Consider the following 136,177-nt stretch of genomic DNA (forward strand, 5'->3'; position numbering starts at 1 on the left):
ACCACATGGTCTTCAATGAGTGACGACTCAAGTGGACAAGAACAAGGTCTCAATGTTCCCCCCAACTTCACACAGTACACTCTTCAAGATCGGAAGATTGTTCTTCCACAGCCCATGCGACAAAAGCCAAGCGTGCCAGGGGTTTCATATGATGGTCCAGAAGATGCCAAAAAGATTGATATCGCTAAGCCAGGAGAAGAGCCTCACTATGTGTGGATTGCCACAGACTTGTCCTTAGATGAGGAGAAGTTATTAATTCAAACAATAAAGGAGTATCGCGATGTTTTCGCTTGGAGTTATAAAGACCTCAAAGGAGTTGATCCAAGCATATGTCAGCATATAAGTCCATTGCGAGAGGATGCAAAGCCTTCCAAGCAACGTCCTTATACCTACAATGAGAATTTTGCACGAAAGATAAAGGAAGAAATAGACAAGCTCTTAGAGGCAGAATTTATCTATGAGATTTAACACACTGAATGGGTCTCCCCTATTGTAGTGGTGCCCAAGAAAAATGGAAAACTTCGAGTATGTGTAAACCTCAAGAAGGTAAATGCAGCTACTGTGCGTGATCATTATCCACTTCCAATCACGGATCATGTTCTGGAACGAGTTGCAGGGAAAAGGGCATATAGTTTCTTGGATGGATTCTCCGGTTACAATCAAGTGTCAATTGATCCAAAGGATCAACACAAGACAGCCTTTGCTACTGAAGATGGCATCTTTGCCTATCGTGTTATGCCATTTGGTCTAACAAATGCACCAGCAACCTTTCAGCGGTTAATGAGTCATGTATTCAAGGAGTACCTTAGGCAATTTCTTGAGATCTTCACATGTGGATGATTTATGTGTTCACTCACAAGAGCGTGATGATCATATAGAACACCTCAAACTTGTGTTTCAAAAGTGTCAACTTTATCGTATATGCTTGAATCCTGACAAGTGCAAATTCATGGTAAGACAAGGAAAAATTTTGGGCCATATTGTTTCTCGCAATGGGATTTCAATAGATATGGATAAAATTGATGTCATTGTCTCATTGCCTCGGCCTATCAACCCTAAGGGAGTACAAACATTCATGGGACATTGTGGCTATTATCGTCGATTCATCTACATGTACGCTGTCCTAGCCAGACCATTATATGCTCTTCTTGTAAAGTTTAATTGGACTGATGAGTGTGAGGAATCCTTTGAAAAGTTGAAGCAAGCATTAGTGACTGCACCCATCTTACGGGCACCAGATTAGAACCAAATCTTTCATGTCCATATTGATGCTTCAAACTTTGCGATTGGATGTATTTTGGCTCAATCGGGAGAACATAATAAGGATTTCCCAATCTCATATGCTAGTCGACAGTTGAACAATGCTGAGAAGAATTATACCACAACAGAAAGAGAAGGTTTGTCCATGATATATGCAGTGAAAAAGTTTCGCCATTACCTTTTGGCAAACAAATTCATATTTTTTGTGGACCATCAAGCATTGCTATATTTGGTGAATAAGCCTTGTGCAACTGGAAGGATTGTGAGGTGGTTTATCATCCTTCTTGAGTTTGATTTTGAAGTGGCAATCCGAAAAGGAACAACTCATCTTAGGGCAGATCATTTGTCTCGAATCACCTCTGCCGAAGCTCCTGTGGGTGTGGATGATGATATGTTAGATTCAACACTTTTCCTTGTAGAGACAGCTCCTAGATGGTCTGAATCCATCTTAGAAATTTTGACAAGTGGGCAGATACAACTAGCGGGTCCTAATGTGGACCTATGGCGACCATTCAAGTTAATCTCAGGGAGATTATATCGTCAGGGTAATGATGGAGTGTTGCGACTTATACCTAACCCTGACCAATATGAGGAGATCTTGGAACGGGCACATGCGGGTATCGGTGGAATCCATGCATCAGCTACTACTTGTGTGCGACGTATATCTCAGGATGGGCAATGGTGGCCTACCATGCATGCGGATGCTGAAAAATTTGTTCGTAACTGTGCTTCATGTCAAATTCAACAGCCAATTCATAATGTCACATTATTCCAAATTTCAACTACACCAAGTTGGAGTAAGTATATTGTGGAATATCTTTAGCATGGTCATACTGATCAAAAAATTCCTAGATATCGAAAGCATGCTATTGAAGTTGAAGCAGCCAACTATCTGCTGATAGAGAACCAACTCTACAGGAGGGGCAAGGATGGCAACTTACGCATGTGTGTATGTGAAGCTGACTACTTGAAAATCTTGACTCATGCACATGCAAGTGTTGGGGGTGGACACTTTTCGGGCAATACCACAGCTAAGTTGATTAGGTGGTCTGGGCTTTGGTGGCCAACCTTACAAATGGATGCCGAAGAATATGTAAAACGTTGTGACGATTGTCAAAGGACCAAACCTCCCATCACAAAGGACAATATGCCATTGCGACCTATGTTAAGCACACGTGCTTTTGCAAAATGGGGTATTGATTTTGTCGGTCCCATTAAACCTCCAGCTCGTCACACGCATGCCGAATATATTATAGTCGCAACTGACTATTTGACCAAATGGGTAGAGGCAAAGGCTACAGTTAAAAATGATGCCAGAACCACAGCCAAGTTCTTGTATGAGTACGTGTTTACACACTATGGCTTACCTATTGAAATCGTTAGTGATCAAGGTGTGCACTTTGTGAATGAGGTCATAAAGTTTTTGCTTCAAGAATTTATGGTAATTCACAAGCGTTCTGCACCCTATCATCCCCAGACCAATGGACAAGCTGAGAGTACTAACAAGATTCTTTGCACAGCACTCACAAAGATTGTTGAAGGACATAGGACTGATTGGGAGCAAAAGTTGCACTCAGTTCTTTGGGCATATAGGACAGCCTATAAAACATCTGTAGGCACAACCCCATTTGAGCTTGCTTTTGGGCTAGATGCAATTCTTCCCATTGAATTTCTTGTACCTACTCTACGAGTAGCTAAACAATTGGACTAGACTGGTCATGAGCTTTCACAACGCGTTGATGAATTGGAAAAGCTTGATGAGACCCGCTTATTGGCGGTAATGGGGATGTATGCTGAGAAGAGGAGACAAAAGCAATGGTATGATAGAAATGTAACAACTGGCCGATTCAAAAAAGGGGACCTTGTGCTCTTGTACACACTTAAGAAGCATAAGCGAAAGCTCGAGAAACGTGGCCTAGGACCGTTTGTGATTAATAAGCTTACTCCAAGTGGTGCAGTGCGTTTAGAGACACTAGAAGGTGAGCAAATGCCTAACTTCATTAATGGAAGTCGTCTCAAGAAATATAATGAACCATTAACTGAAGACATGCTTCAACAAATGCATGGTGCACAAACACGGAAAGAAGCACTTGACCTACTTAAACGTCATGCTCAAGAAGAGGCTAAAGCTAGAGTTGCAAAAGCCAAGGAGCGTCGCAAAGCTTCTATGTTGGCCTTACAGTTGGCTACTGATGAACCATACGTCGATCCTTTCAATATTCAAGTGTGTCTTCATCTTCATGAGACTACCTACTTTGTCTCTGCCTTAATTGACTCTGGTGTGCAGATTATAATGTTCTCTCGTTTGACACATGGATAGCCTTGGGACAACCAACACTTGTGTACATTCCTATTGACTTACGAAGCTTCTCAGGTGAAGATAACCCTATAGAGGGAAAATGTGTCATTATGATGTCCATTCAGGATCACCAGATGTCAGTGCCCTTTTATGTGACAAGTAAGTCCAAGGCAGTGGTAGAGGCTGTTCTCGGTCGATCATAGTTAAGTGCTACCAATTGCTCATTAGATTGGAAGAATAGACAATACAAGTTGCAAATTGATTCTGATTGCATCTTGGGATCTGCTACTCCACGAGCTTTATCATGTCAAAAGGGTGGTGTTTCTACCTTACACAACCCTCTTTCAAAATCTGCTCTTGAAGCTCTTTAAGACAAGTCCAACTTCACATGAGTCTCCTTTGAGCATAGATTCTAGCACTTCAATGCCTAAATCCTCTTATCTTGCTCAAATTCCTAGACAATTGCTAAAATTCCCACCTCTTAAGAAGGACATACCTAAAACCAAAGATAAGGCATTAACACTACAATTGAAGCTCTTTGGTAGATCAATGTTTGAATAGTGTGGTTCCTTATGCCTTTAGAGGATTGTGTTCGTTTTGAGATGATCTTGTCTACAATGTTTTTGGTTGGGATTGTAATGATGGATATGAGTGTTTCTAAATTTCATTGTTCTACGCCCAGATACCTACTGATGGTGGATACTTGGCGCGATACATGTCCACCATGCATTGACCCTGATAGTACTCGACCTGATCATCGCGGGGGTTATAGTGCTCCTCCTTTTCAAGCTCATTCTAGGTACTTCTATGCTCCCTTAGGTGAAAATTACTGTGGGCATCACTTTGTCACGTTATTCTATCAACAGCATCACCCATTTCCACATTGTCAAGAGTGTGCACGACTCGTATTAGGAGAAGCTTCACACATTTGTTGGATATGCCGCTCTTACTTTAGACGATATGGCACGGGCTTAATGAAACAAATTGTGGGAATTACACCCCAACGCCATAATCTTCTTAATGTGAGAATACCAGAGAGAGGACCAAATCAACGTAGATTACCTGAGGAGGTTCAAGCACAACAATGGAGGGATACATGCTTAAATGACTTGCAACCACCTATCTTGCAAGTCCTCCTTCCCCAAGCCTCATCATGTCAATTTTGGATCAATATGAGTACCTATATTGCGCAGTTCCAAAATCAAAATTGTCTGAATAACCTTCCCATAGAACCAATGCCATATTTTAGCGAGGAAGCACTCCTTCCTCTACCACCTTCTCCAGAGGCCGGTTTTTGTGAAGGGTTGTCCCTACATCTTGAAGAAATTGATACCATCTTTCCAGCAAACGTGGACACGGATCCACCACCAGTGCAAGGGTAAGCTCAGCGACTCCACAATAAGATCGACAAGACAGGGCACTTTTCTCCCACTGGGTTTTTTCCCTCGGCTATATTCGGTGATTGGCACCAATAACAAATTTTATTCCTTTCTTTTCTTTTCTTGTTTGTTAATAAACATTTTGCAGAGATCTCAGCTAAACAAGAGCATCAACCACGCCCCAATAGTCCACCTACCGTGCACACAAATTAGGAAGGGGGGAGACATGCAACGCCTACAAAGAGCAAAGAGAAGCAATCTGCACAACATCAACGGGCACTACAACAGGTGTATTCAAATCATAATCTTTTGTTCTTTATGTGCTTTTATCTTTTGGATACATTGTTTGCATGTTCACACACAGTTGGCTAGTTTAAGTTTTAGATTAGTTGTTAAAATGTGGTGAGTGATTTCTAGAACTTAGAGGACTTAGTAGAAGGTATTTTTATTTGAAGACAGTGTAGGATATATACCAACGGAGTATGCCAAGTTCTTATGCTCTCAAGGTATATTAGTTATCCCCAGTGGTAGCTACCTCTTAGGTATGAGCTAGGTGCTAGGATTAATAAAAAATTTACGAAAATATACCCTAAAAAAATATATACAAGTGAATCGAGACATGACGTGTCTACAGCTATGTGGAATGCTTGGTAGGACCTGGGGTTGTCTTAGCGCCTTGGGGCCGATGCCTTGGTTTCCATGGGGTGAACATTGACGTCTAAAAGCTTCAGAAAAAGACCTTCAAGGACTCTATCACCTTGATAGATGTTGGTAGGACTCTGGGGTACATTAGGGGCCCTCAAGACCGATGCCCTCATCTTCATGGGATACTCCTTATGACAAAAAGAAAGAAAAGGGTCTGTCACCTTTGAGATACTTAGCGGCCTTTAGATTCTCTTGGCGGAGGTCTCTTGGCCATTGCTTGGGTCTCATTGGGATGGAACCTTAATCTTTATCATCCTCTACACACACATCAAAAAGTAATTTTTTTTAAATAAAAAAAACAAAACAAAACAAAAAGAGGTCCAATCACCATTGCTCATATTTAGGAGTAGGTTTGCCACTTAGAAATAACATAAATACTTGTAGGACATTGAGACTGCGGTCATAACCTGTGGTGTGCAAGCACACTTGCCTTTGCATAGCACTATCTACCACTTAGTCTCACTTTGACTAGTCTTTACTTACCTATTTTAGTACTCTTTAAAACTCTAATCAGCCTTTCACTTGTATGCTCACGTGTGAAATTATCATTGCTGGTTTTTTTCTTTCCTTTTCTTTTCTTTTTTTCAATAAAAGGCTTTACTTGTATCCATTGTTTTTTGCAGCTCTTGCTTCTACCGCGCTCGAGGACGTGCGCAAAATAGGAAGGGGAGAGTGTTGCGTGACGAGTGAAGATCAATGCAAGGATGCAACAAAAAGATACTTAGGGCTCTTGTAAAGAGTTCCAAGTTGTAGATGAGTGTGGGAGTGGGTTTGACAATAATCCCACATGGGAACTTTTGGGAGTTTTAGAGTTTTTGTATAAAAAGTGGCTCATTTGAGAGCTTATGCACACATTGGGCATGTTTGAGCTCTCTTGAGACTAGCTCTCCCTCTTTTCCCATAGAGGTGCAAGCTCTTCTCTCTCCCCATCTACATTGTTGTAAGTTCTATTTTTGTTAATTCAATGCAATGAGTTGATATTTGTCTCTCTTCTCATGTCAATCCTCTAGTGTGCATGTTTCTTATTGATAGCTTCAAGGTTTGTGTGCATGCTAGGGAAATGAGTATTTGAGAATGAAGAATGCTTTGATCTTGTATATGCAATAGCTAAGCTTTCTTCTTGTTTGGATGCATGGATGAGTGGGATGATGAGTGAGTGAATATGGCAAGATTGAGCTTGTGTGTGTGTTAAGTCTATGTCAATAGTAGTAGTATTCTTAGCATTCTCTCCACCAATTGGATAAGCTTTTGTGCACCGGTACGGGTTGAATCCCTAGCTCCGAAAGGGATGCAAATCCCATTGGATTGAGCTACATGTGGATCATACTACTCTTGCTACAAGTGAGAGAGTTTTCCATCTCTCCAGTATATCTTAAATCAGTATCACTTCCTGACCGTAATACTAAATTTCAAAATAGAATTCCTCGAATTCTGTAACCTTGATTCTGAGATCAATTCGAAGGGTCTCAACTTAGTTTCAGATTTGGCGAGAGATTTGAGTGTATTTTTCTAAACTAGTCACATCTTCTTTCCTCGAAACTGACGAAGGAGTTTGGTCTTGGTCATAGTTTGATTCAGGGTTCAAGTTTGATAAGATTTTTTCTGTTTTACTGAATTTCATTCATTGAATATTCACTTAACTGATTTATAAATTAATCACGAATTTTGATGAGAAATAAATTAATCATTTATCTCAATATTTCGACTTCGATAGATTTTCTAAATTTTCTCTTCACAATCCGAGTGAATATAAAACGATAGAAATTTCTCTCTCAGAGTATTTACTTATTCATTTATCAAATACAGAAATTAAACATAGAATTAAAGAGAATTCAAATTTTGATATAAAAATTCTTTATGCATAAAAAACAACCTCAATGGGAATAACACTTTTATATAAAAGAAAATCTTTTTATGCATAAAATCAAATTTAATAAGAATAACACTTTTAAAATAAAAGAATTTCTTTATGCATCTATTTATGCATAAAAACCAATTTTTATAGGAATAACACTTTTATAATAAAAAAATTCCATTATGCATCTTTTCATGCATAGAAATTAAATTCAATGAAAATAACACTTTTATAATAATAATAAAAATTCCATTATGCATCTTTCTATGCATAGAAATTAAATTCAATGAAAATAACACTTTTATAATTAAAAAAAATTCCATTATGCATCTTTCTATGCATAGAAATTAAATTCAATGAAAATAACTTTTTTATAATAATAAAAATTTCCATTATGCATCTTTCTATGTATGGAAATTAAATTCAATGAAAATAACACTTTTATAATTAAAAATTTCCATTATGCATCTTTCTATGCATAGAAATTAAATTCAATAAAAAAAACTTTTATAGAAAGAAAATTTTCATTATGCATCTTTCTATGCATGGAAATTAAATTCAATGAAAATAACACTTTTATAATAAAATAATTTCCATTATGCATCTTTCTATGCATAGAAATTAAATTCAATGAAAATAACACTTTTATAATAATAAAAATTTTCCATTATGCATCTTTCTATGCATAGAAATTAAATTCAATGAAAATAACACTTTTATAATAAAAAAATTCCATTATGCATCTTTCTATGCATAGAAATTAAACTCAATGAAAATAACACTTTTATAATTAAAAAAATTCCATTATACACCTTTCTATGCATAGAAATTAAATTCATTAATTAATATCAGTGATATCCATGCATATTCAGAGATGAATATGTACATGGAGTAAATCAAAATATTTCTTTTAGAATGCACAAACGGTGGGAAGTACTCTTTTGGAGTAAAATAAAAATAAACTTTCTTTTCCACACAAAATTCCAGAAAATTTTGCCATAACCTCCTTTGTATGGCTGACTATTTCTCAATTTTAGCATTCTATTTTCAACTTAATTTAACCCCAATTAGATGTCTAGGACTCTAATCTACACAATTTTCAATTTCCAAGAGAGTAAACAATAAGAAAAGATTAATTAATCTTTTTGTTAAACATTCTAGGATAAAGAAAGACTGAATTGTAAAGAAGAGAAGGGGATGGCCTTTTTATCAAGACATAGCATCATAATTTACTTTAATCAACTATAAAAAATAAGAAAATCAAGAAAACCATAGATTTAAAATTAAAAAGTAAGAAGAATTTAGCTTACATGCAGTTTGTAAGCTTTTCTTTGGCTTGAGGGATTGAGGGTTCTACTCTTGTTTGGATCAAGAGTGGCCACCAATTACTTTGGAGAGGATTAGTAAAAAACAATTGAATTATCAAGAAAATTTGGCTCTGGGTAGGAGTAGATTAATAGTGCATAAACACTATTAAGCTTTTACAAAGGGGAAGGCTTCTATTTATAGGAAAAAGTGAGCCTCAAACCAAGCAAACTGATTCTAGAATTTTCCAGATCAGTTTGGTTAATTTTGGACCATTTTTGGGTCAGTTCACCTTACTTTTTGGAACTAGACTTGAAATAGGAGAGAGGAGAGATGAAATATCTCACTTAGTTGATTTAAAATTGAGGGGGAATCCCCACTCTGAGGTGTCAAAAATCAATTTTTTAACTATTTTCTTTGGTCCTTAGTCCACTCTTCATCTTATGTGAGCATTTACTCATTTTTGGGGGATTTTTCTTTATTTCTTCAATTTATCTCCCCCCTACATTTGGATTAATCTTATTGGTCCCTCAAAACCTTAATCCAAAATTTTTAAAAAAATTGGACCCTTAGGCTTAGGTCTTTTAAGCAAATTATGATTTATTTTTAATGCACCTTAGAAATTTCTTATCAAACTTCTGTTTCGGGGGAATTTATTTTAATAAGAAAGGATATTTCGGGGGACTTTCTGACATATCGGGCATTGACGTACATGGTTAAGTACATCCTTTTTTAGTCCAGGCCAAAAGAAGCTTTTCTTTACAGACATGTAGGTCTTGATGAAACCTAGATGTCCTACTATAAGGCTATCATGGGCTTCATTCAGAATTTGACCCTAGTTCCCTCATCATTGGGAATGCATAGCCGGGTATTGTAATACATAATTCCATCTTCTAGGCTGTACCCTTGAACTCGGTTCAACTCCTGAGGAGTTTTGCTTTCCTGCATAAGTAGGGTAGCAATAGGGCCAAAGAATCTATCCTGCATGATCTTCTCTCTTGCTTCATTAATCAATGGATTTGACACCACTGTGATTGTAAGCAAGGAGGATTTTCTGCTCTGCTGAGGTATTTGCTACCACATTTTCTTTGCCTGGGTGGTACTTGATTTCAAAATCAAATTCTTGCAGGGTCTGCATCCACCTTCTTTGGCGCATGTTGAGATCCTTCTGAGTGAAGATCCACTTTAAGCTCTGATGATCTGTCATCAAGGTGAATCTTTGACCCAGTAGGTAATGCCTCCAAAACATCAGGGCATAGACTACTGAAAGTAGCTCCAGGTTGTGAACAGCATAATTTCTCTCATGCATTCTAAGTTTTCGGGATTCATAGGCCACTGCATGACCTTTCTACAGTTGGAGTGCACCTCCCAAGGCAAAACCACTGGCATCAATTACTACCTCAAAGAGTAGAGAGAAATCTAACAACTTCAGAATGGGATTGGTTACCAAGGCGATCTTCAGCTTATCAAAAGCGCTCTGACACCTGGTAGATCAATGATACGGGATATTCTTCTTGAGAAGATTAGTCACGGGGGAAGCTATGAGAGCATACTTAGGTATAAAAATTTTATACCAACCAGTTAATCCCAAGAATCCTCTGACTTCTTTCACTGTCTTGGTTCAGGCCAGTCTATGACTGCTTGGACTTTTGCGGAATCTGGAGAAATTTCATCTTTGGATACTAGAAAGCCCAAGTATTCAACATGGTTGACAGAGAAAGTGCATTTGCTCTCTTTTGCAAAGAGTTGGTGCTTCCTTAGAATCTCAAGAACCTTAGGGATGTGAGCTTCATGGTCAACTGCATTCTTTGAGTAAATCAGAATATCATCAAAGAAAAGAATTTTTTTATTATAAAAGTGTTACTTTCACCAATATTGTTTTTTATGCATAAAATGATGCATAAAAGAATTTTTTTAATTATAAAAGTGTTACTTTCATCAAAATTGATTTTTTTACATAAATAGATACATAAAAGGATTTTCTTTTATATAAAAGTGTTATTTCCATAGAAGTTGGATTTTATGCATATATAGATGCATACAGAATTTTTATATCAAAATAAGAGTTCTCTTTAATCATATGTTTAAATCCCATGAATATTGGTAAATGAATAAGTAAATACTCTGTGAGAGAAAATTCTACCGTTTCATATTCTCTAGGATGGTAATAATGAGAAAATTCAAAAAAACTATCAAAGTCAAAATTTTAGATAAATGATTAATTTATTCCTCATAGGAATTCATGATTAGTTTTAAATTCAGTTAAGCAAAATACTTCAATGATTGAAATTCAGTAAAGTAGTAATTGAAATATTACCCTTCGAGAAAGTTAGTTCAGGGAGAACCTTTCAAGACTCAAACCCTGAATCAGACTATGACCAAGACTTAATCTCCTTTGTCAGTTTCAAGAAAAGACGATATGAGGATCAAGGTTACAGAATTTAGGAAATTTTGTTGGAAATTTAGACCTGTGATCTAGAAGTATTGGGATACGGATTTAAGATATACCCATTGTATTCAAAAGAAAATCAAAACTGAAAACTTGCATAGAAACCCTGACTAAAAGCTTACCTCAGAAAGAGGTTTTGTGCTCCGGGCTTCCTTGAAACTAAAATGAATGAGTTCGTGGAACTAAAGTAGGATAGCCGGACAATTGAAGAGTACCATCAAGCTTTTGCCCTTCTCCTCAAATATTCCCCGCAATTGGATGAAGAGTAGCTGATGGCCAGATTTATTCGAGGAATAAACGAGCCATTGGACACCTTAGTGAAGAATGCCAAACCTGTCTCAATGGCCGAAGCTGTAAGAATGGCAAAGGACTTTGCCAAAGCCTTTGTTGTTAAGGTCCCGCCAAAGCCTACACCCTCTAACTTTAGACTACAACAGCCAAAGCAGTCACAATAGCAGAAGTAGTGGAAGAGGAAAGAGGACAGAGGACAGATTTATACAGCAATTGAAAACCAAGGACCAAATTGCCAATTCTCCGTCATCCATACTCCAGCTGAGTATTAGGGTAAGCCTTTTAAGCTTTTGATTAATTCAGGCAGTACTCATTCTTCCATTTCCCCAGGATGCTTGCGTAAGCTAGTCTTAGAACAGAAATCAGGGTAACCTATGCAAGGTTGAATTGGCCAGTGGGAAGATTCTTTTCACTCACCTTGAGACAGATTGTATTCAGTTCAATCTAGATGGGAATTTAATTGACTGTCAGTTCAGAGTTATACATTTGGGAGTTTTCGATGGGATCCTTGGAATGGATTGGCTCCACAAAAATCAAGCTGACATTCACTATCATAATGGAACCATTTCCTTCCGTGACCTTCACGAAAATAAAGTTCAAGGAACCGGAATTCAGGATCCCCAAGTTTGCAGTTAGTAAAGGCTTCTAAGTTACTAAAAGGACTTAGAAAGAAGCAGCTCATTTATGTTGTCAAAATAAATCCAGTAGACACAAAGTTAAAAGTTAAAGACCTGAATGGTTAAGTGATTATGATGATTTATTCCTAGCAGAATTAACAGAGATGCCTCCAATTCGGGAAGTAGATCATGTGATAGAATTGACCCCCGGAGCTCAACCAATAGCCCTGCGCACATACAAAATGCCAGTTCCTGAAGCCATCAAACTCAAGGAACAGCTATTAGAACAAGGCTTTGTAAGACCCAGTGTTTCACCTTGGGGTGCGCCAGTTCTCTTTCAAAAAAAGAAAGATGGAACGCTAAGACTTTGTGTGGATTACAGAGGTCTCAATCAGCTCTAACAGTTAAGAATAAGTATCCTATCCCCATAATTGATGAGCTTCTGGTTGGACAGGCTAACTGGAGCCCAGACCTTCACAAAAATAGATCTCAAATCAGGGTATTATCAAATCAGGATTAATGAGCAAGATATCCCGAAGACAGCCATCAATACTTGATATGGGCACTATGAATTTACTCTCATGCCATTTGGATTGACAAATGCCCCAGCTACATTTAATCACCTAATGCAGGACATTCTCAGAGAATACTTGGATGATTTTGTTCTTGTTTTCTTTGATGATATTCTGATTTACTCAAAGAATGTAGCTGACCATGAAGCTCATGTCAGAAAAGTTCTTGAGATTCTAAGGAAGCACCAACTCTTTGCAAAAAAGAGCAAATGCCCTTTGTCTGCCGACCATGTTGAATCCATTCATTCTCATTCACATCTATCCACATCCATCCATTAATTCACATGCACATCTATCCATTCATTCACATGCACTTCTATCCACATCCATCCATTCATTGACATTCACATCTATCCACGCCCATCCATTCATTCACATTCACATCTATCCACATACATCCATTCATTCACATGCACATCTATCACTTCACATCTCATTCTCATCCATTTACATCACATCACACCATTCGCATAATGTCACATCTCATTCACACCTCGTCACCTTCACATCCACATCCATTTACATCGCATCACATCTCATCACATCCATTTACATCCACAACCACATCCACATCTACATCCATTTACATTACATCACATCTCATCACATCCACTCACATCTTATCACATCGCATTCACATCACATTCACATTGCCTTCACATTGCATTTACATCTTATCACATCGCATTCACATTGATCTTAAGTTCTTCTTCATTTTGGCAGGTGGCTCCTTTGTACTTTCATAATGGAGGGAAAGGCTATCAAATCTGCTTAAGATAGACAAAAGCAGTATGCCAATCTGAAGTAAACTACCTGAGAATTTGATGAAGGTGATATGGTCTTTCTTCATGTATGACCAAATAGAAGTTCACTTGTTATGTGCACTTTATATGTGCATATACTAGGAGGCTAACCCTCCCTAGGCATGTGAGCATGGGAGCATGATCTAGTGGGGCAAGGGTTAAGTCTAACCTTGGGTTGAGGTTAGGGTTAGCCAACCAAGGGTCACACATGGAAATGGAGAGTCAAGAGTCACTTGAGGGCCCTCCTATATAATAGGGACATGGGGCACTCTCAAGGGATATTCTCTTGTGTAGAGCATTATATCTACTCTCTTGTTATTGCATGGGGATTTACTTCATCTATCGTAACATAACAGAATTGAGTCTCATTTTAGGAATCCATCCGTCTAGCCTAACCCCATCCAATCCTGTGGGTTAGCCAACTGCCCAACCACTGTAGTGATAGGATCCATTTAGGAATTTGATTATGTTTTGCCCTGGGTACTAGGGAAAAGAGTTCCCAGGCTCCCTAGCCGGTGCTTGAAGCAAACTTCAAGATAGTCACACCACTTACACACCCAATATGAAATTGCCTATTTCACAAATTCAACTGTCTTTAAAACAATCTTTTAATGAAACCATAGTATCACTGATCATAATCCTCCAAAATATCTAGCTTGAATTCTAATTTCCAATCATTCCTTCATCGGTGTACCTATGGCATCATTGGCAACCAGAACGCTCACCACTTGTTTACTCAGGGGCCTTTTCAATAGTTTCTAGCTCATAGTATGAGGCAATATAATCAAGTATTACATTCATTTCTTCCCCAGCGTACCTATGGCATCATTGGCAAAACCAGAATGCTCACCACTTGCTCACTCAGGGGCCTTTTCGATAGTTCCTAGCTTATAGTACTTGGAAATATAATCATATAAGAAAGATCCAGATGGACGCTCCGTTGAAGATCAGCAAGATCAAACAACAGATCCATATAAAAGAGCCATGGAGTCATCCGTTGAGGACCAGCAAGGACAATCAACCAGATCCATGCCCGAGTTAAGAAAACAACTCAAACACCTTGTTCCATTTTCTTCCTCGATGCACACGTGGGTATCTTTGGCGACCCCCCATGGCGACCCCCCAGTGCCCTAGCACCATATGGTCAACACCCTCAAGGCTCCTTCGCAGGTCACCTAGCGCTTCACTCATAGGCCGCTTCCTTGGTCCCTCATCCACCGTACCGGAAGCTCACCATTTAAATCGAAATCGAGGTTGGTCAAAACCTCCGCCGTCCTTGCTACTACGCGAGACATCCTCCATTGACTCTCCGTCAGTTATTGCAACTTTATCACTTAGGTCTCCACGATCTCATTCACAAGATGGTCAAAATGCTTCCCTAGCATTCTTGACATAAAACAGTCATTTAAAAACAGGTCATAAATACAATTTCTAACAGACTCTCATCTTTCCACATTGTTCCACATCATTTCTCGTTATTCCACATTCTTCCAAATCAATTCACTTTGCTTACATCACATCCATCCTCATCACAACTCATCCATTCACATCTACCCATATCCACATCACATCCATTCACATCTACCCCGATCCACATCACATCACATCACATCCATTCACATCTACCCCGATCCACATCACATCACATCTCATCCATTCACATCAACCCCGGTTCACATCACATCACATCACATCCATTCACATCTACCCCGATCCACATCACATCACATCTCATCCATTCACATCAACCCCGGTTCACATCACATCCATTCACATCACATCTCATCCATTCACATCTCATCACATTATATTCACATCCATTTACCTCTCATCATATCATATTCACATCACATCACATCCATTCAGATATCATCATATCACATTCACATCCATTCACATCTCATCGCATCCATTCAGATATCATCATTCCATTCAGATATCATCGCATCACATTCATATCCATTATCATCTCATCGTATCCATTCACATCTTATCACATCCACTCACATCTCATCACATGCATTCATATCTCATCACACCCATTGACATCTCATCACATCCACTCACATATCGTCACATTCATTCCATCCACATCTATCCTTATCACATCACATTCATTCCATCCATATCACGTCACATTCATTCCATCCACATTACATCACGTCCACATCTATCCACATCACATCTCATTCATTACATCACGTCCACATCTATCCACATCACATCTCATTCATTCCATCCACATGACATCACATCCACATCACATCCATATCTCATCACATCCATTCACATCTCATCTCATTCATCCACATCTATCCATTCATTCACATTCACATCTATCCACATCCATCCATTCATTCTCATTCACATCTATCCACATCCATCCATTCATTCACATGTACATCTATCCACATCCATCCATTCATTCACATTCACATTTATCCACATACATCCGTTCATTCACATGCACATCTATCACTTCACATCTAATTCTCATCCATTTACATCACATCACACCATTCACTTATCATCACATCACATTCACATCCACATCCATTTACATCTCATCACATCCACTCACATCTCATCACATCCACTCACATTCACATCCACATCCATTTACATCTCATTCACATCCATTTACATCACATCTCATCACATCCACTCACATCTCCTCACATCACATTCACATCTTATCACATCACATACATCCACATCCATTTACATTACATCACATCTCATCACATCATATTCACATCGTATTCACATCGCAATCACATTGCATTCACATCTTATAACATTGCATTCACATTGATCTTAAGTTCTTCTTCATTTTGGCAGGTGGCTCCTTTGTTCTTTCATAATGGAGGGAAAGGCTATCAAATCTGCTTAAGATAGACAAAAGCACTATGCCAATCTAAAGTAAACTACCAGAGAATTTAATGAAGGTGATATGGTCTTTCTTCGTGTATGACCAAATAGAAGTTCACTTGTTATGTGCATATACTAGGAGGCTAACCCTCCCTAGGCATGTGAGCATGGGAGCATGATCTAGTGGGCCAAGGGTTAAGTCTAACCTTGGGTTGAGGTCAGGGTCAGGCAACCAAGGGTCACACATGGAAATGGAGAGTCAAGAGTCACTTGAGGGCCCTCCTATATATAATAGGGACATGGGGCACTCTCAAGGGATGTTCTCTTGTGTAGAGCATTGTATCTACTCTCTTGTTATTTCATGCTAGAACTATGTGCTGCTGGAATGAAGTCATATCTCTTGGTGGTACAGGACACCAAGGTAAGGTATGTGGTACTTCTTTGTATTTATGTGTGCACCCTTGGGCTCGGGGCTAGTTGGGTGGATGAGTATATGCCTCGTTTATGCATGTTTATGAATAGTGATTAGCTAGAGAGATCTTTAGGGTTTTAACAGTGGTCTCTAGTTTATTTTTGATGTTTTTTCTCCTCTTAATTTTCTCTCATTATTTCAAAATTTTAGCATTTTAAAGTAAATTTTAACATTTACTAAGCAAAAAAATGATATTTTTTGGTTTATTTTGGTGGCCTATGCATTGGAAACATTAATATGGTAGTTGGAATGCGGTGCTTCTTGACTTGGATGGACATATTGATGTTGCGGGGAAATTCCGTGAGTGGAAATGCTATTTTTCTCTATTCTTAAGGTTAAAATAAGCATTTTACGGATTTTTTTACCAAAATACTGCACATGCTATTGCGGGTGTTTTTTGGTAAAAAGGATTCCCTAAATTTCTACAATTTTAAGGAATTTTTCCTAATTATCTATGAATTTTTAAGAACATTTTTATGGTAAAAAGGCATTTTTAATGCGTTTTAGTGGGTTTCCTGCTGGTATGCTATCAAATTTCAATTGATTTTTTGCTAAAAATCAGTAGGGGCAAAATGTTGATTTATCAGGTTCTCTCTCATGTGTGTGACATAATTTCTATCTCTCATCGAAATTTTCCTTCAAAAGATCTGTTCCGCGAGAGAACACCTCTTATTTGGGTGGATGAATTAAAATTTAATGACTAATTAATTCATATGATTAGTGGTTAAACTTGATTATTACATAATCACGTTTAATGCATAATCTCTCTATTTAACAAAGAAGAGAGGAAGGAGATGGTGGAGGAGGGTGTGGAGTTGGAGAAGGGAAAGAGGAAGGAAAGCTCATGCTCCCTCCCTCTCCTTCATGAAATCGTGCATAGCGCCCCGAAAGGGGGGGGGTCCCGCGCACAATGCTCCCCCCCACGATTCTTCAAAAAAAAGCTTTCATAAAGCTTTTTGAAAAAAGAGAAAAAAATCTTTGCTGTTCGCATTCTGGGGTGACCATTCGGGTTCCGAGATTTTTTGATTGTTCGTATTCTAATGTGGTCGGAGTACAATAAAAAGTTTAAAATTTTATAAACATTCATGAAAAATTATACAAAGGTTATTTCCAATTTTTGGAATATCTGAGTTTATCGATTTACATGTGGCGTGTTCATTCGAGCGCCTTTGACTATTGGAATTCCTTTAAAAAACTATTTTTTGCCCAAAAAATTAATAATTCCATTGAAACTGGAGATTTTGATTGGATTTGAGAATTGTTGGGTGGAATTAAAAATTTCGTGATCGATGGGATTTTCATAGTAATTTTTTTAATAAATACCAAACTTAGGAAAATTTAGTAATTATTTTAAAAATCTTAGAAATTGGTATTTTTAAAATATCAAATGCATTTTGGCAAATTTTATTGCTAATTATTTTAAAAAAAAATTAGATTCAGAGTGCCATCAGATAGAATTTGGTGGATTTCAAAATTATTAAATTTTGAGGCCCTAGAAAAATAGAAACAATTAGAGAAAAATCATGATACTTTACTTTTCTCGAGAATTTATTATTTTCGAGGGTTATTTAGTGTTGAAGTACGTTTTTACATGCTGACATTAGAAAGATGTGGGTTATTTACAAATAATTAATTGCGAGTTTGTAGTTATTTCCATTTGGATTAATTCTAGACAGTGTTTTCATGATTTTTTACCGTTGTTTAGCCACTAAATGCTAATTAAAGCATTTTTTCTTATGTGCAATCAGTTCTAGCAAATTGATTTACTAAATCATTTTGGTCAAGGGTGGTTAAGTGAAGTTGATTTGGGTGAATTATGATTTTTGATGAAGAACCTTATTACCATGGCTCGTATTGAATTCCCAATCAATGATAACGTCGATGAGATAAGTGATCATCCCAACTCAGGGAGGGAAGATCTTAAATTCCAAGTTGAAGAAGAGGAGGCAGTTGGAAAGAGTGAATTTTTTGAAGTGATAGACCGTCTAGAGGAAACTATTGCCAAATGCCATGCGAGATGGAGTCACTGAAGATGTAGATCTTGACTTTGCAAAAAGCTCTTTTGGCGGCGCCTCCTACTCCTACCAAAGCAGTTACTCCGTCGTTTGCACCAAAGATGTACGGCAGTGAGAAAAAGGAGAAGACTCAAGAATGGGTAGATGCTTGGCTCAATAGGTGGTTTACACACTTTGCCTTTCATCCATTCACTAATGCGCAAAAGCTGCAGATGGCACAGGGGTTATTGAAAGGGATCAAGGCATTAACTTAGTGGAAGGATCTCAAAGAAGATTCCATTCCTACCACTTGGCAAAGTTTCGAGGAAGCTTTCAAAAAAGAGTTTGTCCAACTAGAGGATGTATTCGAATAATTGCCAAGCTTGTTAAAAATAGCATGGAAAATCAGCCTTTTGACAATTATGTGCAAAAGTTTAGACAATTGGTTGCCAAAGCCAAGTCTGATGATCATACCTTGTGTGGGATTTTCATCAATGGTCTAGCTCGTGACTATCAGTATGAGGTTTAAAAAATGCAAGTTCAAAACAGTTGAGGATATTATTCAGGCAGCTCAGGTTTTTCATAAGAATATGGTCGGCGCCAATATTACAAAGCCATTGTCTAATGAAAAGAAATCCACGTTCACTTAATAGTACACAAAAAAGAAAGGTAAGTTTCCACACCAAAATCAAAAAATTCTAACAACGCCAACAAGAAGTAAAAATTTGTGAGCAAGGATAATATCACATGTTTTAAATGCAAGGAAAATGGACACACGAAGAAATTCTATCCTTTGAATGGAGCTACAGCACCTTCAGCGCGTGTACAAAAGGCAGCATCGAAGAAGTTTATACCAAAGAAATTTGTGCACATTACATAACCTCAAGGTAAATTTTTTGAAGTCAATATTACGCATCTCTTGAAGGAAGCCAATGTTCATATTGTACTTTCAGTAAAGACATTTTTGGTCCAAATGAATTATTTAGTGTTTATGAATCAATAAATGGATATCAGGTTCATATTTTGTTTGATCCTAGTAGTAGTCACAATTTTATTGACAACATTATGGTACAGAGGATGAAGCTGAAAACCACACAGATGGGATCACATGTACAAGGTCAGGATGGCTGGAGGATAAGTCTGATTCTAGGACAAGAAGGTGTCAAAACTATCGTTAGAAATCCAGTTGTACATAGTTAGACTTGATTTTCATGTCATGAGCTTGGGTTATGTAGACATCATTTTAGGGATGGAATGGTTTCATTGAAAAAATAAGGATTTTTCTGTTGATTGGGTCAAACATTTGATGTCTTTCCATCACAATGGAAACCTTGATACTCTTAAGGGAAACTTTGTTGTACCCTAGGAAACTTTTATTAATGAGCTTGAGTTAATGGAAAATATTTTTAACTATGAACTTTTCCAATTGGTTATGGATCCAGTGTCTTCATATGTTCATTTTGATGTAAACACTATTTCTTTGGATGTTTGGGAAAGTAAAGTGTTAAATTCTATTAAGAGCGATTTCAGGATGTATTTCCACATGAGTTACCTCACGGATTACCTCCTAAATGAGAGGTGGACCATAAAATTGAGCTAGTGTTGGGTGCAAAACCTATTAGTATTCTTCCATATCGGCTTAGCCAGACTAAGGAAGACGAGGTAGCCAAGCAACTAGCTGAATACTTGAGGATGGGTCAGATTAGACCAAGTAAGTCTCCTTGGGGTGCACCAGTTCTCTTGGTTAAGAGAAAAGATCAAGGTACCTGGCAGATGTGTATTGATTACAAACGTCTTAACGAGGTTACAATTAGGAACAAATACCCATTGCCTAGATCAACCGATCTTATTGATAGGTTGCAAGGAGCTAAGTATTTCACAAAGCTTAATTTACGAACTATTTATCATCAGATCCGTATTACAGAGGAAGATGTTCCTAAAATTGCTCTTAGGATACATTATGGCCATTATGAATTTTTAGTGTTACCCTTTGGTCTCACTAATGCACTAGCAACTTTCCAACAGATGATGAATGATATATTTTGGGATCTCTTAGAAAAATGTGTGGTAGTTTTTGTAGATGATATTTTGAAAACTTTGGTTAAACATGGAATCATCTTAAAGAGGTTCTAGGAAGGCTCAGGAAGGAGAAACTGTATTGTAAATTATCTAAGTGCGATTTCTTCAAGAAGGAATTGTTATAGTTGGGTCATAAGACCTCTAGAGAGATGGCTTAAGTATAGATTTGGATCGAATCCAAAAGGTTTTGGAATGGCCAATTTTGCGTACGGTCAAGTAGTTAAGATCTTTCTTAGGTTTCGTGGTATTTTCTCAAAAATCTTTCAAGGATTATTCGAAGTAGACAGTGCCTTCTTTTACCAACCTTCTTAAGGGTAAAAATAAGAAGTCTAACTCTCCGATTGAGTGGAATAAGAAGCTACATAAAACTTTCGCTACTTTGAAATATAAAGTTCGAGATGCTCTTGTGTTAGCCTTGCCAGATCTTAGCAGGCCTTACATTGTTGAGATTGATGCTAGTGATTTTGTGGTAGGTGCAGCTTTGTTCCAGGAGGATGGGAAGCTTGTGGCACGAGAGTAAGAAACTCAATGATTCATTCACATTCATATCTATTCACATCCATCCATTCATTCTCATTCACATCTAGACACATCCATCCATTCATTCACATGCACATCTATCCACATCCATCCATTCATTCACATTCACATCTATCCACATCCATCCATTAATTCACATTCACAACTATCCACATCCATCCATTCATTCACATTCACATCTATCCACATACATCCATTCATTCACATGCACACCTTCACTTCACATCTCATTCTCATCCATTTACATCACATCACACCATTCACATATCATCACATCTCATTCACATATCATCACATCTCATTCACGTCTCATCACATTCACATCCACATCCATTTACATCGCATTACATCCACATCCACATCCATTTACATCGCATTACATCTCATCCACATCTCATCACATCCATTCCCATCTCCTCACATCACATTCACATCTTATCACATCACATTCACATCCACATCCACATTACATCACATCTTATCACATCCACTCACATTTTATCACATCTCATCACATCCACTCACATTTTATCACATCGCATTCACATCTTATCATTCACATTGCATTCACATCTTATCACATCGCATTCACATTGATCTTAAGTTCTTCTTCATTTTGGCAAGTGGTTCCTTTGTACTTTCACAATGGAGGGAAAGGCTATCAAATCTGCTTAAGATAGACAAAAGCAGTATGCAAATCTGAAGTAAACTACCTGAGTGTTATGCGCACTTCATATGTGCATATACTAGGAGGCTAACCCTCCCTAGGCATGTGAGCATGGAAGCATGATCTAGTGGGGCAAGGATTAAGTCTAACTTGGGTAGAGGTTAGGGTTCTCAATTTGTCATCTCTTAATTAGATCCAATGGGTCAAAGTGAAATTCTCACGGAGGAATGTTCAGATGAAATTTTCGGTATGATGGACCATTATTGTGTTAAGGATATGAATGATATGTTCTGAATGAATTATTCTCTGATAATGAGTTATGTGTGTTCTTCTTGTAGAAGGGATCTTTATCCCAAGATTTTGCATGGGTTGACCAGACTATAAGGAACCCCAGAATTAGCTGGATCTTATGGTGAAAGAGTTTATCCTCCAACTGCGAGATGAGGACATCTCGTGTTTTTTAAGTGGGGTAGGATGTAAGATTCCTCCCTCCAGCTTTTGAGGTGTAAAGGTGTAAGAACCTCCCTTTCTGTTCTTGAAATTATTCCCCTTTCTGAAATAGAAGAAAGATCTTGTTTTACCCTGTTTTGGCCTAGAGAGAGATAATGTCTAGAGAGAAATAATCCAAAATTGAGATATCTTTGGATATAAAAATCCTCCTAGTGTCTAAAATGGATTCCCCTAAAACAAAAGTTCAAACTGAACTTTCCAAGGTGCATTAGGAATTAATTGAAAATGTGTATAAGGGACCTTAGCCTAAGGGTCTACATTTTCAGAAATTTTTGGATTATGGTCCATTTAAGGTTCCAATAGGCCAATTAGATTAATCCAAGTGTTGGGATGAGATAAATCCAAAAGAATAAAAGAAAATACCCAAAAAAAAGAGTAAATGCTCACATAAGATGAAGACTTGACAGAGTACAAGGTTTATTAGTTAAAACTTATGAGATATTACTAAAAAAAAATGAGATATTTTGGAATATTGATGCATTTTTGACACCTTTGGGTAAGGAAAGGGGGACTCTTGAGGTAGGTGCCTATTTCACGTGTGGAAGGGTTTTTAATTCAAAAACATTGTGATATTTTTATCTCTCCTCTCTCCTGGATCAAACCAAATCAAAAAGGGAGCCAAACTGGTCCAAATCTTGTCCAAATTGAGTCAAACGAAACCTGGAAAATTCTAGAACCCAGTTGGACTTGATTAGTGGCCTCCCTCACCTATAAATAGACCTTCAGTCATTTGTAATAAAATATGGGAGCTGTAATTAGATGTGATGAGATGTAATGATGATGAATGTGATGTGACGTGGATAGATGTGATGAGATGTAATATGATATGATTGGATGAGAATGGATGAAGGATGATGGGAATAGATATGACTGGATGTGGAATAAGCAAAGTGAATTGATTTGGAAGAATGTGGAATAAGGAGAAATGATGTGGAACAATGTGGAAAGAAAAGAGTTCGTTAGAAATGTGGAACAATGTGGAAAGATGAGAGTTCGTTAGAAATGTGGAACAATGTGGAAAGATGAGAGTTCGTTAGAAACTGTATTTATGACCTGTTTTTTAAATGACTATTTTATGTCAAGAATGCTGGGGAAGCATTTTGAACATCTTGTGAATGAGATCGTGGAGACCTAAGTGATAAAGGTGCAACAGCTACGGAGAATCAATGGAGAATGTCTCGCGTAGCAAGGTCGGTCGTCGAGATCTTGACCAGCCTCGGTTTCGATTTAAATGAAGGATGTCTCCCGTAGTAGCAAGGTCGGCCGAGGTCTTGACCAGCCTCGGTACAGTAGATGAAGGACCAAGGAAGCGGCCTATGAGTGAAGCACTAGGTGACCTGCCAAGAAGCCTAGAGGGTGCTGACCATATGGTGCTCGGGCTCTGGGTCACCAAAGATACTCGCGCGTGCGTCAAGAGAGAAAATGGAACAAAGTGTTAGAGTTGTTTTCTGAACTCGGGCATGGATCTGGTTGATTGTCCTTGCTGGTCCTCAACGGATGAGTCCATGGCTCTTTTATATGGATCTGTTGGTTGATCTTACTGACCTTTAATGGAGCGTCCATCTGGATCTTTCTTATGTGATTATATTTCCAGGTACTATGAAATAGGAACTATCAAAAAGGCCCCTAAGTGAGCAGGTGGTGAGCGTTCTGGTTGCCAATGATGACATAGGTACGCCGGGAAGAAATGAATGTAATACTTGATTATATTTTTGGGTACTATGAGCTAGGAACTATTGAAAAGGCCCCTGAGTGAACAGGTGGTGAGCATTCTGGTTGCAAATGATGCCATAGGTACACCGATGAAGGAATGATTGGAAATTAGAATTCAAGCTAGATATTTTGGAGGATTATGATCAATAATACTACGGTTTTATTAAAATATTGTTTTAAAGACAGGTGAATCTGTGAAACAGGCAATTTCATATTGGGTGTGTAAGTGGTGTGACTATCTTGAAGTTTGCTTGAAGCATCGGCTAGGGGGCTTGGGAACACTTTTCCCTGGTACCCGGAGCAAAACATAATCAAATTCCTAAATGGATCCTATTAATACAGTAGTTGGGCTATTAGCTAACCCACGGGATTGGATGGGGTTAGGCTGGACTGATGGATCCCTAAAATGAGACTCAATTCTGTTATGTTAAGATAGATGAAGTAAATCCCGGATAGTCCTTGTTCTATGGAAAAGAATCAATGGCTGTGCCTCTTGAGACGAGGAAAAAGTGTTGGTCTCTATGATCCAAGTGCAAGTCTCTTCCTTGATCTGACCATGAGGCTTACGAGTTCGATTGGATCAGTTTGTGGTTAGTGAAGACCTTGACTACGCTAGAATAAAATATCCTTGAGGAATCGCCTATGTCTGCTGGGTGAGGGAAGTTTTTCCGGGTTCGATTTTGGAAGAACCGAGGGATTAGTCTCTTGTCTGGATATCCGTGGGGGCGAGGCCTCGAGTGGGATCTTTCAACTAGTAAGAGCGAATTGGCTAAAGTGGATCAATCGAGAAGCAAGAAATGTCAAAAATTTATGAATTACAAGTAAAAGATTGTAATTATGTGATGAAATTCATACAAATTGATATTCAGAATGAAGATTCACAAATTGGAAATTGGGTCTTCGGATGGAAGTACCGCAATTTTATGGAATCCCTTACTTGCTTGAGGCCTAGATATGATGGTATTTACCTTATAGCTCCAACGACCGTGAGACGACCCGTATATACCGTGGGTATATCTGCACCTCTTTACTGACAATATATATGAGTAAATCTAAGACCTTGAAATTATAAGTAAAAATGTAATCCAAATGATGAATTCGAATGCTGGTTGATATGATTTTAGAATTATGGTTGAGAATTGATGAGTTCATTTGGATTCTGATTGAAAGATGATGATTCCTAAATTCTGGTTGAAAGAAGATAAGTTTAACAAAGCCACAATGAGGATGAATGGGACGAATCCTAGTGATGATGTTAGTAACTGGAATGACGATTATGACTTCAGCAAATCACTATGAGATTATTGGATTGTACTGACAAATTGCTGATGTTAACGTTTGACCCAATGGAACTAATTAAGGGATGACAAATTGAGAACCTGCATAACTGAAATTCTCGTGGAGGAATGTTCAGATGAAATTTTTGGTATGATGGACCATTATTGTGTTAAGGATATGAATGATATGTTCTGAATGAATTGTTCTCTGATAATGAGTTCTGTCTGTTCTTCTTGTAGAAGGGATCTTTATCCCATGATTCTGTGTGGGTTGACCATACTATAAGGAACTCCAGAATCAGTTGAAACTTAAGGTGAAAGAGTTTATCCTCCAGCTGGAGATGAGGACATCTCGCGTTTGTTAAGTATGGTAGGATGTAAGATTCCTCCCTCTAACTTTTGAGGTGTAAAGGTGTAAGAACCTCCCCTTCTGTTCTTAAAATTATTCCCCTCTCTAAAATAGAAGAAAGATCTTGTTTTACCCTGTTTTGGCCTAGAGAGAGAACATATCTAGAGAGAGATAATCCAAAATTGAGATATCTTTGGATATAAAAATCCTCCTAATGTCTAAAATGGATTCCCCTAAAATAGAAGTTCAAAATGAACTTTCCAAGGTGCATTAGGAATTAATTGAAAATGTTTATAAGAGACCTTAGCCTAAGGGTCTACATTTTCAGAAATTTTTGGATTATGGTCCAATTAAGGTTCCAATGGGCCAATTGGATTAATCCAAGTGTTGGGATGAGATAAATCCAAAAGAATAAAAGAAAATACCCAAAAAATGCGTATATGCTCACATAAGATGAAAAGTAGGTGCCTATTTCACATGTGTGGAAAGGTTTTAATTCAAAAACATTATGATATTTTTATCTCTCCTCTCTCTCCTAGATCAAACCAAATAAAAAAGGGAGCCAAACTGGTCCAAATCTTGTCAACAACAACTCTTGGAGTTGCTTTTCTCCTCTTGGTGAACCAATTGATTGGTCGGGGGCTTCATTGCAATTAGAGAATCAAGCCAAACTTGGAGGTAAAATCAAATTTTATGGTTTTTTCCAATTTATCTCAATGACTTTCTTTTTCTCAACCCCTCTCAAGCTTGACCCCAAAGATATTGTCTCCATGCCTTTAAAGCATAAATTATCATATACAACTCTTTCTCCTGAACTGGGTACCTAGTTTGTGCATTGTTGAGTTTCTTACTCTCGTGCCACAAGCTTTCCATCTTGGAACAAAGCTGCGCCTACCGCAAAATCACTAGCATCAATCTCAACAATGTAAGGCCTACTAGGATCTGGTAAGGCTAACACAAGAGCATCTCCAACTTTATATTTCAAAGTATCGAAAGTTTATGTAGCTTCTCATTCCACTCAATCGTAGAATTAGACTTCTTATTTTTACCCTTAAGAAGGTTGGTAAAAGACATTGTCAACTTCATCGTATGTACCACAATGTTGTCATAAAATTGTGAGTACTACCACAATCAAACAAAATATGAACCTGATGTCCATTTATTGATCCATATAAACACAAAATAATTCGTTTGGACCAAAATTGTCTTTACTAAAAGTACAATATGAACATTGGCTTCCTTCAAGAGATACGTAATATTGACTTCAAAAAATTTACCTTGAAGTTATGTAATGTGCACAGATTTCTTTGGTATAAACTTCTTCGGTGTTGTCTTTTGTACTGGCGCTGAAGGTGCTGTAGCTCCATTCAAAGGATTGAATTTCTTCGTGTGTCCCTTTTCCTTGCATATAAAACATGTGATATTATCCTTGCCAACAAATTTCAGCTTCTTGCTAGCGTTGTCAGAATTTTTTGATTTTGGTGTGGAAACTAACTTTCTTTTTTGTGCACTATTTGAAAAAGTGAACGTGGATTTCTTTTCATTAGACAATGGTTTTGAAGTGTTGGCGCCAACCATAGCCTTATGAAAAACCTGAGCTGCCTGAATAACATTCTCAACCGTTTTGACCTTGCATTTTTTAAACCTCGTGTACTGATAGTCACACGAGCTAGACCATTGATGAAAATCCCACACAAGGTATGATCATCAGACTTGGCTTTGGCACCCAATTGTCTAAACTTTTGCACATGATTGTCAAAAGGCTGATTTTCCATGCTATTTTTAACAAGCTTGGCAATTATTTCGAATACATCCTCTAGTTGGACAAACTCTTTTTTGAAAGTTTCCTCGAAACTTTGCCAAGTGGTAGGAATGGAATCTTCTTTGAGATCCTTCCACCAAGTTAATGCCTTCCCTTTCAATAACCCCTGCGCCATCTGTAGCTTTTGTGCATTAGTGAAAGAATAGATGAAAGGCAAAGTGTGTAGTCCACCTATTGAGCCAAGCATCTACACATTCTTGAGTCTTCTCCTTTTTCTCACCGCCGTACATATTTGGTGCAAACGACGGAGAAACTGCTTTGGTGGGAGCAGGAGGTGCCGCCAAAAGAGCTTTTTGCAAAGTCAAGATCTACATCTTCAGTGACTCCATCTCGCATGGCATTTGGAAATAGTTGCCTCTAAACGCTCTGTCACTTCAAAAAATTTACTCTTTCCAACTACCTCCTCTTCTTCAACTTGGAATTTAAGATCTTCCCTGCCTAAGTTAGGATGATCACTTATCTTACTGACGTTAATATTGATTGGGAAGTCAATACGAGCCATGGTAATAAGGTTCTTCAAAAATCAGAATTCACTCAAATCAACTTCACTTAACCACCCTTGATCAAAATGATCTAGCAAATCAATTTGCTAGAATTAATTGCAGAAAAGAAAAAATGCTTTATTTAGCATTTGGTGGCTAAACAACGGTAAAAAAATCATGAAAACACTGTTTAGAATTAATCCAAATGGAAATAACTACAAACTCGCAATTATCCCAAATGGAAATAACTACAAACTCGCAATTAATTATATGTGAATAACCCGCATCTTTCTAATGTTAGCATGTAAAAACGTACTTCAACACTAAATAACCCCCAAAAATAATAAATTCTTGAGAAAAATAAATTATCATGATTTTTCTCTAATTATTTCTATTTTTCTAGGGCCTCAAAATTTAATAATTTTGAAATCCACCAAATTCTATCTGATATGGCACTCCAAATCTAAATTTTTTAAAAAACAATTAGCAATAAAATTGGCCAAAATATAATTGATATTTCAAAAATACCAATTTCTAAAATTTTAAATTAATTATTAGAATTTTTCTAAATTTGGTATTTATTAAAAACATTACTCTAAAAATCCCATCGATCATGAAATTTTTAATTCCACCAAACAATTCTCAAATCCAAACAAAATCTCCAATTTCGATGGAATTATTAAATTTTTGGGCAAAAAAATAGTTTTTTAAAGGAATTCCAATAGTCATGGGCGCTCGAACGAACACGCCATATGTCGATCGACAAACCCGGATATTCCAAAAATTGAAAATAACCTTTGTATAAATTTTCATAAATTTTTGTAAAATTTTTATTGCACTCCGACCGCATTAGAATACGAACAGTCAAAAATCTCGGAATCCGAATGGTCACCCCGGAATGCGGACAGCAAAGATTTTTTTCTCTCTTTTTTTAAAAAGCTTTATGAAAACTTTTTAAAATATTTTTTTTAAGAATCGTGGGGGGGGAGGGGGCATTGTGCGCCAGTCACCACAACCCACCCCACCCCCTCCTTTCGGGGCACTATGCACGATTTCATGAAGGAGAGGAAGGGAGCATGAGCTTTCCTTCCTCTTTCCCTTCTCCAACTCCACACCCTCCTCCACCATCTCCTTCCTCTCTTCTTTGTTAAATAGAGAGATTATGCATTAAACATGATTATGCAATAACCAAGTTTAACCACTAATCATATGAATTAATTAGTCATTAAATTTTAATTCATCCACCCGAGTAAGAGGTGTTTCCACGCGGAACAAATCTTTTGAAGGAAAATTTCGATGACAGAGATAGAAATTATGTCACACACATGAGAGAGAACCCGATACATCAACATGCTGTCCCTACTAATTTTCACTAAAATATCAATTGAAATTTGATAGCATACCAGCAGGAAACCCACAAAAATGCATTAAAAATGCTTTTTTACCATAAAAATGTTCTTAAAAATTCATAGATAATTAGGAAAAATTCCTTAAAATTGTAGAAACTTAGGGAATCCTTTCTACCAGAAAATACATGCAATAACATGTGCGGTATTTTGGTTTAAAAAAATCCATAAAATGTTTATTTTAACCTTAAAAATAGAGAAAAATAGCATTTCCACTCACGAAATTTCCCCGCAACATCGATATGTCCATCCAAGTTGAGAAGCACCGCATTCCGACTACCATATCAATGTCTCCAATGCATAGGCCAATCAACAGAAAGATTCTTATTTTTCCAATGAAACCATTCCATCCCTAAGCTCATGACATGAAAATCAAGTCTAACTATGTATAACTGGATTTCTAACAATAGTTTTGGCACCTTCTTATCCCAGAATTAGACTTATCCTCCAGCCATCCTGACCTTGTACATGTGATCATTCTGTGTGGTTTCCAGCTTCATCCTCGGTACCATAATGTTGTCAATAAAAGTGTGAGTACTACCAGGATCAAACAAAATATGAACCTGATGTCCATTTATTGATCCATAAAATCAAAATAATTCGTTTGGACCAAAAACATCTTTACTGAAAGTACAATATGAACATTGGCTTCCTTTAAGAGATGCGTAATATTGACTTCAAAAAATTTACCTTGAAGTTATATAGTGTGCACAGATTTCTTTGGTATAAACTTCTTTTGTGCCACTTTTTGTACAGGTGCTGAAGGTGCTGTAGCTCTATTCAAAGGATAGAATTTCTTCATATGTCCCTTTTCCTTGCATTTAAAACATGTGATATTATCCTTGCTCACAAATTTCTGCTTCTTGCTGGCGTTGTCAGAATTTTTTGATTTTGCTATGGAAACTTTCTTTCTTTTTTGTGCACTATTTAAAAACGTGAATGTGGATTCCTTTTCATTAGACAATGGTTTGGAAGTGTTGGCGTCGACCATAGTCTTATGAAAAACCAAAGCTCCCTGAATAACATCCTCAACCATTTTAACCTTGCATTTTTTAAACCTCGTACTGATTGTCACGAGCTAGACCATTAATGAAAAACCCACACAAGGTATGATCATCAGACTTGGCTTTGGCACCCAATTGTCTAAACTTTTGCACATAATTATCAAAAGGCTGATTTTCCATTCGATTTTTTACAAGCTTGGTAATTATTTCGAATACATCCTCTAGTTGGACAAACTCTTTTTTGAAAGCTTCCTCAAAACTTTGCCAAGTGGTAGGAATGGAATCTTCTTTGAGATCCTTCCACCAAGTTAATGCCTTCCCTTTCAATAACCCCTGCGCCATCTGTAGCTTTTGTGCATCAGTGAAATAATGGATGAAAGGCAAAGTGTGTAGTCCACCTATTGAGCCCAGCATCTACACATTCTTGAGTCTTCTCCTTTTTCTCACCGCCGTACATCTTTGGTGCAAACGACGGAGAAACTGCTTTGGTAGGAGCAGGAGGTGCCGCCAAAAGAGCTTTTTGCAAAGTCAAGATCTACATCTTTAGTGACTTCATCTCGCATGGCATTTGGAAATAGTTGCCTCTAGACGCTCTGTCACTTCAAAAAATTTACTCTTTCCAACTGCCTCCTCTTCTTCAACTTGGAATTTAAGATCTTCCCTACCTGATTTGGGATGATCACTTATCTCATCGACGTTATCATTGACTGGGAGGTCAATACGAGCCATGGTAATAAGGTTCTTCAAAAATCACAATTCACTCAAATCAACTTCACTTAACCACCCTTGACCAAAATGATCTAGCAAATCAATTCGCTAGAACACATTGCACATAAGAAAAAAAACTTTAATTAGCATTTGGTGGCTAAACAACGGTAAAAAATCATGAAAACACTGTCTAGAATTAATTCAAATGGAAATAACTACAAACTCGTAATTAATTATATGTGAATAACTCGCATCTTTCTAATGTCAGCATGTAAAAACATACTTCAACACTAAATAACCCCCGAAAATAATAAATTCTCGAGAAAAATAAATTATCATGATTTTTCTCTAATTTTTTCTATTTTTTTAGGTCTTCAAAATTTAATAATTTTGAAATCCACCAAATTCTATCTGATGGCACTCCAAATCTAAATTTTTCCAAAAACAATTAGCAATTAAATTGGCCAAAATACAATTGATATTTCAAAAATACCAATTTTTAAGATTTTTTAAATAATTATTAGAATTTTTCTAAGTTTGGTATTTATTAAAAAAATTACTCTGAAATTTTTAATTCCACCCAACAATTCTCAAATCCAATCAAAATCTCCAATTTCAATGGAATTATTAAATTTTTGGATTAAAAATAGGTTTTTTAAAGGAATTTCAATAGTCATGGGTGCTCGAACAAACACGCCACATGTCGATCGACAAACCCGAATATTCCAAAATTGGAAATAACCTTTGTATAATTTTTTGTGAATTTTTATAAATTTTTGAAATTTTTATTCTACTCTGACCGCATTAGAATACGAAAAGTCAAAAAATCTCGGAACCCCAATGGTCACCCCGGAATGCGGGGACAGCAAAGATTTTTTCTCTCTTTTTTTAAAAAGCTTTATGAAAGCTTTATAAAATATTTTTATTGAAGAATCGTGGGGGGAGGGCATTGTGCGCCAGTCGCCACCAGACCCCCGCCCCCCCCCCTTTTCGAAGCGCTATGCACGATTTCATGAAGGAGAGGGAGGGAGCATGAGCTTCCCTTCCTCTTTCCCTTCTCCAACTCCACACACTCCTCCACCATCTCCTTCCTCTCTTCTTTGTTAAATTGTGAGATTATGCATTAAACATGATTATGCAATAATCAAGTTTAACCACTAATATGAATTAATTAGTCATTAAATTTTAATTCATCCACCCAAATAAGAGGTGTTCCCACGCGGAAGAGATCTTTTGAAGGAAAATTTCGATGAGAGAGATAGAAATTATGTCGCACACATGAGAGAGAACCTGATACATCAACATGTTGCCCCTACTGATTTTCAACAAAATATCAGTTGAAATTTGATAGCATACCAGCAAGAAACCCACAAAAATACATAAAAATGCCTTTTTACTCTTTTTGAAGAATCGTGGGGGGGGAGCGTTGTGCGCCGGTCACCATCCCCCCCCCCCTTTCTTTTCGGGGCATTATGCACGATTTCATGAAGAAGAGGGAGGGAGCATGAGCTTCCCTTCCTCTTTCCCTTCTCCAACTCCACACCCTCCTCCACCATCTTCTTCCTCTCTTCTTTGTTAAATATAGAGATTATGCATTAAACATGATTATGTAGTAATCAAGTTTAACCACTAATCATATGAACTAAGTAGTCATTAAATTTTAATTAATCCACCCAAATAAGAGGTGTTTCCACGCGAAAGAGATCTTTTGAAGGAAAATTCGGATGAGAGAGATAGGAATTATGTCGCACACATGAGAGAGAACCCGATACCTTAACATGCTGTCCCTACTGATTTTTAGCAAAAAATCAGTTGAAATTTGATAGCATACTAGCAGGAAACCCACAAAAATGCATTAAAAATGCCTTTTTATCATAAAAATGTTCTTAAAAATTCATAGATAATTAGGAAAAATTCCTTAAATTGTAAAAATTCAAGGAATCCTTTCTACCAAAAAAATCCATAATAGCATGTGCGGTATTTTGGTTAAAAAATCCGTAAAATGCTTATTTTAACCTTAAAAATAGAGAAAAATAGCATTTCCACTCATGAAATTTCCCCGCAACATCTATATGTCCATCCAAGTCGAGAAGCACCACATTTCGACTACCATATTAATGTTTGCAATGCATAGGCCACCAAAATAAACCAAAAATTAACATTTTTTGCTTAGTAAATGTTAAAATTTACTTTAAAATGCTAAAATTTTGGAATAATGAGAGAAAATTAAGAGGGAAAAAAACATCAAAAATAAACTAGAGACCACTTTGATACCACTGTTAAAACCCTAAAGATCTCTCTAGCTAATCACTATTCATAAACATGCATAAATCAGGCATATACTCATCCACCCAACCACCCCCGAGCCCAAGGGTGCACACATAAATACAAAGAAGTACCACATACCTTACCTTGTGTCCCGTACCACCAAGAGATATGACTTCATTCCAGTAGCACATAGCTCTAGCATGAAATATCAAGAGAGTAGATACAATGCTCTACATAAGAGAACATCCCTTGAAAGTGCCCCATGTCCCTATTATATAGGAGGGCCCTCAAGTGACTCTTGACTCTTCATTTCCATGTGTGACCCTTGGTTGCCTGACCCTAACCTCAACCTAAGGTTAGACTTAACCCTTGCCCCACTAGATCATGCTCCCATGCTCACATGCCTACGGAGGGTTAGCCTCCTAGTATATGCACATAAAATGTGCACATAACAAGTGAACTTCTATTTGGTCATACATGAAGAAAGACCATATCACCTTCATCAAATTCTCAGGTAGTTTACTTCAGATTGGCATATTGTTTTTGTCTATCTTAAGCAGATTTGATAGCCTTTTCCCTCCATTGTGAAAGTATAAAGGAGCCACTTGTGCCAAAATGAAGAAGAACTTAAGATCAATGTCCATGATTGTATTAAATGATTACCAACAAAAACCTAGTAGTGCTCATTCGTAACCTTGCAGTAACAATGGGTCGCTCAACTACATCCCATAGAGGATGGTTATCAGTCGCCCTAATATGAGTGGCACGCTTCTCTTTTAGATGGGGTATCTCATTTAAAAGGTTAGTGAATTGTGTAAACCTAGCTGATGCATCATTGCCATTCATTCTCATATATGTTAAAGGTCAGACGCTTATTGGTGGGTGTCGAACAAACACCCCAATAACGAATTTTAAGAAAACTTGAGCTAAAGAAGCTATGTTTTTAACACAAATATTAGAGACATGCACAAATATTACCTAAAAAACAAAGTGCAACAACACTGCCATTGGGACACTGAACCAACTTGGTTTACCAACTTTTTTATTATTGCGGGCAACTATTGTGGCTGCCCACTTGTGTTCCTCCGCTGTTAGTTTCTCTAGAAGAGTATTTGGATTTTCAAGATTGAAATGTTGAATAAGAAAAATATCATGTCCTAGTGTGTGTAGTATATGCACACAAGTCACCCTGAAAAAAATAATTAACCCATTCACCACCGAATACTTACATGCAAGACATTTGAACCTTTTGTTAAACTTGCGAAATGTTTGTATACCTATTGAGGTTTGTAAGGTTCATTAATAACTCTGCCTCTTCTTCTTTTGTGAAGGAAATGATGCGACATTGAACTTGAGAATACGTATCCCTTAAATGTAACCATTCTATGTATCCAAGAAAGTAAATAAAATTATATTTGAACTCTCAAGTGAATTAGAAAACATTTCAAACAAAGAAGTGTAGATTTAACTTACTTTTTTACATGCACTATAGCCATGGCACAAGTCTGTGGTTTTCGACCCAAACAACTAAAATCTTCCTTGCAAGGTGGGCCCACTTCTATTTGTTGCCACCACCAAAACCCATTTTTCTATTGTGGGTCTTTAGGGTTATAATATGGGGGGCTGCCCCGAGAAAACTTTATGAAACAATGTATTCTCCCATTGATGGCACATAACCATGCCTATTGAAGCTCTCCAAGTTCCAAAAGATGGTTGTTTATAGTTCGAATGGTTGGATTCACACAAAGCCTATTCAATGGTATAGGTGGAAGTCTCTCATTATCCACAAAGTGTGAAGACAACTAGTCCTACAACATCTTAGTTTGCATCAGCCTCCCAAAATTTTCATGTAGCGAGGGCAAGTTCTCATCCTCATCTTTCACCGATTGGCTGATAACCCTTTTTTGAGAGCTCTTTTGGTTGATAATCCTTTTTTTTTGAGAGGTCTATGTGGGGTAGAGAAGCCTGCTACAAAAGCTTTTTGGACCACATTTGACATAATCTCACTTGCCCTACATTTTCAATGCTCTTGAACATTGTCCGCAGTTGAGAAATGTTAATGTGCTTTGGTTGTTGAGACAAGCCTTTTGAGATCGGGTTAATGAAGCCATCTCCTCCCTGGATCAAGTGAAACTGAAATGAAAATCAAATAGCTATGTAGCATGCTATAAGTGTACATCATGAGAAGCATGTCATGCCATATAGGTACTCATGAGAGTTGGTGGGCCCCCTCGTCAGGTGCACCATAATAGTAGAAGAAGTCGTGCCCCTCCACCGCTCCTCCCTAGATCAAGTGGATAATCTGGTCCCTCGAGAGCCCGCGATCCATAGGCGACAATGGAGGGTCCCCCCGAGGTGTCTCTTTTTGAATGCCCGTAATGTCCTCTGGCATCGTGTGAGAGAGAGAGAGAGAGAGAGAGAGAGAGAGAGAGAGAGAGAGAGAGAGAGAGAGAGAGAGAGAGAGAGAGAGAGAGAGAGAGAGAGAGAGAGAGAGAGAGAGAGAGAGAGAGAGAGAGAGAGAGAGAGAGAGAGAGAGTGTATTTGTGGGAAGAAATGTGCAAGACTTTGTATTAAAAAATGAAAATGAGAGAGAGAGAGAGAGAGAGAGAGAGAGAGAGATAGTCACCTCCTTGCTCCTGATGACCTATACAAAAAAGGCATCAAGATGGCCTTTTATATACACACACACACAAACTAACCATGGTTAAATCTAGCCCAACCCAAACCTTAACCTAACCATGCACTTGTTTTCTCTATCTTTTGAAATAGGTTTGAGCCTCCCCTTGACATAAAAGTAAGATCCTATGGGTAGCTAGTGGTTGTGTTTTGGGATCTTTATCTACCCAAATAAAGAAAACAGAAGAAGGTTAGAAGCTGAAAGCTACAAAAGCTACCATAAGAAGTTAATTTACTAAAATTTAAAGCATAAGAAACATCCAAAACAAAGATAATGCACGAGAATCTAAAGTTAATTGAGAATATTGTTTAAAGATTCAGCCTTTGGTGCAACAAATGCAACTATGGAAGAATCTACCAACACAACTATGGAAGAAGGAGCCAATGTGGCCACTCAAAGATCAAGGAAGTAGCTAGCATGAGTAAATGGGGTTCAAAAGTTAGTCATACATAAATAACCGACCATACTTGAGAAGCTTGTTCCCTCCTCACAACAATGAGAAGGTATATTCTGAGACACAAACAAAGACAAAAAAGAGATACATTGAGGGTTAAAGATGAGCAACCCTCCTCATAATGGGAAGGTATATTCACTTGATTAAGGTACCTTAATACTAAGCTCTAAGACTGTTGAGCTTGGTTAGAATCAGACTACGAGAATGAGATGCCAACCCTAAAGTCTCACACATCCTTGAAGCTTAATCTATACAAGCAAGAATGCATAATCTAGATCATAACATATGCAACACATTTTATACAAATAACAAATTTTTAATTCATACAATTGAGATCCTATAGAAATCCCTTCAATTTAGTTATGAGAGAACCATCCTAACAACAACAACTTGAGGGCATAAAAAACGTTTATTGTGTATCCACAAGTCAAAATTCAATCGATGTAGAGAGAACAAGAATATTTATAGCCATAAAAAGCCATATATATTAATCTAGATATGCACAAAGAGAATATAAATAGAAAAAAGTCCAATCAGCAATCTTTTGAGAGTAAACATATTATTCATATGATGCCCATTTATGTACCAATCAATGTTATGGGTTTAGGAGAGTAAGCAAGCAAGTGTGTGTGTGTGTGTGTGTGTGTGTGTGTGTGTGTGTGTTTTAAGAGAAATGAAATGAAATGAAATTTTATTATTGTCTTGGAAGGACCATAACGGGTCCATGAGACACATGTCGAACATACATGAATACATAAGTCGATGCGCTCAGGAGCCTCATCAGAAAGCATAATGAAATTGAAATGTGTGAAACTAGAACTGAAACTGAAATGAAAATCAAAAAGCTATGCAGCATGCTATAAGTGTACATCATGAGAAGCATGTCATGCCATATAGGTACTCTCATGAGGGTTGGGCCCCCTCGTCAGGTGCACCATAATAGTAGAAGAAGTCGTGCCCCTCCACCTCTCCTCCCTGGATTAAGTGGATAATCTGGTCCTCGAGAGCCCGCGGTCCGTAGGCGACAATGGAGGGTCCCCCCCGAGGTGTCTCTGTCTGAATGCCCGTAATGTCCTTTGGCGTCGAGAGAGAGAGAGAGAGAGAGAGAGAGAGAGAGAGAGAGAGAGAGAGAGAGAGAGAGAGAGAGAGAGAGAGAGAGAGAGAGAGAGAGAGAGAGAGAGAGAGAGAGAGAGAGAGAGAGAGAGAGAGAGAGAGAGAGAGAGAGAGAGAGAGAGAGAGAGAGAGTCACCTCCTTGCTCCTGATGATGACCTATATAAAAAAGCATCAAGATGGCCTTCTATATACACACACACACACAAACTAACCATGGTTAAATCTAGCCCATCCCAAACCTTGACCTAACCATGCACTTGTTTTCTCTATCTTTTGAAATAGGTTTGAGCCTCCCCTTGACATAAAAATAAGATCCCATGGGTAGCTAGTGGTTGTGTTTTGGGATCTTTATCCACCCAAATAAAGAAAACAGAAGAAGGTCAGAAACTGAAAGCTGCAAAAGCTACCATAAGAAGTTAATTTACTAAGATTTAAAGCATAAGAAACATCCAAAACAAAGATAATGCACGAGAATCTAAAGTTAATTGAGAATATTGTTTAAAGATTCAGCCTTTGGTGCAACAAATGCAACTATGGAAGAATCTACCAACACAACTATGGAAGAATCTACCAACATAACTATGGAAGAAGGAGCCAATGTGGCCACTCAAAGATCAAGGAAGTAGCTAGCATGAGTAAATGGGGTTCAAAAGTTAGTCATATATAAATAACCGATCATACCTGAGAAGCTTGTTGAGAGATCAATCGTATATAAAGTTAGTCATATATAAATAACCGATCATACCTGAGAAGCTTGTTGAGAGATCAATCGTATATAATTGAAACATTCAATAACTCAAATTCAAGCCGTGCATGAATATTATGAGATTTTAAATAGCCAGAATCAAGTTCAATTGAAACATTTGATAACCCAAATTCAAGCCATGCATAAATATTATAGGATTTTAAATAGCCATAATGAAGTTCAAAAGACATATAGAGTGTAGGGTTGAGAGACAGAGAAAGACAAAAAAGAGATACATTGAGGGTTAAAGACGAGCAAGACAAAAAAGAGATACATTGAGGGTTAAAGACGAGCAACCCTCCTCACAACAATGAGAAGGTATATTCTGAGAGACAAACAAAGACAAAAAAGAGATACATTGAGGGTTAAAGACGAGCAACCCTCCTCATAATGGGAAGGTATATTCACTTGATTAAGGTACCTTAATACTACTAAGCTCTAAGACTGTTAAGCTTGGTTAGAATCAGACTACGAGAATGAGATGCCAACCCTAAAGTCTCACACATCCTTGAAGCTTAATCTATACGAGCAAGAATGCATAATCTAGATCACAACATATGCAACACATTTTATACAAATAACAAATTTTAAATTCATACAATTGAGATCCTATAGAAATCCCTTCAATTTAGTTATGAGAGAACCATGCTAACAACAACAACTTGAGGGCATAAAAAACGTTTATTGTGTATCCACAAGTCAAAATTCAATCGATGTAGAGAGAACAAGAATATTTATAGCCATAAAAAGCTGTATATAATCTACATATGTACAAAGAGAATATAAATAGAAAAAATGTCCAATCAGCAATCTTTTGAGAGTAATCATATTATTCATATGATGCCCATTTATGTACCAATCAATGTGCCTAATATAGAAGAGGAAGATAAGTTGTTTCATCAAATGTATTTGATCAACTTGCGAGAGTGAAACAAGCTTCAAGTGCATAAATAACCGACCATAGAAAGAGTCACCTACACGGGCATCAACTGAAACTCGTTGTTAGCAATCCCACAAGCCCGAGAAGCTTGGGAGTAGTTTTTCAAGGAATGTAATGATTAACCTTCCGAGTCAAAGGGTGGATCAAAGTCTGAGATTGCTCAAGTTTTTCATGATGGGGAAAAGGATCGAAAAACCTTCAAATCAAGAAACCAAGAAGTCAAAACATAGTGTCGCTCAACTGAGCCAAAAATGTCATTTTCAGCAACTCCAATAAAGTGTCATAGTCAACTAGTTGACAATTAACAGCCACATCATATTGTCGATGCTTGATAATATGAGGTGGTACTTATGTGCCACGTCACCTAGCATGCCACCTCTGCAACAAACACACACACACACACCCACCCACCTTAACTCTCTCTCTCTCTCTCTCTCTCACACACACACACACACACACACACACCCCTTAATGATGTGACAATATTTATATGCCACGTGTACAACCACATCATATTGTTGAGCTTCAACAATATATTAACATAACATACAAATATGGACACGCCATCAAGGTGTGTGTGTCTGTGTGAGAGAGAGAGAGAGAGAGAGAGAGAGAGAGAGAGAGAGAGAGAGAGAGAGAGAGAGAGAAGTGAGGTGTGTGTGTGTGTGTTAGAGAGAGAGAGAGAGAGAGAGAGAGAGAGAGAGAGAGAGAGAGAGAGAGAGAAGCGAGGTGTGTGTCTTTACCAAAATAGCAAGGGCACTAGTGAATATGTATAAACACCTCTCGCTAGTAAACAAAGCACTGTTACCAATTGAGTCAACACTTGTTGGAAGGACTCATATTTTAAAGGTGTAGGTGATAGAATCATAGAACAAGGAAAGAGAATGTGGTTATTGAATATGGGTCCCAAATTCTTTTTTGTATTAATTAATTAGTGAGAGGGGACTTGAACCTTAGTATAGGTGTAAGCTGAAAACCTTAGAAAGTATTTTTTTTGGTTTTGACGTGTGGCAGTGGGAGGTTGGTGGGATCTTACGGGAGTTTTCCAGAGAGTTCGTTTCGCCGCCTCTCTCTCGCTTATGATGCAAAGACCATGCTATCCTCTCTCTCTCTCTCTCTCTCTCGCGACGTATCGTCCACAAAGTAGGCTCTTCTCTCTCTTGTCGTATTTGCTTAGCCTGTCTCTTAGCTCCCATCGTATTTGCTCAGGCTCTCTTGTGCCACGGCGTATTTGCTCAACTCCTGACGTATGTGCTAAGGTTCAAACCTTTGGTTTCAACCTTAGTACATATATTAAATTAGTACCCGCTTCTGGGCACTAATTAATATGTATATGCTATACACATAAATTATAAGTTATTGATACAATTCAATTAAATTATAAGTTGGCCGGGACTTGGGGTCTTCAAGCTATGGACCTCCATAAAATTCACGTATTTAATGTAAATGATTATTGGTGTAATTGGTTTTTTTAGCTAATATAAAAAAACTCACGTATTTATGATGCTCGTGATGGCTCTGGGTGTAGGCATAAAAAGCCACCTAGGGTAGGAGACATGTGAGAAGAAGCACATGATGTGACCGATGAGAGAAATGCGTGCGGATGTGAGTGTTGAGGTTACAAAACTTGCTTTGGAAGGCTAAGTCATCATTTAGATATTTGAAAGCTGGACCCCATAAAGGATGTGGCATATCGACCGTTTAGTTTGGTAGTTCAAAGGCGCGCTAACATTTTCTGTTAGCGCGGAAAGCTGCAAATGTTTTCTGTGTGTTGTTCCATTTGGGTCCCAAAGTTCCACTCTACCCTCCTGGCGGCGACATCATACGCCCAAAAAACGTCACTCAGCTTCGCCCTCCCGCCAAAGAAAGAAAGAGAGTACGCACCATACGAGTACTCTCTTCTTTTCTTGGACTGATCCGTGCCTGAGAGGCCCTTGTTTCCATTCTGCGAGGTCTTCTCTGAACCTTGTCTCTGTGCATCGAGCTTTCTGGCGTAGGATTCAAGCACAGTCATCGCCATCCAGGTCTGCAGCGCTTTGCCCTTTCTGCTCTTTGCAGTTTCGATATTTGCTCTTGGTAGCTTGTGGAAGACTGTTGCACTGTGGCATCAGTTGAGCAAGCCATGTTATGTTGTCTGACATTTCGCCAGGCGATTTCCATGGCCCTTGCAGTGATTTGATGCACGATCCGTATGCCTTTTCCAGTCCCCGGTGCGTTTATCCCGCATGCGCAGTTTTTTTTTCTTTTGAGGAAACGGAAAGCGAGCAGAAGGGGCAGTCTCAGGTTGGAGTGCGAGCCAGAAACCAAGTTTTAGCAGGCATTTGAACGAACTTCCATTTTGAAATCTTTGACAAGCATAGAACTGGACGAGAGAGTTGAGGTTTTTCATTTTTGAATAGATGCCGAGAGAGTCTAGGGTTTTCATTCTGATGCTGAGGCAAAGTGTTCTGGCTGCATCAGCAGTTGAACCGTAGGGTTTCCAGTTGAGCTTTTGGGAATGGCTACCACGGAAAGGCCATCAATTCCGCAGCAAAGGCGCATTTCACGCTCCCTCACCACCACTGGACAGTTCTCCTCGGACTTTAGAGACAGCGAAGTTGTCCCGTCATCCTTGTCACAGATTGCAAACATCTTACGAGCTGCCAAAGAGATCGAAGGACGGAATCCTCGGGTTGCCTACTTGTGTATGGCCGTCTTGCACCTGAACTGGTTTTCAATAAATTTTTGGTTTTCAAGATCTTGTGTGTTTGAGAATGTGATATACTGCATGAATGGCCTTACAGGTCGCTTCCATGCGTTTGAGAAAGCACACCGATTGGATCCCCATTCAAGAGGCAGAGGAGTTCGCCAGTTCAAGACAGCATTGATCCAGAGACTGGAAAAAGTACGTGGGTGGATCCCTCAAGACCCTTTGCATGGTCTGAAAGGATTGTTTTAGAGTTCACTAATTGTTTTAATGCATGTTGTCTCTTTATCCTTCTTCATAAGGGCAGAAAACACAGAAAGATAAGTAGGCTTCCTCAATTGGAGGTTAGCCTCACCCTTGCTGCTTAGTGCAAGCTTTGCATTCCAGGAGCAAATCACACTCCAGGAATTGCACTCAGAAGCTTTGTAATTACATCTTTCTGAAGAATGTACTGTGTAACCAGTTGAGAAAAGATGGCTGTTGGTCTTCTTAAAACATAGGTTTGGCTTTGTTGTGTCAGGATGATGAAGAGACGGCCTCGCAGAGATCTGAATCAAGTGATGCAAAGGAAATGCGCAAATTTTATCGATCATATTATGAAGACTATGTGAAGGCCCTGAGTGGAGCTGAGCAGAAGGATAGGTAATCTTGAGAATAGCAGAAAGATTGGTTATTCATAAGTGCCACATGTAGGATGTTATACTTTTGTTCTTTAGCACACAGGTTGAGGTTTTGTCAGTCAGGCAATTCCTCTCTGATGCTATAGAGGAACTTCTGATTCATTTGACCATGTAATACCAACATCTTCTTCCACTGTGCACAATTCTTAAGGTTCTCACTAATAGATGATATCGTACTACAAAGGGCCTTAGCTTTCCACAAGCTGTGTCTTAATAAGGAGGTTACTCTACTAAAATGATTAGGTCAAGTCCAACATTGAAGCATGTATTGTGAAATCCCTCACATTACTTCAATTTTTACCACAAATGAGGTATAGGTTTCCTTGAAGTATTGCCCTGTTTGGTGGTTGTGCTGATAAGATTTGATGTATTTGTCCGTCTGTGGTCTGCTTGCAGTCCCTACATAGAGTGTTTTTTTGGGTTTGGTTTTCTTCTTTTCATTAGCCATCTTATTTTATTTTGTATTAAATCAATTCTAGATGCCTGGCTACCACTGGGTCAGTTCAGGATTACATACATTTGGGGATGCAAAGATGCGCACTTGATTTGGTGCTCAGTGGTCCGTTTCATTAGCAGCTTCAGGAGAGCCAGGGTTAATATCACTTGGGGCTCTACAGCTTGGTTAACCTGGTCTGGTCCAGAGGTTTTATGAGGCAAGGGATTGTGACCTTGCCTTTATGGCTTGTAGAGGGGTGGTTCACATATGCACTTTGGAGCAGGTTCCTTACTCATAGTCTCTACCGCCTAGAGGTTAGTGAACTCTTGCTTGGAGATTTTTGCTAGTATTACAGCTTGGCAGATTTGGAGAGCTAGATGCTGGAGGCTATGAATGGCACTTTGTCCGTTTACACTTAGTCGATATTATCGAGTCTGTCATGGCCACCTGGGATTGTATCCAGGGAGCCTCAAGATCTGCACAAGCAAAGCATAATGCGCTCTTTTTTTTCATCCTCAGGGCCACCTTGGAATCATCAGCTCCTGAATTGCTTTTGCACATGCCTCCCATTTTCGGATGAGTCTTTCTGCCGGCCTATGGTCGTGGATTTGTATTGATGTGTTCATACTTAATAGACGTCATTTTATGCAAATTTTTTTTCAAGGTTTTAGTAGTCTGTATTTTCTACTCTCTCTTGCTGTTGTGTTCATCATCTTAGTCATCCTGCATTGCCTAGAAAATTGTAGCTTTCTGAAAAATCTCACGGGTGTTCCTACATTTGTTGCAGAGCAGAGTTGGCAAAAGCATATTTAATAGCAGGAGTGCTCTTTGAGGTTCTATGTGCAGTGAATAATGATGAAGTTGTTGGGCCAGAGGTAGGAGTGGTTGGCAGTTATGGAGCTTGAGTTTTTTTTGAAAAGATCGGTAATATTTAATATTGGATTATTGTGCCAAGAAACGTGAGGATTTTGGGATGGTTTTCCTATAAGATAAGGCTTCTTAACTCATTACTTAATTGCAGATCATTGCAGCTAGCAAGGATGTTGAGGAAAAGAAGGAGATTTATGCTGCTTACAACATTCTTCCTTTGGATGAAGATGGGGCATCCCTGGCAATAATGAATCGAGAAGAGGTGTGTGCCGAATCATTGATGTGCCAGGATTTGTATTTCTGTTATCTGGAATAAGTCAGCCACAATGATAACAAAGAGGTCGTGGTAAAGACAATGCAATATTTCTTGCTAATTTTTTTTCATATTATTTTGGGAGCAAGGACTGTATTTAGCTTTGTCTTTTGGTAGGTCACTTTTCTTTGAACTGATCTTAAAAATGCACAAACATGTTTTAGATACGATGTTCGTTGAGATTACTATCATTGTGTTTCGTATTGTGGCATACGCCAAGCTAGGACTCTATGAAACAATGAGGCCTTCTTTATAATTGAGTTTAGCGAGTTTTTATTAGCAATCCTTTAAACAACATACATGAACTGAAAAGAGTAGTCAAGATGACACTAGATGGGGTCCCAATTACCCACTGAAGGGCCCTCCCCTTTGCAAGCAGGAGTGTGTGCTTTATTTCTTCCAGAGAACTGAATACAAGCTGAACTGTGTCCACAAGATTGAGGGGACAAACTGACTGGTTGACTGCCAAACACAAGGACAAAGTGACCAAACGTTGGGCAGAATTGTGCATAAGCAAAAGACGGTAAAGGCGTTTGAGTGCGCGAAGCTCTGAATCCTACCCCGTCTTGCTCAAACCTGTGCCCCCCTCCCCTCTCTCTCTCTCGCGCGTTTCTGTGCCCGCTTCCCCTCCGTTTCCTTTGATCTGCGCCTGTGCCGCCCTCATCTCCTCCACTCCCCCTTCTTCGCGTTGTTTTGTCCCCCCTTTTTTGCCTCTATTCTGTTCCGCCCCTTGCACCCTCCTCCCTAGCCCGCATTCTTCCTCTTCCCTTCGCTGTTGAGCCCCCCTTCTGCGCCGCCTTGCACCCCCTTCCCTTGCACCTTTCCCGCTCCCCCTCCCTTCCCCCCTTTTGTTGCCCCGCATCCCCTTTCTCCTTCTTTTCTCCCTTCCCTTCTCTTTCCCGCCTTCACTCCCCTTCCCCCCTTTTCCCCAACTTCCCTCTGTCGTGTTTGCTTTTGTTTTTTAGGTTCTTTGGGGCGTTTCTTATCTCGGCAAGTTTCGGTTTTTTCTTGTCTTCACCATAAGGAGGACTCCATGGCATCTGCTCTGTCATCCTCGATCGAGGCCGCCGTTGCTTGCTTATCCTTTTTCGAAGCGGACCTTCAGATCCTCGCCACGATAGTTGCAGCATTAGAGGCATCCACCTTGGTTTGCAAAATTATTGGTAGTCGCTCGGCGCACGGACAACTCAGAGATCTCTTATAGGCAAGCCTCATTGGTGAGTTTGCAAAGATCACAGACATTCATCCTCTGGGGCGAGGCTACTACCAGGTGGAGTTCGACTTGTTAGCGGCGTCAAACCGAGTCTTGCAACTGAGCCTCCTTGCATTGCGTATGGCGCAAGCCTTCTTTGCATGGTGGCAACACGGTTTCGACCCTGCATTTGGCCCTCTGGTTGGTGTATCTGGCTTCCCAGTGATAGTTTGCTTTCCAGGCCTTAGAAAGGAATACCTTCTTCCTTCCCAGTGATAGTTTGCTTTCCAGGCCTTAGAAAGGAATACCTTCTTCCTCCCAGTGATTGGTGATGTCATCGGGAGAGTGATGGAATCCCCTCCCCTAGTTGCCTCGGCCCTCAATGGGCAATCGGGTTTCCATCCCTCTGCATCTGTGTTGCCTCGTCAGATTCAGTGCCTCACGTTATATCTATTCCTCGATCCCATCATGCAGTGGGTGGAGTATTCGGGCCTTCCAAGTCAATGCTTCATTTTTTGTATGGAGGCGTTTGTATTTTTGTCAGTGAGCAGCTTTTACTGATAGTCGACAGGCTCAGGAGTTATAGTTCCTGGGAGAGCACATTGGGTTACCATTTTGAGTGGAGAGGATAGCGTTGGCTTCCTCAATGTTTATGTCCCGAATGTTGCTGCAGGTAGAGCCCTCTTTTGGAGCACAGTCCGGCAGGTCCTTCCCCAGGCCGACTTTTGGTGCATGGGTGGTGACTTCAACATGAGAGGCACAGAGTACAAGCTTGGAGGAGGCATGGCCGCAGTTTCAGTAGAGTACTTTGCCTGGGAGGAGATGATAATGGTACTTAGGGGACAAGACCCTTGGCATCTTCTTGAGTTTGGGCGTAGCCCTTGGAGCCTTAGCTTCTGTCGATCGGATAGGAGGAGCATTGGCCCCAACCTCTCTAGACTTGACAGATTTTACGTTGATGAGTGGGCTTGCAGCCGTGGGGACATGATTGGTATCTTGGCAGGCACTAGTTTTTCGGATCACGCCCCGGTTATTCTGTTCCTAGAGGACCCGTGGAGGCATGACAAGCATGCGAGCTCTAGGATTCCGGATATACTTATTCAAGACCTTGAGATCTGTAGTAGGATAGAGCAGATATGGGCGGGACTGGACTTTACCTTAGGCTCTGCTGTGTGCACATTGGATGTTTGCCTAGGGGAGATCAACAGTTTCTTGCAGGAGGCAACCCAAAGTAGATTGGAGGGATTTTGGGAGTAGGAGAGGAGTATGAGGAGGGGTCTGGCCTCTCTACAACGGGTATAGAAGAGTTCCCGAGATAGCCCATGGATCGAGAGTCAGCTTGTTGCCGCACGCACAGAGATTAGATCCATTGAGGAGAGGAGGGTGGAGTACAGGTACCATGCCAGAGCTTCATTTTGGACTCGGGCCGTTGTGACAGTCTCACAGGGGATTTCTTTGAGATAGCCGATCCCCACAGGAGGAGAGATGGTATTCGCAGGTTGTGTGGCCAGGATGGAGCTATTGTTTTAGATCCCCCCAATGTGAGCCATCGTCACTGATTTCTTCCAGTCTCTTCTCACAGGTGCCCCATTGTCTCCACAGGTGATGGACACACGCGAGGGGGTCTTGCAGCACATGAGAGAGGTGGTTCCCCCCTCTCTTCAGTCCTTCTTATTAACTGCATTCATGATTGAGGAGCTGGCGGAGGCGGTGACGGCACTATCAGGGGAAAATGCTTGGGGGTGGACGGGCGTCCAGTCTCTTTCTTTCTTCATCATTGAGACCTCATGGAAGGTGGCCTTCAAGCTGCCTTCAATGAGATTATGCTCATAGGGACCATGCCCGAGAGGCTCTCAGAGGGTTTGATACACTTGATTTCTAAGGAGGGTGGTGACAGATTGGAGATCTGGCAGTGGAGACCCATCACTCTTCTAGGGACTGCCTATAAGATCTTGGCCAAGGCCATCGACATGAGACTTCAGCCCTTTCTCTTGGACTTGATTCATGACACTCAGATCGGCTTTGTTCAGGATCAGAGCATTCTAGACAACATATTCACCTTCTGGGAGGCGACAGCTTCAGCCAGGATGCGGCAGCAGGATCTCATAGTGCTACTCCTAGACTTTGAGAAAGCTTATGATAGGATGGATTGGAGCTTTTTGGAGGGCACGGCTAGTCGGATGGGATTCCCCGTGGAGTGGATTCGTGGGGTCTCAGGACTTTACTCAGCCTCGCACAACCAGGTTCTCATTTAGGGAGTCCGTGGCGACAGACTCACTCTTTCCCACTCGGTTTGGCAGGGCTGTCCTTTGGCACCTTACCTCTTCCTATTCGTCGTCAAGGCCATGAGTAGTTTTATCTCAGCCTAGGAGACCAGGTGAAACCGATCCCGCCAAGTGGGAAAGACTCCGTTGGACACCCACACGCTTAATAGCACAACTTTAAAACCACAAATATGAAATGGACAACTTAAAACAACTTGAAATTTAAATGAAATGAAATGGAAAGATGGACACCAGCACTGGGGCCGGAACGGGCCGACCCCCCCTCAATATATGACATATTTATTGGGAGTATTTAATGAATACAATGCTCCATGGGTTCCAAGAACCAGATAATGTCCATGTACATATGAAAACAGTACCAAACAAGTAGGCTCGAATTTTCGATGTAGAAGCTTGAAGCAGAACGACCACTAGTGTGGTCTAATCGCTACGGTCCTGTGCTTTCACTGGACTCCGCGGAGAGCACCTCACTGGTGTTCCGAGACCACGCACAAACAGGCGCTCTCGTACTAACGCCTGGCTCTCCCGATCTCAGCACCTTTGGACCGAGGTTCGCCAATATAGCTTGGACAACCCGGCACCGAACGGGTGTTGGCCGAGCGGGATGAATCCTTTATCAGATTTAAACATAAAATACTTTTTCAAATCTGAAAAATCACTTACTTGTAGATGGCTGATAGAAAACCAATACTTGTGGTGTTTGTGTAGAAGATGAAGCCACCCTTGTTGAAGTAACAGTTGCCTCGTGTAGAACCATCAAGTCAAACACCACCACAAAGGGTACAGCCGCCTGCTGTGAGAGAAGAAGTATCCACTTGCAAAGGAGGATAGAGACCTGGCTGCTGTGTGGAGGAGCAACCTGTTATGAAGAGAGTATTCACCCACTATTGTTTGCAAGAGGAAAGGGTTCTGCTGGCTGGAAACAGGCACACAGCCACCACAATTGACAGTTTTGTGTAGCCGGTTGATGGATGGTAGGCGCCTAACTGCAGCCTGCGCAGCCTGTGATATTGCAGCCGCCTAGAAAAGTGTAAGCGCAGCAGTACAGTGAGATGATGGCAGCCGCTTGTATGGGAAGGCTCACAGCCGCCAGCAAGGTTGCCAGGCGAAGAGGAGGCAGCCTGCTGAAGATTCAACGCAGCCTGCTGGAGTTATGGCAGGTGCCACCAATAGAGAAACAAATGAAGTCGCCTCAAGGAGAAGGAACTTGTGCAGCCTGTATAACTGAGAGCGCCACCGTCAGCTTGAGGGAGAGAAGTTGGCGCAACCAGTAAGAAGCGAAAAGATGAACGCAGCCACGATGGGAGCGCATACCTCTTCCCTCAAAGGGTGGTCGTGGAGTTTATTTTATTAAGGTAGGAGGAGGAGTAAAACTAAAGATTTCCACGCATGCATGTGGGGGAACTAGTGGGGGTAGGTGACCATGCCCACCCCCACACACTTAAAAGTGGGGCTCCCCACCTTGGCCCCTAAGTGGGTGCCCAAAGGGGGTGCCCACATTTAAGTGAATGTAAACACCTAACCTTATAAAACAAAGGGGTTAGAATAAAATATTAAAAACAACATGTGCGACATACTTACCACCTGTTCACATGCACTAAAGCTCGTCAGAATACAGAGCAGACTTCACGACTCACTGGCAGGCGTCCCCGCTCAGTAAGTAACACGTCAAGCAGGCAAACACACAAATACATGTCATGCGAAAACAGTTTCAAGCATGCAAATCATGTGTGCATGTGCAAATAGTAACATGGACATATCTTCCGTTCATGGAACAAGTACAAAATATCTGTCGGCACAAAACTGGCACGACATAAAAACATAAAAACCTGGTCTTCCTATGGAGTGACAGTCCCATAGGTAAGACACAATTCCAGGCACGAGTCTCCCTATGGTGTGACAGTCCCATAGGCAAAACACGGCACAAATACTGGCTCTTCCATGGCGTGACAATCCCATGGGTCGAACACAGTCCAGGTCATACACGGGTGGCACTGGTCTGGCTCCCGTCCATACGACACCATCTTGCTAACACACGGGTGGCACCAGTCTGGCTCCCGTCCATGTCAGCAAAATACTGGCCTCTTCACACGAGACACCGGCCTGGCCTCAAGTGAACGAGACGCAAAAACTGGAGATGGACCAAATGGTCGGCCAATTGGTGACACCAGGCTTCAGGGTGCGTCTCCCCTCCGCATGCAGGAGGAGCTACTTGACTCTAGAGTTTGCAGATGACACATCATTGTCATCTCAAAAGATGTGGGGAAAATCTCCAGAGATTTGTGGAGGCGATCGAGGTTTTCTGTCGCGCATCAGGAGCAGAGGTCAACTGGCACAAGTCGTGTGGTTTTTGGGTAGGCTCAGCACCCGCCCTGACTTGGCGCCCAGTTGAGGCTTTCCAGTGGATCTCGAGGGGCGGGCATTGATATTTGTCCCGAGCAGCATCTCGCCGCTCTTCTTTTCTGTATTCGGAAGAAGCATTTATACTGGAGTTTTGCGAAGCTCTCTCTAGCAGACAAAGTGGTGGTGGTGAACCAGGTACTTCTTGCCACCATGTGGTACATCACTTCTTGTCGGGCCTTCTCTCAAGCATGTATTAGCCAGGTACAACGATTGATCCAGAACTTCTTATGGGTCGGCTATGATGACGGGAGGCTAGCCAGGGCCAAGGTGGCATGGAGAGTGATCATTCAGCCATGTCGTAGAGGGGGGCTAGGCCTCATTGACCCTGCTATTCAAAGCCGTGCCTTGCTAGGCAAGGTGATTGTTAGAGAACTCCTTCCCGACGGTGAGTCTTGGAAGGACTTCATCTTGGCTCGGATTTCAGTCCGCACCTCGAGTCTTGGGGGCTTTTGGCCAGAGAGTACTAGATGGATTTTCATAGAGATGCGGGCCCGCGGTTTTAGTCCAGCTCTTGCGGACAACTTTGGAGCTAGCTTACTTCGAGCTTTGGATCATCTCAGGCTGATCCTTAGACAGATTGCTTTGGCAGTCTTAGAGGAGCAGCTTCAGCAGCCTTTGGTCTGGAACCCCTTGATCCGTTTACCCAGTGGGCACATGTTGGGGCCCCGATCGCATGTATCATGGGGTGCCTTGAGCATAGGACCAGCCAGGTCCCTTGAAGATTAGATCGCGCACATGCATTTACCCCCGGAGGTGCATGACAGGGGTCCGGGGTAGAGACATGCTCATCATTCACATCGACTCAACTATCCTCCTCAGGAGTGGTTGACTTCTATCCGAGACCCGACACCCCCCAATGTGGCTAGGTGTGTTTACTAGACATGATATTCTCGTGGTGGTCCACGGAGCAGATGAGGGCAATGGTCTGCTCACTTTTTATATTGAATCCCATGGCAGATTAGAGAGATCCGAGTTCCCCTTGGAGGATTTCAAGGCCAACACCTTGCAGAGGGTGAGGGTGATTGGTTTTTAGGCATGGGAGGGGCACGTAGACATAAACGTAGACGAATCATGGTAATCTGTTGCAACCCGAAGCATAAGCAGAGGCAAGGATAGTAAAAATACTCGCGGGATGGAGACAAATATAAATTAACCATAGCCTGTCCGTTATTAACAATCAATCAACTATGTCAAAAACTTTGAGAAAGGTTCGTTTCCGTAAAGGGAAGCGTGGAGTACAAAAAGGGGTTATTCACATTCAAGCAAGTTTTAATAATACCGTTATTACTGTTATGGATGCTCGAGGATAAGTTGTTCTTCGGTGTTCTGCCGGTGCTTGCAGATTCAAGGGTACGCATAAAAGTACACCATTTGCTGCCCAAGCAATAGCAGAAAATGCTATCCGCGATCGGTGGATCGGGGTATGAAACAGGCAGAAGTTATGATGAGCGGACCCGGTCCAGGGAGAGAGAGAGGGGGATGCCTAAGGCAGGGCTAGTGTCTGGAGTGAAGTCGTAACAAGGTAGCCGTACCGGAAGGTGCGGTTGGATCACCACCTTTTCAGGGAGAGTTAATGCTTCTTTGGCACTCAGGTCTTATACTCACCGTTCCAAACCTCGAAACGAGAAAATCCACACATCTAACAGATGGGATTCTATTTGTGCGGTGAAGCAAGACCAAGTCCATGAGCTTATTCTCTCATGTCAGAACAAGTTGGGAGTAATCCCCATACTTCCTCAGGAAAGTACGAGGGATGGATATGGGATGGGGGTTCCCCCGCATTCAGTGTTGCGGGCCTCCCTCCCTATCCTATTAGGTTAGGAGGCCCGCATGACGGGCTATTAGCTTAGCGGTAGAGCGCGCCCTTGATAATCGCGTCGTTGTGCCTGGGCTGTGAAGGCTTTTATACACACGGGTAGTCTAATGTGCCCATCGGTGCCTGACCCGAAGATGCGTATCATCCAAGGAACGTTAGCATGGCGTACTCTTTCCATTCTTGACTAGACTGGGTCTCAGGACCAAACTACTCTTCAGGAATAGATAGATGAGGCGATTTAGGTGAGATCTCATGGGGATTCAACCTCCCATTCACTCGGGGGATTCGGGCGATCCGGGGAGGACCGATTACCGCTAACAGATCCCCCCTTCTCAAGAATCTATACATTTCTTATCAGTGTATAGATGGCTATCTCTTGAGCACAAGCTGATAAACTTCACGAGTTAATATTCCTGTTCTATCCCTTGTTGGTCCCGAGGGACGGAGGAGGCTAGGTTAGCCGAAAGATGGTTATCGGTTTAAGGACGCGAAGTTAATGGACCCATTAAGGGTAATAAGGGGTAGAGAAAATGCCTCGAGCCAACATCCGAGCACTAGGCGCTACGGCGCCGAAGTAACCCACACCACACTCCCAAGAAAAGCTCGAACGACCTTTGACAAGTGGGTACCTGTACCCGAAACCGACACGGGTGGGTAGGTAGAGAATACCTTGTGAAAGGATTTTTGGAATTCTAGAGAGCCCAAAATAGTACAAGTACTGAGAACGGGGGATTTCCATTACAGATGCATTAGAGGATTTTTGCTAGAGAATGACATGTTTTTGTGTCCGGCCTGCCTGGATGTGTGAAGGGATAGGTAGTGCCGAGGATGCCTGGCCGTGCATACTGCTTACCCAAGTGGAATGCCCCCTGTCTGCTAATAAATCTATCGCATTTTATAGGGTTTTAAACATGTGAAAAGAGGCCCAAAAATGGGACATTTTTATAATGACCCATTTATAAGCTTTTGAGTTTACACATTTAAATGTGGATGGGCACTATTAATAATATTGGGCACTATCATTAAGGTTGGGCATCACATGTACTCTATTTGGCAAGAAGACTCGTGGAGAAGAGGAATAAAATAGTAGATGTGAGATGTCCCCCCAAGGGAAAGAATTCCATTTATACGTGGCTTTATAAAAATTTAACAAATTTGCATTCTTAAAGGTTGGTCGACCAGGTCCACTTTCGGTATGAAAAACACACGCAGGTTGGTGCGAAGGTTCTCCAGGCGGCTGCTGCTGCTGGGTGATGCGCTTTACTCAAGTTCCCATTCGCCAGGCGACGACTGTAGTGTTTGCTGCACCTGCTCGTGTTGTACTTGTTGCACCTGCCTGTATCGTACATGTTACATTTGCCCGTACTACACTTGCTGAATCTGCTCTAGCTGATGTACTGTACCTGTTGTACGAGATATACCTGCTGACTGTACGGAAGCCAACCGATGCTGTGTTGCATCGGGCTGACTGTATGGAAGCCCTACTACTGCTGTGCTGCATCTCTCCGACTGTACGAAAGTCCTACTGATGCTGTGCTGGACCAGGTTTACTGTACATAAGCTCTGCTGTTGCTGTGCTGCATCTGTCCGACTGTACGGAAGCCCTATTGATGCTGTGTTGCACTTGGCTGACTGTACAGAATCCTACTGATGCTGTGCTATGCCTAGCGGACTGTACGAAATCCCTACTAGTGCTGTGCTGCACTTGGCTGACTGTACGGAAGCCGTATTCCCTATTGATGCTGTGCTGATTCTGATATGCTGTACAGAAGCCCTACTGAAGCTGTGTTGATTCCGATACACTGTGCGGGAACCCTAAAACCACGACAGACTGCTGTGTGGAGTTATCTCTGCTGTACAAAGACTTCCCCATCATATGAGTTGTTGTACCAGGGATTATAGAGGAAAGTTTCTTTTTGCTACAATTCACACTTGCGGGGCTTTTGTGAGGCAGGGCCTAGACCTTGTGAGCTCCATCAAGGGGGGAAGCTCCCCTTGCCTTGGGCTTGGGCGGAGGTTTATCTTTTTGGTTTCATTTGTTTTTTTTTTAATGCACATGTTAGAAATTTGGTGCAAAGCATCCTCATACTTGTACTAAAAAAATACTCCTTGGAATGAAGTTGTTCCTAAGGGGGGGGTGGCCCGTTCTGGCCCCAGTGATATCTTGAGAGAGGTTAGCTTTCATTTAGTGTTTCTACTTGGGTTCCCGCGCCGTTACATTGACCTCTGGCCAACTCACATTAGGTCCTGTCGACTGCTGCCCAGGCTCCATAAAAGGCTATCGACTGTTGCCCAGGCCGCACATAAGGCTATCGATTGGGTCTTACTAGTGGGGCTGAGCGTGATTATCACCCATTGCAAGGCTTTCCCTCCATGGGTTGGTCTTGGGGCTGAACTTAAAGCTGGCCCCTACCATATGGATGCACCCTAACATGCTTCTAATGCATTCTACTCCTAAGGCTGACATCTACATGAGGATTACTTGCTGAATTCTCCAAAGTGGGTTAAGAGGACTGACTTGACAGACCTCTATGGCTGGGAGACTATGTAGCTCGTGCTTGACATGTCCCGGACTGGGGCTCACAATGGGGTCATGGCATACGACAAAATATCATAAGAAGGTACACGTTTCTTGCATTGTTGATGAGCCAGTGTGTTACCATGTACCATAGTGCATGGGTGCACGTGACACACATACATTGCACATCACATTGTAAACTTTCACACATCACATTCTAAGCTTTGCTTTGTGGCATTTCAAAAGTAGCGTATATATTTGCTTGGTTTCAATCACATTTATGGTAAAGCATGTATGATTTGCCAAAGGTTTGGGAGAAATTCCCTAAGCAAGCAAGCATCACTTGTGTATAAAGAAGAGTAACTCAAATGTCATTCCATTATACATATAGGGAGAAATTTCCTAAGCAAGCAAGCATCGCTTGTGTATAAAGAAGAATAACTCAAATCTCATACCATTATACATATAGCAATAACGTAGGAAAGGAAGCCTGGAATACCAAATTGGGAGACAACATGCTATATTATTTTTGTAAGGATCATGTTACAAAATGTTGTCACAAATCTTTAATCTCACGGACACGCAGGGCATGTTAATCTTGACTAATAATCATCATGTGGGGCATGTTAATTCTAGTTATTTTTGAAACATGTGTTTGTTTTGGGTGAGGCTCATGAAGGAGTAGATCTGTGGTAGGGCCCATAGAGATCTTGGGTGGTGCCCATGTTGATATCTGAGATTTTAGGTGGATCTCGTAGAGATACTTGCATCCAACGGGCGGGGCTCGTGGGATTTGTATTATTTGTGGAATACAAGAGATCATACGGGTGACCATCTAAGTTTTCATATGTATATGCATAAAAGATACATAGAGCTGGGGATGCCTGAGGAGCCTATGGACGCATGTGTGCACACTTACTTATATGGGACTAAAGCGGTGATTTTATGGGTTTTGTAGATGTTAAGTACTCTCGAAACTTACTTTATACCTTATTGTCTATTTGCACTAATGTTTGTGGGTGTAGGTTCACATTTTCATAAAAAAGAGACGAGACATCTTATAAGTTGGGCTCGTGAATGAAGGCTTTCACATGTATTCAATGTTATGGATGCTTGGGAGTTATGAACAACACACTTTTAATATGGTTTGGGCCTTAGATCATAAGTTTGGGCACAAGATATGGGAAAAGTGGGGCATGTATATGAAAACCTCTTCACTAGCTCCTTCTAAATCATCATTGCTAGGTAGTGTCCTATAGACTGAACATCACCATTCTAGTGTACCCTTTTTTGGATTGTATGACATGCTATTTCTGTTCACTTGGACTGTTGTTCTGTGCGCGCATTTATCTTTACATACTATGTTGTACGCCTGTAACTGCTGTTGGAGGCTACAGTTCTTTGCGCCTATCTTTTGGGGTTGGAGATCGCCGCACACTACTCGCTTGTTGAACATTGCTATACAATATTTGATCTAATCATGAGCACTTGTGCAGCTTTGTCATACCACCGTAGAGGATAGTACGAACAACCACCATCATCTCTACTCTGCTCTGCAATCCACTTTGCTGTTGGTTGTACTTCTACATCACGTTGAGGCTATACATCTATTGTACTTTTCTTGTGGCCTCAAAGGTACTTTGTTGGCAAGTAGTTTTGGGTGAGGTTTTTGTAGTAGTCAAGAGCATAGTTGCAAGCATTCATTGCATTCGAGTTTGCCAAGTTTGCTAAAGAATGATTCAAACCTTGGCGTAAATGCATTCGTGACATTTACTAGATGACCAATTTCCAAAAACCATCTCAGTAGACTAACATGCCAAATTTGGGGCTTTTTTAGGGGAGTTTCAAATTTTAAAAAATATCAATAGACACTACGTGAAGGTTGTAGGCTTTGGGCTATAGTGGGCTACGCTTGTGGGGTACATCACACACCTTCAAGCTTCTTAACAATGTTGAAAGGTGAATGGCGATTGTACTCCCTGCATTGTAGTTTACTTATTCCAACATTCAGCAACGTTTTAATTCGGTATGCTTTGATGAGCCATGCCACCCAATATTTAGTATTTATACATTACCCAAGAAAAACCTAAAACATGGCTGACCGCCCAAATTTTTAAGTTGCAAAAAAAGTCAAGTTTGCAAGGTGTTGCAAACGTGAAAATGTAGCAAACGTTTGCAAATGAGAATGTTTGCTACTATGGTCAAGAGTATAGAGAGCGTTCGGATGTTCTCGTGGCCTTAGAGGTACTTTGTTGGTGAGAAGAACACTCAAAGGCTCTCTATACTCTTAACTATTGCATAAAAGCCAACTTGTTGTAAATCTCTGTTTGACCATCGATCTAAGGATGGAATGCACTGGACAATTGCAATTTGCTACCAAAGTTGTCGAACAGAGCTCGCTAGAAGTTGGATGTAAACTTTGGATCCTGATCTGAAGTAATGGTCCGTGGCAAACCACATACTGGATACCAATGTCGGAGAAAGAGTTGGGCTATATCTTCTGCCATGGCCGTCTGTTTGCATGGTATAAGCATACAAAATTTACTGAATCTATCAACTATCGTTATCCACTAAGTATTCTGAGATCTAGTAGATGCGGGAAGTGGTCCAATGAAATCCATCGAAATGTCGTCAAAAGGGTCCTCATCAGGGACGGGCAATGGTTGAAGCATCCTTGCCTGTTTGGTGTGAGATACTTTCACTTTCTGACATATGGGCATTGGGACATGCGGAAACATAGTTGTATACATCCTTGCGCATCTTTAGCCAATAAAATGATCTTTCTAACTTCTCCAAAGTATTGTTGATCTCGCGGATGACCACCAACAAGTGATTTATTGAGATCATGGAGGAGTGTTGGTCTCTCTCCCTGAGAACACATAGTCGACTCTTGTAAAAGAGCCAACTGTCGCGGTTTTGAATAAAGGGCCATACTCTAAGGAGTTTCGAATTCTAGGCAATCTGCATATTGTGTCTTCATACTATTTAAGTCCTTTCCTTGTATCTCCAACAGTCTTCGGAATGTCCCAATCGAGAATTGCCTTTATCTTCTCAGGGTAAGGGCGAATTTCGTCTTCTTGAACTCCAAATCTACTCTTCTTTACATTGATGTAGAGTATCTCGCAAAATCTGCAAGACCTTGTGCACATCCTTCTCGTGCTGTTCTACAGTGGCAAAAAAAAATAAGAATGTCATAAAAAAAATGAATAGATATCTACCGACAAGTATGGCGAAGACTCGAGACATCTTGTCGAAGGTAGTTGGTGCATTGGTTAAGCCAAAAGGCATGACCACGAACTCGTAATGACCTCGTTCTGTTCGGAAAACCGTCTTCGGGATATCGGCTTCAAAGATTCTGACTTGATGATAGCCACTTTTGAGGTTGATCTTTGTGAAGTACTTAGCACCGTTGAGTCTTTTGAGGATGTACTCTATCCTTGGCATGGGAAACTTGTTCTTGATTGTCAACTTGTTCAATGCTCGGTAATCCACACAGAGACGTGTGGTTTTATCTTTCTTTTGCAAAAAAAAAGAAGTGCAACAAATGGAGAGAATGAAGGCTTGATGAAAATAGACCTAAGCAATTGGGTGAGTTGTCTCTAACTCAGCTTCCAACGCCTTGGAAAGATGATACAGAAACTTACTGGTGGCTCAAGCCTCAGTTTAAGTACCAAATTGATACGATGGTCTTTAGGATGAGAGGGTGGGAGATCATCCCGCAACATGATGTCTTGAAACTGTTGGAGGACTCAGGAGTCATGTCTTGTGTGACTCTAATGGAATAGCGGTGGATGTCGATTCTGTTGTGGGCGGACATAGATCATCGCACACTCTGCTCCCTTTCTGATAGCTCTACTAGCCTGGAGGTGGGAAATGAGCGGAATATCTTGAATGCTTTGATCCTCATGGATAATAGTAGGCTCAGACAAATCTTCGATGATCGTGAAGGTGTCTTGCCTCCAATCAGGAATGGGATATTGGCGGAACCATTGAATCCTTGGGATCATGTCGCACTCGAGGAGGGGCGAGACAATGAAATGCCTCTGAAACTGGGTCTTCTGGACTGTGAAGGTGAATTGTTGAGCTTTCTAGGAGATATGGGTACACAAGCCGGTAGTGAACCCGGCCACATCCAAATGATAAGGCATCAGGGCACATCTCATCTTGGTCGCCAACTGCAGAGAGATGGCATCTTTGAAACTGCCCATGTCGAAAAGAACAACAAATTGTTGCTTGTTCATTGTGCCATAAGCTTTGATAAGACCTTTCTGAAGCTTCTCAATTCCACCCTCGTGTATATCATGGAATACCACTGTAGGTACTGCATTCAAAGCGGGCAAGAGCTGAACAACATTGGTGGTTGAGGGTAGGGGTGGAGGGGTTGGTACAATTGTGGTGGTAGCCACTGTAGAGGTTTGTTGCTTGCCTTTTTCCGTTTGCCATTTGGAACAATCATTCTTTGCATGCCACCGTGAGGTGGTAGAAAAACAACGGTTCTCTTTGAAGTGCCGCTCCTTCTCATCTGGCTGTAGGAATCTTCCGGTAAGGCCCTTCTTGATCTTTTCTTTAGGTGTCTTCTTGGGTCCTCCTTGTCGCTCCTTCCCAGTAGAAGAGCTATTCTTGCCCTTCTTCTTGTGGTCTTTGTTGTTGGATGCCCCCTTACTTGACTGTTGGTTGTCGGCTAGCATTCAATATTTTTATAAGCATTTTATGTCCAAACAGGACCTGGCCGACAACATGCTCTGGCCTACCAACATCAGGTGTGCATACATAAGCAGTCTCCAGATATTCAGTAGAAATCGTTCATCATCAGCAAAGTTATCAAGCCTCTTGCAGTCAATTAATTCAGCAATTCAGTTTCCTACCTCTTCAGGCAAAATCCTTGAAGTTCCTTGAGCATTCAGCCAGCATATGTGCAGTCCTACGGCTATCTTGGACTTGCATAAGTGGCCCCGAAGAGTCTTCTGCAGTGCCCCGAAGTGAAGATGTGCCACAAATGGATACAAGAGCGGTGCACGTACCGGCATTGAAGGTCCTGCATTGACACTCGAACAGGCATCTTCCAGAGATGGGAGATTCTACGAGAGGCTGTCACTTGGAGGGTATCTTCCAAAGATGGGAGATGCCACCGACTCCATCACATCTTGCAGGAATGCTTATATGGTCTCTCGACACATCCTTCGGAACATCCTGCTCTTTCATGCTACATCCTTGATACTACATTGTACCGTGAGCCTTGCGCTTTAGTCACTTGTCATCACCTTGAGCTGTGTTTTGTCCTCTGCATTGTGACGTGCACGGTACAATGAAGGACATGTAACAATGTTTTGGAGTAGTGCAAGTGTCTTCCAGCATCTTGTTCCTCTTGCAATCTTGTTCTCTTGCAATCTTGTCATTTGTGTTGTGTTATGCTCCATACTGTCTACTGGTACGTGTGCTGTGTATCGCGCTGTGAGCATTGAGAACTCCGGACATACTGTCCAGAAAAGAACCATCACTTAGTGTGCCAGGCAACCAACCCCGGTACAAGCATCACCCTCTGCCATTTTGAGATGACTGCCTCGAAGATAGGGGCTGGAGCACTCAGCACTCTTAGTGGAGCACAGAAAAGAAGGCTTTGCATAGAGCATCCAAGCAGCACCAAGTTGAAAATTCATGTGCATGTAGAGGGATGGAAGCTGAAAGCACAGTTCTCAGGAGCACTCAGCACTCTTAGTGGAGCACAGAAGAGAGACCCTTTGCACAGATTAGCCAAGTAGCACCAAGTTGGGAAACAAGAGGGGTTGTCAAAAATGCATGCGCATGGGAGAGGACGGGACAGAGGGATGGAAGCTGAATACTTAGTTCTCAGGCAGGGAAGACCTGGGCATGGAGGGTGGCCAGGTTGGGAAAAAGGGGTTGATGTATCATAAAGATCAAGGTAAGAAAATATCAAAATCGTAGCTAAGGAGAGGGTAGGTGTTGTATAAAGGTGTCAAGTGCATCCTGCACTTAGATGCCGTGGACCTGACTGTACAGGAAAAGTGCAAGCCTTGTGGCTAGGCACCTGGGCTCTTGTGAGCCCTTGTCCACGGACGTGTCAGCTATTGTGCCACCACAGGAAGGTCAAGCTCAGTTGTCCATGTCCTGCACTTGCTGTTGTGCTTGTCCCTGCACACTGATATACTGATGTATTCATGTTCTGGGCACTCACTTATTAGGCTAGTTGCAGGGTGAACGGGCATCTTTCAGACAGGTCTAGGTAGAGGAGCTCATTTGTGTGTGAACCTATCCGTAGCATGAAAACCAGCAATATACAAGCGGGTTTATGGTGGCGATTTTGGGGTGTGGGCTGTCCTGGACTGTGGACAGCCCATTGGCCAGGCCAGAGGGTGGGCAGAATGTAAGCATAGACACCCAATTCTAGGAGGCACACGTGTGAAATCATAAACATGATATTGTGTCTTTTTGCAAGTTGGCCATAACAGAGCCTGAGTCGGCCAGCACTCCCAGCCCCGTATCCCCTATGTAAGGGTGCTCCAAGCCTTGTGTTCAGCATGTGACAACGTTGGAAGACTCCCTCGCATTGTGAGCAAGCCATGGGCAGCTCAAAGCAAGAAACGCAAGATAGCCAGGTCTGAAGAAGGTGACCAGCAGCATTTTGCTGAAATGCAGCACGCAGAGGTCTCCAGGAAGGAACACGCAAGATCCGGTGCTGTGTGGCAGTACAGCAGATAGGCGGCCAGGACAACCCCTCTTTCAGGTGCTGTACACGTGTCCACGGTCTGTTTTGGTGCTGATTTGTAGCCCACCCACAGTCAGTCCCATACACATTCAGCAATACAAGAATATACACCTTCTCGGTGGAGACTCTTCAGAGGGTTATTTGGGATGCGGTATACTCCCTACTGTTTTTCTTTTTCATTTGTTCATGTGTAAATCATTAAGTTTATGAATGCTGAATTATGCTTTAATCAAAAGTTAGCAATTCTACTCCAAGATTCTGTATGCAACAAAAGGTGGCCTGCATAGGGAGAACAGTTCATAGGAGGCGGAGCAGTCAGCACTTTTAGTGGCAGTAAAAGGGTGCACAGAAGAGAGGTTTTGCAGAGAGCAGCCTAGGGACACAAAAATTGGGAAACAAAAGGGGTGGTTATGAATGCTGAATTATGCTTTAATCAAAAGTTCGCGATTCTACTCCAAGCTTCTGTATGCAACAAAAGGTGGCCTGCATAGGGAGAACAGTTCATAGGGGGCGGAGCAGTCAGCACTTTTAGTGGCAGTAAAAGGGTGCAAAGAAGAGAGGTTTTGCAGAGAGCAGCCTAGGGACACAAAAATTGGGAAACAAGAGGGGTGGTCAGAATACATGCACATTGAGGGAGGGAAGCTGGTTGCACAGTTTTGAGTAAGGACAGACCTGGGCATGGCATGTTTCCAGGTTGGGAAAAGGGCGTTAGAGGTACTGAAACAGAAGCTCCAATATGTACTTCTTTCTAGGTATGGCCTATAGTAGCAGCTTTTAACCTACTTTCAATGACATAGTAAAGTCTTAAGAATCATCAAAGTTAGAAATTGTGATATTCAAGTCTGACATGCATTGTCCCTGTTTTATTTGGTGGTGTGCCAGATATGTGCTGCCGTAGCTGCTTTGAGAAACATTGATTTATTAAAGAGGCCTTCCACCACCAAGCCGATAATGTCAGACCTTTTGGACTGGCTGCAGGTCATGTTTGGATTCCAGGTCTTCTCTGTTCCTGACCTTTCCTTTTGTTCATGAACATGCTTTTTTGTTTGATATTCTCTTTGTAACCTTTCAATGTGTTATTTTCCAGATGTGTTCTGGAAAATAACTTTTTGGCATTTTTTGAGAGCAATTTGATATGCTGACATGCAGAAAGATAATGTTGCCAATCAAAGGGAGCACCTTATTTTACTGCTTGCTAACATGCATGTGCGGCTGGATCCAAAACCTACTCTGAAGCTTAAGGTACCTCTGCAAACCTGTGCCTTTTCCCAATTGATTGGTTGCCTTGCTTGTCTTTATACATATTCTGATCCAGTCTTTAAATGTTTCAGCTGGATGACCGTGCTGTTGACAAACTTATGGACTCATTATTCAAAAACTACAAAAAGTGGTGCAAATTTCTGGATCGCAGGAGCACTATATGGTATTTCAAGGCCTGGAGTCCCATTATCAGGCAGTAGAACAGTGACTGCATGCTTTTTTTGACTTTGAGCTTGGTCAACCGTCAGATAAAGTGCGATGCCCCTTTCTGACATCACATGCTTGTGGCCAAATTTGCGGAAATTGCAGGCTTTCAACCAGTCAAAATGCTACCCAAGAAGATGTTCAACTGCGCAAGTTACTTTACATGGGACTCTACCTTTTAATTTGGGGGGAAGCTGCCAATCTTCGGTTCATGCCTGAGTGTCTTTGTTACATTTTCCATAACGTGAGTCAATAAAATGGCTCTTTCTTGTTGGTTGAATAAGGGATTAACCATGTCCTTTTCTAAGCTTCATCTGTTTGTTATTTTTGTATTTGAGGTCATTGCCTGCATAGCAAGTGAGTGCAGTTCAAGCTAATCTCAGTCTTGACCTTCTTTCTGCTTTGGAACACCGAGAATAAATTCAATTTTAAAAGCATTTGACTTTGTGAAGTCATCAACACTTATATATACAATTGGAAGGCTATTGGCTTGGGGTGTTTTAACAGAGGACTAGTGACAGCGAAAGACTGGAAACACACAAACACAGACATCCAAATAATCTTTGACTAATCTCTATATTAATCTGTAAACAATTGCTCTGAAGTACAAAAGAATGTTTTATAGCCAGCTGTAATAAGCCAAAGCGATCAATTGCTGTTGAGATTTAAATGCTAAGCTAACCTACTAGTGTCTAGATTAGCCTACTGAGCACTAAAGGTGGACAACTCATAGAGTTTGCTACACCTCGTTCCTTTTCCAATGACATTGTCATTGGCAGCCAAGATGCTTGCACCAGCTTGCTCATATGGATGGGTTCAAATCTGTATGTAGCCTTTTCATGCATAAATAATGGGATTTAGGTGAGACGACGAGAGGTTCACGCCTCATGCATGCTGCAGCTCACCCCTACGTTAGGTTAGGTTCTTTTTAATCCTCTTCCCGTGCTTTATTTTTATCACATTCGGGTGGAGACGTTGAAAGTTCTATAGAAGTACATATTTCTGATTTTCAATCTTAAACACACATAATCTTTGGTTTTTTTAGTGAGACTTCAAGTAGGACAAAAAAGTCATTTTTCATATTCAAATGATTAGTTAATTTTTAATATTTGCATTTTAATTAATAATGTGGCTTATTTAAGGTTTCTCTTGAAAGTAGTCATCTAAATGAAATATTTTCATCTCATAATCAATTGGAAGTCTTTCTTCTTCCATAAAGCTGGCTGCCTTTTGTTGTAATTCGCCTTCAAACTCACACTTTTGTGTTGCCTGCAAAAGCCCTCCTTACTTTAGAGAAGAGACAGGAGAGAGATACAGACCCTGATTGGGTTTCAAAACCAAGGGAAGGGCTTCCAACGTTTGGTGTATTTGCTTATATTCTGGAATTGAGATTTTTACATTCAGATCCTTAACCTCGACCTTGGAATTTCTCCTTTCATGTTGACCTTGGCTTGTGGTACAAATGTTCCATTCTACAGTCTTGCTGCCCCAATTGTATCCTCATTAGAACAGCTCGCTTATTCTTTGGAATTCCTCTTTGCCTTTGTCTTCTTGAAGGCCCCCAAGGATCATCTGACGTAGAACACCCTGAGGACCAGAGTTTGATCGCATACCAGAGAACCCTACACAAGGTTTTGGGAACCGGCGTTGTACGCATCCCATGACCTCGATAGATTGTGGCTTGTGACTCACCACCCACAGCCATAGGTTCAGTGCCTTGAACCACCCCCGAGCATGAGGTTTGATTGTCGTGAGCCTACCAAGCCCTGATATCCCAACCTGGCATCCCATACCACTTGGCTGAGCCACCCACTCGCAGAGCTCCATGGCAGCCGTGAAGTCTTCCATGTCCCTGGCAACTCTCTAGCCCGTCGGGTGGATACCTTTAATCATTCATAAGTACCCCCAAGGTCCACTTATATAACCATACCTTTCTAGTTATTGGCCTTTGCTTTATTTATTAGCTTTTAGGCTTTATTTATAAGCCTTTAGTTATAACTAGCCCTTGGCTATTATTTATAAGCCCACGGCCAATCTAGATCTCATCTTGTTACACCCATAGCCTATGTGTGAACCCTTCAGGTCCCCATGCCTTGCTAAGCCTTAACCTTAACTTGGGTTAGCACACGTCCCTCATCTTGGGTTAACCTAACTAACCCTAGGCCGATTTGGGAGGTTACATTATCTCCCCCCTCTATTAGATTCACGTCCTTGTGAAATCCATAAGGAGACACCACCGTAAGCGAATCCTCTAATCTTGACAAGTGTCTTTTGGCTCTTACCTAAGCCAACATGAAACTCAGCCCGCTTCAAAGATCGAGCTGCTTACTGCCAACGTAATTGACAGGTTCGTTGTAATCCAACTCCAATCCAAGAGTTGAAACACCAGTTCCAATGGCACTCTAATCCAAGAGTCAAGGTAGGACACTTGGCACAAAGTGCAACAAGTTCTACGAGTACAACTCTAGCACAGATACACAACTCAACTCAATTGTCATACCAAATGGTATCTTGCATTGGTTGTTGGCAAAGGCTAGTTCACTTGGTGCAAATAAGTTCAAGGAATCAACTCTCCCACCTCACGCATGTCCAAGCATGTGAAACTATCGTTGACGTGAAAGACCTCTGAGTACGTACCATGTACTCAAGCCGCAATTTTGAGCTAGAAGACTAAAATTGAAAAACCTCAATTTTCTTTGCATATAGAGGCTTCATTTTTTTGGATTTTTGAAAATCCCGAAATCTGTGTTGAATGTGCATTGAGTAGAGGCGCACAGAGGTTCACAGGTTGGCAGAAGGCAGTGAGCAGCACGACTCACAGGCGTGTGCTGTCTGCGAGGGCAACAGAGGAGCGGTGCATAGTCAAGCGGTGGTGATCCTCTCTGGCCTCTAGAGTTGTCAGGTGAAGGTGTTCCACACATTAGCGTTGCAAGTGGGCATCTTGTAGGCGGCACTCCCAAGGTGAAGGTGTAGATGAGTAGGTGCAACTCGCCAACAGATAGCAAAAAATCGAAAGAAGTCACCTGGTGGGAAGGGCAGTAGAGGCCAAGAAGTCATGGCAAAAGTACGAAAAAAGCATTGTGGCGGGAAGGTCAACATAGGCAAAAATGTCATTGGCCAGGAAGGGCAGCAGAGGCACAGCCTACAGGCGGCTCAGCTAGGGTTCTTTCCCTCCCAGTGAGCCTAGCGGGCTGACCACAGCCCAGCCGGCGGGCCTATCATGAGCTCCGCCGCCCTTGGCAGTGAGAGAGTGGCGCTATGGTGGTGGAGGCGGAACAAATCAAGCATTGCCAAGATGTCGCGTTGGTGGACGACAAGAACCTGGCTTTGATACCAAATGTTGCAATTAGGATTAGCAGAGTAATGCAACTTAAGGTGGATACTAGATACTCATGGTGTGAGTATAAAGAAAAAGAGAGAGACGGCTTGCTATGGTGGTGGAGGCGGAACCGAGCAAGCATTGCCAAGGTGTTTTAGTGGTGGAGGGTGGGAACTTGGCTTTGATACCAAATGTTGCACTTAGGGTTAGTAGAGCAATGCAACCTAAGGTGGATAGTAGATACTCATAGTGTAAGTGTAAAGAAAAAGAGAGAATTCTTGCTATGGTGGTTGAGAAGGAACTGTGCGAGCATCACCAAGATGTCACGTTGGTGGACGGCGGGAACCCTACTTTGATACCAAATGTTGCACTTAGGGTTGGTAGAGCAATGCAACCTAAGGTGGATAATAGATACTCATAGTGTGAGTGTAATGAAGATGATTTGATTGATGTGATGGCAGAACCGCGCAAGCATCACCAAGATGTCGCGTTGGTGGATGGCGGCAACCCAACTTTGATACCAAATGTCGCACTTAGGGTTAGTAGAGCAATGCAACCTAAGATACTCATAGTGTGACTGTAATGAAGATGATTTGATTGATGTGATGTTGTATAATCTTCTTCAAGTACAATGCATTTAGAGTTTTAGAGCTCTAATGAATGACAACATTGCTTATGTCAAACCCAAATAATACTTAGATATTTAACCACTCTTAGAGTGGGTTCACACACATACATAAGAGCTCTGAAATACCCAACACAAAGCGAGCGGATTAAGGTGGCTAAGGTTTTGATTTAATAAATCCAAGGTTATTGGCTATTAATGATTGGAATGTTATTTATAGTAGTGAGAAGGATTATATAAGTGAGTCTTGGGTTATTATTGATTCAATATGGTTTGGACCTGGACCATGGACATGCTGGGTCATGGGTAGTCTTGTCGAGGGCTTCTGTTGTGGGCAGGCACTGGTGGTATGGTAACATGAGGGCTGACTGGCATGGCTTGTGTGAGTGGAACACTAGCCCCTGGCTTGGGGGTGGTTAAAGGACGCGAACCTACGGTTGGGTGGTGAGCTTGCTTGCGCCCTTCTTTGTTTGTTCTTGTTTATGCCGATAGATTAGGTGATTCTTCGGGAAGAGTCTCTTACACCAAGAGTCGTACCAATTGATCATGAGGACTTGGGACACTTGGTCCTCCTATTGGCATAGATCCGAGAATCATATCACTTTATTGATCTTGCCATTTGGCTTGATATAATAGTACCACTTGAGCCTCAAGCTTACCACTGGAGCTAACAAACCTAGACTCTGCGGATCGTACCACTTGAGTCTACTAGTGTAAACATATGCATGGATAAATCGGCCACAAATAAGTTCTATTAACAAAATAAAAATTATTACAAAGATAATCAGGGACTAATCCAAAATGGTGACAACACTGCAGGAGATCATTTCATCGGATTTGTCTGCACGTTAGGACATTTAAGTGGGTGTGTTGTCATAATGCATAGATTTCTTGGAGATTGTACCAACAAGTCCGAGTTTTTGCTTTGGTGTATGAACAGATGTATTAGTTGAAGTATGTTTCATAGAGAGATGGTCTTCCTTTTCAAGGTGCCTAAGAGTTGGTGCAAGCAAGTATTGTGATCCATCTCCGTCGTTGCATTAGTGGCTAGAGTGTGCATAGTGGAGTTTTGCTAGGCCATTTTCTAGAGTGCTTGGAATCCTCGCATAGGTAGCTCTAGGAACAAAGGCAAGCATATGGAGAGCACGACCAAGTTGTGCAACAAAGCTTTTGTATGCACATAGATTAGCATGCACAAATTGGATCTAGGTCAAGATCCAAGATTATTATACATATTCATGTTTTGGAATACTCAATAGATTAGTTCTACCTTGTCTTTTGTGTGTTTGCTTGACATGGGATTAGCATTAATCTCTTTTGCTTAGCGTTAATCACATACATGCTTCTGGAACGACTGTCACACTTCATGGATGGTTGGACAGACATAAAGTGTTGGATTTGGCAAGATTTGGTCATGCGTAGGTTTCTTTACAAGTCTTTGTGCTCACGTGACGAGGATAGAATTGGAGCTTTCGAACTGGATGCAAAGTGGTCTCAAGTGTTAGGGATCTTGGGTACCTTCGACGAGCTTTTCTTGGATCTTTTCTTTCTACATTGTGCATCTGAGGACAATTGGAGAATGTGGCTCAGCTCACGTTGGGCAGCACGTAGCAGTCGGGCAGCATGTATAGGTGCCTGGGATAGGCGAGCAGTAGGCTGTTGTCGACAGTTGGTACCATGTGGTATTGCCATGTGGCGGTCGTTGATATTTGGACGAGGTTGTGGAGCGATCTTAAGAGAGGTCGACAACAATAGATATGGTTGATTAGCAACTGGGCTGCATTTTCCTTTTGCATTCCTCTTGCGATCAGAGTCTACAGTGCGTCTCTTTGCAGTATAGGTTGGTCAAGGAGATCTTCGGCAATGTGTGCATTGAGAATTGACGCCTTCCTTCTCAGTCATCTTTTGTACTTGAAGTACAATTGTAACACTTCTTTCTTGTACATAATACATAGCAATAGTTTATGACTCTTCTGTGTGTTGTGCATAGTTGCATTCCATACCCGTACTCATCCGTTTGGTACTTTCAATACGTACTGTACAGGTACCATGCTTTCCGTACCCGTACTTCAAAAAAAGAGTTTAAAGTACGGAATAACTACTAGTGAATACTTGGTATGCAGGTTGATGTTGAGGAGCTCGAGCATCATAAACAACAGCATGTCAAGGAGAGCGACATAGTACGTGATGAGTGATGAGCAGGAGGAGATATACAGACAACTTCACAGAGAGCTTGAGGACATTGATAGATGAGTCACTCAAGCTCAGTCTCGAGCTCTCATGACCACTTCCCTCGCTTCTTTAGCTCAGAAGAGTCGTCCTTCCACCTTTGAAGGCACCAAGGTGCATACTCATGGTGCACATTCAAGAGGGAGAGTCGCCAGAATGACCGATAGAAATAATCCAGAGCACCAAATGCAAATTCTTCTAAAGGAGATAGCTGGACCTTCTACCATTGTTGAGGAGATACTGCGTACTGATGTACGAGGTGATGTGGTGGAGCGGGAGCCACTATATGATTTTGATGGGAATCTCCTCAGAGATGGAGACTATTCATCATCCTCATCTTCAGGCTTGGATGATGATGAGTGAGTGGTGACTCATGAGACTTGATTTATTAGCTAGTGGCCTTGTGGTGATTGGTCGCTCTTACTAGTTAGTGGTTAGCATATCAATATTTACTTTAGTAGTGACCAATGACTAGTCACATATTCAGCTTGTAGCTAGCCTCGTACTTTCATGATTTATGATCAAACATGTATGATGTCATATTTTTTTGTGATGGCTAGATGACTATTGGTGTTTCTACTAGGATTTCAGATTCAGCAGGACTTCATGTTGTATGCTCACAGCTCATCTCACATTTATAGAGCATAGATGTTTCAATTTCAATTATTTTTTGTGCAATTTTGTGTACCAGTGTTGCTAAATTATGAATGGTTTATAATATATACATTTTTATCATATATACATTATGTTTAAAAAGTAAACATACTTAAAGTACTTATCTCGATGCGTACTTTACGTACTTGTACGCATATCATACTGTACTGCACCGTATCTAAAGTACACAACCACTATGGTGTTGTGTGTGTGTGATTCCGCTGCACTCTTCGTTCTATCTCTGAAAACCCTCGCACATAGGCATGAGGGTTCTACACTGTGCAGCGGAGGACAAATGCAATGCAAGTGGGGGCGAATGTGACACACCTACGGGTATTTCAGGCAGACATTCCAATGCCGGGCAGCATGCGTAGCCAAGGCGTAGTAGTTGGGACTCATACGAGTGCAACGCTTAGGTGGGGTGAGCGACGTGGTTGCACACACACTCAGCCAATAGTCAGGTTGGGCTCGGGCCAGGTGGACGTTATTAAGACAGGTGTGAAACACTTGTAATGGTAGTCGTGGGCACCCATGCAAATTGTGGGACATTTTTTTTAATAAAAGTCATGCTTTTTGCAAAAATGTAGTCGGATCTACTCTGCGGAGAAATTTTCTGATCAGCAATGTTGGTGCATATATATGCATATATTGGAAAATCGTTATGATCACCTGTTTCCTCTCAGTGCAAGTCTTCGACGGAGTGTTTCTTTACACGTGGGCTAGCTAGGAGATCTTGGCAGAGCTTGTACTAGAGATTCAATTGCATTACTCTCTTCTTTTACATAATACAGATAGTAGTTTAGGGACTCTTGTGTGTGCTGTGTGTTGATTTTGCTGCACTCTTCTTTGTCTCTTCTGCACATAGGCACTAGTGTTCTACAGAGCGATAGTAATTACAACAAAAGTGGGTGATTTCTTGGTCGTTATCCTAGATTTTCAGTTTCTCTATGCTTTAGGGTTATAGTTGAAGATAAATTTCTCTCTTTTAGCTTAGATGATTATCGTGTTTCCTAGCCAAAAATGCAAAAACGTTGCTTTTCCCAAGTTGTATATTCCCCTTTCCGTTCCTTTCTCTCTTCACAAGGTTTCCCCACCAATCGGTCCTTTTAAGTTTTAGTTAATCTTAAAATTCCTTGCCATCTCCCCCAAATCATGGTCCCCCCCACATTCTCCTCTTTTTCTCTCAACTTTTTATCTCATTTCTATCTAGTTTTACAATTTCGTCATTTATACTATGTGAAAGATTTGCCATTTCATAGCCGTTTCTGTTTCTCAGTTTTAGATTGTTTTTGTTTCAGTGTCTGTTTCATGCAATTATGGTTTGATAAGTTTGCTTGACTGTTATGTATCTTGTGAAGGTTTTCATGTGCTGTAAGCCGACAGCTATTCTTTGCTGCTTTATATTGCTCCAAGTTTTTGTTTGTAAGTTTCTGAGGGTTTAGGTTTGAAGAATAATCAATGGCTTTCAAAGACAAATATGTTACAATGGAAAGCTGAAGGGGGCAGTACGGCCTGGGCTTTTCATCTTGAGGACTTGTGGGAACTTTTTGGTCGGATATGCTGATTGCTGTGCTTCTTTTGCAGATGGCATCAGAACTCCATGGAATGCTAGCTAGTACTAGCATTGTCACTGGTGGAAACATTATGCCTGCGTATGGAGGGGATGAAGATTCCTTTTTAAGAAAAGTTATAACACCAATTTATAATGTGATTGAGAAGGTGAACTTCTGCTCTTGTGTAGGGTTATCCTTCTTGCCTGTCTATTTTATGAGTGTTGTATTGACTTGATTATTATCAGGAAGTGGCAAACAATAGGAATGGTACTGCTCCGCATTCGGCGTGGAGAAATTATGATGACTTGAACGAATACTTCTGGTTTGGATTTTGATTTTCAGAGATGTGGTTATAATTGCTCTTGAAACCGGATCTCTACAATTATGATAAAATAATGGGACCATTATGAGGTGTCAAATTTGACTCCTCACTGGGTGGGTTGGTGTAGGTCTAAGGATTGTTTCAAGTTGGGTTGGCCTATGAAAGGCGATGCAGACTTTTTTCAGACCCGCACACAAGCTGGGTCTTCTTCCAAGGTGTGTTGCTGTGGCATTTCACAGATATGTCTTGCTTGACAATTCTGCATTTTAGTTGGAACTGGACTTAGAGAAAAACCGTTCGGTTTGGATTGCAGGGTAATCACACAATTGCTTCTCACAATGTACGGAAGATGAATTTTGTGGAGGTCCGAAGCTTTTGGCATCTTTTCAGAAGCTTTGATCGAATGTGGACGTTTTACATTTTAGCTTTGCAGGTACATACATAGACGGCAACTAAAAGGTGTTGAAAGTTTGTTGACACGGTGCTAGAAGGTAGTAAAATGAATAATGCCAACTCAATAATGAGACCCTAATATTATCTTTTATCTTGGAATTTAGTGCTAATAACCAATCAGTAACACAGCTAGCAAAGATGACTTAGGTAGAGAGCATTTAGGCTCTATATCCTTTAGTGCAATTTTATGATCACACAAGTCTTATGCCTCCTGTGATGCTGCCTCTGAGTTTTCATTGCCTCTGTGGGTCTCCAGCAGTTTTCTTTTTGAGCATTTTGGTTTGGCAATTGTGAGTTGGGCCAGAGTTTAATGGAACTGTCTCCACTTGTCCGCATGGCAAGAATTGGACTCGTGAAGGTGCTAACCATGTTGGTATGGCGTTGCTGTGTTAGATTGATTTGGTTTTCTTGAGATGTTTGAAATGATTTGACTGATTTCTGGATTCATAAAGCAAGCTAGCCCAAGTTAAGCTATGTGTCTTGTAGACACGATAAGGAATGCTTTCTTGATCTACTAGAGTCAGACCTTTACTTCCACTTGAAATTTTCTATCACTAAATGTACTTTTGTAAGGCTTTGCTCTTTTATCAATTGCCACCTCATGCTCTCTGGGGATTGCTAGAGCTTTTAGCATGCTTGTCTGTTGAAAGTGCGCTCTTGTTTTTTCCAAGCTCCTTTTTCATTCCCATGAGAAATTATATGGTAGAAAGTCCGATCTGTAAGTTTAATCTTACCAGGTGCATTGAGCTAACAGCGTTGGTGGACTTTCTTTTTAAGATTGAATCAAGACCTGCAATCTTTACTATTGCATTATAATACAAGTAGTTTTCTCAAAAGCTGATGTGTATGGATGCATGCATGCATGTGCCTGCATTAAGGTAAGTGCTTGTCTACACATAAAGTTCCAGCCTAAGGTTTTCTGTGTTGGAGGTTAAATTCTAATGTACTGAGGCTTGTTTTGAAGAGTACCATAAAATGTAATTATTATGCGCTTGTCGTGTACACGTATATATATATATATATATTTTTGGAGGGTCATGTAGCTGTTAACCTTAGTCACAAATGAACGGGAATGGGAATGGCACGTTGTCCGGAATGGGAACGGCATATAGGGATTAGGGAACTGGAATGGGAACTCCACATCAACACACACTTGTTTTTTTTTTTTTTTGGTGTAAGCACTGTTCTGTTTATTAATTAAATGTATAAAGGAGTGTGTCTCACTGCAAGAGACACACTATTCAGAAATAGTGATAAAACACCGCTAACTGATTGTAAGGAAGCTCTCCAAGATCATGGCAATCTTGAAGAGATAGAAGAAGAGATCTCCTGAAGTAAGTGCAGTAAGAGATTTCAACAGTATGAAATATAAGAAGATTTCGGGCCATGTAGATGGTCCATAGAGCCTAGAATCTCATCCAAGTAAGAAAGGGTGTATAATTTGGTAATGGTGGTGAAATTGTAGAAAACAGCCAGAAGGTTCGACCGAATCTTTGACCTGGAAATTTGATGCGTAAACGTGTCGAGAGATTGTCGAGGAATTGACGAGCAGAGGCGCAAAAGCATAGCATGTGGGGGATTGTTTCCTATGTTCGAGAGCATCTTCTAGTCCGGTGATGCAATGCGCCTACGGGCTAAGAAAACCCCAACCGGCAATGCTTCCACCACACGTAGAAGGATCTTTTGCTTAAGAGGGAGATTACTTTTCGAAATACGTGAGAGCACATCACGCCACCACCTTTGAGGCTTGTTTAGATGCCAAAAGCGATTGCCATGCTGCTGAATCCATGGGGGGGGGGGTGGGGGGGCGGGCAATAACAAGTGATATGCTTTCACAACAGAAAGCAAAGGCATAGGAAAAGGGCGGAGTTGAGGCCTCCGTGGAACAAATATGACCAATCATCTAGTCTCTCTTGGGTTTCAAGAGGAGGCACAGGCTGTAATGGGGCAAGCAATTCCACTAGTGTATTCCAAATCTGCCTATGATGCATACCCAATCCAAGTCGTTGCCTCACTTTAGGGAAGGAAAGTAGCATGCCATGCATATCAACCACATCATCTATGCTGTGTAATCCATGTGCATGAAGGAAATAAGATCTGCGATGCTCTAAAGCGGCCAGAGGCTCTTGAAACACCCTCCTCCAATGAATGTTTTTGATGTGCAAGGAATTACCAATTGATTGTTGCTGCCCATTCCAATGTAGGTATTCCAGAATAACTTGTCAATCCTAAATCAACCCGTTGACATATGGGCAACCTGGGATTCGTTCTCTAAACTTTCCAAAAACTCTCTCTTTGTAAGAAATAGACTAATGCCCAAAAACTTTGGTTTGCATGACTAAAAACGAGTGAGAAAGCATGATGGCCCAAGGTTGGTGTTGACGTAGAAATTCCAATATAAGGGTGCTTTTTCGAGCAATGAGATGCAGATGAATAACAAGTATGTTGAGTCTACCATGCATCTTTGGAGTGCAAACCAATTCCTTTTTGAGAAGATGGAGAGGTTTTCGATGTGCACTTGTGCACAAAAGAATGGATTGTGCCTTTCTTGCTTAAGGGAAACATGCCAACCAATAGGATATCCCAAATGTCTTACAATTTCTGTGGGTGGGAAAATCTGTCCCAGGCATAGAACACTATGCCAATCACAATAGTTCACAAAAAGGCCAGCAACCAATCCATATAGATGCAAGGCATCTATGATATTTTGAAGATCTATTGGTGTGTTTTTGGGGAAGGAGTCATCGGAATACGTCGGATTGACAAAGTCTCTTCCTCCAGGTATGGTGATGCCATGTAAGCTGCCATTCTCTACCAGCTTATCTATGTATAACAGCATTGGGTGCGTTGCAATAGCATAAAGAAGAGCACTGAGTGGACAGCCCTGTCTAACAGAACGACCCATCTTCCAGGGCATAGATAGACCATTCTCGATGATGCACTATGCTTGGCCATCCTCATAAAGCCAGTAGATGACATTCTTCATTTTATTGCCAAACCCCATCCTTTCCATGACCAAGGCTACAAAATCCCAATGGATTGTATCAAAAGCCTTTTCAATATCAATTTGCATGATAAGCACATCTTGGTTTGTATATTTAGCATACTCAATACCCACATAAGCATTTGCAATGTTATCCATGATTTGTCGGTGTGGCACAAAGCCATATTACCTCGGGTGAAAACCATCAAAAAGAATGTCTTTGATGCGGTTGATGGCTACCAATTTGTAGATCATAGGCATGTGTGTGATCAGGCGCCGGTCTGATAAGCGGTCGCATAACTGCTTCTTAGGTAGCACACGTAGCAGGCCTTCCTTTCAGCATGAAGGGTGATGGCTAGTAACCCAAGACCGATCGATCATAAATAACAGTTGATTTTTTAAGAAATCCCAATAAGCCACAAAGAATTCCACATTGAGACCATCCCAACCTGGGGATTTTCATTTACCAAGAGAACACAGTGCAAAATCTAATTCCTCCATGGTAAAAGAAGACTCCATTTGTTGTGCTTGGCAAGCAGTCATAATTGGATTAACAAGATCAAGCATGGCATTCCGAGCATCCGTAACTTGTTGATTTGGTGAACCAGGCATAGCAAAGAGGCTCTAAAAGTGACTGTGGACTTCATTTTGTAGCTCAAGAGAGTCTTGAGTCCACTGATCATCAGATTTCTTTAGCCTATTGAGAGAATGCATTCTTCGTGAAGTCTGAAGGCTTTTGAAAAAGGTCTTGGAAGAGCAACCTTGATCTATCAGAGACTTTTGTCTAGCTCTAACTTGCCATTTAAGCAATTTTCTTTGATCATTCCTCTGAATAAAAAGTTGAGCTCTTGTCAAGACATCAATCTCATGAGGAGCAAGCCCTCGAGTAGTACTCGCTACTGATAAAACTTGCAAAGTGTGCTTTGCATCAGCCACTAATTGTCTTTGTACACTCATAAAATGACGTCCATAATCTCACATGATATACTGCATGTAGGTGACAAAACGTAGCCATGCCATATCAGTGTCTACCATAGCATGCATTTGTAAAGACTCAATCGCCGCAACAACCATACAATTGAAATCATCATGCGAAAGATAAGCATTATTCACCAGCAAGAGTCTTTTGCATGGTAGTGGCTTAGCATTAACTTTCATTCCAAAATATATATTCATACACAATGGATAGTGATTTGATAGACGGAGAGAGAAATCAATGGACATGTTACAGGTGAAAGCATCATATTGAGTGGTATTAAGCATATACCATTGGTCTAGTCTAGCCCAGTAATCCAATACATTATGCTTATATGCAAAGTTAGGAGCCTGAGGCATTAGGTACTTCCACAAGTCGCTAGCATTCATGAAGGCCATTGCATTTGCCCAATCATGTCTTTCAGTAGTAGTCATGTGCATATGGTGAGAAGTACTATTACCAAAGGTCAGAGAATTATTGAAGTCCCCACACAAAAAAGGCACTTGCGATCCATGGATAAGCGGCCAATGACCTCCACATGATTGGCTGTTTCATAGAGTTTTGCGAGGCATATAAGCATGCAAATTCATAAATCTCACCATTTAGCATACATTTTATGACCAACCATCTACCAGCGGGATCATTGAAGGCCATAATTGGTTGAAGCTCATGTCTCAGTAGCATAACAACACCCGAAAACGAACCTTGTCCAGCATAGAATATATGGTAGCTTGCAAAGAAACCTTGTCTACCAACAAAAGCATTTTGGTTGTGCTCTTGAAGACAAACGATATGCGGTTTGGTTGTATTTACATAATCCCAAAGAATTTTCTTCCATATCGACCTATGATGCATTCCCAATGCATAGGAAGCAGTGGCCCGGGGAAAGGATAAGACATATCCCCGATCATCTACCACATTATGTATGTACCTAATTCCCAATTTCATGAGATTGTATGCCCGAACAGGTTCCTGTAAAGCAAGTGGAGTGTCAAAGATGGCACTCCAATGAATACTTTCTTTCCTCATCGAGTTTGTCCCCAAGCAATTATCAGGAGCCCATTTGACCTTAGAGAGAACTTGTTTCCAGTCAAGTATGAGGGCAGTAGAGAAAGGACAATCAGGTATCCTCCCTACAAATCTCCCAATAACAACCTCCGAATGATCCGTAATCCAATGACCATAAGCACAAGCCTCATGTTGACACACATGGATGCTAACATACAAGTCCATGGCTGCTGTTGACGGAAGAAAGTATGCAACATTGTAGCCTTCCTTGCAAGTACATGATATCTTATATTGAGGACATTAAGTCCGCCATGCATCCTCGGGGAGCACACCATTTCCATCTTCATCAGTCTCAATGCTTTCACAGCAGTTTTTGTCTTCCATAACATGTCCATAGCTTGAGACATAAAAGCTGAAATATCCCTGGAGGACCAATGCAGCAAGGGCAAATAGAACTGGACATAGGACATCACAATGGATTGTACTATTCTGAGCCTGACATGAAGAGGCCAAGTAGAAATCTTCCAGTATTCCAGTTTATGTTGAAGTCTTTGGAAAATCCATTTTAACTGCTGCTTTCTGGTGATATGCCATCCTATGGGATATCCCAAATGCCTGACAATATCTCTGGAATGCACCACCTGACCCGGCCAAAGAATAGAATGCCAGTCACATTGTTTCAGGGGGAGTAATTTAGATTTGTCAAAATTGACATGCAATCCCGCTGCCAACCCATATAAAGAAAGAGTGGCCATAAGCATGCGAAGTTCCTGAGGAGAATTCTGTGGCATGAAGAAGGAATCATCAGCATATGCTTGTGCCAAAAAAGATGTAGTCCTTGGGATTTTAAGACCAGTTATGTGTCCTGTGTTTGTAAGATGATCAAGATACATCAAAAGAGGATGGGTCGCAATGGCATAGACGAGAGCACTAAGAGGGCAGCCCTGTCTAACTGATCGGCCCAATATCCATGACCGAGACAGATGGCCCCCAGGAATGCACTGAGCAGTAGAGCCAGAATAAAGCCAGTAAACAGCATTTGCCATCTTGGGACCAAAGCCCAACTTTGTCATGATCTGAGAGATGAAATCCCATTGAACATTGTCAAATGCCTTAGCAATATCCACCTGCAATATAAGCACATCTTGATGCGAATACTTAGCATATTCAATTGCAGTCAAGGCATTGGATATATTGTCATGGATTTGTCTTCGCGGCACAAACCCATACTGATGAGGATGAAGTCCTGCATGCAGTATCCTGTGAAGCCTATGTACAATCATTTTGGCAATAAGTTTGCAAAGTACAGGCATCAAAGTAATAGGCCTCCAATCTGATATATGATCACACAGATGTTTTTTGGGGACAAGCTTGACTATGCCATGCTTCCAAGAGTGCGGCAACTGATTTTCTTGCCAGGCCACATTGATCATTCGCAAAAGGACCTCTTTCAAATCATCCCAAAAAGAAATATAAAATTCCACCGTAAGGCCATCCCAGCCAGGGGACTTGTATTTGCTGAGGTGGAACAATGCATTATCAAGTTCTGTGTCAGTAAAAGGCCTCTCCAAGGTAAGAGCATCATCCATTTCAACTATTCAGAAACATATTGAAGAAATTCAGTCCTGGCATCAGTCACTTGATTTGATGGGGAAACAGGAGCAGAAAACAATTTCTGGAAATAATTGTGGCATTCGTCTTGGAGATCAGAGAAAGAGTGAGTCCAAGAGCCATCCAGTTTCCTAACCCTTAGACATGAATTTTTATTTCGAGTAGCATGCAAGCCTTGGAAAAAGGATTTTGAAGAGCAGTCCTTATCCATGAGGGGCTTCATTCTTGCCCTAATCTGCCATTTATGCAATTTCCTCTGATCATTAACAGTAAGTTTAAATTGTGCATGTGAAAGGGAATTCTTTTCTGAATCAGAGAGTGGCCTTGACTGAGAAAATTCAGTCAACTGTTGTGCTGTCCTTTTTGCCCATTTAACCTCATTCCTCCATTCTGTCATATGCCATTTGCCATACTCCCTAATGACATTCTGCATACGAGAGACGAAGCTGTCCCAATCGTAATTCATGTCCTCCTGGGCATGAACTGTCAAAGGATGAATGGCAAATTTGATCATTTGCTGAAAGTTGTGATGTTGGAAATAAGCTCGATTAACATGCAATAATCTACTGGAGAGAAATGGCAAATCATCCAGAGGCATGCCAAGTTGCAAATTCATCCACAATGGAGCATGATCTGACAAGCCCAATGAGAAATCTATAAGGAGATGAGGGCTAAAATCTGCAAATTGTTGTGGATAAAACAGATACCATCTGTCAAGTCTTGCCCAATACGTAGTAAGTGCATTATGATGAAAAGTATATCCAGGGACTGACCCTTGGAGAAGTACCCACAAATCTTCAGCCTGCACAGAAAGAAGCATGTTATCCCATTTCTGCCTTTCCAATGATAACATATGAGATCGTGAAGTGGTATTATCTCTAGGCAGAGGGGAATTATTAAAATCCCCATAGATGAATGCATTGGATCTCCATGGATATCTGCATAAAGAATCCCACAAAGAAGCCCTCATGGCAGAGGTCTGGGAGGCATAGACCGATGCAAACTCAAAAATATCACCATTGACATTGCATTGTATGACTATCCATCTGCCACTACTGTCATTGAAGGCCAACTGAGGCTCCAACTCATGTCTAACCAATATGCATACACCTGAATAGGTAGCAGTACCAGCATAATATATATCATAGCCGTGCAAAAAACCATGATGTCCAGCCATGGAGTGTTGATTATGCTCTTGCAAACAAACAATATCTGGCTGCATTTTATGTACATAAATCCATAAAAGCCTCCACTTTGAGACATTGCAGAGGCTCTGTACATTGTATGTAAAGCACTTAAGTGTTTGAAGCATGAAAAGGTATGTACAGTAGAGTTTGAGGATAAGAACCAGACATCAGAGAGGCTACGCCTCTGCCTGCATAGGCTGCATGCCTTCATTACCCATGAAAGACATAGCATTTTCCCCTTCTTCTGAATCACATATGGGGATGCCCTTCTTCAGTACGCCCACCCAATTTTGAAGGACAGGAGCAGAGGCTGCAGTAGAAGTTTGTCCTGAAGAGGGCGAAGAAGCATCCCATTGACGAGATTGAAGGGGTCGTTGCTTCAATACAACCACCTTCTTGGGTTGTTTAAAACCGTCCTGATCAATCCCCACAGTTTCCTTCATCTTCTCTTTCCCTTTGTCTTTTCCTTTTCCTGCAAGTGCGTGCACCTGATTGATTGATTTTGCATTCTTTGCTTCATTTGTATTTGCTGTCTTGACTTGCAAATTCTCATTCTTTTCCCGTGTCTGGGGTGGCAAGGCATTTGGGGGGGGCTGATGCAAAACCATTGGGCATTCAGAGTCTAGATGCCCAAACTTGTGCAGGCAAAACAAGCACCTGCAAACACACCCCACTTCAATTCAAAATACTTTTTGCCCAATTGCACTCCCTCAACTTCCACCGCAATAGAAGGAGGGGTAGGTATGTCAATGTCCCAGAGAATGCAGAACCTGTTACGGTTACCCATGGGGCGTGGAGGACAAATGACCTGTCCCAAGGAAGCAGCCAGGCCAGGCAATTCTTCACGCATATAGTCCGGGAAGTTAGCAACCTCAACCCATACAGGGCAGTGATGTCGTATAAGACTTTGATAGTCCTTGTTTGGGGACCAGGGCATAGCATGTACCATTTGCCTCCCATAAAACAGGGGAGAGAACTCAAGAAGCCTCTGCTTGCATGAAGCATCTGATAAATGCACCTCATAAAAGCCTCTGGAAGTGAAATACACTCCCTCTACAAAGCATCCTGCAAGGATGGACTTAATCCACTGCGCGACATCGTTGGCCGCGGGGATTTTTCCTGGAAAGAATATTATAACCGCAGTTTGAGACAACTTTCTGAGGGGGTTCACCAGGGACGACAACTTCAATTTGTAGGTGACCTCTGGAATCGGTTTGCCCCATTCTTGTCGTGACTGCTGAAAGTCATCCTTAAGGGTATCAAACACATACTGAGCTTCCAACGTAAATGCATCATCTTGTAAAGTCGGCTCTGATAGGCGGCGCTTAACATCTGCAGATCTTTCTTTTCGGCCATATGTACAAACATCTAAAGCTGAAGCCATTGATAGAACCACGGAAAGGGAACGGTCAGAAGGGTTGTGAAAAGGAAAAGGCCGATATTGACAGAAGGAGGTTGTGAGGTTACGAAGGAAAGTGGAATAGAACAGTACGGCAGAAAAGGTGGAGGAAGACAGCAGAAAAGACTGCGAAAGGTCACTACAGAGTTGAGGAAAAATCAGGGCAGAGGAAGGCTGAATCGCGCAACAGGGGGCATGAGGCAGGACAGTCTCAGCGACACACACACAAGGATGAGTTGCTATGGCATATAATAAGGCACTCAAAGGGCATCCTTGACGCACAGACTTACCCAAAGACCACGAGTTAGAGAGTTCACCATCAAGAATACATGATGCATCACTGCCTTGATACAACCAATGCACAAGATTGGACATCTTAATTCCAAAGCCCATTTTGCACATGGTCGTTGCAACAAAATCCCATTGCACTGTGTCAAAAGCCTTCTCTATGTCCACTTGCAAAATAAGCACATCTTGTTTTGTATATTTTGCATATTCAACCCCAATGAAGGCATTTGCAATGTTATCCGTTACATGTTTGCGCGAGACAAAACCATATTGCACCTCGTGTAAGCCTGCATAAAGTACCCCTTTTATCCTATCGACCAACATTTTGGTGACCAATTTGTATGCTACTCACACACACACACACATTTTTTCTAGTGAAACCACTATCTCATTAAGAAAGAAGAGAATATACATTCATAGCATTCCTAGATGAGGACAACTACTACTCAGTTTAGAAACAGTGGGAAAACACTTCTAATTGCTGGAAGGTTAGTCTCTCGATTTGATGAGAATCTCGGAGGGAGTGAAAAAAGGCTCTCCGGAAATTAAGAAACAACCGGATAGAATCTCGAGAGAAGAGCAATTGATTCCGAGCATGATAGATAGTCCACAAAGCCCAAAATTTGGTCCAGGCAAGGAAGTCTATATAGTCTGGTAGGAGGGGAGAAAGGCAAACAAAAAGCCACAACATTCCACCAAAATGCCTACACACACACACACATTTTTTTTTTGGTAATATCCAGTGCAGTATATTTATATGCTCATAAATTTACATGATGGGAGGTCTCCGAAATGGAGAGTATCCCAAAGATCAGAAACATAAAAAGAAAAGCTCTATGCAAGAAGCATCCATATCACCCTCATGGCAGGCATCATATAAGGATTGCCGCAATGAGGCTCGGAAAGATTCATATGACTTGAATCTGCCGACCCAAGTATGCCAAATTATGCTCACTCCAGATTGCCCAAAGAGCCCAATATCTCACCCAAGAGAGAAATAGTGAGTATTGAGACAAAGACCTCATAAATCTGCCAAAGAGCCAGAAATGTTTCCCAAATCTGTGACTCGGGAAACGGAGCCGAAGATAATGTGAAATTCTCCTGAGGAGGATCCTAGAACACGGGCAGTGCCAAAGCAAATGAAGAACAGTCTCTGAAGGAGCCTGACATCTTAAACATGTGGATGGTGCAATGCGACGTTTAGCAAGTGTGACCCCCATTGACAATGTGCCTGTCATACATCCTCAAAGAAAAAGTCTTTGTTTCAATGGCATTTTACACTTCCATAACATCCTGAGATTCTCCGCCACCATGAGAGGGGCTTCCTTATATGCCATAGAGGATTAGCATGTTGCTGAATCCATGGAGCAGGTTGAAGAAGCCTGTAAGCTTTGATGGAGGTTAAGGCGGGAAGAGGAACATGATGAGTGCATGTAGCAAAGGGTTGCAATTGCCAATCCGTAAGCCTGTCTGTGTCAGCCACAGGAGGAACAGGTAGAAAAGGATGTAATAAATCAGCGATTTTCTTCCATATAGATCTATGATGCATTCCTAATGCATAGGAAGCAGTGGCCTGAGGAAAAGATAAGACATAACCCTGATCATCTACCACATCATGTATGTATCTAATTCCCAATTTCATGAGATTGTATGCCCGAACAGGTTCCTGTAAAGCGAGTGGAATGTCAAAGATGGCACTCCAATGAATACTTTCTTTCCTCATTGAGTTTGTCCCCGAGCAATTATCAGGAGCCCATTTGACCTTAGAAAGTACTTGTTTCCAGTCAAGTATCAGAGCAGTAGAGAAAGGACAGCCAGGTATCTTCCCTAGAAATCTCCCAATGACAACCTCCCAATGATCAGTAATCCAATGACCATAAGCACAAGTCCTCATGTTGACACACATGGATGCTAGCATACAAGTCCATGGCTGTTGTTGGCGGAAAAAAGTATGCAGCATAGTCGCCTTCCTTGCAAGTACATGATATCTTATATTGAGGACATTAAGTCCACCATGCATCTTAGGAGAGCACACCATTTCCATCTTCATCAGTCTCAATGCTTTCACAGCAGTTTTTGTCCTCCATAACATCTCCATAGCTTGAGACATAAAGGCTGAAATATCCCTGGAGGACCAATGCAGCAAAGGCAAATAGAACTGGACATAGGACATTACAATGGACTGTACTATTCTGAGCGCGCGCGCGCGCGCGCGCGCACACACACACACACACACACACACACACACACACACACACACACACACACACCTTCCTCTTCTTCTTTTTTGGTCGAAAACCATGCTTCTATCAACAATGACTTATGTACAATATAGGAGATGGACTAAACATAAGTCCATCTTCAAAGAACTTTAGAAGCAATGGAAAAACACCTCAAACTGGTTAAAAACAATGTCCTCCAACCGTAAGCAGTCATGGAGGGATTGTCACAAATTCATCTTAAAGTAAGCATATGCCTCTAGAGGCGTGTGCCCAAACATAGCATTGTTTCTCATCTTCAGAATCGTCCATAGAGCCCAATATCTAGTCCATAGAAAGAAAATATCAAAATCAGGAGAGTTGGGCACACTAGTTCCAAATATCCAGAAATGCTTTCCATATCGCCTACCTGGAAAGTGGCATGGGATATCATTGGCCAATTGTCGAAGAAGTTCCCTTGTCTCCAAACAATGCCAACAAGTTGCTAATAATGAAATCTATCCTGATCATCCAAGGGTGGGATGGGTTTAAAAGGCTGCAACAGCGTAGTAATAGTTTCCACACTCGCCTGTGATGCGGACCCAAGTTATGTTTCAGACAGGCTTGTGGGAAAGTCAACACAAATCCCTCATGTGTTACGACATCCGTCATAGTGTTAACTCCAATGGAGGCCAAAAAGCAAGCCTTTCATGGCTGTTGTACTGCAAGTGGTTGAGGAAACACTGAAGACCAATGAGTGCTTTCCAATTGAAGAGATTTCCCAATCAGTGCATCTGTACCATGCCACTTAATAGAAGACAAGTTAATTTCCAATCACGAAGAAGGGAAAATGCATAAGGGTATGTCGGAAATTTTCTTTTCAAATTTACTAAACACAGTTTCCCAGTGAGAAATGTGCCAATTGCCATAAGCTCTAGTCTTGATGGAAGCACACACGTCTCCAAGTATTTTTGTCCATGGTTGTCGAAAATGAAAAAAAGTGGGAATCATGGTGGCATTTCTTGCCAAGAGATGATACTACAATCAAGTATATTTAGTCTACCATGCATTTTAGGTGTGCAGATCGAAGATCGTCTCAAAAGATGCAGTGCTCTCGTATTCTTTTAGGCGAATGTGTAAAGACAGATTTTTGACCTCTTTGGCTAGGGTTTTTCCCATAAATACCTCTCAACTAATATCCATCAGTGCATGCTGTCTTACAAAATACACTTTAATGTGTGTGTTATCTGCGTCTGTATAATTTTTGTATGCCCACCTATGCACTATAATTGTATGTGTATGTGTTTGCACAAATGCACATGCATTGACTTTACTCAAATTCAATAGAGAAGATATTTTTTTTCGATTGTGTCTACTACTAGTTTTAATTACGTCTTAAAGGTTCCCAGTATGTGGAAGGTGGATGGCTGATGTTTGTTCCGACTGTTTGCAGGCAATGATTATATTGTCTTGGAGTGAAACAGGGTCTCCTCTTGATGTGTTCCAGCTCTCTGTGTTTGAGAATGTGCTAAGCATTTTCATAACAGCTGCTATACTTCGCCTGCTACAAGGTCTATGGCTTGAGTGAAGTTCAATGTCATCTGCAATTCTCCATTGTTATCATATGTAAATGACGTTTTAAAGTAGGATTGGTTGACTTTTTGACACTGTGCAGTTGTTCTAGATGTTGCATTAAACTTCAAAGCTTACAACAGCATGAAGTTCAGCAACATGTTGAGACTATCACTGAAGCTGGTTGTAGCAGTAGCTTGGGTTATTGCACTTCCAGTTTGCTATGTGCATTCGTGGGAAAACCCAAGTGGCATACTTAAACTGATCAAAAATTGGCTTCGACAAACTGGCAAAATACCTTCCCTGTACATCACGGCTGTGATCATCTATCTGCTGCCAAATGTTCTTGGTGCTTTCTTTTTTTTGTTGCCTTTTTTGAGGACATGGATTGAAAACTCGAGCTGGAAGATATTTCAATTTTTGCTCTGGTGGTCACAAGTAAGCTTCCTCTCACAGTCATTGCTCTTCAAATTATCAGCGCTGGTATCTGCTGTAAATTCTTATTGGAGAATTAAACAAGAGGGGTCCTCAAATTCTGGTATTCTTAGACCAGCTTAACACTTTAAAACACGTAGTTTCTCATCAGAACGTTCTGACAATTTTATGCATTTTGTGATGTCCAACTCTTGGCAGCCCCGGCTATATGTTGGACGTGGAATGCAGGAAGGCCCTGTTGCTCTGTTTAAGTATATATCTAACTCTTACATTGATGGATATTTCATGATCTCTTATTCAGAAAGAGGATGACATTTTGGTTGTTTATCACTGGAACAACAGGTACACCATGTTTTGGATTGTTCTTCTCATCAGCAAATTTTCTTTTAGCTATTACATTCAGGTATGCAAGTAATTACTCTATGCTGATTTGTGAAGCATTTTTCTGATGGCAGCTGCTTGCAACGTAATAGTGAAACACAATTAAAGCTAGAAAAGCTTTGCACAAGTTTTGTAGATCTTGACTTGAATATATTGGGCTTGGTATGCTTACTATACTTACTATTTTTCTCGTGAAATGTTATGAACAGATAAAGCCCTTGGTGAAGCTTACAAAGGCAATCATGGCTGTGACCAGCATCCATTACGAATGGCATGAGTTTTTCCCCCATGGTCTGTTATCTCTAAATAAGATGCCAAAACTATGTTTTACTATGCATGAATTTGTATTTTCACCCTCCTTTTGCCTTATAACATGAATCGCTGTGGTTTATGTGCAGCAAAGCATAATATTGGAGCTGTTATCTCTGTTTGGGTACCAGTGATTTTGGTACACTAATGCTTACACTTTTGGTCTTAGTGCAGTTTTGTGCTTCATACCGAGTGTGATGTCCACAATTGCAAAGGAGCTTGTGAATTCAAAGGGATAGAAGCTTTTTTTGTTTTGAATTTGTTGGACGTCTGCAACTGTCCTCGCCAAAGTTTGCCTTCTTTTGGCAGGTCTATTTTATGGATACTCAGATCTGGTATGCTGTTTTTTCCACCCTTGTCGGAGGTGTGGCTGGTGCGTTTCGGCGGCTTGGTGAGGTGAGGAATATCTGGTACTTTAGTTTGAAGAACGGTTTTCTGAGGTCCTGTAAAAGTTTTTACACTCTTGGCATCAAATAACTGTACTAAGCATTTTTCGTATGCATTGGGATTATTTGCTCAAACTCCCACACAGTCAAGCTGTCATTTTACGTCTTTTGGGCTGCAGGGTTGTAGGTTGTATTAGGTTTTTTATTGCTGTTGATGGAAACTACTGAATTGGGTATTGAATATCATGTAATAAGTTTTCTGAGTGTGTTGCAAAAAGAGGTCAAGTTTATGGTGTATAATAGTCTCACTAGGTGGCTTACTTACAAGAACTTAAAAGCCTGTTGCCCCTACTGACTAAGGGGACAAAAAACGTCTGAATAAACAGGGTTTTCTAGTTCATGCTGTTTTAGTGCATAGTGATATGATTTCAGCAGGTTCTATGTAGTTTGTACCTAGTGTCAACTCATCATTACCTCACTGTAAACCTTGAAAAGTTACAGCGTAAAAGAGAACTTCTGGAACATGCAAAACTTTGTTAACAAGCTTCAGAGAAGAGTTGATGCATGCATATTTTTCTTTTATAAGATTGTGTTCATATCCCGTTGTTAATGATCGACCTGGGATGCCAGACAGTCGCCTTACCTTTTCACATTGAACTGTTTTTCCTTTTTCTAGTACTTCCTTTTGATGGAGTCTTTATGGCACACGTCACCATTTCCCTTCTGAGTTGTTACACAAATCAGAATTTTTCCCTTGCATATCTTAGGATAAACACAATATCTCAGGTCAAATATATATATATTTTGCTGATACCTCCCTGATGAATTTTCTTAGATCAGAGGATAAACATTAAATAAATATTGGGTCAGAAATTGACTTTTTGCTGCCCCTCGAGGTGCTTTCTGTAGATGGGGCCTCTCTAATGAATTTGCTTAGAAAATTGCCTTACAATGCTGTGCTTTGCTTGAGCATGCTTGGATGAAGTTCAGCTTCGTTGTTTACATTCCTATGCAATGTGCATCCCTACCATTAAACCAAGTCCTCCCTTATGATATCATCTCTCACCACACATTCCGTATATCTTCAAATTTACATTCCTATGCATCAGGATTTTCTTATGACATTGCACTTTCCCTTCACCTTCAATCCATTTAACTATTGCTCACCATTTAACTAGCAGTAGTCATTGCTTTACCTCCCTTGCTTTTGAGTATCTTTATCCCTGATTTAGAGGGGAATTATGGGAGTTGTTGCTTCTAATGCCCAGATGGGATTCTTCATGAAAGACTATACCGCCTCTGACAGCCACATTTCGGTAGACAGGGAGAAGGAGAGAGTTTAACTAGTTTTTTGCAACAAAAGCGATACAAACTGTTTATTATAGCTAACTATGGTATGTACATAGGAGTATATTAGAGGAAAAACACATGATGGGAGCCAAACACCTGCTCGCAATGTCAGGTCTGTCTTAAATCTACTATTTTGTCACCTATATGGCTGAAATGAGGAATGAGGTGGGAATCTGACTGATTGGCATCTTGAGTACCGTGAATGGAATGTTTGACTGATTTTTCTAGAACGAACTCTAAGCAGTTTCATTATGTAGGTAAGGGACTTCTGGCAATGCCTTGAAGGGAAAATTTAAAAGCTTTCTGCTTGTGATATGGTAGAATTCATGTACTCGTGTGCTTCATGTGAAGACCTAAAAAAGAAAACTAGTCCGTGGCTTTTGTAGGAGCTATCGTGTATGGCCTGTTTGGGTAACCATGATTTTTTTTTTCTCCAGTGACCAATGAAACATGAGTGGTTGTCACCATCTGAGGAAAAGCCTTTGACAACAACAAGGCGTAAAGTATGGTGGTGTTGATATGTGGAGGAAGTGATGCATTGATTTTTTGCTTGATTTTGTCCTTGTGGTTAGAGATTTCTTACAACCAGATCGTGACAATGGAAATGATTGGTGATTTAAATTTAGAAAACATTACAAGGTTTAACCAAGCGAAAAATTTGCATGCATACTGCATGAAGAATGCTTCTCATCAACGCTGCAGGGAAAGAAAACTTCTGGTGATATCTCTGAACTACTCATTAAGTGACCACATGAAATGCAGATTCGCACACTAGGCATGCTGCGCTCTAGGTTCTGGTCTCTACCTAGAGCCTTCAATGAACGCTTGGTGCCACTTGAAAAGGTAACGAGTTCTACATTTGTATCTACTGTCCAGGCAGTGCAATTACTGTTTGCAGTAGCAGTTTATCACGTCCAAACCCCTGTTGTGGATACTCATTTGCACAAGAATTTGATCCAGTATCTTTGTTATTACTTTTTAATGCAGGTTTCTGATAGCAAGACTAAACATGCCAAATTTGCACAGCTTTGGAATGAGGTTATTCTTAGTTTCAGAGAAGAAGACATCATTAGTAACAAGTATGTAGAGAAAGTCTTAAAAATACAAATAAATAATATTTGTAGAAGCAAATATCTGATAGGCAAGTGAAGCCTTAATCAGAAGTTGCATGTAATTTAAATGCAGGGATTTAGATTTACTGCTGGTTCCATCGTCTTCTTCCTCAGACCCCAATTTGAAAATAGATTCGGAACAGTGGCCACCATTTCTACTTGCAAGCAAGGTAGCATTTTGAACTTTATAGAAAGAAATGAAGGCATGACCAGGCTTACTTTTCATGAACTAATGGAATTTGTGACTTTTGAATATACAGTTGCCAATAGCATTGAATATGGCAGCTGAATTTGAAGGGAAAGATCAGGACCTTTGGAAACGCATTTCAGCTGATGAGTACAGAAAGGTTGCTGTTGAGGAGTGTTATGAGTTGTTCAAGCTTATCCTGAAGTTTCTGATTATTGGAGATACTGAAACCAGGTCATGGTGAATGTAAAAACGCTTTAGTTCTCTTAGCTATACAAAAACAAAATTTCCTTAGTAAAAAAATCAGGTGTGTTTTGAATGATTTGATTTATGCATAGAAGTTGAAAGAATGAAAAGCCTGCGAATTATTAGCCTAAAATGCTAGAAAGTTATTTTACTACGAGCTCATATTTCTTTATGTGTGATGGTTCAGGATCTTGATGAAACTTTTGGGCGAAGTGGATGCATGCATTAAAAGTAGAAAATTTCTTGACCATTTCAATATTAAAAAACTCCCTCTTCTGTACCACAAATTTGTTGCTCTCATTCAAACTTTGGTAAATTTATGATCAGTCATCACAGCTGCTTTTCGTTTACTAGCTTTTTTCTTTATAAAGCCTTTCTTGCCTGAAACCTGTGAAATGGTGTTTTTGTTATCGCAAAGGCCATCTTCTCACATTTTAACATGTTACGGCTTGTAGCAGGAAAGCTGTGATGATTCAAAACATAGCACTGAGGGCTTGCAACAGGAAAGCGCTGATGATTCAAAACATAGCGCTGTGGTTTTTTTGCTACAGGATATGCTTGAAGTGACTACACAAGATATCATGGAGGGCAAGTAAGTTTCAACTCCGCACAATTGCATGCCTGTGTAAGATTTCTCTAAGTTGGTGAGAAGTGGATGGTTTCTTGATGTTCTTGTGGATGCAGTTTCGAGCTTGAGTCTAGCCATGGAAGACCAGGAGCAGAGAGAGACAAAAACCAGCTATTTGCATCTACTTTTCCACCAGCAGTCAAGCATTCCCTTCCTGATTCTCTGGCTTGGAAAGAGCAAGTAGGTTTTTTGGAAAAGCATGTTTTACATATCAGAGACCATTCAGAGAGTGTCAAATACTTAACCAGGCTCTTTGGGTAACGCTTTCCTACCAGATAAAGCGGCTCCACTTGCTGCTCACTGTCAAAGAATCTGCCATGGATGTGCCTGCTAATCTTGAGGCACGCCGGCGCATTGCTTTTTTTACAAATTCTTTATTCATGGGCATGCCTAGAGCTCCACCAGTGTGTGATATGCTATCTTTCAGGTATATGCCAGATTTTGTAATTATCGGTTGACATTTTAGTCTTGCTTGACATAACTTCACTTTACTTCCCAAAAAGTTAAAGGTACAGTCGACTACTATGTTGCTTAGAAAGGTACTGTAGTTTCTGTATGTGCTATTGGAGTGGTTTGGTGCTATAAGTAGGCATGCACTGAGTTTGTATCCCTAAAGCTTGACCTGAAAACTTCAAGCATGCTCATACTGTTTCATACTTGCATGCTAAAGATGGAGGCTTTATCAGTGTAAATGCGTGAATTATTCTTTGAACCCCCCATTAGCTTCAACTCTAATTATTGTCTATTATGAGGTCTGTGGTAGCTCCATTGTTTTTTTTTGGGAAGCTTTTGGGCTTCTTTCAAGCTTTATTCAATACACTAATCAACAGTGTTTAGAACTCTTTCTTTTGAGATAAGTAAGGATAAGTACAGTCTAATAAGGGCGAGCGTGATTATTGGACAATGGCCAAGTTTCCTTGCCTCTTTCACACAGCCTTGAACAACGATGGACCAGTCCTAGGGTATGCATGATAGTAAATGGGTGTGGCCCCTACAGGCTTTTTCACTGCATCTCTGCATCCACTGGCTGACTCGAGTCAGAGGACATTATTGTCAAAGTAGAGACCAAACGTCCGAGGCCCTGCACCAGACAGACACAGAAACAACTAGCCATGATCATACTGAGTTATCAGGGTGCCCATGGCCTGCTCATGACTCAGTGACTCTTATTGCATAGGCAGATCCTACATGATATTTATATGTCTTCTCTCACACTGCATATGATATTTATGTGTTTGTTCCATGCCATCTTATTTCTAGTGTTTATATTTAACTATTTTCAGCTTCTATGATGAAATAGTTGGTTGTTTTTCTGTTTTACATGTTTTTGTACCAATGTGCATGATAGATACACACTGTTGTATTAACTTGGTCTTTTAGATCCTGGTAGTCTTTTGTAAGATATCTATATTTCCTCGTCTTTTCTTTGTTCTGCTCAAGTTACACCTGTGTCACTTTTTTCTGTCCTTGAAATTAGAGAAACATTCAAAGAGCACTTTATGGACTAGAATTTATTTTTACTTACAAAATACATGTCAAAAGGAAACAAAATAGTAAACAAAATCATTCTAGAATAGAAAACTTTGTTGCTGCATGCATCCAAGCCTCTTCTCGCTAGAAACCAAAGAGGTGTGGTATTTGTAGAGATACAAACAAATGGAGGAGAGAAAAGAAAAAAAGAAAGAAGAAGGTTCAAGAGATATGGTGTGCCCTTTCACCAAAATGACTCAATGGATACTTTCCTGAAGGCATTTCTGTCTTCACACAGGAATAGGTGCTGGCTGCCACAAAAATCAAGTGGGGTTTTAATGCAATTGGACCAAAAAGCCTGTGTGCTAGGAAGAGGGAGAAGTAGTTCAATGGGTGTATCAAACAGTTGAAAGGTCAAATGTACAAGAGCGCAAGGAGTCTGTTTGGACTTTGGAGAAGCCTAAGTTGAGCAGAAAACGTGTAAAGCACGAGAGGATTGGAAACACTGAAATCTTCAAATATACTCAAGGAAAGCTTCAAAGAGAGTTGCTATAAAAAGATGGAGAGTCCAAGAGATCTCATACTTGTCAATTCCTACACAGTGTCAAATTATCTCAATGAAGCTTTCTTCTGTTGGTATCTCTAAACCTCTAACATGCTAAAAAAGGAAAGCAACCAATCATTTTTTGCTTTGAAGTCATCACTTAAGTGGCGAGTCTCCGTTTTCAAAGATGTTATAGCATTAGTCTAGGGGAAACAAATGCTTGAAAGGGAAAACAAGCTTAGAGGGTAGAGAATACATGAGATTATAAAGTAGAATAAGTGAAGAAGCCACCGAAAAAAGTGCACCAAACTACATTGAAGATCCAACAAAAGGCAAGAAAAGCGTTGTTGGCCGCTCTTGAAGAGTTTGATAGATTAAATAGGCCTATAAAAGAATGAGGATTTGTCTGAACTCTGAATCTCGATTCTCAAGACAATTCTAAGGTAATGTGAATGCTCATTAGTATAGCCAGAGGAATACATCACCTACTCCGCCACATATTAATGACCATGTTGTCTTAAAAAAGTGATGTTGCATAACCAATTGAACTGGCATGTCTAAAACATAGAACTAGTCATTGGCGCATCCTCCCCTAAGCTGTGCGTTGATCTTATGTCTTTATACGACACTTTGTAAAACATCTAGTATTTCTAGTGTAATAAGTGAGACAATCTAATAAAGTATAGAGATACTTTTTGCCTTGCAACTCTAACTAGCTCCTTGTATTCCAAACATGTAATAGTTTGTTTTTGTTACATAAGAGGAGCAGTTTTCCCAGGAAGACCTATTGGGCATGATTTGACACTATAAAGAGATCCAAGCTTCCTTTTTATGCCCTCTTCATATTTATTACTCGTACGAGTGTTGAGAATCTTGAGTTTATTACCAGATACACAATTTGTTCCAAGGCATGGATCAAGGTTGTCCTGAGACATGTAAACTAATCAGCCTTTTTTTGGCTAGTCTAACTTTGTTGGTTTTTTGCCATGTTAAAGTGTACTCACTCCTTACTATACTGAAGAGACCGTTTATTCCAAAGAGCACATTGATATGGAGAACGAGGATGGTGTGTCTATCTTGTTTTACCTGCAAAAAATTTACCCAGGTTATTTTGATATCTACAGCCTCCTTGCTTCTGGCTAGGAATTTTAGCTTCACTGGGGATTTATACATTTTGGTAGGGCTTGGATTTTGCATCCTAACCCAAAGAATGTTCCTGTATGGTTAGATGAGTGGGAGAATTTCTTGGAACGCTTGGGATGCAGAAAAGAAGGTGAAGTATGGAAAGATGATGGATTTTGGATGGGTGAAAATGAGCTTGAATTAAGGCATTGGGCATCGACACGCGGGCAAACATTGTTCCGAACAGGTCACTGGTTCTTTTATCGTGATCTTTGACGGTCACTGATGCAACTTAAAGAAGTCCTACTGTTTTTTTATGCCCAAGTTCTTGTGTTTATGCTTTTATTCCCTGTTATTGGTTTGTTCATCTTTTGCAGTAAAGGGAATGATGTATTACTGGCGGGCATTAAAACTACAAGCATTCCTTGACATTGCTTTGGAGCAAGGTAACGAGCAGAGCACCAAAACATTCTCTCTTTGTTCTTTGTTTAAACTGGATTACATAAATTCCTAGCTCTAACCCTGGGCCTATCAAGACAAAACATACTTCCCTCTTGTTCAATTCACGCCCTCGCGAATGCATCAAGAGACAATCCTATGCAAGCGAATCCTCTGATCCGGACATTTGTCCTAGCATGTACTCAAGTCTACTGCCTCTTACCTAGGCCAGTATAAGATTCCTTTTGTAGATTGCGCTACAAAGATCCAATAGCTTATTGTCAATTTAACTCTCATCCAGGAGCTGAATCCCAATATGACATCTGGCCATAAAGTGCAAGAAGCTCTATTGTAACAACCCTAGCACAGATCCACAAACTATCATACCAAATGGCATTCTTGTTGGCAAACACTTGTCCACCTAATCCACAAACAAGTCTTAGTGCCATGTACTTCCAGTACAATATTCCAACTTCAAGATCTCCCCTATCCAATCCTCATCTAAGACTGTAGGGAGGTTGTGTTTTCACACATAACCAGTAGATACACACGACTACTTTAGGTTAAGCATAAAACTTCCCATCAATTTTTGCATATGTTCCATGGCCTCGAGCAACACGAAGACAACATATAGCTTCCAACTACTTTTCACCTCATCAAATTGGAATGAACTTAAGGTTACTAAAGGTCTACAGAATCCCATTAATAAAGTCTTGAAGGGTCTCATCTCTCTCATGTACAATTTTGAGCTTGCCTTATGCATCTGTATGCATCAATATCATTTGGCCATCACGAGAGAGTATGTGATGAATCAGAACACTTGCCATCCTACGTTCACCCTATGAGTGACATGCCAATGCTAAGAAAGTCCAAAGTCTCCAACGTTTTGGTGTATGATTTGAGAGTTCCACACCACTCTTAGAAAGGCCACTACATCATTAGGTCCTTACAGTTTTTGTAGGTTAACTATGCCAAAGCCTCAAGAATCTTACAAAGCCTCAAGAAATCCTACATGGGAATGCACTCTGGTGTCCCATACCACCAGAGCACACCCCACATAAAACCCCGGTTAAACATGATCATAGGTGGAATGGCCAACCTCCCCCCCCTACAACCAAGCTTTGAAGCAACCAAATTCCTCTTTGAGCACCAAGCTCAAACCTTAGGTCAACTAGAGGGGCAATCTAATGCATTCAAAGTCAAGGATGAAATATACTACTATGTTCCATCCCAATCCTTCTCCTTGGCTTTCATAATTAGCTCTAGTGGTTGTCTATAAGTCACCTTGAAACTTCGGCCTATGCATCTTGGATTATGAACATCACCACAGGACTGCCTAACTTGGCACGGAGTCTTGGACTCTGCCAACTGCCAATAGGATTGCATGTCACTTGCCACCTAGTGGCTATTTGGATAACATGAAGGGTTTATGGTAAAACTAGGTATGATCTCTTCATCGTTTTACAAAGAACTATCCACTCGTGTGGAAAAGCAAGAGTTGTAAGTTTGGGTTAGGGTTAAATATGCCTTCTAAGCTACAGCTAAGATGGATAAAAGAGATCCATGGAGTATGTGTCGAGAGAGAGAGAAAGAAAGAAAGAAAGAAAGTCATATTAACGTCCGCGGAATGCCTTGAAGGCATATGGGACCAAAAGACATGACATCACAATCATTACAATCCACTTCGGGGTCCACTTAGGCGCAAGTGCGCATAAGCGCGAACATTGAAAATAAAAATAAAAAAAAAGCTAAGGGTCAACTACCATGTGTAATATGAATGCTTGTTGCACGTAGGAGAGAGCTAGTTAGTGGGGTTTAGGCTTCCGGAAGTCTTCAACTATTGCTCTTCCTTCGCGGTAGACAGCCCACTTTCCAGCTTGGCAGGCTTCTCAAACTTTACCAAGTTCTGCACTTTTGTTTTTGAGCTACATAGGTGTAAGCTCGTCTGCTAGGCACAGCTTGGTGCCTTGGAGTGCCTTGGATTGTCGCAAAACCTTGATCTTGTCCTTCTTGATTTCATAGCATAGGATGGCCTGTCCCCCTTTTGGGGTAATGAGATATGGATTGCCTATGTCGATGGAGGAGAGAACCCTGCTGATTCTCCTCTTCCAGATGTCCGTATCGGGGATGTAGTCATCCGCATGAATCTCGGTTTGCTCCCTTACCTCTTGCTTGTCCCAACCTTGTGGGAGTCCCCCTACCCAAATGTCTTGGGCAACCGACACTTGAAGTTTTTCTTCCTTGATGATGGAAATAACATTTTATTTCACATGTTGTTGCATTCCTTTGGTGGCGTCAATGAACTCCTTCTTGGCTTTTTGGATCTGCTCCTGAACTTCTCGAACTGGGTCAGGCTTGCCCTCGAGAGTGGCCACCCTGGCCTCAACTTTGCTGAGCTGCTTCTTCAAGGCTTCGTTTTCTTCTCGTAGTTTGTCGATCTCTGCTAAGAGAAACACCTCCCATGAGCTCAAGCTGTGACTGGTCAATGGCTTGGTCGGTGTGGTGAGGGCACTTGCGTAGGTGAGTTTCCTCGGCATTGTGGTAATGGCCAGTGTTTGTTGGCCTGGCTCTCCCAACGTACCACAGTCTTGTTACAGGGCGGGACATAGCATGGAGGTGACCGCTATGGTGTGGTGGTGCCCTACACCAGGCCCAGCGTGGCGAGGCTCAGGCGGGGCTCAGACGCGCGAGCAACAGAAAGCGACAGTTAGGTGAGGCTCAAGCTATCTCACTGGGGTGATACAAAACTATCCATGGAAACTCGTCATGGAACACATGGGAGCAACATCAGCTCCGAGTAGATGGTATACCACTCTCCAAAATGTCAAGCATGGTATACCTCAGCTATGTCACGTGGAAAGGTAGCTCGATGGCGGTGGAGCATGTCTTGGATCTGGAGTTGCTGAGGTGATCGTGGTTGATGGGGAGGTCGAGGGCGTCGGGCACGTTGGAGTGCAGAGGCGCGGTCCGAGGTAACTCCTCTCGGGCGGGGTAGGTCCAGAGTAGCTCGTGGAAAGTCCACAAGATCCACTATGTCGGTGTCGTCCACCTCTTGGGTCCGGAAGAAACTGGTGATGGTTGGCTGCCAAGGGAGGGGGCGGGGTGGCTGGGGCCTGTGTCTCAATAAGGTGTCCCTGTGTCTGCGGAGCTCAAGGAGGAAGAGGCCCAGGCAACGCTAGTCCTGGAAGTCAATGATCCTGGAGAGTGGACCGAATCCCTCACGAAATAGACAGTGAAACCTCCCGCGGATCTCATAGTATACTGGGCAGCGGCATATGTAATGCTCCTCCGTCTCAACCTCTGTGTGGCATAATCGGCAGATCCTCTCCTCTTTGGGTGTCCGTACGAGCTATGAGACCAAAAGGTTACATCATACCCTTGAGGTACATCATCCTAGGTACAAAATAGTAATAAAGAAAGATAACAAAAATCTAGAACTTTAAAATCTCATCGAGGTACATGAGCAGAGAGCTCTCATATCACCCTAATACATCCCTCATGGGCCGCCGTGACATGGTGCTCAAGGTGGTAAAATTGAGCTGGTGTGAGAAGGTCCTACCATGATGAGAGATGATGGCCCGGATCCTCTTATGGTGGCGTCGCCGCGGGCGAGGGCCGTGGGGTCTGGGATGTCAAGCTTTGCATAACTCAGTGGCTCTGTCGAGTGTCACACCTCTCGGCCGAGCTCCTGCACTAGGATCGGCCCTCGGAGTGCTGGTATGGGAGAAGTCGGTGAGAGCCCTCTGTGCCGGTCCTCCAGCAAGTACAGCTAATCTAGATCTCACTAAGGACTCCTTGTGTCTACGGAGCTCTAGAAGAAAAAGTCCCAGGCATCTTTGATCCGGGAAGTCCATGATCTTGGAAAGTTGTCCGAACCCAGCTCAGAAGAGGCAATGGGACCTCCCTCGAATCTCATAGTATACAGGGCATCGGCATATGTAATGATCCTCTGTCTCGGGCTTTGTGTGACAAAGTTGGCATATCTTGTCCTCTGGTGCGGCCGCCCTAGGCCCATATCTGGCAGTCTCCACTCTCAGCTGGTGGGACGGTGCGGATCTGGCCGATCGCACATCTCACCTCAAAGGATAGGTGTGTGTCCATGTAGCGTGCACGGATGATGAACCCATCCTCTGTCAGGCATAGGAGGTGATCTCTGTAGAAGGCCATCTTCGTCCCCAGTGGACGACTAGGTGAACTCTGTGTCCTCTGAGTATCCAGTCTAACAATGTCCTTCCTGATAACCCTGTTCCGCTCTGTGCGGCTGAGAGCAAATGACGAGGCCTCTATGCTGTACTGGAACGGCTGGAGTGCCTCCATCTGCATACCGTGCATGCCAAACCAAGTGCCTACCTATGCATACTAGCACTCTGTATCTCCCTCAAGTGTCAACTGTCTCGAGGACTCTAGGGCTAGCCGGGGGCATCTATCAAGTGGAAGCTCCCATAGCCTATGCCAGTATGTCATTGTCTGGAATAGAGCCTCCGTCACTATCGATGCAGCCCCCATCTCTGCCCGCACAATCTCATGTGGCACTGATGGCTTACTCCTAATCATGCATGAGATCATCGCCACTAGGGGCCTCTCCATCGGCTTCCACCCATCATATACCTCGTCTGTATCTGTCTTGACCGGCTCTCTCCTCTGTCTCCTCCTGTGGTATAAGCTAGGACCCCAGATGGGGGCACCATACAGTAGTGCAGGTGTAGCTAGAGTATCAAATAGCCAAAGCTTCATCCTGGTCTCCTGAAACTGTATTTGTGAACATTGCCTCTCTAGCGAGCCAAGGGCTGCATACGCCCTCATCAATCTAGTTTCGGCCGCCTTCTGCATCGAGAACCGAGGTCCAGCAAAAGTGATCCCACGGTATACATGAGGTAACATACTCCACAGGCTCTCCACTGTATGTAAATTGTACTGCTGATCTGCTTATCCATTTGGAGGAGGTGTTAAAGATCATGACCTTGGTCTTTCCAAGGTTAACAGTGAGGTCCCGGTCCTCGCAAAAGGCCCGTAGTGCATCCAAATGCCTATGGAGCCCCTCTGGTGAATCAGAAATAAGAACAATCGGTATCAGGACTCTTGCCAAATGTGCTCATGGTACTCCCTGTCTGTTTATGTAATCCGAGATCTCGTCAATGTATAGACCAAATAGAGTAGGAGACAAGGGGCAGCCCTGCTCCACCCTGATAGTGCTGTGTATGATCACTGAGTCACCTCCTGGAGCCCGTACTCTGCCTGTGACTGACTCATAGAGTGTAATGATGCCCCAAAGCATCTCTGCTGCCCCCATATCTTGCTGTCTCCTCGTCAGTCTGGCCCATGGGATGGTATCAAAAGCTTTGCGAAAATCCACAAAGTTGCAGTATATCCGATGCCCGTGAGCTCTCCCCTCCTCAATGATCCCTCGTAGTGTAAAGATATGATCTAGTGTGGAGTGCCCTCTCCTGAAGCTTGCTTGCCCCGGTGCTCTGTGTCTGCTCCTCGGACCATCTACTAAGCTCATGCTGCAAAATCGAACCATAAATCTTGGCCAAGGTGTGACCAATCATGATAGTCTTGTAGCTGTTGGGGTCGATGGGGTCACCTGCTTTCAAGATAGGTACAATAGTATTTGATGACCAACTGACGGGGAAGCCCTCACATAAAGCCTTGTTAAAGATGTGAACCAGTAAAGGGAGAAATGCTCGGTGAGGAGTCCATCATGATCCCGTGCTCTCCCAGTTTGCATCCTATCAATAGCATCTCTCACCATGCTGAGGTGAAAGAAGGAAGAGTGTGGGGTACAAGGATCTGGTGGATGGGGGAGAGGTGGTTGCTCGGGGGCATGGTAGAGAGAGGTGGCATAGGTGTGCCAGGTACTGGGTGAAGTAATCGGAGTCGGAAGGCGATGATCCTGGAAGATCCCGCAGACCTCCTTAGAGTCCCTTCCAAGAAATAGTTGGTATAGCTCCTGCTCAAGCTTGGCTAGGTAGGCTCTCTTCTTTCTCCGTGTGAGACGTCGAAAGATCACTCGAGCCTGTTGGTGAGTGGTGGATCCTAGCGCCATCTGCCGATGTAGACGGGCTCAGGTATCGCGACATTTCTCGTCCTACCAGCTATTCTGTGGGACAGTCCCTCTTGGTGATGTAGGGGTGGCTCTGGAGTGTAGGAAGGCGGCTACAGTGGACGTATGAAGGGTAGTTGAGAGGTGTGTGGTAAGCTCTTGAAGTGGGATGTGGGGGTCGATGTCGGAGAGGATGCGGTAGACGTGATCAGAATAGATGGAAGAGGTCTCTCTAGAGTCTGGTGAAGTAGTATCTCGGACAGTGATGGGGCAAGGCGGGTGGTTGGATGGTGTATCGGCATGTGAGAGGGAAGGCTAGGTATGCATGGTCGGCTGCAACACCGATGGGGCGAGGCAAGATGGTAAACTCCGGAACTAGTGGGATCAGAGAGAGGGATCCCATTAGATAGTCCAGTGTACTGGCTCCATGTCCGAAGGGGTAGGAGGTGAAGGAGTTGGATCTAGGCCATCTAGCCAGTGTATGAGCCCCGTCGAGGGCTAAGAGATACTCTCCATAGTCTGTGCGGGTTGCTGTATCCTGTGATGTCCGCTCCAGATCCGTACCCACCGTGTCAATCTCCTCGTACATGGGATCATCTGTCTCAAAGAAGGGTACCTATGCACCTGCGGTGCGGGCATTGAAGTCTCTAGCCAGGAGGATGTCCCCTAGACTGGAAAACTTCATAATGTCATCATAAAGGGGCAGGCACGAGGACTCTCCATGGGTGGCATATTTAGAATTGGAGGGTGCAAAGTAGCACATTGCAAGGTAGATGTGTCGGGCCCTCTTTGTCTGGATCCTCACCCACAGAAACGTGCGGCCTCATCTCATCTGACCACCTGTATCACATGATGAAGCTCCTCCCTGTATAGTAAAGCCACTCCTCCCGACCTCTGGGTACTCCCTACTGTGCGTGGGTGTGGGCGGTGAACAGACTCCCATCTGTATCCTCTCACCTTTGGAAGCCGACTCCCCTGGCACTGATGTGTCTCTGTGTATAAGACGAAGTCTCTCCCTCTAAATGTCTCCTTGATAGACCTGCATCTGTCCTCAAGGCGCCATTGCAGTTTGAAACCGCAATCTCTAGCTTGGTCTCATAGGTCACGCACCGTCATTGGGCACGTCGCTCGGTGATGATCACCCTCCCATCTCTGTAGAGTTCCCATTTCCCTGCCTTCCGTGCATCCAAGATGCGGGGCATGCACTCCCTCTTGTGTGCCACCTGTGCTAGTGTGAGATCGTCTTCGAGGTAAGTCTTTTCTCCTTTTAGTGCCCGCCTTTTGGTAAGGAATGCTTGCCTCGCCTCCAACCCCGCAAACTTGAGGATGAGTGCGCGTTCCTTGGTGGTATCTTTGCCCACCCTCCATGCCTCGACGAAGGGGTATCAACGATTTCGAGCTTTCTGCATAGTGCTATGGCATCCTCTTTCAGCGAGGCTCCTTCTTTCCATCCCACCACTCTCACATTCAATGCCCTAATCTTCCTTCTTTTCTCCTCTTTGAGTGTAAGGGGCGAGAGTATTGAAGACCATTACCTTGGTTTTACCGAGGTTAATAGAGAGGTCCTGCTGAAGCCCTTCGGCTAAGTCTGAAAGGAGGACGATGTCATTTGCATAAAGTAGTATGGGGATCAATATGCTTGCTAGTGTGGGACCAGCCCGGCCTAATCCGTCAATGAAGCTCGAGATCTCATTAATGTAGAGGCTGAAAACAGTGGGTGATAGAGTGCAGCCTTGTTTCACCGCAGTAGTGTTGGAAATCTCCTGTGATGTACCTCCTGGGGCTCTCACTCGTCCGGTGACGGACTCATAGAGGGTGATGATGCTCCAAACCATGTCAGATGGGACTCCAATCCACAGAGGAGGAGGCGGGCTCGGGGTACAGTATCAAAAGCTTTGCGGAAATCCACAAAGCAGCAGTAAATCCTCTGAGAGAAGGAAGAGAGAGAGAGTACAAGAAAAGACACACTGTAGCTTGGGCACAAAGTACATTGCTTGATTACTTGATTGATTGATTTGTGAGTACATTGGTGTTCTTTTTATGGGCTGAAAGTACAACCTCTTCTTTGACCTTATTAAATGAGGCTTGACATCACTGCTTACCTAAGGGTAGATTCCTAGGCTAAGAGGGTGTTCCCACACTTAACCCCGATATCCCAACAAACCTCCCTTTGAAGTAAAGGAGTTGTGAGACAAAAAAGTTTCATTACCTACTCTGCATTCCAGTTCCCCCTCGGCTAATTTACCACTCAACACCTCCCGTGTTGTGCTAACAGAATCCCAATTAAACCTAGGTAGAGTATAGCAACTAATCTGTGTCACCCCCCCTTACTCCTGGGTAGGATTTATGAAATCTTAGAGTTTGTGACATACAAAATAAAGGGAAAAAAACACATTTTCGGAGACGACCCGAGCAGAGGACCCTTATTGACTCAAACACAGAGTTAACACATAAAAATGTGAATCAGCACCCTATGTACGCATCCCTGATCATTTGTTCTCAGATGCAGAGCTATCACGTTGCATGCTTGATATTTGGAGATGGCATGATTTCTCGCAGGCCTCGCAAAGCTTGGCCTTTGTTGTCTGTGATATTAGTAACTTTTATCACACATGTGCCCTTTCTAAAAGCAAGCGGCCTTGGATTTAGAAAGGGCTATTAGACATAGACTGGCTGCCTTACAGAAAGAGCACAAGAAACATCCTCATGCTCAATGGGTTGCAGATTCTTTATGTACTGCTAGGGCAGAGCTTCATCACTCTCTTGAGCAGCATGCAGAGTACCGTTACCATGCCTAGGAATCCTTTTGGACCCAGATGGGTGGAAGATGCAAGAAACATTTCTTTGCTACTCACGGTCCATCTCATGCCAGAGATAGTGTCAGGTAGTCGCAGGATTCACATGGCACTCTTCATTTAGATCCTCTTATGGTTAGGCAGATTGGCATTGATTTCCGTCGCTAGCTTCTTAGTGCTAAGCCTCACTCTAATTTGAGACACAGGTCACAGAGGAAGGTTTGGAATGCATTGCCACATTTGATTATTGGAGAGATGTGTGCCGTTTTGGATGTCCCTTTTTCTATGCTCTTCATGCCTTACCTCATGGTAAGTATCTAGGGGAGGATGGCCTCTCACGCGTTTTTTTTTCTTTACTTTTTGGGATGAGATTGGGGCTGAGATCACATCGGCTCTCTCGGAGATGTGGGACATAGGTTCTATGCCTTCTTCTCGCACCGAGGGACTTATCTATCTTATCCCTAAGAGTGGGGATAAGACATTGATTGGCTAGGTGGAGACCTATCAGCTTACTTGGGAATGCATACAAGCAAGATTCTTGCTAAGGCTGTGAGCATTAGATTGCAACCAATTTTGCAGGATGTCATTCATGATACTCAGAATGGATTGTTACACGGAAGGACCATCTTTAACAATATTTTCTCATTTTGGGAGGCCATGGAATGGGCCAAAGTGAGTAATCAGCCCTTAGCCATTCTGCTCTTGGATTTTGAGAAGGCCTATGATAGAGTGGATTGGGACTTTCTTGAGGGTACTCTTAGCCATATGGGTTTCTCTCACAGATGGATCGAGGGAGTTTCATGCATGTATCATGATGCCCACAGTAGTGTGCTCTCTTGCGGTGATAGAGGAGAGCGGTTTCAGATCTCTCGCTCAGTACGATAAGGTTGCTCTTTAGCCCCATTATTATATATCATAGTTGCAGAGGCCAGGAGGCCTCACACATATGCTTATGTTCCTTCTGGGTAGCACTAGAAGAGTATTGTTTGGCAGTAGGGGCACTCATTAATTGGCAGAAATTTGTTGGATTTTGGATTAGTTACTCACTGAGAGTTGCTTGGAGTACAGAGCTTGGGTTCACTTGGATCAATAGAGGATGCACTACTAGATATTTGGGGTGCCAGGTTGGGTTGATATTTCTCGTGCATAGCAGTTTGGTCTGATACTTATGAGCATCCGGAAGAAGCTTCTTCATTGAAGCTCTAGGAGATTAGATTTATCCTCTAGAGCTTTGGTCGCTAATCAAGTATTGCTTGCATCGGCTTGGTTTATTGCCTCTTGTTGGTGCTTCTCTCGTATATGCATTGGTCAATTGTGGAGATTGATATGCAATTTTCTTTGGTCGGGTTTGGATGGCACCACAGAGACTCGTGCTGCCAGGGTAGCTTGGCTCACAGTTATTCAGCCCAAATGAGAGGGGGGGTTGAATTTTATTGATCCGGATGTTCAATGCAGGTAGTTGCTCTGCAAACTTGTGGTCAGAGGTTTTTCCTACCGCACTGAGCCTTGGAAGGATTTTTTCTTGTCTTAGATTTTCATATGTACACCTCGTGTTGGGAGAGATTGGCTGCCGAGCACACGGTTTTTGTTCACAGAGGCTGATTTCAGGACATCATCTTACCCTCTTATTGCAACCATTCTCAGAGCATGGAGAAGCATGAGACCAGTTTTGTGACAAAGGATTCTTAGGTCTTTGGATGCGGTTGACCGACAAACTATTATGTGGAACGAGCTCGTTAGGGATGAGGCCGGTCGGCCACTTGGTCCATCTCGTTACATGCAGTGGGCAAGATGGGAGAGATGTGCCTACACAGTTCTTGCTTGGAAGATCTTTAAGAGTCCTTTGGTGGATCGGAGAGCTTCATCCATTTAGCATCTTAGGGGCTGTCGCATACGTATTGATCAGATTGATGCAACTATTCCGCATGAGTGGCTCTCTGGGATCTTTCATGGAGACTATCATCCGCGTTGGTTAAGAGTGTTTTCGAGGATAGGCATACCTGTGTTGGTCAATGCTCTTCTAGACCGGGAGACTATAGATTGCATCATCTATTCTGTCATGCGGCATGCCTGGAGGGAGATTGAGGAGATGTAGCATGGAGGGGATCATCCTAGATACTAGGCTTAGTCCAGTGAGGATTGTTGGTCGTTCGAGGAAGCATTGGTTCATTGATCCTTCTCGTCAGATAGTGACTAGGCTCTTGGTGTTTGTGGCTATATGGTGGCTGTCCTATCATATATCTTTAGTGGGATCTAGAAGAGTGTGAGTTGATTGATGCCTTCGATCCATTGAAAAGCCTTACCTTTTTCAGTTTCATGGTCCGGAATGCTAGGCTTCTCCTTGCTCGACAGATGCGTTGGATCCCTACTCTCAGGCCTCATTCAGAGAGCTACGATATCTCTCTAGTGTTAACACTTAGATATTGGCATAGGCTTTGGCATTCATACACAAGGAGCCAAATCTCTCATTTTTTTTTTGGTTATTTTTACATGGTGGTCTCCCCACCAATCAGCGGAGATGGGTTTTAGGTGTAGTACCTAACTGCTTGAGATGTGTGGTAGATTCTGAGACTATAGAACATTGTTTATGGGGATGCTGCACTGCACAACACATTTGGGGTTCTATAGGCCAACTTATGGGCAAATTGAGTGGCCGCACCATGTATGTGACTTGGGGAGTCGTTGCTTGGTTTCCCAATTTGGGCCATAGCTTTTCTTTGAGGATAGTGGTACAGACTTTGCTATTTTTATTCAAAGATACCAGCATGGTTTACTGCAGGATGTCCCTCACTCTGATTATACACCCCCCAGACAGAGGATTGACACTAGTTGGGAGATTGTTACCAGTAGTATAGCATGGCAAATTTGGAGAGCTAGATGCACAGAGGCTATAGAGGATGTCCAAATTTTTGGGTCTCAGTGCATTAGTTCCATATGGTGTGATATCATCCATACTCTCATGGCTACTTGGGCTCGTATTCAAGGGTCCTCTTGTTCCGCATAGGCAAAGCGCGTTGTATTTATGCGGGAGTGGGACCATGGCATTGTCTTTTCCTCTAGTCGCATAGGTCTCTCATGGCATCATGATGCTCCTTAGTGGGGTTGAAATCACCTTACATATTGGGTTGATTCTATTCTAATCCAGCTTATAGTCGTGATTGTTGTATGGTTTTTTCATACTTAATAGAAGTCTCTTTCTTGTAAAAAAAAATGAGGAAGTAGCAGGGATGGTGTTTGCCGATGTAGATCCTCTTCCGGCAGTGACGCCAAGCAATGGACGCTTGGCTCGTCATTTTAGGCCTGAGGGCCAGGGCAGAGCTCCCGAGAGACTCTCAATGTGTCAGTAGAGTCTTCAATTGAGTGCCAATGCCTTAATTTCTTAGAAAGCCCCAAATGTGAGAGTATGTAAGTACGACGGGGTCCTTAATTAGCCAATTTTGGCTTTAATTTTGAAAACCCCCAAATTAGATATTTGTAGGGTCCTTAATTAGGGATCAACGATACAATTTTTCAAAAACCCCCAATTTTTATTGAATATAGAAGCTTTAATCAAGTTATTTTTAACCTGATTTTGCGAAATCCCTAATTCGAAAATTAGGGTTGTAGGTGGCAGGTCACTGGCTTGGGCTATTGAAGCAGGTGGGTAACGGTGAAGGACCGCTAGAGGGTAGGTGCAAAACAGTGAAGGACCGCTAGAGGGCAGGATGCCATAGATGGAGACGGGCGCAAAAGGACCCGAAGGCAGGAAACTTGTTTCATGGAGTGGGCGTGGGAGCAGTGGCTGGTGACTTCACAAACCGAGACATGAGTGGGAGCAGACGTGAAGGAGGTGGGCACGGCGGTGAGAAGAAAAAGAAAAAGAAAAACTCCCCGTTGAAGCGGTTGGAGAGAGAAATCGCGAGCGAATGGGCCCGCTCAGTTGGGCCCCGTCTATCACAAGTTGTTTTTCGTTTTGCAGCTTATCATGTTTTTCTACACACAATCGAATCGACGATTAGTCCATGTCGCAAAGGCACAAGGAGTCACGGCGTTTACTCATGCAATCCAAATATGAGAGTCTCACGGTTATGATATTGCGGCACACAAGTATGCCTACCCACGACTCACGAGATGTCTTTACGGCATACACACTCACACTGTTCCTTTTAGCACAAGACATAAAACATCACATAACTCAAACGTATCCACTAGATGTGTTGCAGGGTTGTGTTTCTTTCACTTACCATACACAAGATGATTCAATACAAAGAGTATTCAAATTGTGGCTGTAAACACATAAGCATAAGACTCATACACACAGGATGGAGCATATAGTAAAAACTCCTCTTATTAATTTCTGCCACTACAATGTGTCAGGTGATGTTACCTTGATCAATCTGTTTTCTGCCGACTGTGTGTGTGGCCTAGCCCTAACGTCTTCTTGCCGTTTAGGGTCCAGGTTCTCCACAAGCGATCCGCCTTCAAGCTACTATGTATAGCTCACACCCAAAATGGGGACCAAGCGCCCAACGCTCAAGTGAGTCCGGCTCACGGCAGGTCGGCTCTCTCTTACCATGGCGTGCCCGTCTTGAGGAGCACCTACACCCCTTATATAGGCGATTTTGCGTTTCAGGGTGGTACACCCCCAGAGCACCGTGCCCGTTGGATAGAAATCCCAAGGCAAACCCCGCTTTATGGTGCAAGAGGGGTTTTTGCCCGTTTCGAACGCTCACGTGCGCGTGCACCTCTGCACCCGTAGCTTCTGTGGTTCCGTGAGCACCTGGTGTAGGGGCCGTGAGCACCTGAGTGTGTGCGTTTCTGTCTGGCTGCATGTTCTCCTCTTGCTCGGCTCCCTCAACCATGTCTCACAATGAGGCACGAGGCGCCTCATGTTGGTTGGCGCCTCACCAGCCATGCCTCCTCGTTTTCATGCCCATGACTCTTCATGGTTTGCACCCGACGGCCAAGACCATAACCGTCTAGCCTTGAGACTAAGGTCTTTCATACGTTTTTATTACATGGGGTTACACCTTGGGGTGAAGGTCTCCCTAGACCTCCAAGCCAACATAACGGCATTGGTCCGTCGAGCCATCACGAGACGAGCCGTCCATCGCGCGTCTAGGTGTAAGGTGGGACTCGGGATGTCGTCGTCAAGACCTTGCTAGATGAGCGCCCTCATCACACTCCCCCCCTCGGTTCCAGACCTCTTCTTCTTCGGTGGAATTGAGGGGTGAAGGGAGTTGTAGGCATTTACAATCTCCTCACACCTCCACAATGTGATTGCTTTCTGCCATGTATTTTCAGATGAGTCCATTCCTTTCCATTTACACAAATAGACCCGATTCGGGTCTCGTTGGTTCCAGCAATCCTTGTGTTTCAAAATTTCCTCCAACTCAAACTCATTCCCCTTATCTACCACTAAGCTTGGCCCCCTATCAACTGCTACCCTATGTGGATCATCATCTTTTGGTGCGGAGCAAAGCATTGAGATATGGAAGACTTGATGAATCTGAATATGTGGAGGAAGGTCCAACCTATAGGCGAGATCACTCACCTTCTCAACTATCTTAAACGGGCCATCATACCTCCGTGCTTAGCGGTCCGTTATCTCGGAGGTTAAACTGTCTTGGATCCATCTTCAAGTAAACCATTTCCCCTTCCGAGTACTCGATCTTACAATTCAACTTATCTATGACCCACTATCTTTGTTGCTTGAGAGAAACTTTCCATCCAATAGGATATCCAAGATGCTGTACAATCTGATGTGGAGGTAATATGAAATGTGGCCAAAGAATAGAATGCCAATCACATTCTTTAAGAGGCAATAGCTTGGACTTAGTAAAATTAACCTTCAATCCAACAACTATTCCATATAGCTTCAAAGCATTCATGATTACATTGACATTGTGTTGTGTGTTTCTGGGAAAAAAGAAGGAATCATCTGCATACGCTTAACAAATTGACTAGCTGCTGTAATTTCAATACCATGCAACTTTCCTTCTACAATCAAATTATCCATATACAAGAGGAATGGATGAGTGGCTATCGCATAAAGCAAGGCACTCAATGGACATCCGTGTCTCATAGATTGTCCAAGCTTCCACGGAGAAGAGAGTTCATTTTCAATAATACATTGGGCTGCGGCGTCCTTATACAGCTAGTAAATGATATTCCTCATTTCGGACCAAAACCCAATTTGTCCATTATTTGAGCTATGAATTACCATTGAACACTGCCAAAAGTCTTTTCAATATCTATTGGCATGATGACTACGTCATGATTGGTATATTTAGCATATTCAATGCCTATATGGGCATTGCCAATATTGTCCATGAACAAAACCATATTGAGCAGGGTGCATCATAAAGGACATCTTTCAATCTGTTCACCAGTATTTTAGCAACTAGCTTGTAAATAACAGGCATAAGAGTGATAGGTCTGCAATATGTCAATTTATCACATAGCTGTTTTTTAGGGAGCAAACACACTAGTCCTTGCTTCCAAGAAGCTGGCAGCACACCAGAGTGCCAACAACTTCATTTTTAAGTGAATCCCAATATTCAAGAATGATCGGCGCAACTTCAAGCGAGACACCTCTTCAGGATAGCAAACCTCTTCATCGACTGCCACTTCATCCCAACCTAGTCGTCCAGGCCTCTGTACAATTTGTTCTGGCGATCACCGGTGGTATGAATGTCCTCGGCGCCCTAAACCCTCCAACACTCGGCGCAATTCTCAAGTGGACAGTTGCCACCATGCTGATCATGACCCGCCTCCTGTGAAAGACAAAAACAAACAAATAGCTTGTTCTGTTCGCGTTTCTGAAGTTGTCAGTACCTTGATGCTTAATGGCCAAAGTACCAACCCTGCTCCAGTGAATCTTTCCAAGCAGGTCCTTAGTCTTCTGGGTTTTATTGGCCACCATCCCATCAATGTGCTGGTGGACAGTGGGTGTTCCACTAATTTTGTGGGCACTTCTTTGGCTCACAAGCTTCGCCTACAGACCCGACATTTTGTGGATGCTTTTCAAGTAGAGCTTGCTGATTGTTCTTTCCTTAATTGTAACAAAAAGGTGCAACAGCTTCAGTTCCAGATTCAAGATTACCAAGATCACCTTGATTTTTCAGTGATGCCGTTGTCACATTATGACATGATATTGGGACAATCTTGGCTGTATCGATATGATCGAGTGATTAGCTTTCGTTCTCATTCAATCCAGTTATACCATGATGGTCGAGAGCTGGAACTTCGTGGCCTTTTCAGTGCCAAACCCATCACTGTTGTTTCTGCTCTGCAAGTCAAACGCCTCGTCCGCAAATGTTACTGTACAACATCCTTGGTCATGTTACAGGAGATTGAAGCAGAAACTAGTGAGCAATCTCAAGCCTCGTCATCAACAACTACTTACTTGTAGCAACCCTTCTTCAGGTCTTTTCAGGATCTGTTTCCGAATGATCTTCCGACGACTTTGCCTCCTCGTCGTCCTGTGGATCACCCAATTGATCTTATCCCAGGTCAACCTCCTCCAACCCGAGCTCCATACCGTGTTTCTTACTCTGAATCTCAGGAGATACAAAAGCAATTACAGGAGTTGCTGGACAAAGGTCACATCCGTCCCAGCAAAAGTCCCTTCGGAGCCCCGGTTTTGCTTGTCAAAAAGAAGGATGGATCAATGCGGCTTTGCATTGATTTTCGTGCTCTCAACAAGCTGACAATCAAGAACAAATTACCTTTGCTGCGCATCGATGAGTTGTTCGACCAGTTGCTTGGTGCAAAGGTGTTTTCCAAGATTGATTTGAAGTTCGGCTATCATCAAATTAGTATCCGTAATGGTGATGAATACAAGACAGCCTTTCGGACAAAATATGGCCATTATGAATTCTTGGTCATACCTTTTGGGTTAACCAATGCCCTGGCCACTTTCATGACCTTGATGAATGAAATTTTTGGGCCGTACTTGGACAAGTTTGTGATCGTTTATCTCGATGATATTCTGGTTTTTAGCCGATCTATGGTCGCTCACAAAGAGCATTTACAGATTGTCTTTGAAGTACTACGTACCAATATGCTGTACATCAAGAAGAAGAAGAGAGAATTTTTCAAGAACCATGTGGAATATCTTGGTCACATCATTTCTGCTAATGGGATTGCAGTAGATCCTAAGAAGATTCAGGCGATTGTGGATTGGCCTTTGCCTCTCACCATTTCAGATGTTCGATCTTTCTTGGGACTTGCTAACTTTTATCACAACAAGGTGCATAGGTTTTCAAAGATTGTTGCCCCTTTGACAGAATTGACAAAGTTGGACAAACTTCAGTGGTCTTTTGAAGTTGAGCAATCCTTCAATGATCTCAAGCATGGCTTGACGACAACCCCGGTCTTGGCCATTGCAGATCCCACCCAGCCCTTTGATGTAATGACAGATGCCTCAGATCGTGCTTTTGTTGTAGTTTTGATGCAGAATGATCGTGTCATTGCTTTTGACAGCAGGAAGTTTTCAGCCATTCAAAGCAGGTATCTTGTGTATGATAAGGAGTTTTTGGCAATCGTGCATGCTTATCGGACTTGGAGACATTATCTTCTTGGAGCAGATTCAGTTGTACGTACAGATCATCAATCTTTGACGTACATTTTCACTCAACCTGTTATGAACTCTCGACAAGGCCGATGGGTTGAATTCTTGGCTAATTTCCACATGATTATCTAGTATGTTGCTGGTCTTCAGAATGTGGTTGCAGCTGCTTTGAGCCGCATGCCTCGAGCCACTAAATTTGCCATCACAGATGTGCAAAGTATTTGACTGATAGAGATTTTGGAGATGCGTTCCGTGCTCTCAAATCTTCTAATCCCAGTCCTGCAGAAATGAACATGTTTGCAGCCTACACCATCATGGATGAGTTGCTGTTCTTTTCCGATCGTATTTGTGTGCCTCACAATACTTCATTGCGGAAGATTCTCATTCAAGAGCATCATGAAGTTGCTCATCCTGGTATCAACAAGACATATCGGCTTTTGTCTGCTACATACTTTTGGCCTCAGATGCAGCAAGATGTAATCTAATTTGTCAAAGCTTGTCATTCATGTCAGATAATGAAAGCCTCTCGACAACTTTCTCAAGGGTTACTTCAACCGTTGCTAGTTCCCAATGAGAGATGGGAAAGTATCAGTATGGATTTTATCACCACTTTGCCTCGTTCATCCAAAGGCAATGCTCAGATTCTAGTGGTAGGTGATCGATTTTCCAAAATGACGCATTTCATTCCTTGCAAGAAAGCTGCTTCAGCCCCAGATGTGGTGTCATTGTTCGTGCAACATGTCTTCAAATTGCATGGTTTGCCGAAGACCATCATCTCTGACAGCCATGCTGTATGGAGTGGAGATATGGGGACCCTCAGTGGATCACCACGGCCGACGAGCTGGTAGCACTGATGGATGGAGATGTATGGAGAGGTCCTTGGTTTCTATGATTTCCCGGATGATTAGGGCCAAGGCCTCCATACCACATGATATTATCCGTGCAGAGATGGCTGCCCCCCCATTGGTAGTAGAGGCACTCACTTGATCAGTCTCCTTTATACATAGCACTTGGGCTCTCCCTAGAGACAGATATATGCTCGCTTAGCCCTGGAGTCTTCACGACAGTTGGCATCACATGGAGACGGATCATGTTGGTATGCATAGATGATAGCTTGGTTCCAACTGCATGGCTTTAGTATGGACAGGCTACCTCCATTTCAGTACTCCCTGGATGCAACCTCCCTCTCTCTCACACGGGCAGAGATCACCAGACTTATCAGGCAGGACTTGACTCAGCTGGACACTAGGAGGACATCGATACAGCCGACTTACGAGCTTGGTACGAAGAGGGGGTTCCTATAGAGATCATCTTCTCCAGCTCAGGGAGGATGGGTTTGTGATTAGACTGAGCTACATGGATACTCATCTTTCTCATGGGGTACGGTGTGCTATTGGTCAGATGCGCACATCCTCACACCAGCTAGAGATTGAGACTGGCAGATTAAGAGGAGTACCAGCTGAGGCCAGGATTTGTCAGTTGTGCCAGATGGAGCCAGAGACAGAGTTACATGACATATGTCATTGTATAGTATATTATGAGATACGAGGCCGTTTTCACTGCCTGTTCAGAGAGGGTTTCGGACCACTTTCCAGAGTCATGAGATACCAGGATCAGAGATGTCTCGGATTATACTTGGTGGAGTTGCGTAGACATAGAGAAGGTCTCTTGAGAGGGAGGGGATCAGAGAGGGAGAGACACCTACAAAGGCAGATTACAGACTTCTTTCGACTAGAGATTGAGCAGTCAGGCCAGCAGGCATTGCAGCTAGCCCCAGAGTATAGCCGCACGAGAGGTACACTGATTGATCGGGCTATAGAGCTGGGGCGGTCCAGGCGCCCCAAGATGAGAGGCCCATCTCCACACTGGCGGAGACTACAACAGAGGATCAGGACCATACTAGCACGGCATGGGAGACGTCCACTCAAAGTACTCGCCATGGAGGACATTGAGGATATCCGCCATCGACCGATGAGGGACATCTTTGGATAGTGATGTATATGATGCTTACCTTTGTTGCTGGAGTTTTCCTTCCCAGATGTTATCTACTTGATCTGAAAGATCACTACAATTTGAGAAGCTTCTCCCAATTCCAAACTTGGAGTGAGTCTCCGATAGGTCACTTGAATCCACTGCTTCTCAAATTTTCAACTGGCCTTTCCTAGAACTCAAAGGTCGCATTTGTGTCCGATTTGTATTGAAAGATTTGGTTGGAAATCGGGAAGGTCTTTATCTGCATCTATCTTTTTTACTTGAGAGCAAGGAGGCTGCATAGAGTATCCCCTGAACCCAGATCATTGAATTTTCACATTGATGTAGTTACAAACTCTTTTTTGGGTACCAATTTCATTTCATAGTTCTACAAGCTATTTATGTAGTAGTAACATGTTGAAAGAGTTGTACGATTACTTGAACTATGGTTGTTTATGTGATTGCGTTGTTACGTCTTTGCATTGTCATACTACATTACACCTTATGTACAGATATTTCATGGTTGATCTTCTAATTAGTCACCAGTTTGAAGTTTGTAGCACCTATACGATAGTTATGCTACAAGATGGGGCAAGTTGAGTGATGCACATATGATAGTGATTTGTAATGTGGTGTTTCTCAGAAGTATTGGAGGGATACCAGGCACACATTGCAACCTCTGCAGAAGAAAAAAGCCAGCGATCACTTGAGGCAACACTTGAAGCAGTGGTTGACATGAAGTTCACGTATGTGGTATCTTGTCAGAATTACGGTGCACAAAAACGTTCAGGGGATCAACGTGCAGCGGATATCTTAAGTCTTATGGTGAAGTAAGCAGTTTTATCCCCGATGTGCACTGTATAGGCTGTACAGGCTGAAAGTTTGCAAACATGTCTGATTACATATTTTACATGTCTAGGTATCCATCTTTAAGGGTCGCATACATAGACGAAAAGGAGGTGAGGGAGAAGGACAAGATACATAAAGAATATTATTCAGTGCTCGTGAAAGCAGTGAATGGATTGGATGAGGTAATCTATCTATGTTCAAATGTTAAATTGACTGATTGATAATCACAGTATTAGTGTTGATTACGTGAAGGACCTCAAGCTAGCTATTTTGTGTCGATTACAATGTTGGTTTTGAAAACACTCCTAAACTAGTAACTTGACTAACTTGGACTCCCTTCCAAGGTTAACTCTTCACTGAATGTCAGCATCGTACAACGAAGCCCACGTCAAACAAAACCCTAAAACACAGATACATCATAGTTATAGCAATATGCTGTGATGAAGTCACATCCAGTAACATGCCTTCTTGTGGTGTTGCCATGACATCAGAAACTGCAAATATCCCACCTAATGCAATTGGCAGTTGCGAAGACCCTCCTTTGGATACTTGGCTGGAAACTTCCTCCTCATGTGCCCATGTCGTGATCCAAATTTTGTACCTGTAGTGTGCTATTGATTCTAGAAATAATGAAAAGATCCGAGACACTTGCACATGCGGCTCCACAATTATCGTTTAGGTCTAAAGATTCCACCTCCTCAGAATGCTCCTCTGGTGTCCTCAGACAATCGTTCGCGATGTGCTTGGTGGAGTCACACTTGAAACATTAGCCAGCCAATTACATGACTCAAAAAATTTTCTATGACAGTTGTGTGTGTTGTGACACTTTCCCACTAGAATTGTTCTTATCCTCCATGGTCTTAGCAATGCTCCTCCCATGTCCTCAGACAATCCTTCACGATGTGCATATCCTACTGTGGCTTTATAAAACAAAATATGCACCAGATAGGATAGTTTTGCACAAATACAATGATTAGGGAAAAGTTGCTAACTCGACTATGTTGACATAGCAGGCATGAGATGAGATGGAAGGTACTGGACATGCCGATTTAAAAATCTGGAAGTCGAAATTTGAAGCTAAAAAATGGTTCTTTTCTTTAAGAAAATCAAAATTTACATATATGGGCTTTGGAAAAGGTCATATAATAAAGAACTGGTGTGTTGAAATCTGTGACAATGAAAGGAATGGGTCAACAAGGGCTGTCCTCCAATGTAGGTCTTTTTGACATAGAATTGATGGCTGTGATTTGATATTTGTATGCATTTCTGATGCAAACCAGATTTTTTGACCACATCGATTCATGAGTAGACGAACTTATGTTTTGCAATTGATTGATGGATCTCAAACAATTCTGCAAGATTACGGAAATGACCTTCAAGGCTCATTGCTATTACATTACAGGAAGTCTATCGAATCAAGCTTCCAGGTACGGTCAGGCTGGGAGAGGGGAAGCCTGAGAACCAGAATCATGCCATTATCTTTACACGTGGTGAGGCCTTGCAGGCAATAGACATGAATCAGGTAATGCGTTTTGATAAAGCCTTGTTATTATACGGGATCTATTTGTTCCTGTCACTTGAGGTTTGTCTCAAGTTGTATTTGTTTTTGCCAGGATAACTATCTAGAGGAGGCTTTCAAGATGCGGAATTTGCTCGAGGAGTTTAGGGAGGATCATGGAGTACGTGATCCCACCATCTTAGGTGTCAGAGAACATATTTTTACCGGCAGGTATGCCACATTGCCTTATTTTCCTGGAAAATTAGGGTGTATCGTTACAAGAAATGGCTGCCATGCAGTTACCTTTTGTTCCTCTGCAGTGTTCTGTTGCTCTCCCTCTTGTTTTTGTGTTTGCTGCGTTCGTAAGTCTTACTGTTATGTTTGGGAAATACCTGAACTTTTCATTGATATTTAGTTCTTAAGTCTGCACTTAAGATTCCATCATGTAGAGGTTTATTGGGGGTCCGGGAGGGGAGGGGAGGAAAGGGAAGCGAAAGGCATAATGCTCTCTGTCTTACATTTGGGCTCATGTCTTCTAAGCCCCAATACTTTTTTCTTCTTTGCCTATTTTGTGCAGCTACATGCACTTGATTTCTTTACCTTTGAGCAGAAATTGCTGTAGTTTGTGAAGGCTCTAAGCCTCTTTATTTACTGGAACTGTTCTGTTGCTCTTCCTCTAGTTTGTGTATTTTCAGCATTCTTAAGTCTTACTGTTAAGTTTGGGAAATAACCTGAACTTTTGATTGGTATCAGGTTCTGAAATCTACAATAATTTTTTTTTCTTTGGCTATTTTGTGCTGCTACATGCACTTGATTTCTTTACTTTTGAGCAGAAATTGCTGTGGTTTGTGAAGGCTCTAAGTCTTTTTTTTTTTTGGGAACTGTTTTGTTGCTGTTGTCTTACTGTTAAGTTTGGGAAATAACCTGAACTTTTCATTGGTATTTAGTTCTGAAGTCTGCACGTATATTTCCATCATATATTGTATTTGTTGTAATATTGGAAAAGCATAACACTCTCTGTATTCGACTGTCGATTTCTTACATATGGGCTCATGTCTTCTAAGCCCTTTCCAGATGTCAATTTTTTTTTCCTTTTGCCTCTTTTTGTGTGGGTGTGTGCACTTGATTTCTTTACCTTTGAGCAGCAATTGCTGAACGATCTAAGCCTGTTTATTTGCTGAAACTGCAACACTAGAACTGGGTGGAAGTGGTTTGATTTTGCTTTCATCGGGATTAGAAATGACGAATTCGATGAAAACAGCCCAGCCTCTCTCTGTGGGAAGGAAAAAATGGGCACTTTATTAAGGCCCAGGGCCCTCATTGAGGTAGAAAAAGGGGAGAAAGGACACAGCTGTCTAGTAATTCAGCAGCGTGTTATACTTGGTTTGCCTGATTTCAAGTGCCTGCTCTTGTAGTGCCATCCTAAATTTCAAAGAGCCAGCTCTTGTAGCTTCTGTTTTAAAGTCCATAGCAAGCCATGAATTTATAGGTGTCCTGGAAAGATTGAATTTCAAAAATGAATCACGTGTTCTGTTTGTTGCAGTATATGAAACTTGAAGTGGTAAATATTGTCACTCTTGAACTGCAGGCTAAAGCTGTTGGCTGTACATTCTCACCTCTATTAAAAAATAATTGCGTTCTCTTAATGCTAATGCCTTTTCCTGTTTAATTTGGAGGGTGGACGACAGCACATTGAAGCAATCTTAAGTTGTAATCCATAAAACAAACAAGCCTGAAGGGGTGAGAGTAGAGGGCATTGGGGGTCACATGACTAACATTGTTAGGTTGTGTCCAGTGTCAACTATCTGCGACGCTGCAGAATGCATTAAGAAAGAGCTGCAACCTTCTACATCTGGCTTGCATTTACAGTGCAAAACTAATGCAGACATGACTCATGAATCAATTTGTTCCACGTGTCTATAATTCACAAATATTCAAGTATCATTCACACCATATGGATTGCATTTGCTATGAGTGTGAATAGTCAAATGATAAGGATTTATAGATGTGTGGTGTGTCAGTACCTTGTTGAGCCAGGTTGTGACTTTGTTTTATGTGCAGGGTGTCCTACGACTGTTCTGAAGTTAATAGTGTGATTCATTTGGGATGTGAATGTGATGCATCCTTTGACCGTCTTTGTTTAATACCATGCTTCAAACTGATGTTTATTGGCTTGTGTTGAACAGTGTTTCATCTTTAGCCTGGTTCATGTCAATGCAAGAGACAAGTTTTGTCACAATAGGACAACGGGTTTTGGCAGAGCCATTAAAGTAAGCTTTTGTAAATAATCCCGTTAATTGAGGAATTATGTTATGTTTGCAGTCTGTATTTTTAACTTACTAGTTTTTTAACTTGGATGTCTTGAGAATATGCAGAACCCGTTTCCACTATGGGCATCCTGATGTCTTCGACAGGTTATTCCACATTACTAGGGGTGGTATAAGCAAAGCGTCACGGGTTATCAACCTGAGCGAGGATATATTTGCAGGTGTGTTGACTGTGCTTTTTCACTGAAAGTTGAGTGCATTATTAGGTTTGCTCTTTGTTATTTCTAGGTTGTTTCTTTGACTTCATTTTATTGGGTCTGACTAATACCATTTCCACATGCCTTTAGAAAATGCCCATGATTTAGCATGGAGTCATGGTTTTGTTTTTTTGACATGAATAACCTCTAGTGCTATCAGTCTGCACACTGATTTTGTAAGTGCGACAGGTTTCAATTCTACGTTGCGACAAGGTAATATCACACATCATGAATACATTCAAGTAGGAAAGGGGCGTGATGTGGGTTTGAACCAGATATCAATGTTCGAAGCAAAGGTGGCTAATGGAAATGGAGAGCAGGCATTAAGTAGAGACATTTATCGTCTTGGGCATCGCTTCGATTTTTTCCGGATGTTGACATGCTATTTCACCACAGTAGGGTTTTATTTTAGTTCAATGGTATGCTGGCTTGAAACCCATGCTTATGAGTTTTTCAAAAGTTCTTTTCAAGTTATCTATGTGAAAACCAGTTTTATGCAAGAATTTCATGCCTACTTCCAAGAAGCAAGTGAAACTCACACAATATTATGTTGCACTGATTTTCTTTCTGGCTTGAAGAAATAATAAAATCTCATATTTTAAAAATTTTGAGGAAGAGAAGGTGCAAGTTGTCAATAGATTGTGTATGCGAGGGTTTATGGGAAAGGGCGTTTTTTTCTCTTTGCACAAACCATGTAGTTCTATTCTGATGGCCTCGGGTTTGTGGTGTAACTCACAAGTTTGTCCAAGGTTGTGGGATATCCTGACTAGGTTGCATTATGAGCAGATTTTTTGAAGTGTCAAACCAGAATTCTTCTTTGCCTAGTCATATAGGTTCTTCTTTGTCTATAGGCTCTTCTTCAATTAGACACCAGTTCCCCTACAACCTTTTTTCTGTTTGTATGTTAACAATGCCAACCAAGCGCTTGATTGTCGTCAGTGTAACTGGCTTGTTCAATTTCATCACCTAGTGTTGAAAATCGGAGCTTGGCCTTGGGAGAAGAAGTCTAGACTCCTCAGTCATGGAGGTCATGCAGGGGGGAGGTGTTTATGAATAAACCGTAAGAGTACAAGATGGCGATAAACTCGTGCCAAATGTGTTTTTGTGGATTTGATTGACTTTGTTGACCTACTCTAGGAGTAGTAGAGAAATTCAACTGTAACCAGCTTGATAGAAGGCTTTGGTACCCAGTTTCTCTTAAATCGATGTTGTTTACCTGCTTGATTACTTTTTGAATGCAATTGGGCTCATTGTTACTCTCATTGTTGCTTGAACTCAAGGTCTGCACTAATTGAGAACTGGTGGTTTTACAGATAGTGGTACTTACAGTTTACACTTTCTTATATGGTCGGCTGTATCTGGCTCTGAGTGGCCTAGAAACATCTCTTGTGGCAGAAGCTGAACTGAAAAAAAATGTTCCTTTGGAAGCAGCCTTGGCTTCACAGTCACTTGTACAGCTGGGTGTGCTAATGGCGCTTCCAATGGTGATGGAGATTGGGCTGGAGAGAGGGTTTTGGAAGGCAGTGAGTGACTTCATTGTGATGCAATTGCAGCTGGCATCTGTTTTTTTCACATTTTCCTTGGGAACAAAAGTTCACTGTTTTGGGCGGACAATATTGCATGGGGGAGCAAAGTACCGGGGAACAGGGCGTGGCTTTGTGGTGAGGCATGAGAGGTTTGCTGAAAATTACCGATTATACTCACGGAGCCATTTTACAAAAGGTCTAGAGCTTACAGTGCTTCTACTGATTTATAACATATATGGAGAGACAAGCAGGGGATTGATTCCTTATATTCTGGTCACTTTCTCCATGTGGTTCCTAGTGGCATCTTGGTTGTTTGGTCCATTTTTGTTCAATCCCTCGGGATTTGATTGGCAAAAAATTGTGGAGGATTGGGATGACTGGAACCAATGGATCAAAAGTCGAGGCGGCATTGGTGTACCCTCAACAAAGAGCTGGGAATCATGGTGGAATGAAGAGCAGGAGCATTTAAAGTACACATCCCTTTCGGGGCGTTTGTGGGAGGTTCTACTTGCATTACGGTTCCTACTGTACCAATATGGGCTCATTTACCACTTGAATATTGTCAAGGGCAACAAACAGATAGAGGCACGATTTCATTGCCATATTCATACGTAGAGCTAGAGAGACCTTTCTCATCCTATGGTAAGGTAGTTTACTTTTGCTAATTTTATGCGACCTTTTATTCAGGTATATGGATTGTCATGGCTGGTGATTGCTGCCTTACTTATGCTGTTAAAGGTAAATTTTGATGTTCTCAATCAAATCGCCTTTTATAGTTGTAATCCTAGCAGACGTGATTTACTTTTCCCTGTCAACCATGGCAGGTTGTTTCTATGGGAAGGCAACGATTTGGTGCTGATTTTCAGCTTCTTTTTAGATTGTTGAAGGCTGGCCTTTTCCTAGTGTCCCTCTCCATACTCGCGGGCCTCTTCTTTGTTTTCGCCTTTACCTTCAGTGACCTCTTTACATGTTTGCTAGCATTTTTGCCGACAGGGTGGGCACTACTACAGGTGCTTCTGAATCTATACTCCTAATTACATAAAGTTGATCCTAGTTTAAGTATAACAAATCTTTTTGGTTTTAGAAATCTGTTGTAGGACAGTTTCAGTACTGCTTCTGTATTGCATGGTGTTTGGGGCCTAAGTCGAGGCCAGGCAATCTGTGGATCCATTTAGCGAGTCAATCACAGCAGCCGTGTTCTTCTTCTGCTGTGTTCCTGACTACTATGATGCTTTGCAGATATCTCAGGCATGCAAACCAGTAGTTGTGTTGTCAGGATTTTGGGATTCTGTGAAGGCACTTGCTCGGGGCTATGAGTATATGATGGGCCTACTACTGTTTGCCCCTGTAGCAGTTTTGGCATGGTTTCCTTTTGTCTCTGAATTTCAATCTCGTCTCTTGTTCAACCAAGCATTCAGCAGAGGCCTTCAAATCTCTCGTATCTTAGCCGGTGGAAAGAGAGGCTGAGGTCATGCATGATCAGTAGTCATCAATTTTTACGTTTCGTTGCTGCTTTGGTTCTTAAAAAACATTTCTTGGAACTGTCTACCTGAAAAGGCCTTGTCCCATCAACATGCCTCTTGGAAACTCTGATGATGCTACATTGATGAGCATATAATTGGTGCTGTATTTTTGGGTTCATGGAAACCCATTTTGTAACATGTTTGATCTACCCTCAGGTATTTGTGCATGAGGCTTTTATGAGGCTTGTTTTACCCCCCAACCTTACAATCTTGTAACCTCTTGACCATCGATTTCAGTTCCAAAACAAATGTGCATGAAAATCTTGTAACAAAGTTGAAAATGTGAGCACAGATGAGTTGAAAACTATGATTCTCTGATCCTTGGCTTTGCACAGGTGGGAATCAGTGGGCACTCCTACTTTTGTATGGAGATCATGCTGTTCTTGTTGGTCTCAACCAAAAGGATTGCAGAAAATGATGCACATATTGGATTGATTCTGTGATGGATTGGATTGATTCTGTGATGGTGTATTCATTAATTTTGTTTCCATCATACCCAATAGAAGATTTTTCATGGAACAAAACAGCTTGGACATTGAACTTCCTTCGACGTGAAATTATAAGGGGTACAAAATGGGTATTCTGTGGGTACACCGAATTAGTATTGTCCGATAATCGCGTGAATTAATTGTCAAGGTGAACATTAGATAATGCGGAAAAAATAGCAGACTAAGAACACTACAAACTAAGTGCAGGCTTTGATAAAAATTTTGCTATAGAAAGAAAAGAATGCCATCCATGCGTCAATGCTGATTAACATAGAGCACTCGACAACTTGCAAAAAATCCAACACCAAGAAAATTTAAGAAGGGAATCTTCTACACTGCTCAGAGATTCACTTGTGTATGCGTGTCAGCAAAGCCAGAGCATATGTGCATCAGCAATGATTCTTCCTGCGGACATTTGTATGTAGTCGCCATTGCCTTGTGGTTCTTTTTGTGCTGACGTAACAGTGAAATAATCTTCCTATTGCTGCTACATGATTCTCTCTCCCACCCGGTTTATGATGTTGAAGTGACCCAGTGTATGGCGGGACAGTAGTTTACCATGTATAACGTACACAAAAGTGTTGTTACCAAAGTGATTGAATTTGTTATTTATATGATTATTCATATACATAGTGCGCTTTCTAAAAGATGGATAGAGTTAGTCTACGCCACATGATTTTCTTTGATGGTGTTTTTGTAGGTCCTTCATGCAGTATTTGAGTATACCTTCACTTATGGATTCGCTATCCCAAGCAGATAGGAAACGTGAGGCATGCATGCAGACTACAGAGACGAGAGCGACTTGTTATTGGTTGTAGATATAGCAAACTAAGTATTACAGAAAAACTAAAAGCTATATTCAATAATAGGAAGAGAAGAAAAGAACAATAAGTACAGAGTTGGAAAGGGGGTTTTCAAAGAAGAAAAACGAGTTAGTTGATTAACCGGAATCCCTCGTTCGTTTCTTCACTCTCTGTACAGGTTTTAAGTCATCAGCACTGTCGGGAAAGTTGTGATTCTGGAAAGTGTATGATGGAGAGGAAGTTGTCGGTCAAGAGATGCAAAAATGAGTTCAAAATGGTGCACCTGAAGTTGAGGGGATGTGTATCATCTTGCAGGGTTGGCCTCATGGTGAAGATGTAGAGAAAAGAAAGCACAAACAAATATGGTAAACATGTTGATAGACAAGCAAGGCATGAAATCATAGGGAAAATAATTACTTAGAAAACAAAGCATGATAAGTACTTAGCAAATTTACCGACAATGATAGGAGGGGTTGACATGATACGTACTGCCATCGGGAAGTGAAAGTGGTGCAGAGTACCACCTCTTTCCAGGGAGAACAACCCCTGGGTGCATTTATGTCGCATGAATTCACTAATACATTCGCAAAGTGATGTGTCGACATCAGCGTTGCCAACATCATCAGTTATCGATACAAACATCTTCTTTGTTATTGCGCACGTGGTTTCGGATCTGCCTGCAAGACAATCCAAGGTAGAGCATAAGTGCAATTGTTACACAGCGATTTAAAAAAAAGAAGGGAATGAAGAAAAATTCAGGAGAAAATATATGTTTCCAAATGAGCTACCAGAAGGGAATTCAGAAGCAAATATATGTTGCCAAATAGCTACCAGAAGAGCGAGCTTTCCTTTTGACACTTTGAGGTCCTCAAGAGGAGTGAGAATACACGGATTCACATTCTATTTGCTCGACTCAGAGGGTAAAGCTGGAGTTGGGGACGAACACTCAATGGCTTCTCTTGCAAAATGGTGAGGCCGATATGCAGAGGCACGAGCCATCCATGGACCCCCGGCACCAAGTACGCGGATAATGCATGGCTTGGCGCACGTGAGCCATGGTTGGGAAAGAGACATGACGAAGGAGAAGAAAACGATCTGGAAAGTAAAAGACACCATACAAGAGCGCACACAACGAGCAATAATATCAGAGCATGCGCAAGGCCTGGCGCCCACAGAGATGTCTCGAAGCATGCGTGAGAACCAAAAAGTGACAACAACGGCCATGTAGCACGAGCAAGACAAACGATAATCACGATTAGATGCTTCTCCAAGGAGACGGAATAAGAATGGAAAACCGAGCAAGATGGTCATGTAGCGAGACGAGTGCATGAGGAAAGAACTCCTCTGGATGCTACTCCTCAGAGAGTAGAGAGTGAGCATATACTGTAAGCATGGCGACGAAAAGACGGACTAGACGAGAAGATGCAGAGGACGGCCATGATCATGATGACGATGATGTGTAAATAGCCCATTGGCCAGCGAACAGGCCTAATAAAACCCTTCCTTTCACATATGTCGAGTGGACTTCATTAATGGACGACAAAAACAACATTTGCCAACATATCACCAGAACAAAAGATGGAAGCACATCGAACTATTGGCAAACATATCACCAGAACAAAAGATGGAAGCAAATTGAACTTTGCTACTATATTTTGAGAACAAGTGCAATTTACGTAGGTGTGCACAGGTGGCATTTTATCGTTTTTACGCATGTTTTAGGGAGGAAATCTCTCCAAGAGAATAATAATATTGAGAAAATTCAGAAAGCTTTTCTTAGGTAGATTTTTTGCGACCCAATTTCCAATCTCTAAATGGTAGAGAGAATGCTTGTATCATGAAAGATAAGCTAATAATATCTAATAAGGCTAAGCATGGAAATTGGGTGGCAAAACATCTGAAGAGAGAATCCATAGTTAGTTCGAAAACATGTGAAGTTAGGTGAGACCTACGTGATGACCAAAATAGCTATTTATGGTTTTTGCCTTCTCGCTACTTTCCTGCGCGTAAAGCTTCGATGGCTACCTTGGTTTTGTTTCCAAGCATAGCCCGTTCACCCTTATAAGCCTTGGTAGGCTGTTCCACTTGTTTGCTATGACCATATTTAGAGCAGATACAAGAAATCAATGTTCTATAGTTAGTTTCCGACCCACAGATTGCATGCAAGCCTTAATATATATATATCGCTGCCATCAAACATGTATCCAAAACTGCAATAATTAATTAAATACACCCCTAAAAAACGTTTGGGGTGCATATTTAGTTTCCCAAATATGCCCCTTTTAGCCAACATCTTGACCCACTAGCATTTGTTGTTTCTGAGAGGGCTTGTTCTCCTATTGCCGAGTTCTTATATAGCTACTTGGTAAGGCTTATCCAAATCCTTCTCCTTTCTTTTGTTTGGCCTTTCCTCCTTTAAATCTTTCTCCAAGTCCACCTCGGAGCTGGGTCTTCACTCTCATCCCCTTTCTTCTTCCACTGTTCAAAGGATTTTTGAGACAACCTCTGGTTTCTCTCTCTAGGATGACATCACTCAATGCCCATGATTTTTTGGTTTTTTAGGCTATTCATAAACCAATTAGCTTGTGGATTTTACTCTAGTGGTGTGGTACTTGACTTGGTGCACCATAATTCCTTTTCTTATCGACAATTCCTACTCCATTTATGCCACTATAGATTCATATCCTACTTGTACTTCTACACTCCATAATTGCCTAATCTTCACTAGCTCTACTAATACTCTATAGCATAGAAACCCTTGGATAAACAAGGAGGCTACCAAAGCGTCCACCATTATAGAAGTAGATAACACGGGGTACATTTTTGGCAAGCTTTCAAAAAAAATTGGTGAACTTTTATTCTTATTGATAAAAAAGTTCGCTAGCTTTTTTAGAATGACATCTTATTTCTTATGATAAAATTTTTATGGGATTTGGCACTAGGTTTTAGCAAAATAGGGAGACCATACACAAGTGAACAAATTATAAATGCTAGGCGCGTTAGTTTTTTTTTTTCCAAAATCTAGACATGAGTTTGATGGTTTCTTATGGACTTCAACACCATATTATATCCACCAATAAGGCTAGCATTTTGGCTTGGCAAAGATGCCTTCCATTGTATATGAGGATTTTTTTTTCTTCCATTGTGGCATTTTAGGAGAGAAAGAGATGATATTTTATACGTCATCGAAATACAATTTTTTTTGAAGTGCATAATATAATGTTTTGGCAATGTAACTAGCTTTACGTAGTGTTGTTTGATTATTTTTACTATAAATATGATGATATTTGGAGTTAAATTGAGGATCTTATGGTTGTTTCATGTTTCAGATTGTGGAAGAGAAAGAGATTATATTTTTTGCTACATTAAAAAATAAAAAAATCAAAGTATACTTTTGAGGTTCTAAATAGCTTAATTTGGCATTTTTAAATTGGTTTGACTATAAATATGACTATATTTGGAGTCGAATTGAGGATTTCACGTTGCAATCAAAATAACCATAAAACCTAAAGCTCTCCGCTATGACAATGAGTGAGGATCTAGGCAATGAGTTAGTGCACCCATAATAGAGAGTTGACTTGGCAAAGTTCTGATGATCCATGTTTTGGCAAGGTAGATATTACCGCTAAATGTATATGGCATTGTTGTCCGAGGACTAGCCTCATAGCTTAGCACTTTGGCAAAGTTCCCATGACACTTGTTTTGGTAAGATAAATATTGCCACTACGCGAATGAGATAGTACACACACAATAGAACGTTGACATGGGACAATCTAAAGAAAAGTAATTAAGAACCATGCCTTCATACATCATCTTAGAAGATGAGTATATAACCATAGCCTACGTGGCCAAGAAGAAACACGTGCCTTGAGAGCAATCCTTTCTGCCCTGTGACTATCTCTATGGCTGCATATTTAAAAGGGAAAACATAAGCTTGGAATGAGGTCCACCAATGGTGGAATGAGAACCACCAATCGATGAAAAATCAGCCTAAGCCATTAGGTAACACAAGTGAGACTAACTAAGAAATCAAGGAAAACCCATGATACAAAGGCGTGCCTATTACTGGAGTGGTTAAATACTTTGAAGATGATGATACGAATGCATTAGGGAAAAAGGGAGCTCATTTTGGGGCCCTGTAAGAAATTCACTATTTTTTGATTTATTTCTCTCCTAAAAGATCTCAAAAATAATAAAATATGGAAACGTGGCTCAGAACTGTCAGTAAGGACTACTGAACTGTCAGTTCAGAAAAGAATAAGATAATCTTTTGTCTAACTAACACGATTTTGCATTAAATATCTCCTTAATTTTTTTTGTTTCTCGAAGATTCCGCATCTCTTTTGACGACGTGTGTGCAGGCCTCTCATAAAGAATCCATCACTGAACTTAATGATTGTATGGATACCGCCACACTTCCACAATTCATGTTACAAAAAGACTATGAGATTGACAAGCCAACTTTGCAACCTCAGAAGCACAAAAAATGGCCGATACTAGTGAGTTACAATCTCAGAAGAAGCGATTATACCATCTTCACATCGACTTAGAAGAACAATATGCTCCAGCACAAAAAAGACAAAAGGATACGGTGTTGAATGCTCAACAACGGGATAATATGAGAAGAGAAGGGCTCCAACATATTGACTTATGGTGTGATGGAAGTATATATCCAAAATGTCTAGTAAAAAACTCTACACCTCCATTTGCCAATCCAACCACACTACTGAGGTTTGCGGGTGATGGACAAAATGGACTTCTTGGTTATATTTCAGCACAGTCTGCATTTGCAGAAACATATAAAACAATGTACCTACAAGAAAAGGGGGCCAGGATTCAAGAGATAGCTATTCGTGCAAAATTGGAGCAACAGTTGCAGAATGAAATTGAGGAGCATTCAAAGAGTAAAAAAGAGTTGACAAGATCAAGGAGGAAGAGAACCGTGCTTGGAGACAGACAACGAAGCAGGAAGATTAAAAACATTGCAAATTTGAAGGCTGGTACTGGTGGATGCAAGCGAAGAATTCAAGAAGCAAGGTTAGTTTGTAATTTTTTATTTTTTATACTAAAAAATGTTCTCAAATGACTATATCTATTTTGTCCATTAACGCAAAACAGGATTGGAAGTGTTGAATAATGTAGGCATATTGTGTTGTTACTATAGGAAACTATTGGAGCCTGCAAAAGAAAATATGGATCCCAACCTTCTTCCAGTTAAACAAATGAAAGGATTGCTTTCTTGTGGTGTAGCAAAAGGTTTGATTGAAGAAAAAAAATACAAAACAATCAAACGCAATGTTGTAGAGGACTTTATATCCAATAATCAAGTTGATGGTACTACAATCCAAGAGGCTCTTGATATTAGTGGAGTTAGCAGGAAGGGATATAGTTCGATTTTCCATGCGATATCCTCAACTTTGAGAGATCAAAGGATTAAACGAGTTTTACTGCCAAATCCAGCAACAGTGTGGAAGATAAGAGGTCATTTGAATGAAAGTATAGATGAGTTTATTGGACCATATATCCATATTGAAGAAATATTTCATGGTGCTAAAGGAACCACTGTGTATGACCCTTGGAATAATATATTTGTAGATCTACAACAACTTCAAAGAAGAATGGTCGAGTTTTATGGAATAACATTTGAAGAGTGCAAAGGCATTTTGAAATTTGTTATCAAACTGGATGAGTGTGAGGTTGTAAAGGAAAAGAAAATGGAAAGGATTACTATCACATTGATGAATGGAGCACTTGATACATCATTGACTGAAGCGAGTTCGAAGTATTTTAGTGTGCAGTCGGAGAAACACATATGGTGGTTGGGCTCGTTCCAGGTATGATCATTTTTTATTTCATACTTGATTTTAGTCAATGTTTTCAAATCTTTTATAGTAAGACTTTTGTTTTGTATAATCACAGGTAAAGACAGAAGACCATGAAACACTAGATTGGGTGTTTCACCACACGGAAATACCAAGAATAATTAAAAGACAAGTGCAAAGAGAGAATCTCCATGTTGCAGGAAAAGGTGATTTTCAAGTAGAGTGGCACATGGCGGGGGATCTTAAAACACTTAAGTGCATGTATAACGTTAGTAAAGGAGGTAACTCAAAGTCTCCTTGTCTTTACTGCAAAGAATCAGCTCAAGTAATGGATTCCAAATGGTGGAAGAGAGCACCTAATAGAGATAAAGTTGACCCTGACTTCAAGGCCATTCTTGACATTCCACTATGTAATGTTCACATATGCACATTGCATGCTCTATGTCGAATTATTGAGAAATTGGTATTTTTGTATATTGGATTTGCTTGGAAACTCCGTCTCGAAAGAAATAGAAAGGATGCTCTTCATGCATTGGAAAAAGTGTTATCCGATATAGGTCTGCATGGAGGTGATGTTCATATCACAAAGGATTTTAAAAAGTCTACCAATGGCAAGGAGGTACCAATCAAGCCCTCTATTGGTGGTGTTAAGGCAAGAAGATTCTTGTCTCGACCCAAACACAGTAGTAAGCAAGGAAGGCAAGGTAGAACAGTTTCAAGGATTAGTTATGGATTGTGGAAGCAAGTCCATAATGCCGTGAAAGATCATGAGGCAGATGGGGAAGCACGAAATGTGAAGGCAGAGGTGTGGAGGTCTCTTGATCAACTCTTCATGTTCTGTGACAATGTAACATGAACAAAGAGTGATTACAAGAACTTTGAAGAGGCAATTAAACATTTTGGGAAGTCAATGAAAGACGCGTGGACAGCCTGCAATATAACTCACTACATGGTAAAGTGATGTCTTCTTCTTTTACTTAAGTGTGATCCTCTTTTCTTTTATAACTTACTATGCATTCTTCTGTCTCTGTGAAAACAGCATATCATCTACAACCACCTTCCCTATTTTGTCAAAAAGTATGGATGCCCAGCAATTTGGTCTACCCAAGGCATGGAGAAGTCTCACTACATGGCACGTAATGCATTTTTCAGACACACACAATACTATGGAGGGAGTCAAAAGGCAAATAGTCTGAAGGAAGTCTTCCAATGGTTTTACCGAGGCATTCTACAAAGACTGCATGCTAAAAGAAAAGTTGCTAGTTCCAAAGTCAAGCTTGCTTTTATTCTAGCCCAAAAGCAAAGACGAAGACAAACTTTGGACAATTCAATGGCTGCAGAGAGACATAGACAATGGAGGGATTCGAAGATATTTAGAAACCATAAATGGACAAGTAAACATGAATAGCAGTTTGTAACTTATTGGTGTTATGTCCACATGTTTTCAAACTCAATCAATAGATTTTTATTCTGTGGAACAAGTGACTCTTGGTGTTATGCCTATATGTTTTGAGACTCCATCAAAAGTATTTCTTTTGTGAAACATGTGATCTATATTAACAAGCATCAATACATCCATGAGCTACACACAAAAAATTCAATCAATACTACTTAATTATGCTAGACACACTATTGATCCTTACCAATAAGGTACTGAGTGTCAAACGCTTTTAGAAGCTACTGAGTGTGGGAAGAGTAGTGAAGTGTCGTACGGTGATGGGACAAATGCAAAAGGGTACTGATCGTCCGTACGGACAAGGAACTGATGAGGATCAAAGACTTTGTACAAATCAGTTCAACTTCAACATAATGTTTGTGCTATATTTGATGACTAAATCCTATTACTCCCAAGGCCTGCGAGTCGGAACTCTCTTTTTGAACTTGATTGGACTCTTTTTCTTCCTTGTTCTTGATGTCGACTTTCTGTTTATCAATGCTTGCCTCTGTTGCTTGTCTGAGAGGGGTATCCTTGTCTTCAGCTATCTCCACGTGTTCTTCTTCTTGGATTGTGTGGCCTGATGCAATCATGGGTGGCTCTCGAAACCTTATGAGCTTGTGTTTTCCATAGCCCTCTAGACATTTGGGCTCCTTAACACCAATGCTAATGCATAAGAAGTGTAAGACAAAAAGTAAGAGGCCCTAGAGGCCTGCTTATTCACATAATCCCCAAATATATCTATGGCGGACAACCTCTCTATTAAAATGATCTTTTCCTTTTGCCATGGAAGATCATGTCCACCTAAAACCCTAGACAAACATTTAAAGAAGTATCAGGTAATGTATAGGATATCACCAAACAACCCTCTTCATGAGCACACATGAATCACCTGGTGATTGCTGTGGTCTGAATATAGCAGCAGAAAAGTCCAGCTTCCTCTTGAAAGGAGGGGCCCGAGAATCAACTGTTCCAAAACAAAAACTTTTCTCATCATCAAGAAAGAAATCCCCAGGGACATAGAAAGCAAAACAATGAGGAAACAGTGAAAACCAAAAGGGACACAAGAATTTGCAACAAAACGCGATGCAGAACCATTTGAAAAATGTCAAGTGCTCTCCTTGCATTTTGTTGCAAATTCTACATTTCTATTGACATCCATCCCCAGTCAAATGCTAGGGACATCTCACAATGTTCTAGACAGTAAATAGCACCAGGAGGAATTCCCCAGGGCAAAAGAGAGCAAAACAAGGAGGAAGAAATAAAAACTGAAACTAATATCAGAATTTGTAGGAAAACGCGATTTGGAGCATTTGGAAAATGTAAACCACTCTCCTCGCATTTTGTTGCAAAATTCTAAGTCCTATTCATATCCATCTCTAATCAAATCCTAGTTTGATCTACCAGATTCCTAGGCACAGAGAATCAAGAATTTTATAGATGGAAGAAATATATATCAGAAAACATTGGAAAGGGTATAGATCTCTGACCTTTCTTTTCCTCTTCCATACTGTTGGAGTTGCCCTGGTGATTCTCTTGCTCTCTTCCAAACTTGAGCTGCAGCACAGGTAACCTGGAGATCTGGCAGTGGTAGTAGTCTTCAGAAAGGTTGCAGAGTGGATGGAGTGTGTTGGGTAGGAAGTGATCAGAGTGGGAAGGAAAAGGATGATGGGAGGGTGCTGGCAGGGATGGAAGACGGGGAGGGAAGAGTGGTAATGGATCTGATTATGAAATCATGATTGGCACAATTTCCAAGGCAAAAAGTGACTTTCACACGTGTCAAATTTCAAATTCCAAAAGATCTCTGTGGGACCCACACGTGTTAAAAAACGACTATATTTCACACGTGTGGTATTTAATAGCTCCTTTATTTGTATTTTGCAATAATCTACTCTCCTAACTCAGTTCTCTTGCATCTCTACCTCCCTACTCTACACCATCAGCATCCAAACCAGCAGCAGAGGTTCATCCCCAGCACAGGATTCTCATCATCAGCACAGCACACCTACAGATAGCTTCCAGGTCAGTAAGACAATCTATTTTCTTCTCTTCTTGTTTAATAGTATATTAGGGTAAGGTACTGATTGATGTGATGTAGGTTAGATATTATGATAAATATTATATGCATTTCTCAGATTTTTTCCAATGCATGTAGAAGCAGGAAGACTTTTTATTTGGGCTTGTTGAGTGAGAGCTTGATCATTTCTTGCTTTCTATAGGCTCAATCCATGTTGCACCAAGCTGTATACACACTGAAATGACTAAAGGCATGCTCAAGTATGCAGCATCAAGAATTTGTAGTAAAACGCGAGGAGAGGGCTTTAGAAATCTCAAACAGCCCAAATCGCATTTTGTTGCAAATTTGAAAATGCTTCTTCATCCACCCCTTTCATTGTGATTTTGTATCTTTCTAGGCTATTCAAGGCTACATACTCCTTGCATAAACTCAATACATATTGTTTATAGTTGAAGAGACAGAGAATTCATTGTAGGAATGCAATAGCATGTTGTTTCAAGTATTTGCAGAAAAACGCGATGATGAGCTGTTAGAAATTTCAAATTATCATAATCGCGTTTTGTTACAAATTGTTCAATTTTGCTTTATCCAATTTGTCATTACCTTCTTTTATCATTCCATGTTCTCCATGGTTGTAATCTTTTTCCATTGCTTTGTATGCAACTTTTCAGAGTGATGGCAAGAACCAAGGCAACTGCAAGGAGGGCTGGCAAGGGGCCAGGTCTTGCAGCAGCAGCAGCTGGGGCTGATATCAAGGAATCTAGTGTGCCTCCAAAGGGAAGAATTGCACATGGCAGGAAGGGGAAGCCAATGAGCATGCTGCAGCAAAAGTCCAAGAGGTTAAAACACTCTGCAGGTGTGCTAAAGGAGATCAGGAAACAACAAAAAGCTATAGGCTTTGCAATCCCCAAGGCACCTTTTCAGAGGCTAGTGAGAGAAATTTGTGATAGCTGGCACCTTGGTTTCAGGTGGAACAGGACTACCATTCTTTCCTTACAGGAAATGGCAGAGGATTACTTGGAGAAGTACTTTGAAGATGCAATGCTTGTAGCAGCCCATGCTCACAGGGTAACTCTGATGGCCAAGGACTTCAACACATTGTCCAGAGTGAGATGGAGGTATGACAAGCTGGTCCATCCTGTGGAATGGCAGGACATAAAAATGAGAGACATATTATTAATTCCACCTACAAGGAAATTGAAGGCAGACAAGGTGAAGGTTGTTGAAGTGACCCACTCAAAGAGCACCAGAGGGAAAGCTGCTTATGAGGAGTCACTGAAGCATCAAATAGAAGAATCCAAATCTGCTATAGATGTGGAGACTGTACAGATGGAGCTGCAGATACAGAGAAGGTTGCAGGAGCTGGGCCCTAACATAGTTGTCCATATTGAAGATGATTTTTCAGAGAATAATTTTGACTTGACAAAAGCATGCTTGGCAGCATTGGCTCATAAGAATGAGTATTGCTCAGATACTATCATTCTTGCAATGCTCTAGTAAGTGTCTTTTATTTTACATTTGTTTGCAAAACAATCCTTATTGTACCTCCTCCCTTACACCTTACCCTAATTATTGTTTTGTCCAATGTAGCATGATGAGAAGCTGGCTGAACCATGCTGTACAGCATACAGTTCATATTATTGATCCTGCAATTTCCTTCAAGTTAAGAGATCCAAAGGAAACTCCCATGGATATTTCCAATTCGTTCAGACACTGTGATTTTGATCATGTTGATATTTTGCTACTTCCATACCATAACAAGTATGTGGGTGGCTGCTTCTTTTGGGATTTTTCTTCAAGATTGAGTACTCTTGTAGCTTTTGATTTCTTAATGCTTTTTTTCTTATGCAGTGACCACTGGAGCTTTGCTTCTATTGACATCCAGCAGAAGCAATGCTTTTTATTCAACTCTCTTAGAAACACACACAGAGAGGTGAAATTGTAAGTGGTTTGTGTGCTATTTTTAACTTTAAACTTCATTATTTGGATTTAATGCACACTAACTGAATTATATGTATTGCAGTTGTATTAGAAGACTTCTAGATGCATTGGATCACTGTCCTCCTAATGTCAATCTTTTGGATTCAATAGAGCCAATAGATTTAGAGGTAGAAAGTTATTCCCTCTACTGATGTCTATTTCATGCTATGCCTTTGAACTTATTGAATAATTTTATTTTGTTCAGATATTAACAGTTTCTAACATATCTTTTCAACTATCCAGACACCACAACAAGATGATTCAAGTAGTTGTGGCTGGAGAGTACTGATTAGTGCCAAATATATACTTTCAAGCTATTTTGAGATAGGACAGCCAGAGCTTGTAAGAAAAAATAATTTTCATTTAGCTTCAAAAAATTTGATATTGGTACAAAGTGTTCTAAATCATCATATCTCATTGCAGATGAGAGAGGATAGCTTCAGCTCGAACTATGTGTATAGTTTCAGAGCTGATATAATTTGGAAGTTTTTGAAGTATGCCTCCTCCAAACCTATTGTACCAGCTACTGTCGAGTTGGGTGAGAGCTCTAAAGTCCGAGAAGGTGTCATACACCTTGATGACACAGATGATGCAGATGTGGTGCCACAGGAACAAGGACCTAGTGCTGATGAGGAGAAGCCACAAGAACAAGGACCTGCTACTGCTGATGTTATTGAGGAGATGATGGAGCAGCAGCAAACAGATGCTCCAGGGGCAGTAGAGGAGACAATGGAGCATCACCAAGAGACTGTACACGACAGGATGGAGCAGCAGAAAATAGATTCTCCAAATAAAGATGATACGGTGAGCTTGGACCATGTAGAGTAGCCTCTAGATCAGCCTGTAGATAAATAGAAAATTGTTGTCAAGAATATGTTCTACATATATAATTAAACACTTCTGTACAGAATTTTACTTTATTGAATATAATACCTTTGTTTATGGAGTCTGTGTTATCTCAATTTTTAAATTTTCAATGTCTTTGCATTTTATTGAACTCTCTCTTCTTTTGAGCACCTGCAAAAAAGCAATATGAAACAATAGGGTAAAGTAAACTAATAGCAGTGCTTAATGAGACTAGGATAAGTCACATGGTATACCTTCTTATTGTTGTAGATAAATAAAAAGTCCTTTGAAATAGAACCTTCTGTCTCAAATAGAATGTCATTGCGCAATTGAGCTGGGGAGCAACATTGTCTTAATGAGATATTGACTAGCACATCACCATTCTCAACAACATCAATATCAAGAAGTTTATTTTCTGTACCAAAAGAATCTTCATCTTGGTCCATTGGGACTAGTTTTGTACCTAGCATTCGACTGCGCTTATAATAAAAAGAAAAAAATAAAATTTTGTGATGCAACCATGCACTTCAGTTGCATAGAAGGTTGGACAACCTCACAAAACACTGAACTACATGTCTTCTTATCCCAACCTTTATCCAAAAATTGTGGCATGCATGCCAGACTTGTTGCTTTAACTGTGAACATTGTTTTTGAAACCTTCACTGGAAAGGTATTAAACAAGTCTACAAAAACTGTGAGAGGCATGCATAAAGAAATTTTTATTATCCTTGTGGCAATATTGGGCCTCAGAGCTTTCTGTACTTCTTTGAAAAGCTTGGCCCTATATGCCTCTGTAACACTAAAATGTGGGAGAGGCCAATCCACTGAATTCCATGCCGGAAGGTCTTGTTTTCTTAACACACCATGTGTGTTTGCATTGTCCAGCAACTGATAAAAATGATCAGTAAAAAATATACCGGATTGAGCTAGCTCTGTTGCACATCGACCTTGGTATTGTTGTTCTCCTATCGATCAATGCAAAACATCTATAAATCCCAGAATATAATCGATGTTTTGCCATGTCTCATATGATGAAGGGTATAAATCTGAAATAAAATAACACAAGAATGTCAATAAGCAAAGAAAGAAAGCTTTATCTTAAAAATCCATACACCTCATAAAGAACAAAACCACAATAGAAAAATATACAATTAGGCCTGTGTTGCGGAAGATCATTTGGATAGTCTCGCAAGACAAGTTCTTTATGCATGTACACATGTTGAATCAAAACTTCTTTCACCGATATCTTCCCTCTGGTGATTTTAAAATCTCGTACTCTTCCCTTCCATGATGCCAAGAAAATGTTTTTTGTCTCGGGTCTCTTTCTTTTGCTAGATTGCATGAGCACCCATGCTCCTTTTGAAACACTAAACCTTTCCCAAGTTCCTTCCGTTTTGGACTGTACTTGAATTCTCTACCGAAGAAATAGAAGAAGCAGGTCGACGGGGTAAGGATGTGTGGTATAATTCTGCCTTCATAGCATTATCATCCACAGAGCGTCTTC

The 136,177-nt window shown here is 41.4% G+C and overlaps 1 protein-coding gene across 19 annotated transcripts; it reads left to right on the forward strand.

Annotated features, from left to right (window-relative positions):
* Nucleotides 1-41,370: 41,370 nt before the first annotated feature.
* LOC147607226 (callose synthase 5-like) lies at nucleotides 41,371-121,586 on the forward strand. 19 transcript variants are annotated; one of them, XM_086791023.1, is made up of 44 exons: nucleotides 41,371-41,651; nucleotides 41,799-41,944; nucleotides 42,091-42,311; nucleotides 42,411-42,511; nucleotides 42,834-42,955; nucleotides 44,217-44,304; nucleotides 44,451-44,561; nucleotides 62,433-62,546; nucleotides 62,700-62,792; nucleotides 62,882-62,973; nucleotides 63,120-63,258; nucleotides 71,426-71,560; nucleotides 71,640-71,716; nucleotides 71,844-71,931; nucleotides 72,030-72,149; nucleotides 85,273-85,390; nucleotides 85,495-85,829; nucleotides 86,025-86,077; nucleotides 86,169-86,229; nucleotides 86,417-86,498; nucleotides 86,606-86,655; nucleotides 86,826-86,912; nucleotides 89,015-89,095; nucleotides 89,240-89,331; nucleotides 89,438-89,534; nucleotides 89,625-89,785; nucleotides 89,985-90,108; nucleotides 90,253-90,389; nucleotides 90,482-90,605; nucleotides 90,701-90,852; nucleotides 93,435-93,544; nucleotides 93,668-93,808; nucleotides 93,939-94,007; nucleotides 114,006-114,192; nucleotides 114,282-114,393; nucleotides 115,614-115,733; nucleotides 115,825-115,940; nucleotides 117,896-117,979; nucleotides 118,085-118,197; nucleotides 118,423-118,652; nucleotides 119,547-120,344; nucleotides 120,447-120,497; nucleotides 120,584-120,769; nucleotides 120,999-121,586. In XM_086791023.1, the coding sequence occupies exons 3-44, from the start codon at nucleotides 42,125-42,127 to the stop codon at nucleotides 121,224-121,226; spliced, it is 5,766 nt and encodes a 1,921-aa protein (XP_086647149.1). In that variant the 5' UTR covers nucleotides 41,371-41,651; nucleotides 41,799-41,944; nucleotides 42,091-42,124; the 3' UTR covers nucleotides 121,227-121,586. The 19 variants fall into 19 exon arrangements, with proteins under 19 accessions (XP_086647149.1, XP_086647157.1, XP_086647153.1 ...); XM_086791031.1 differs by having other exon boundaries at nucleotides 90,256-90,389; XM_086791027.1 differs by having other exon boundaries at nucleotides 41,373-41,651; nucleotides 42,088-42,311.
* Nucleotides 121,587-136,177: the final 14,591 nt, after the last annotated feature.

The sequence above is a fragment of the Cibotium barometz genome, chromosome 56 (genome assembly GCF_041138505.1).
Source record: "Cibotium barometz isolate CiBa-2024 chromosome 56, ASM4113850v1, whole genome shotgun sequence".
In the NCBI taxonomy this organism is placed as follows: Eukaryota; Viridiplantae; Streptophyta; class Polypodiopsida; order Cyatheales; family Cibotiaceae; genus Cibotium; species Cibotium barometz.

Bases quoted from the DNA above. Each gene is read 5' to 3' on its own strand.
- LOC147607226 (XM_086791016.1), top strand. From the start codon at position 42,125: ATGGCTACCACGGAAAGGCCATCAATTCCGCAGCAAAGGCGCATTTCA. The intron at 42,312-42,410 runs GTATGGCCGTCT...ATGGCCTTACAG, and splicing joins TCCTCGGGTTGCCTACTTGT to GTCGCTTCCATGCGTTTGAG. The intron at 117,980-118,084 runs GTAAGCTTTTGT...GAGAATATGCAG, and splicing joins GTTTTGGCAGAGCCATTAAA to AACCCGTTTCCACTATGGGC.